Genomic DNA, 144,179 nt, shown 5'->3' with positions numbered 1-144,179 from the left:
TACCCACTGATGGATGAATGGATAATAAAGATGTGATCCAGATTGAGATCTAATCTGTATATCTAGGTCTCCTTTTGGTTTGGTTTCTCCGGAGAATCCAGACTCACACAGAAGGTGATAGGCCAATGCCACTTACAAATATAGGTCCAGAAATCCTACGTAAGATATCGGTAAATCTATTCAAGCAGTATTTCCTAGAAATAGAAAACCAAATCTAAAGTGTACGAATAGTTCAAAATTAGAAAATCTTTACATAGTATTTGTTACATTACAGGTTAAAGGATATACAAGTATAACCATCTTACTAGATGAAAAAAAAACACTTAAAAAATAGAAACCTACCATTATAAAAGATTATTTCCAAACTAGTTATATGAGATAAGGGGGCTTTCTTCACCTAATAAAGAATATCTAACAAAAATCTATAGCAAACATCATACATAACAGTAAAATGTTAGGATCATTCTCTTTAAGATAAGAAATAATGCAGGGGCACCTGGGTGGCTCAGTCGGTTGAGCGTCTGACTTCGGCTCAGGTCATGATCTCACAGTTTCTGAGTTCTAGCCCCGCGTCGAGCTCTGTGCTGATAGCTCAGAGCCTGGAGCCTGCTTCAGATTCTGTGTCTCCCTCTCTGTCTGCTCCTCCCCCTCTCATGCTCTGTCTCTCTCCTTCAAAAATAAATAAACATAAAAAAATTTTAAAAAAGATAAGAAATAATGCAAAGATGTTTACTATCATTGCCTTGATTCTTTAGAGAATTATTGAGTGTGTGTGTGTGTGTGTGTATACATATGAAAAAATAAAGGTTATAAAGACTAAATAGGAAGATACACAATCGTCATTATTTGTTAAAGCAATTAAAGCAGTGTGATAAGAACATAAACCAGAATCTTTCTAACATATCAATCGCAATGTCTATTACACAGTAAGTTATTAGAATCTCAAAAGTGCAGGAGAATTGACTAATGATTAAGAGACAAATAGTCAAGGAATTAGACTCAAAGATGTCACAGATATTGGAGTCAACAGATAAGGACTTGGAAAGTAGCTATAATTAATATGTTAAAGAAAATAGAAGAAAAATGGACAAAGAAATGAATGAAAAGATAGACTGTTTAAATGGAGAGTTTAAATATATAAAAATAGGGGCGCCTGGCTGGCGCAGTCGGTTAAGCGTCCGACTTCAGCCAGGTCATGATCTCGTGGTCCGTGAGTTCGAGCCCCGCGTCAGGCTCTGGGCTGATGGCTCGGAGCCTGGAGCCTGTTTCCGATTCTGTGTCTCCCTCTCTCTCTGCCCCTCCCCCGTTCATGCTCTGTCTCTCTCTGTCCCAAAAATAAATAAAAAACGTTGAAAAAAAACTAAAAAAAAATATATATATATAAAAATAAATCAGGTAGACATCCTAGAATTGAAAAACACAGTATCTAAAATTAAGAAATCATCACATGACTTAAATTAACAACAAGCTGGACACAAGAGAAAATGGGATTGATGACCTGAAAGACAGGTCCACAGGAGATACTCCAACTGAAGCACAAAGAGAAAAAGAATAAAAAGTAATCTTAAAAACAACCAGAAAAGAGCATTAGAGCGATTGGGACATGATGACAAAAATTCCAACATAGATGGAGGTGAAGTGCTGGAATTAAAGAAACATTATTTGAAGATATGAAGAATGAGAATTTTCCAAATCTGCCAAAAGATACAAACCCATATGTTCAAGAAGCAGGATAAATAATAATAAAACCATGTCTAGGCACATATTAGTCAAACTGTTGGAAACAAAAAAAAATGCATGGGGCACCTGGGGGGCTCAGTCGGTTGGGCGTCCGACTTTGGCTCAGGTCATGATCTCACAGTTTGTGAGTTCGAGCCCTGCATTGGGCTGTGTGCTGACAGCTCGGAGCCTGGAGCCTGCTTCGGATTCTGTGTCTCCCTCTCTGTCTGCCCCTCCCCTGCTCGTGGTCTGTCTCTCAAAAATAAATAAACACTTAAAAAAATACAAATAAATAAAACCTAAAAGTGCAGAGAAAATTCTAAAAGCTGTCCAAAGGAATGAAGGATTTATGACTTTCAGGACAACAGTAAGGATTATCTACGACTTCTTAATTAAAACATGGATGGACTTTAGAGGGTACAACGCTAAGTGAAATAAATCAGACAGAGAAAGATAAATACTGTGTGATTTCACTCATATGTGGAATCTAAAAAACAGAACAAATGAACAAACAAAACAGACACAGACTCATAAATACAGAGAACAAACTCGTGGCTGCTGGGGTGGGGGGGGGAGATTAAGAGGTACAAACTTCCAGTTATGAAATAAATTAGTCATGGGGATGAAAAGTACAGGGTAGGGAATAGAGTCAGTAATATTGTAATAACTTTGTGTTGTGACAGATGGTAACTTATCACGTATATAAATGTTGAATCACCGTAATACACCTGAAACCAACATAGTATTGTATGTCCGCTATATTTCAGTTTAAAAAAAGAAAAAGAAGAGAACCTATGGAATCCAGAAGCTAACGGGATGACAGTTTTGAAGTACTGAAAGAAAGAAACCGAACAGCCAAACTACAATTTTGTGCGGAGAGATAACGTTCTTCAAAGAAACGGAGGCAGAATAACAATGTTTTCAGACAAACAAATCTGAGAGATTTTGTCATCACTACATGCCCCATTACCAGTTATTCAGTATGAAAGAAAACGATCCCAGATAGAAGCAGAGAAGGACAAGAAAGAATGACCAACCCTCAAAAGAAGTAAACATGTGGATCAATGTGAAATATTACCGTCTGTTTAGGCGACAAAAATAACAATGTCTTGTGGAGTTTATAAGATAAGTTTATAAGGTAGAGGAGGGAATAAGTGTAGTCAGGCTGTTGTAAATTTCTTGTATTGAGAACATGGTAAAAGTATTGATTTAAAGTAGAGTGTAAGGGCCCCTGGGTGGCTCCGTCGGTTAAGCGTCCAGCTTCGGCTCGGGTCATGATCTCACGGTCCGTGAGTTCGAGCCTCGCGTCGGACCCAGTGCTGACAGCTCAGAGCCTGGAGCCTGCTTCGGATTCTGTGTCTCCCTCTCTCTCTGCCCCTCCCCCGCTCATGCTCTGTCTCTCTCACTCCCAAAAATGAATAAATGTTAAAAAAATTAAAAAAAAAATAGAGTGTAAATAAGTTAAAGATTATCCAAGACAATCACTGAAATATTGCTGTTCATGGGTATAACTACAACGCTAAAAGAGGAGAGAAACTAGAATAATAAAAATACTTAAATAGTAAAAAACAGTGTGCTGGTGGCATAGAGTTAAACTAATAAGTTTGTAGGCAGCCTAAAGAATACAGAAAGAGATCTGAGCATTTATGGAAATATAATAAGGTTTATACAATGTTCTTTTCCAAAGCAATCTCCTGAAATGTCCACCATTTGCTTTTAGTTTTGTCATATAGAAATTTAAAATACACACCAACACCTCTCCCCCCCCCCCTCCCCCCGCCGACACACACACATTCTGCATAGTTGAAGATGATTACTGGTCTCTCTTCTTTATTCTGATTTGTCTGGCCCTCGATTTTTTTTTTTTTTATCCTGTGATGTGGTTTCTCACACCTCTATCACCCCATTACTTCTGTCCCGGGCCCACTCCATTTTGCCAGCGTCTTTAAAAGAGTGCTTTCCAGAAGGGGGCACAACACTCTAGGGTAGTCTGGCTATTCCAGAATGGTGTGGATTCTGATAAATTCATGTTTGTTAGGGATTTCAGGGAGACTCTCCTTATTTTTTAAAAATGTTTTATTTATTTTTGAGAGAGAGAGAGACAGTGTGAGCGGGGGAGGGGCAGAGAGGGAGGGAGACACAGAATCCAAAGCAGGCTCCAAGGCTCTGAGCTGTCAGCACAGAGCCCGACGCGGGGCTCGAACTCACCAACCGCGAGATCATGACCCGAGCCGAAGTCGGACGCTTAACCGACTGAGCCACCCAGGCTCCCTGGGAGATTCTCCTTATTGATGTATACTGAGCTTAGAGGTAATGGAAATATCTATATTATTCCACACTTGAATCTATTCATCCTCTATTCCTATCCTGTAAGTTGACTTTATGAAGCCAAATTCAGGAAGTTTAGATACTCTTGATTATCTTTCTTCTCATTGGATCTGGGTCAGAATTCCAGCCTGGACTTCTCTTGGACCCCAAATCTGTCATTTGCTAACCCCGCCTGCCACATTGTTTACACTTGAAAAGTGTTCATTTCAAAATTATGGAGTAGGATAGGCTCAAAAGATCACATAATGTGAATTCTCTGACAGCTATACCCTGGAAAGGGTCAGCTAAAGAAAGTCCTTAAAGTCCATTATAGACAGAAGAAGTTCTCATGTGTCACAGTGTGCTTAGAGGCGAGTTACTGACACGGAGTGGTGAGCAAAACACGTGGAAATGTCCTGAGGCCACTGTTGACCTCATCAAGTGACCTACCTTCTCTATTCTCCTAGCTTCTGAGTACAACAAGCCGTTTCAAAGGCAGTTTTACAATCCGTTTCGTCTTCCCTCTCACTCTTTACTCCTGGAAAATTCCCGCTCGTCTTTCGAGAACCCGTTCAGACATCGCTTTCTCTCTGTCGTGTCTTTGACTCTCCACCCTTCCCCTCTACTCCTATCGCAGGGATAAATAACAGCTTGCTCACTTGTGTGCCTCTAACTTAATATTCATCCTGACATGTCGCGGTCAATGGTTGATGGGTCTGACTCTCTCGTGTGTGCACCTCTTGAGAACACAACTCGGGTCTGACTTGTTTTGTTTTCCCAGTAGCTTGCACAGGGCTTGGCCCAGAAGAGGTGCTCAGGAAATATTTATTAAGTTTGTAAAAAGTACCTTCTGTGTACCCCTCAAATTAAAGCAGACCTACCTAAGGGGCCAAGAATGTAAACTTCAGCTGTTTGGATTGTTGACATATCAAAAACCAAACAAGTGCCCTACCAATTCTCCTATTGCTGTGTTCTGAACAGGATTTCCAAACTCCTTGCTATCTTTTTTCATAATTGATTAATTGAAAGGCTGGCCTCAGAGTATTTGGTCATGGTGTGAGGGACCCAGCATTCTGCTCAAATAGAGAAGAGGATTGAAATCCTTTAACCATGGGATAAAGGGTCCCAAAGGAACAGTGACATAGACGTCACTGAAAGATACACGTCACAGGAAGGAGATTGACCTATTATGTCTAATAGGAAAAGGTAGCTGACCTCAGTTGGATGTATTCACCTCTGATTATAAAACCCTCACCATGCATGTGTGAGTGTGTATTTGGGGGTAGGAAACTGGGAGGAAAAGGGAAGAGGCGGCCTTAAAGAAAAGCCACAGGTGGCAATGAAAGCCTGCTACAACAAAGTATGCAGTAAATATTTCCTGATTGATTGAATGAATGGATGAGGGGGTGAGTGTTTGGCTGTGGGTTCAACAGGGAAATCTACTTTGGGCGATGGAGAATAAAAGAATTCTAGATTCTAGATTATTGGTATTAATAAAGAAATTAGAAAAAGAAGAGGAAGGATTTAAAATAAGAGGTCAAGGGGCGCCTGGGTGGCTCAGTCGGTTGAGCGTCCGACTTCAGCTCAGGTCACCATCTCGCGGGTCACGAGTTCGAGCCCCGCGTCGGGCTCTGTGCTGACAGCTCAGAGCCTGGAGCCTGCTTCGGATTCTGTGTCTCCCTCTCCCTCTGCCCCTCCCCTGCTCTCTCTCTCTCTCTCTCTCAAAAATAAAAAAGAAGTTAATAAAATAAAATAAAAGAAGTAAAAGGTGACCCAAAAAATGAGAAAGAAAGGGTAAAAGAGGATATTCAGTGGTTAGAAACCTTTGGGTTTTAAACACATGGACTCATGGCATGATCTGAGATATTGGAAGATCCATCTAACTTTACCTATAAAAAAATTGTGTTTAATAAATAGCTATAGATGAGGCCACGCATTAGGAAAAAGAGTTTTTCATTCATTCAATGACAATTTTATAAGTTAGGTATCTACTACTGTACCAATAAGGTCACGTGTCTCCAACCCATACAGTTGGCTGCTCTTTATACAGGACCAGTGATTTCATTTATGATGCATTTGGGTACAGAATTAGAAAAACTGAAGTGATTGTTTTCTGAGGAAAGAATTCCTATTAAGCATATACTTAGCGTTTAAACACTGCATCCACAGAGTGGCTCAGACAATGTCACCTTGGCTTGATTGGATCCATTGGCCAGTTAATCAGAAAATAGCTCTGGTGTGGGCAGGTGTTCTGTGAAGCGACCATGACATATCCCATAAAATTCTGGGGCCCCTGGGTGGCTCAGTTGGTTAACCGTCCGACTTCGCCTCAGGTCATGATCTCACGGTTTGTGGGTTCGAGCCCCACCTCGGGCTCTGTGCTGACGGCTCGGAGCCCGGAGCCTGCTTCGGATTCTGTGTCTCCCAGGCTCTCTGCCTCTCCCCTGCTTGCTCTCTTTCTCTCTCTCTCTCAAAAATAAAAAAAATAAACCTTAAAAAAATTTTTTTTAATCATACAATTCTGAAAGCCTTTCCACCAGCTGGTTATTTAAATTTATACTCTTTTAAAGAGTATATGAATTTCAACTAAGAATAAATGTAAATAGAATAAGATATTAATGAAATGGATCCTGATTATAAGAACAAATGAAACTTAGGCTGAAAAGTCAAACGAGGAAAAGAAAACTAGGACCAGGGGATTAACTTAAGAAAATAAATAAGTTTCATGAGAAACTGATTTTGTATATAGAGCCCAGATTAGATCAGAAAATGCTTCGGAATATTTAGAATCAAGGCAACAAAGGTATATATACCAAGATGCAATGCGCAGGTAATCAGGGTTCTTATGCATTCTCCCTGAACTAAACACATACTACTGTGGTTTCTCACTGCAGGCTTCTTTTCTTTTCTTTATTTTTTTAAGTGCTTTGAACGATCAACACCTACTTCTAAAAGCTCCACGATTCGCCTGCTTCCGCTTTTTATGCCTTCCACATTCATCTGCAGTGTCCCGGAAAGCCTTCATGCCAGCCGCCCCACTCCCAATTCTGTTTCTCATCTTCTAGAACCAATCTTGCATCTAGAGTAAATTTCAAAAGCTCAGTGTGTGAGCTCTGCCTTCTCTGCGTGCCTGGCTTTGACATCTGGCCTCTTGCCTAATTGACATCTCTTTTTGTTCAAGCTCCACAGCTGAGGTCTCTGCTTTGGTTCTTGCACTGAAATCTTATTTGACTCCCCTTGCCCTTGGGAACTCGAGTGTTACCTTGCTTTCCATGGTTCCCTTGAATCTTGGCCCCGCAATCTTATTTTGTGATGGATTTTCACTTGCCTGCCTTGTCCTCCCATTTACAGACTGAATCCCACAATGCTTCCCGTACTCACTTGGCCAAGCTTCTTCCTATGGCCTCCTGCTGGGTATTTACGGGCACTATAAACTCCAATAAGTGTAGGTATACGAGGAAGAGGCAATTTTTGGAGGCAATTAGTTTAGATGTTATTCTCAACTAAAGTTATGCGTTAGAATCACCTGGGGAGCTTTTGGACATAAATAATTGGCCTCAGCCCGTATTTAAGCTTAAAATACTTATGGATGATTATGATGGTACCCATAGGTAGAATAACACAAGGCTAGAATCTTCATTAAGAAGCTCCTTCTTTGACTTTCGTCTCTTTGCATTTTTTCCTTTCTTTCCGTTCTTCCTTCCTTCCCCCCTTCTTTAAACTGCTGGATATAGAGTGCCTGACATATACTAGGAACTCAAAAACTAACTACTCACCGACTGATCACCCAGAAGATGGCAGCTGAGTGGAAAGACCAAGAATTCCAAGGGTTCTAGGTGTGGCAGATCTTGACGGAAATGTGGTTCCATTTTCTACAGCAGTTGTTCTCAAATTATCTGGTCGTTAGGACACATTTGCATTGCGAAAAATCGAACTCCGAAGAGCCTTGGCTTATGTGTGTCAATATCTATTGATATTTACCATATTAGAAATTAAAACAAAAATTCAAAATGTGACAATACACTTAGATACATCCCACTAGTCATCACAGTGATGGCATCATGACTCATCACGTAGCCTCCATCAAATGCCAGTGTATATTTACAAGAGACTGAGAGAGAAAAAGGCAAATAACACATTAGTTTTGTTATAAAGATAGTTTCCACCTCATGGATCCCCTGACAGGGTTTCAGGGACCCCTGAGTTCCCCCAGATTACCCTTTGAGAGCTGCCGCTGTCTAAGGGTAAAAACTGATGGGAGAAGTAATTCTTGGAAGAACGGTGGGAAACGAAGGGAGTACATTGGAGTCCCAAAAGCAGGCATCTGGGATAAGGTCGAAGCCAAAGCACAGAAAACAGATCTGGGGACTCGCCCAAAGACTTCCTGTGGCTGAGATAAGATTGAGTAGGTAGAGATAAGTAGGTAGAGACAAGTATGAGTAGGTAGGCAGAAGTTGAAAGTAATTCTGTTTGCTAGCAAATATGTCTAAGTAATACCTGAGCATTTGTCTTCGTCTTACGTACCATTTGCGTTTAAGGAGCCATTTGTTTAAAAAACAAAACAAAACAAAACAAAACAAGACAACAGGCCCCAAATGGAGTCATTTATGCTAGGTGCTAAACCCCATGGCACCAAACTGAGACGTGATTTCATTACAGTTTCGGCTCTCCCAAAATGACCTTGGGAAAAGAAAACAAAAGCATGCTTTTCTTGGTCTAGTATGACTTCCTTGTTCCCATTCCCCTCTGCCTATAAAAGTCATTTTGTACAGCTCCTTGGAGCTCCTTTTGATCTGCTAGAGTTCATGAGGCCCAATTCATCAATTGTTGAATAAAGCCCATAAGATCTTTAAAAGGTACCCAGTTGGATTTTGATCTTTAGCAACACTGATTCAGTATATGATGTTTCGAATTGTGAAAAAATTATGTGGCAAGCATAGAGTTGGCTATGTTCTCAAAATTCTTCTTTCCTCATACCTAAAAATAGCTTAGTCGGACCTAGACGGAGTCCCTGGATCGGTGCCTATCTCTCCCTAATCTGGAGCATTGGTTCTCAAACTTCGGTGGGCATGAGAATTACCTGGAACGCGTGTGGAGATGCACATGTTACAATTTGGAAGGCCCATGCTTGACACACCTTAAGAGTCACTCCAGGTGTTTCTCACCAGGCAGAAGACATTTTGAGAAAGGGTGCCTCGTACTAGACAAACCCGGCCCCCTCGTGCGGTGGCCTTACCTAGGTGCCTAGGGGGAGGTGTAAGGTGCCTCATGGATTTTGGTCTCGCGCACCCCTACCTAATTGCGTCAGAGGATAATCACATCCCTCCATCACAGAGTTTGGGTTTGGGTTTGAAAACACTTGGTTTCTTCACGAGGAAAATGAACTCCTTCCTCTGAGACACCCTCTTTGTTAGGTACCCCCAGTCAGCGTTGAGCTTAACCGGAAGGAGCCGAAGCACTGGGGCATCTGGGGCTCCTGGTTGAGGTGGGAACGGCCAGTGTGGGACAGCACATGCTGTTTATTCTTCAAGAGGAAGGAGACAGGAGGGGGGTTTTACTGGTGCCAAGTAACTGAATGCTAAGGAAGACTGGCGTTTGGGTTAGGAGGGTTGAGATCATTCTAGACTTTGCCATTCCTTCGAGTCAAGTGTATTTGGTTGTAAAAGAGGGTGGTCAACTCAACTTGTCCCCTTTTTACCCACAACTCCAGAACAAATGCTCCCGATTGAAAAAAAAAAGCTTACCAAACACCCAAGGGAGGTGCCTGTGCCGTTCTGGTGGGTGAGGACTTTCCTGGCGGCTTGCCCTTTGCTGATGAGGAGGGAGGTTTTCTTTCCAGTCACCGTGGGATGCAGCAGACTTCCTCGGTTGACACCCACAGACGAGTAACATTTTCATAAAAAGAACATGATTTTGCATCTCCTTCGCTTGACAGAAATTTAGCAGCCAGGGGAATTGTTTTAATGGCCACATTCTTGATGTTCGCGTTCAGCAGATCAAGGTGGCTGAGATCTCATTTGTGACCCTGGCCAGTTGTTGCAAACGACGGTGGGACACCGCGTGACGACAGCGAGAGTTGACGCAGAAGCGAGGCAGTAGGGAAGGCAGGTGGAAGGAGTAGGGTCGAGTTGGGGAGGGGAGGAGAGAGGACAAGAGGGCGGGGGAGGGAGGTCCAAGGACCTCTTGTCCCCACTCTGCTGTTCATAGCACCGTGAGACTAGCGTCCAGCAGATTGTGAATCTCAAAAGCACGGGACATTTTTATCCGCAATCTCTTCGACTAAGAGCCAATTGCCTATCGCAAAAGGCAGAGAAAAAACAATGTTTGCCCTTTCTCTAATGAAGATTACAGGTCCTATCGCACAGAGGGGTTGTGGAGTACAGTTTGGGCCTTCTGTCCATTGCTCTGTCAAGGCTGAGCAGGTATGCTTTTGCCCAAAGCCCGCCCCCTTCCCCCCCCGCCCCCCATCTGGGAACATGCCTCTCCGTGATCCCTCACTTACCAATGACAATAGCAGAGGTTTGCTCTGGCGAACCTTTCTTTTCAGAAATGCCAAGAGCCAGTTCGTAGAGTAGCTTTAGAATGAGTCTCTGAGTCTGAGGATGAGTCTCTCAGAAGAGAGTCTCTCTCTTCTGCAGTTGTAGAAATGACACGGATGGCAAGGGGTTAAGATGATCGTGGGGCCTTTCTCCACCTCCGCCCCCATGGCCACCACATAAGTCACGTCCGGCTTCAGAGAAGAGCCACAGATTTCGACCTGGGTCAAAACCTCATTTTTAAGACCGCAACGAGGCCCTCAACTCAGCTAACCGGCTTTATTCTCTCTAGGCCTTAGCTATCTCCGTTGTGAGCTGGGGCTGTTGCCTGGACCATCTTGTGTCATCGGTGCTTGGGAGAATCACGTGACAGAGTGATTATTTATTTATTTATTTATTTATTTTTAACGTTTATTTATTTTTGAGACAGACAGAGCATGAGCGGGGGAGGGGCAGAGACAGAGGGAGACACAGAATCGGAAACAGGCTCCAGGCTCTGAGCTGTCAGCACAGAGCCCGACTCGGGGCTCGAACTCACAGACCGCAAGATCGTGACCTGAGCCGAAGTTGGACGCTTAACCGACTGGGCCACCCAGGCGCCCCTGTACTTTGTTTTTAGACCCTTGTTAACCAAAGGCAAAGGGGCCAGGGGACCTGGATGAGGGAGAAAGGAACTCGACCCGCTTGCGTTTTCAGACTTCTGCAACCGCTGGGGGTGGTTGGGTTGCTCTGATCGCTGTTAAAGCTGAGAATGCTTAGGAGACCCTGAAGGAAAGAATACTGTCGTCAACCACACTCTATTTAAAAACTAGGGGCCCCGGGGCGCCTGCGTGGCTCCGTCGGTTAAGCGTCCGACTTCAGCTCAGGTCGTGATCTCGCGGCTCCTGAGTTCGACCCCGCGTCGGGCTCCGTGCTGACAGATAGCAGCCTGGAGCCTGCTTCGGATTCTGTGTCTCCCCCGCCCCCCTCTCTGCCCCTCCCCTACTCACGCTCTCTCTCTCACAAATAAATAAACATGAAAAATTAAAAAATAAATAACAAATACAAGCTAGGGGCTCTGACACTGTGTCTGAGTGTCTTCTTCAGATTGGTGTTATTGGTTATAGGCAGGCCAAGGCTATGCTGAATCCAAGTTAGTTAGCATAGAGTGCTATAATGATTTCAGGAGTAGATTCGGGTGATTCATCCCCATATAACACCCAGTGCTCATCCCAACAAGTGTCCTCCCTAATGTCCCTTCCCATTTAGCCCATCCCCCCCCCCACAACCCCTCCGGCAACCCTCAGTTTGCTCTCTGCATTTAAGAATCTCTTCTGTTTTGTCCCCCTCCTTGTTTTTATATTATTTTTGCTTCCCTTCCCTTATGTTCATCTGTTTTATATCTTAAATTCCTCATATGAGTGAAGTCATATGATATTTTTCTTTCTCTGACTGGCTAATTTCGCTTACCATAATAGCCTCTAGTTCTATCCACGTAGCTGCAAATGGCAAGATTTCATTCTTTTTTATTGCCTATATATATATATATATATATATACACAATATATGTATATATGTATATACAATATATTGTGTATACATATATACAATATATGTATATAAATACAATATATTGTATATATATATATACAATATATGGTATATATATACCATATATTGTATATATATATACAATATATGTATATAAATACAATATATTGTATATATATATATATACAATATATGGTATATATATATACAATATATGTATATATATATATACAATATATTGCATATATATATATACAATATACAATACAATATATGGTATATATATATATACAACATCTTCTTTATCCATTCATCTGTCAATGGACATTTGGGCTCTTTCCATACTATTGGCTATTGTCGATAGCACTGTTATAAACATGGGGGTGCATGCGCTCCTTCGAAACAGCACACCTGTAGTCCTTGGATAAACACCTAGTAGTGCCATTGCTGGGTCGTAGGGTAGTTCTATTTTTAATTTTTGGAGGAACCTCCACACTGTTTTCCAGAATGGCTGCACCAGTTTGCATTCCCCCCAGCAGTGCAAAAGAGACCCTCTTTCTCTGCATCCTCGCCAACATCTGGTGTTGCCTGAGTTGTTGGTGTTAGCCATTCTGACAGGTGTGAGGTGACATCTCATTGGGGTTTTGATTTGTATTTCCCTGATGATGAGCGATGTTGAGCATTTTTTTGCGTCTGTTAGCCATATGGATGTCTTCTTTGGAGAAGTGTCTATTCGTGTCTTTTGCCCATTTCTTCACTGGATTCTTTGTTTTTTGGGTGTTGAGTTTGATAAGTTCTTTATAGATTTTGGATACTAATCCTTTATCTGATATGTCATTTGCAAATATCTTCTCCCATTCCGTCGGTTGCCTTTTCGTTTTGCTGATTGTTTCCTTCGCCGTGCAGAAGTTTTTTCTTTTGATGAGGTCCCAATAGTGCATTTTTGCTTTTGTTTCCCTTGCCTCTGGAGACGTGTTGAGTAAGAAGTTGCTGCGGCCAAGATCGAAGAGGTTTTTGCCTGCTTTCTCTTCGAGGATTTTGATGGCTTCTTTTCTTACGTTCAGGTCTTTCATCCATTTTGAGTTTATTTTTGTGTCTGGTGTAAGAAAGTGGTCCAGGTTCATTCTTCTGCAGGTCGCTGTCCAGGTTTCCCAGCACCACTTGCTGAAGAGACTGTCTTTATTCCATTGGATATTCTTTCCTGCTTTGTCAAAGATTAGTTGGCCATATGTTTGCGGGTCCATTTCTGGGTTCTCTATTCTGTTCCAGTGATCTGAGACTCTGTTTTTGTGCCGGGTGATTTCCTTTTCTTCTTTCCTTTTTTTTAAAAATTTGTGATCCTGGGTAGGATCACAAATTAACTTTTTTAATCGAAGTATAGTTGACATACAAAGTTATATTAGTTTCAGGTGTACAACATAGTGATTTGACAATTCACCATCTGTCACCATACAGCATTATTACCCTATTATTGACTATGTTCCCTATGCTATACTTTTCATCCCCATGATTTATTTATTTTACAACTGGAAGTTTGTACCTCTTAATCCCCTTCACTATTTTGCCCATCCCCCACCATCATTCCCTCGGGCAACCACCGGTTTGTTCTCTGTATTATGAGTCTATTTCTGTTTTGTCTGTTCGTTCATGTGTTTTATTTTTTAGTTTCTATAGGTGATTCTCAAGTTGCTATTTCATGATCATGCACTGGGCTCTTCTCTGCTTACATCTGTTTCTCTTTGAGTTCAAGTCACTGTGTGGCCTAACGGAGAGAGCACTGGACTGGGAGGCAAAAAAGTTTTTGCTTTATTTTGCCTTATTCAGGTCACTTAACTTCTCTGAACCTGAGTTTCCTCTTTCCCAAATGGGGTTCTTAGGCTGCGTATTTTCTAACATTCTTTCTAGCTCTACTATTCTCTGATTTTATGACTTTGAGGAGGAAAGGGTAGCCGAAAGGAGCCAGAACTGGGAAGAAGCTCACATAGGGGGCAGCGCACCATTGAATGTCTGTGTCACTTAGAAATCGTGCTCACAAGACGTGATTGCAATCCAGCGGCATCCAACCCACACTTATTGGTCTTTAGTCTTTTTTTAATGCTTATTTTTCAGAGAGAGACAGAGCGCAAGTTGGGGAGGGGCAGAGAGAGAAGGAGACCCAGAATCCGAAGCAGGCTCCAAGCTCCGAGCTGTCACCACAGAGACCCACGTGGGTCTAGAACTCATGAACTGTGAGATCATGCCCCGAGCCCAAGTTGGGCAGTGATGGGGTGGGGGCGGGGGGGAGTCAGGTGGTTCGTCTCCTTTCCACACATCTCCTGCCGGAAGCTTTCCTTGACGACAGTAATTCATGTTGCTTTCTCTTTTCCAAAGTTTCTTTCGTGCCAATGGCCCGTAGTGTGTGACTCAGAATCGATTGTATTGGCATGGGAACAATGATATATCTCATCTAACATATTAAAGGGGGGTCAAAAGGTACAAACTTCCAGTTATAAAATAAACAAGTTATGGCGATGTAATGTATCGCACGGTGCTTATAGTTAATAATACTATCTCGCGTATTTGGACGTTGCTGAGAGTAAATCTGAAAAGTTCTCATCACTAGAAAAAAATGTATACCCTGTATGACGATAGATGTTAACTAGATTTACTGTGGTGATCATTTCACAATACATACAAATATCAAATCGTTATATTGTACACCTGAAACTAAGATAATGTTATTTCTCGATTTCACCTCCATAACAAATATTTGATGTAATACTGACTTCTTCTACATGCCGTCCCATTTGACCGAGTCTTATCTTTCAAAATATACCTAGAATATCCCACTGGTAGAGAGTGTGTGTGGAGGGACGGGGGGTAGCGGTGGGGGGGGGGGGAGAGTGTTTTCCTTGTCTCTACAGGTGCTACAGAATAGACTGCTTAAAAACCTTTCCGTTAATTCTTATCAATTGACGGAATACTAATTGTTGTCCAACAATTATTTCACGAAGGTCTGGTAGAGTGAATGGAGGGACCGCCAAGGAAATATTCTGGAGTTTGGTAATTTGGGACCCGCCTTTCATGGCAAAGGAAAGAGTTACCTCCTTACTTTTGTTCTTTTCTGACCACCACTGGCAGAGGTGCGTCTTCGGTCCCCTTTTCCAAGGGGTAACCAGAGAAACAAACCTGGCTTCACTCTTGACGAAGCCTGGAATATGAAGGTTCGTGCTGGAGTTGTGAATGGCTTTTACCGACAGCTGACCCAGCACCTACCTATCCAGGGACCGGCCTCTGCCCGCTCAAGACCTTGCCCTACAACTGCATCCACATTTCACTTTGCAAGGACCCTGACAGTTGCTGCCTTCCTTCGTTTATCTAGGAATGGTTTGGGCCTTGGGTCACTGCTCACCTCTTTGTTCATGTGTTTCTTGTGTTCCTCAAAATTAAACAACAACAGCAAAAATCTGATCAAACAAGCTCGGTTAACATGATGTCTTTTACCTTTTTTTTTTTTTTTTTTTTTGGCATATGGAAACATTTTCAGAAGGACACGTTACAAAATCAGAGCTCTAACCCAAGGCTGCCTTTCACCTGGACGGCTCGGTTCTGAAGAAGAGGGTAGAAGAAAAATCCAGGAAGGAGTTTGGAAAATTTTTATCTGGCATCATTTTAATGGAACTGGAGGGGCAGAGGAGGCAATCGTGAGAACATAACAGCCAACTGAATTTGCAGATGGTCCTAAAAAAGAAGTGCTTTCAAATGCCAATGCATACTCATTCTTCCGAAGCAGAATCTGATGGTTGTGTCTGGTTTGTTTGTTTTTAAATCAACAGTGCGTCAATCAGATAAGGAGAATTTGCACAGTGGGCTCATCCCCTTTGGCCACGCCACTCTTCTGTGCCCTGCTGTCTTAGGAAACTGACCTGTAGAGACCGTATGGTCTCCCTTGCGCTCTGGTTCCCCGTGGGTTTGTCCGATGGGAAGTACCAGCAGGAAACTGGAAGGATGACTTCAGTTAGCTACCCCCCCACACACAACTCTTCGCCTGCAGGCTTGTGGAGGCTGGCCGTATCCCCCTCCTGAAGGTCACAGCCCTCCCCACATAGCTCTCTCCGTGGCCAGGTTCTGAGACATGCATCTTCGTCTCACACTCTCAGGACTAGGGGTGCCACTAACATTTCACTATAACCTGCCCCTTCTGAGGTCCTACCCACGTGTGAGCTCCCTACGCCCTGACCTCGTCTGGGTAAAAAGTCCCTTTATTAAAATCTCCTTAAATTACCCAGTGTGAGTATTTCGCCAAGTCCTGGCCAATGTACGCTGGGAAATGAGAATGAGAATAATGATGACAGTGTATAAAACACCATCCCTCCCTTCAGGAAGCTTATAGTCTCATGTCGTGAAGTTACCATTGTGGGAATATACATTAGCACACACAACATCCACTGATTCCGGAGAGAGATGCTACAGAGTAGTGAGGGTTTTTTTTTTCTCCTTTTCTTTTTTATTATTTAACAGCTTTATCGAGGTATTAGTGAGATGCAAATAAAACGCTCATATTCAAAGTGTATAGTTAGGGGCGCCTGGGTGGCTCAGTGGGTTAAGCGTCCGACTTCGGCTCAGGTCATGATCTCACGGTCCGTGAGTTCGAGCCCGGCGTGGGCTCTGTGCTGACAGCCTGGAGCCTGTTTCGGATTCTGTGTCTCCCTCTCTCTCTGACCCTCCCCTGTTCATGCTCTGTCTCTCTCTGTCTCAAAAATAAATAAACGTTAAAAAAAATTAAAAAAAAATAAAGCGTATAGCTTAACAGGTTCTGACGTACGATAATATACCCATGACACCATCAATAATAGCATCTAACCTCATCAAAATAAGAAACATATCTATCACCCCCCCAACCATTTCTCCACGTCCTTTTGCAATCTCGCCTTCCTGCCAAACCCTCCCCTCACAAACACCTATCCCCACGTACCTATATTTTGTTACTATAGATTCATCTTCGCCTCCTAGAATTTTGCATAACCAGAATCAGAAATGACCACGTGCTCATTCTTTTTCCGTTTATTTTCAAGAGTTTTACTTCTGTTTCTTTTCTTTTCGGGGGTTCTTTTCTGTTTGTAATCACTTAGCCTCATTATTCCGAAATTCATTCATGTTGCAGTGTGCCTCAATAATTCATGACTCGGTTTCTGAGTCACACTCCATTGTGCGCACATATCACAGTTTATTTATCCCTTTACCTGTTGATAAGCCATCAGAGCTGTAGCCAGTTCTCGACTATGACAAATAAAGCTGCTATACGCATTTTGGTACCAGTCTTTGTAGGGACACATGCTTTCATTTTGCTTGGGTAAATACCTAAAGGTTAACAGCTCCATCACATGGCAGGTGGCTGTTGAACTTTTTCAGAAACTGCCACATTCTTCCGAAGTGGTTTTATATTTCCACAACAGTGCATGGGAGTTTCGGTTTCTCCGCTTCCTCGCCAAACACATGCTGTGGTGAGTCTTTTTAAGGTGATTCATTTGAATAGATGTATAGCGGTAGCTCATTGCCGTTCTGATTTGTGTTGCCCTAACGACGAATACTGTTGAGCATCTTTTTGCGTGCTCATTTGCTATCTGCATATCTTCCTGAAGTGCCTGTTCAAATCTTCTGCCTAATTTTTTTTTTTATTGAGTCTTTTTGAAAACCACTGAGCATCGGGGCGCCTGGGTGGCTCAGTCCATTGAGCGCCCGACTTTGGCCCGGGTCATGATCTTGTGATTCACAAGTTCGAGCCCCCCGTCGGGCTCTGTGCTGACAGCTCACAGCCTGGAACCTGCTTCATATTCTGTGTCTCCCACTCTCTCTGCCCCTCCTCATTCTCTCTCTCTCTCTCTCTCTCTGTCTCTCAAAAATAAATAAAAACATTAAAATAAATAAATAAATACTATTGAGCAATGAGAGCTCTTTTTTTTAAAATTCTAGGTTATTTTTATTTTATTTTAATTTGAATTCCAGCATGGTTAACAGCTAGTGTTAAATTAATTTCAGGGGTATAATATAGTGATTCAACAATTCTACATATTACTCAATGCTCATCAAGATAAATGTATTCCATCCCCTTCACTTATTTCACCCATTTCCCCACCCACTTCCCCTTTGTTTGTTCTGTATGGTTGGGTCTGTTTTATGGTTTGTCTCTTTTTTCCTTTGTTTATTTGTTTGGTTTCTTAACTTCCACATATGAGGGAAACCATATGGTATTTGTCTTTATGCCTTATTTTGCCTAGCTTTATACTCTCTAGATCCATCCATGTTGTTGTAAATGCCAAGATTTCATTCTTTTTTGTGGCTGAAAAATATTCCATTGTCTGTACCACATCTTTATCCATTCGTGTATCGACTGCGTCCATAATTTGACTATCGTAAATAATACTGCGATAAACATCAGCATGCATATATCTTTTTCAATTAGTGTTTTCATATTCTTTGGGTAAATACCCAGTAGTGTGATTTACTGGCTTAAGTTTTTGAAGAAACTCCATACTGTCTTCCACAGTGACTATTGCGACAAATGGCGCTGGGAAAACTGGACAGCTACATGCAAAACAGTGAAACTGGGCCACTTTTTTACACCATAGACAAAAAGAAACTCAAGATGGATTAAGTTCCTAAAGTGTGAGACCTGAAACTATAAAGAACTTCCCGAACTCAACACTTGAAAAACAAACAATCCAGTGAAGAAATGGGCAGAAGACATGAATAGACACTTTTCCAAAGAAGACATCCAGATGGCCAACAGACACATGAAAAGATGCTCAGCATCACTCATCATCAGGGAAATACAAGTCAAAATCACGTTGAGATACCACCTCACACTGGTCAGAGGGGCTAAAATTAACAACTCAAGAAACAACAGATGCTGCCAAGGATGTGGAGAAACGGGAACCCTCTTGCACTGCTGGTGGGAATGCAAACTGGTGCAGCCGCTCTGGAAAACAGTGTGGAGGTTCCTCAAAAAATTAAAAATAGAACTACTTTATGACCCAACAATAGCACTACGAGGAATTTATCCAAAGGATACAGGAGTGCTGATGCATAGGAGCCCATGTACCCCAGAGCTTATAGCAGCACTTTCAACAATAGCCAAATTATGGAAAGAGCCCAAATGTCCATCAACTGATGAATGGATAAAGACATGGTTTATATATACAATGGAATACTACTTGGCAATGAGAAGGAAGGAAATCCTGCCATTCGCAACAACGTGGATGGGACTGGAGGGTATTATGCTAAATGAAATAAGTCAGTCAGAAAAAGACAGATATCATATGTTTTCACTCATATGGGGAACTTGAGAAACTTAACAGAAGACCATGGGGGGAAGGGAAGGGGGAAAAATAGTTCAACAGAGAGAGAGGCAAACCATAAGAGACTCTTAAATACAGAGAACAAACTGAGGGTTGATGGGGGGGCAGGGGGAGGGGGAAAATGGGTGATGGGCATTGAGGAGGGCGCTTGTTGGGATGAGCACTGGGTGTTGTATGTAAGCGATGAATCATGGGAATCTGCTCCCAAAGGCAAGAGCACGCTGTATGGCACTGTATGTTAGCTAACCTGACAATAAATTATATTACAAAAAAAAAAAAAAAAAGAATGCCGTCTGAAAAGAAAAATCCTAGAAGAGAGTACAGGCAGTAATTTCTCTGACATCAGCCGTAACAACATCTTTCTTGATATGTCTCATGAGGCAAGGGAAACAAAAGCAAAAATAAACTATTGGGACCACATCAGAATAAAAAGCTTCAGCACCGTGAAGGAAAACAGTCAACAACACTGAAAGACAACCTACCAAATGGGAGAACATATTTTCAAATGACTTATCTGATAAAAGGTTAGTATCCAAAACATACAAAGAGCATTGAGAGTTCTTTACACATTCTGGATAGAAATTCGTGTGTGTGTGTGTGTATGTGTGTGTGTGTGTGTGTGTGTGTGTACATATATAGCATACATATGACATATATGTGACTTGCTCACAGTATACATCTTGTCGTTTCATGCTCTTTAACAGTATCTTTATATGAGCAGAAATCTTAACCTTGATTATGTTCCACATATCAATTTTTTTCTTTCATGAATCATTCATTAGTGTCTCATCTAACATGTCGTTGCCAAATTCAAGGTCATGGAGGCAGGCTGCTAAATTTGTTTTCCAGAAATTTTATGGTTTTAAGCTTTACATGGTCTATGGTCTATGATTTATGTTGAATTAATTCTTATATATGATATTTGTATGGAAGGGTTTTCTTGGCATATGAATATCCAATATAGATATCTAAGGATTCCAGTGCTATTTGTTGAAAAGATGATCTTTTCTCCGCTGAATTGCTTTAGCGCTTGAAAAAATTGACCACAGATGGGTGGGTCTATTTTAGTCTCTATTCTGTTCCTATTTGTATTGTCTTGACACAAATTCCATACTGTATTGATTACTCTAACTTTATAGTATGTCTTGAAGTAAAATAGTGTAAACCTCCCATGCTTTTAGCTCCCTTTTAAGCTTATTTTGGCTATTTTAGGTTCTTTGCGTGTACTTACGAATTTTAGAATCAAATTGTCAATTTTTACAAAAAGCCTGCAGAAATTTGCCACGGGATTGTATTAAATCCATAGTCCCATTAGGGGAGAATTGATATCTTGACAATATTTAGTCTTCCAATCCATAAACACAGTAGATTGTTCCCCTTCTTTGGGTCTTCTTCAAGTTTTCTTACCAATATTTTGTAGTTTTTCATGCGTAGGCCTTTCATGTCTGTTGTTAGATTTTTTCCTACATATTTCATATGTTTCAGTCCATTATAAGTGGTGTTGTTTTTTTATTTCAATTTTTTATTGTTTCTAGTACTTAGTATATCAACAATACTTTGATTTTTACATGTTGATCTTTTATTCTACACCCTGGCTAAATTCACCTATTAGTTCTGATAAATTTATTATGTAGATTCCTTTAGGTCTTCTACATATATGATCATGTTTCAGATAAAGACAGTTTTACCTCTTGCTTTCCAATCTGGATGCTTTTATTTCTTTACCCTGCCGTATTGCTGTGGCTACAACTCCTATTACACAGTTGAATAGATGTGATATAAATGGGCATCCCTGTCCTGTTCCTAATCTTAAAAAGCATTCAATTTTTTACCATTTAGTATGATCTTAGCCGCAGGGTTTTTGTAGATGCCCTTTGTTAGGTTGAAGAATTTTCCTTCTATATCTAGTGTGCTGATTTTTTAAAAATATTTTAAAATTAAGAATGTGTATTGGATTTTGTCCAATGCCGTAGGACTATTCAAGGGATCACATATTTTTTTCTTTTTTGTTTGTTAATATGATGAATTGAGTTCATTGCTTTTTTTTTTTTAGTGTTTATTTATTTTTGAGAGAGAGAGACAGAGTGCAAGCAGGGGAGGGGCAGAGAGAGAGGGAGATACAGAATCTGGAGGAGGGTCCAGGTTCTGAGCGGTCAGCACAGAGCCTGACGCGGGGCTCAAACCCAAGAACCGTGAGATCATGACCCGAGCCAAAGTCGGAGCTTAACTGACTGAGCCACCCAGGCACCCAAGTTCATTGCTTTTTAAAATGTTAGGCCAACTTTGCATTACTTTGACAAGCCCTGTTTTGTCCTTATATATAGTACATTTTGTTGGATTTGATTTGTTATATTTTGTTTTGAATTTGTGCATGAGGAATATTGTTTTGTGGTTTTCTCTTTTTTTGTAATGTCTGTCTGGTTTTGGTATCAGGGCAATTACGGCCTCACAGAATGAGCTGAGACATATTTGACTGTTTTCAATTTGAGGGAAGTGTTTGGGTGGAATTAGAGTTATTTCTTCATTAAATATTGGGTAGAATTCGCCAGAGAAGCTATCTGGGCCCAAAGTGTCTTGTGTAAGGTTTTTAACTACAAATTCAACTTCTTTAAGAGATACAGGGACATCTACATTGTCTCTTTCTTCTTAAATGATATTTTCAAGCAGTTTTTCAATGTTATCCAAGTTGTTGAATATCGTGGAATAAAACTGTTTATAAATTCCCTTAGTATCCTTTTAATATCTGTAGAATTTCTTGTGATGTCTCTTATTTCATTCTGGTAATTGTAATATTGGTAATTGTGCCTTCTCTCTTTTTTCCTGCTCAGTATGGCTACGGTTTAATCAATTTCATTGATCTATTCAAAGAATTAGGTTTTGATTTCATTGATTTTTCTCTTATTTTTCTGTTTTCTGTTTCATTGATTTCCTCTCTAATATCTATTATTTACTTTCTCCAGTGCAATTTTGGTTTAATTGGCTCTTTTTTCTAGTTGTTTAAAGTGGAAGATAAGGTCACTGATGTCAGATCTTTCTTCTTTTTTCACGTTGGTGGTTAGTGCTATCTACTTTCCCCCAATTACTGCTGAATTGACATCTCACAGATTTTGATATGTTGTGCTTTTATTTTTAGTCAGTACAAAATAGTTTCTCGTTTCTCTTCTAATTTCTTCTTTGACCCATGGGTTATCCAGATGTGTGTTATTCAGTTTCCAAAATTTTAGGGATTTTCCAGAGATCTTTTCATTATTGATTCTACAGGAAATTCCACTGTGGTTAGAGGACATACTTTTTATGACTTAGATCCTTTAAAATTTATTGAGGCTTGTTTTATGGCCCCGAATATGGTCTATCTTGGTAAATATTCTGTGTGCATTTGAAAAGAATGTGTATTTGGCTGTTGTTGGGTACAGTGCTCTATAAATGTCAATTAGGTCAAGATGGCTGAAAATGTTGTTTAAATCTATATCCTTGCTGATTTGCTAGCTACTTACTCGACCAGTTATTTGGAGTGGGGAGGTTTAAATCTCTAACTGTGATTGTGCACATACCTTTTCCTTTCTGCAATTCTATTAACCTTACTTCATGCATTTTGAAGCTTGTTATTAGGGGCATACATGTTTCAGATGGTGGAGTCTTCTTCATGAATTGATTTCTTAATCATGAAGAAATGGCCTTCTTTATCCCTGATAGCACGCTTTGTTTGGAAATCTACTTTGTCTGGTATTAATATGGCCACTCCAGCTTTCTTTTGATTAGTGTCACCACAGTGTACCTTTTTCTACCTTTTATTTTAACTTATTTGCATCTTTGTACAAAGAATAGAGTTGGATGTTGCTTTTTTATTCAGTCTGACAACCTCTGCCTTTCTATGGAGGAATTCCTATCTTTTACACATCATCTAATTAGTAATATGGTTAGGTCTGAACCCACCATATTGTTATTTGTTTTCTAATGTCCTAATGTCTAATGTCTTTTCTTCCTTTCTCTTTACCTTCTTTCGGAGTAATTGACTTTGTTAATGCTTCCATTTTATGTCCATTGTCAACTTATTACTTATCTTAATAGTTGCTTTAGGATTGAGTTAACTTATTATAGTCTGCTTTCTTTTTTTGAGCGAGAGAGAGCGAGAGCATGAGTGGGGGAGGAGGAGAGGGAGACGGAGAGGGAGAGAGAATCTTAAACAGGCTCCATTCGCAGTGTGAAGTCCAATGCAAGGCTCAAAGTCACGACTGGGAGATCATGACGTGAGCCCAAACCAAGAGTTGGACATTTAACTGACTGAACCTCCCAGGCACTCCTATAGTCTACTCTCAAATGATATTATCCACTTCATACATAATAATATATTTTCATTTCTCCCCTCTTGGCCTTTGTGATATTGCCTTCATGCATTTTACTTATACGTGTATTATAAGTTCTGCCTTCCTCCATTATTTTTGTTTCAATAGTCATTTATCTTTTAAGGACATCTAAATGAGATCACGTATTTTCCACGTCACCATTTCCTGTGTTCTGTCTTCCGCCGTGTAGATCCATATTTCAACCTAGTATTATTTTCTTTTTGCCTTAAAGACTTCATGTAACATTTCTTGCAGTGCGAGTCTCCTGGTAATGAATGTTTTCAGCGTTTGTATCACTGTAAGTATCTGTATTTCAATTTTTTTCAAAGATATTTTTAATAGAGAATTGTAGGCTGATAGTTTTGGTTTTTCTTTCAGTGCTTTAAAAATATTGCTCCAGGTGGGTGATGGATTGGTTTTAATTGATTGATTAATTAAATTAATTAATTAAATTAATTAGATTAAAAATTAAATTAGATTAAATCTAAAAATTAGATTAAAAATTAAATTAAAAAAATAATTTAATTAATTTAATTTAATTAATTTAATTAATCCAATCTGGATTGGTTTTAATTGATTGATTTCTCTCTTCGTCCTAGGTCTTATTTTCCTGCTTTGTCACACTTTCACAGCTTTATTGAGATATAATTAACATACAATTCAATTCGCCCATTTAAAGGGTACACGTCAATAATGTTGTTTAGACTGGTAACTTTTTTTTTTTTTTTATTAGATGCCAGACATGGTAAATCTTTACTTTCTGGGTTTGGGATATTTTTTTATTCCTATAAATAAGACTGCTATGTATTCTAAGATTCAATAAAATAGATCGACAATAGTCTGATTTCTTAGGTCTTGCTTGTAAAGACATTTTAGGCAAGAGCCAAGTTATATTCAGCTTCTTAAGGCTAATTATCCCCCACTACGGACACAAGACACTTCTGTGTACTTTACCCAATGCCTTGTAAATCATGAGGTTTTCCGGTCTGGTTGGTGGTAACAGGCAAAATTCCTAGCCCTGCGTGAACACCAGCCATTGTTCCCTGTAATCCTTTTAGATGATTGTTTTGCCAGCCGTGGGCGGTTTCTTTACTTGCTTCCCCTGATCGATACTTAGCTGAATACTAGAAAGGGTCCTTGTGGGCAAATCGACAGAGATGTCTCTCTGTGTGCAACGCTTTTTTTTACTGATAACGGATTCTGTTAACTATGGCTACTTTGGTCTCCTTAAACTCTCAGCTCCGTCTTCCGAACCCAGGTAGTCTATTAGGCCCTACTTCGGTTCTCTGTCCCTGTGGCCTGACATCTGTTAAGGGACCAAGCTGAACCCATTATAGGGCTTACCTCATTTGTTTTCCTTCTCTCAGGGCTCACTTTGCCGATCCACATTGCCTAATATCCATTGTCTTCAGAATTATTGCTTCTTATATCTTGTCCACCGCTTTGTTATTTGGAGTGAGAAATTAATCTGACCCTGTTACTTCATATTAGCTGGAAGCAGAAATGTGAGACAAGTATTTTTTTTTTTTAATTTTTTTTAACGTTTATTTATTTTTGAGACAGAGAGAGAAGACAAGTATTTTTTAATCAAGTTCTTTCTGTAATTCCAAAGAATTTTTCATGTACCTCGTAAGGGAAACACATTGAGTTCGTGTCTATCCTAGAACCTCTAAACCTTGATCCGGTATAGCGTTGGGTTGAAAAATGAATCCAAAAACCTAAAAACATCACTCAGTTATTTATTAAGGGGGCCAGTCCGCAATACTATTTCTGAGTTACAAATGATCCCTTCTTCTCTGAACCGAAACTGCCTTTCTCTCGTTACATTTTTTTTTTAATTTTTTTTTTTAATGTTTTTATCTTTGAGACAGAGACAGACAGATCGCAAGCAAGGGAGGAGCAGAGGGAGAGGGAGACACAGAATCGGAAGCAGGCTCCCGGTTCTGAGCTGTCAGCACAGAGCCCGACGTGGGGCTCGAACTCACAGACTGTGAGATCATGACCTGAGCTGAAGTCGGACGCTCAACCGACTGAGCCACCCAGGTGCCCCACATTTTTTTTTTTTAATCCAAACACAGCTAAGATCTATGGACTAGCTTCAGTGGGGTTTGATTTATCATTATAATGGAAGCATAGAGAACCTGGTGGAATGAGGCAAGGGTTTGGTATCCAGTGCCTTCTTCAAGTTACCTTCTAGATCTCTCGCTTGGGGAGCGGTACCCATTACTCAGACCCCTCTCTCCAGTCTGGACCTATCTTAAACTCTGACCATTCTTTCTAGTACATTTCTATGTAGCTTTATATTCACTTGGAATGTATCGGGAGCATAAATGTTCTTTAGCTTTAGCTTCCAGTCTTGTTTCAGCAATCCTGAGTCCACCTCCTGACTTTTATTTACATCCACTCACCTTAGGCACTAATGAAATAGGGCTAATTATAATGCTTAGTCTTATAGCCTCTTACAGAGGCATGGACTTGGTCAAGAAATCCCGCAAAGAGGGTTAAGGCATTCAGAGACTACTAGTGACATTGGAAAACCACTATCACTTCTAGGCCTGAAGGGGCTGTGGCAATAAAAATCTGTCACTGGAGCCATACCACAAGGCAGAAGGGGAAGATTCCCAGCAGGAGCTATAGTCTCACAGGGACACAGCCATGCCAGAGATGTGCCACCGACGAATGGAGAAATCAAGAAAAGAAATACTCCGGGGCGCCCGGGTGGCGTAAGCGGTTAAGCATCTGACTTCAGCGCAGGTCACGATCTCGCAGTTTCGTGAGTTCAAGCCCGGCGTCGGGCTCTGTGCTGACAGCTCGGAGCCTGGGGCCCGCTTCGGATCCTGTGTCTCCCTCTCTCTCTGCCCCTCCCCTGCTCACATTCTGCCTGCCTGTCTCTCTCAAAAATATATAAACATTAAAAAAAATGAAAAGAAAGAAAATAAATACCCCCCCTTTTTTTCTGGCACTTTTCAATCCCCCCATGAGTGCTACCGTAGAAATAGCCTAAGCAGAAGTCATCTGGCAAGGAGGCTTGGGTAATACATTCCACATGACCCCCTGGGCCATATAGCAGAGCAGAAAGGGGCACAGAATATACATGATGAGAGTGTAAATAAAGAAAACCCAGCCAAAAACCTTTGTCCCTTTCTAGCTCCTAGCTGCTATGTTAGGTAATGATTTAACTCCTACAGTTTACAACCACAGTAAGACTCACAATCGAGCGAAACTGTCACTTCACTGGTTTTCTTTATGACCCGCAGCAACTTTACAAAACTTTGAACACCAACTAAATCACGTGGAATGATGTTTTTCAACGTTGTAGTGGCTTCTAGTATAAAACGTTTTTCAGTGCAGTCCATGAGATGCATATCGCTATTTCAAAATGGCCAATGAAGCGATGGGGTGGGAGCCTACACTCACTGACCACTCCACTTGTAACTTTTAATGCTCAGAACCAAACAGGATCCCCGAGAGCTCCTGTTGGCGGGGCTGTGTTTTTAAAAGCGCTTCCTCGGAATACCACAGTTATTTGAAGGATGTGTCATATGTCTGAGAGCCTGGGCGTGAGTCCCAAACTTTTGAGCTTTAAGTCTCCTCTGTGACTCTGGAGTGAGTAGTCGTGTGGACTGCTATGGATTCCTCAACCAAGGCTGACAGGACCTCAAGCCACTTGGTTCTCAGCCTCAGTTGCCAGAACTTCTGAGCAAGTTAGTTCTTGTACTGTTGCCGTTTGGGCGCCCTCAACACAGATGGACCGGACCACCACGATGTGCCAGGCATTGAGCCTGATGGAGGGTCAAAGAAAGACAAGATGTGGAAGCAACAGGAAAGAAATGGACACATAAGCAAACTCTTCCAAAATCACGTAGTGTGTGTGGTTATGGAGGTAGACATGGGGGGTATTTAGTTCACCTGAGTCATAGAAAAGCTTTCTGGTGACAAATAGATTTTTTAAAGCTTTCTGGATTTCATATCCAGCGGGGAAAGGAAAATGGAAAGAGTGGTCCAGGCAGGGAGTACATCACGACGAAAGGTACAGAGACATGAATCAGCATGGTGAGTGCTGGGAATTATACCAAACATAAATAGGGAAAAAGGGAGCGGTAAGGAATTCGGCTGAGGGAAGTCAGCGGGAAAGCTGACGTCAGGTGGCATAAACTTGCTCAAAAGTCTGGACAGTATCTCAAGTTGTCAATATAGCTTTGAGCAAATACAGGAGAAGGGATTAGGTCTGGGAGGGGATGACACTGGAGGGCAGTGGTGCAGGGAGCGTGAGTGGAAAGCCACCTACGTGACGTTTTGGTCTTTCAGCCTCCCAAGAAGAACAGGGATAAGATATCAGGAACAACTGGCCCATGTGAATCGTATAATTTGCAGATCATACATGAGGGACCCCTGGACACAAATCCGATTGGCAGTGCAGAAATCCAAAGCCATGGGTGAAACAAAAGTCAACTCTATTTGGCCTTGCAATCCTGAAATGAGAAAAAATAATCCAGTTGACCTATATCCCTATAACTCAAGGAAATCAAGGCCATTTTCTCCCCCAATGGTTGCCAGTAACCTTTTCCTCAGAGCGTCATCTGCACAGCAAACACTCAGTTGTCTAAGGGAAGCCACAATTGTCTTCATTTTGGGGAGATTTGAGGATATAATCGTCACCAGCAGTTTATTCATAACTATTTAGGTAGTCTACGGGATTCATACTGGTAATGGTTGCCTTTTTATAGCTGCCTCTCCATTCTCCTTCCAGATGGAAGGGCTCATTACCAAGCTGGGAACTGGGGAGATGACCTCATAGAATGAGTTGGAAAGTGTTCCTTCCTCTTCTACTTTTGGTAGACTTTGTGTATGGTTCGTCTTCTTTAAGTGTTTGGTAGAATTCAGTGGTGAAGCCATCTGGGTTTGGGCTTTTCTTTGTGGGAAGTTTCAAGTTACTAATTTCATCTTTTCCTTATAGGAAAATATTGTATATTTCTTCTTGAATCAGTATCAATAGTTTGTATCTTTCTAAGAGTTTGTTCACTTCATCTTTCTTACTTAATTTGTTGGCAAACAGTTGCTCACCGTATTCACTTTTGATTCTTTTTATTTATATAAAGTCGGTAATAGTGTTCCCTCTTTCTTTCCTGATTTTAGAAATTTGAGTCTTCTTTTCTTCTTGATCATTCTAGCTAGAGATTCATTTTGTTGATATTTTAAGGAACCAACTTTTGTTTTTTTCTAATTGTCTCTGCCTTTTTTTTTTTTGCAGGAACCACCAAAGTTTTAGTGTTTAATATCTAACAGCACAACCGACCAAGTTCCAAGATGTGAAATTACCATGTTCAAGAAATTTGAGGGGGAAATCACTCTATAAGCTAACATATAGTATGTGATAAGAAGAATGTACATGTTATAATAAAACACCTGTCTACACATCGTTGTTTCAAAACTCCATTCGGTCTTCTCTTAGCTTATAAAAATGGTGTTTCAGGTTTCCGTGTAAATTAGCAAACGTCACCTCTTTGGTATGACGGGTATCTTGCTTTTGCCTTCCAGTTCTTCCACCCCAGCCTTGTCATGAGGTCTGCAACATGTTTCTCCAGGTTGTCAATGCGACTACTCGTGTCATCAATTCTTCCAACGATCTGGTCAGACATGGTCTGAAATTATCTTTCATGTGTTGCAGGAGTGTCTGCACCGCTGAGGTGAGATCCCTCCCAGTCTATATACCTTTTATTTCCTTTTCTTGTCTTATTGCACTAGCTAGAACTTCCAGTATAATGCTGAAAAGGAGTGTTTAGAGGAGACATCTTTGCTTTGTTTCTATTTATTTTTTAATATATCTTATGTACTTTATGTTCCTGTATTCTTCTGTTACTGCCCTTTTTGGTGTTAAATCGGTATTTTCTAGGGTATCATTTCAAATCCCTTGTTTTATTCACTATATATTTTTGAGTTATTTTTGTAATGCTTGCCCTGGAGATTACAGGGCAAATATTTAAAAATCTCATTTGGAATAATGTCAACTTAATTTCAATAATATCCAAAAAAATTGCTCCCATATACCTCCATTTCTTCCCCCTTCTTTGTGCTATTCTTGTCATACAAATTATATCTTTATACGTTATAATCCCATCAACACATGTTCATAATTATCGCTTTATGCAATTGTCTTTTAAGTCGGATTTAAGAAAAAATAGTTATAAACACAAACATATTTATAGTCTTTTATATTTACCTATGCAGTCACCCATTCCAGTGCTCTTTATTTCATCTTGTCAACTAAATCTGCTGTCTAGTGTCCTTTTATTTCAGCCTGAAGAGCTCCTTTTAGTATTTCTTGCAGGGCAAGTCTGGTGGAAGCATTTCTCTTAGTTTTTATTTATTACAAATGTCTTCATTTCTCCTTCCTTGTTAAAGAATAGTTTCGCTGGAATTAGAATTCTTAGCTGACAGGCTTTTTCTTTGAGTATTTTGAATATGTTATCCTAGTGCCTTCTGGATGCTAGGGTTTCTGATGAGAAAATAGCTATTAATCTTATGGGAGATCTCTCCTATATTACAAATTATATCCTTTTTTGCTTCTTTCAATATATTATATTTTTCTTTGTCTTTTAACTGTTTGATTACAATGTGTCTTTGAGTTTCTCTGACTTAAAGTTGGTTTAGATTTATAGATCATAGATTAACGTGGTTTCGTTTTGTCATCAAATTGGTAAGTTTGTGACCATTGTTTCTTCAAATATTCTTTATGCTTCTCTCTCTCTCTCTTTTTGGGACTCCCATTACGCATACTTTGGCACATTCAGTGATGTTTCACTCAGTTCATTTTTCCTCATTTGTTTTGCCTTCTGTTCTTCTGACTGGATAATCTCAACTGACCCTATCTTCAAGTTCTCTCATTTTTTTTTCTTCTGCTTACACAAATCCACTGTTGAGCCACTCTAGTAAATTTTTCCACTTTCAGGTGTTATAGTTTCAAACTCCAGAATTTGTTTGGTTCGTTTGTTGTAATCTCTGTCCCTTTTATTCATATTTCCTATTTGGCAAGATGTTGTTCTCATACTTTCTTTTTGCTCTTTAGATATGGCTTCCTTTAGCTCCTGAACACATATAAAATAGTTGTATAATTAATTAATTAGTTATATATTAAATACTGTATTATATAATTAATAATTATAATTAATTAATTATTTTAATTATATAATCATTAAATGATTAATATATTAATATATATAATAGCTGGTTTATGTGCAGTAGGTCCAATATGTGGCTTTCCTCAATGAAAGTTTCTATTGGCTGCTTTTTTCCTCTGGACATGAGCTATGCTTTCCTATTTCTTGGTGTGTCATTTATTAGTCAAACGTTGGATATTTTAAATAACTGTAATGTGGACACTCTGGAAATCAGATCCTTCCCTCCCTAGAGTTTATTATTATTTTTGTTGTTTGTTTGTTTAATGACTCTCCTGAATCAGTTATATAGGTCTGTATTCTTTGTTGTGTACTGTGACTGAAATCTTTGTTTCATTAGCTTAGTAGTCAGCTAACGCTTGGACAAGGATTTCCTTAAATATCTGAACCACTCTTTGCCAAAGTGCTGTGTGTGGGTGTTGGGCACACCTTCAATGCTCTAGCAATTTCAAACTCTGCCTGAGCCTTTACTTACCGCTTTCACATAGCTTCAAGATCAGAGAGGGGTGAGAGATTAAGGCCTTCTCAAGTTTTTCCTGAACCCTGCATATGCATGGGCTTTCTAGATACCTGGAAATATGTTGAAGATTTTCAAGGCTCCCTGTAGGCATCTCATTTCCCAGATTTTCCCTTTAAGTGATTGGCTATCCCTTTGCCTCAAGAAACTATGTGGTTAAACAATTGCCACTGATTGTCTTTGACAAACATTTTGAATATGATTTTCCTTGCTGAGTGATCTGAGTCGGGTCAAAATAAAAAAGGAAAAAAAAAAACTCAGTGAATGGAAGTTTTTCAGGAAGCTGCCAGCCAGATCAAATAGTGATAAGTCACTGGGAGCGAATCTTTTAGGGGAGCTCCAAATCTTCTCGGCCCCCTTCTAGTTGCTGCTAGGCTGCTGTTTTTCACAGCTACTGTGATTTTGAAGCTGCTGATTTTCAAAGACTATTGAAAAGCTGGGGACATGAGGATCAGTGTAAGTCAAGTTAAAACGCCATCAAGCTCACTGTTCTTTCAGAGATTCAGCCATTTTTCTAAAATAAATCGTCTTTGAATTGTTGCAGGCTTTGAGTTAATTTCGAGTTCTGAAATCATTGATTTTGACATTTTTTCCCCCAGTATTGCCATTGCTTTTATGGAAGGCTAGATTTCTGAAGGTCTTCATTCCATCACTTCAGAAGTGCTTCTTTAGGTGCAGATTTGAAGGGAAAGGCAACGAGGTCCATTTTGGGCTACCTGAACCAAATTTGCCCTGGAGGAGATATTTAGTAAGCAGTTAAATACATGCAGTATTTGACAGATGCGATTGTTAGTATTAATTTTTGGACTTCTATTGAAGAAGGTTGACTTATCATATTTCTCAGTCCATTGCACGTTAACACCATTAGTTCATGCAAAGCCCGTCTCTAGTGTGTATGTATATATGTATGTATGTATACTTATGTATATATCATTTCCATTCTTCCTCTGCCTCCATAAGCAATTATTCTGAATGTGTTTGGTAGGTATCATTTAGTTCATTAACTGTTCTCCTAAAATGTGTAGCATTGGTTCGTGTTCACGTTTTGCGTGTGCAATCAAAAAAATATTGTGACACACGCACGCACGTGCACACACACACACACACACCTGAGGGGTTCTCGAATTTGGCTGCCCTTTGCAATCACCTGTGTTACTTTAATCTGACACCCAACTTGTAGCCCATATTAAAAAATCAGAATCTGTTGGGGGTAAGACCCAGGCATCACAAGTTTTAAATTACCCCAGATGATCCCAGTATGCAGCCAAGTTTGAAAATCAGTGATATATAGCATTCTGTTTTTTCGTTTTTAAACCCAGCAGTATGTTTTCAAGATCTGTCCATATCTCTTCATGTGTATCTAGTCCAAAGATCAGCAAGCATTTTCTGTAAAGAGTCAGATATTAAATATTTTCAACTTTGCACGCCATATATCGTCCGCTGTAGCCCAACTTTACTGCTGTCGTGTGAAAACAGCCCTAGACAATGCACAAAAAAATGGACTCGATCATGTTGCAATAAAATTTTATTTACAAAAATCCCAAACAATAGGAGGTGGGCCATATTTCGCACATTAACCACAGTTTGCTCTGATCTAGCTTCCAACCATTGGGTATCTTCATGGAATATATCTCTTACATTTTTCCTATTTTTCCTTCTAGTTAGACGCTAGTTTGTGTCTAACTCTTCAACACCACAAGTAATATTGAAATGAATATGTATATGTCTATTTATCCATATCCTTTGGGCCCATACAACAATTTGTTGGGGGGAATTACTGGACCATACGGCATGCATACAGTTACGTTGATCATATAATTCCAGGTGTTTCCAGAATGTACCAGTCTACAACAGTCCCCCCATTAGAACATAAAGATTTCTAGATGTTTACATCCACACAACACTTGGCATCATTTAACTGTCTAAATTTTGCAAGTTTAATAGTTTACTTCACATTTCTGATTTCTCGTTCACATAATTATTTGTTAACATCTGTCTCCTAAAACTCTATGCTCCGGGAGGGCAGTGGCCTTGTCTAGTTTTGCTCACGATCCTATTCTAGCACCTAGCACAAGCCTGGCCCATAGAGGGCGTTCCATAAATATTTGTGAAACAAATAAATGGATATGTGAGCACCTCTGTGTTAGCTGCACAAAAACGCCTGTTTCTTTCTTGGTAGGTTTGAGCTAGTGACCCGAGATGAATCAAGGAAACTTGGTTAGCGTAGCTGGATTGTTGACCTCCAGAGACTTAAGCCCTCGGAGAGAGGGCAAAGACACTCATTCCATTTATGAACAAACTATTTGGAGCTCTTATTGTGCTATGTGCCAGACATTATGCACAATGGGGAGCAAGACAGATACAGCCCAGCCCTTAGGGAGCCCACAGTGTGATGGAGTGAGAGGAATGTTCCTGGGGAAGTATCAGATACTCTGGAAGCTGTTAGCAGGTGTCTCCGAACGTAAGCTAGTGGAAGTGAAGGAAGATGAGTGTGGTAATCACACAAGATGACTCCTGATAAATGCCTAGAGTTTCCCTGGCAAGGGGATGTTGAGAGAATTCAGGGATTCATAGGAGAGAACGGTAATATTCTAGCAGCATCATGCAAACAAGCCTGGATATGTCTTCAAGCTGTTCTGCAAAGAGCGAAGTGATTTAAAGGAGCTTAAGATAATTATGCTTAAATCTCCCCTTCCCCAATTATTCTATTTTTGACTGCTAGAAAGGAAATGCTGGACTCATTCCCTTTCACTTCATTACTTGTAAAATAAGTATATATCCAGGCTCTTAGAACTGAAAAGGAACATTACTTCTTTGGCCAGTGGCTGATACGGTCAGTAATGAATACAGAATCTTCAGCAAACCAGAACTGATCTCAGGCAATTTTGAAAGTTTGACTGCTTTCAAAGGGATTCTGAATTCCTGGGAAAAGTGGAGCTGAAGTATAATGGCTTCAATTTGCTTAATGAGCACTCTCCCCCGCCTCCCCCACTGCCACATGCACCCCCTGAAGAATTTCACTGACTATTATCAGAGATTTAAAAGCTCCATAAAAATACACACTTTCCAAACAATTACTTCAGCTCTCCTTGTTTATTCTTCCTTCCCTTTCAACATCAGTTATTTTCGCCTCTCCCTCCCTATTTCCCCCCTTTCCTTCCGTTTATAATCTTAACAAGCAAGGACTGATAGAGCTCTTTTCTTGCTTCTTTGACGACCGCCCTAGAACAGGTTTTAAGCCCTACAAGAACACGGTGGTGGGTGTGGTGGGAGGGTTATTCTCTGTCACCATTCCTCCCAGCCCCTATTCCATTCTCTACCCTTCTCTGCCATGCTCCTTGATCTGAGAAGAGGCTCCCCATGGACTATATCACTAGACTCCCTTACCCCTGGCTCTGGTTGGGCGTGGTCCATGGGAGGCACAGACGCGAGACAGGAGGCCAGAAGGAGAACACATAGAGGTATGCCTCCTGCTCCCTCCTTCTCTGACAGCAGCTGAGATCCTTCTATGACCATACCTCCCACTGGAAGGCCCCTCCTTTCTCCATGTAGCAGCCCCCCACAGGATTCTGTTTTTTCTTTCCCGTATTCTCCTCAGGCCTACAGATGGCAAGGGCTTCCTGCTGTCTTAATCTCTGGGTGCCTCAATATCCCTCGTTTGTTCTCCATGCCCAGTGGGTGGCCCCTTCATGAAAGCTCTTCCTTTGAATTTTATGAGGCAGGTTCTGTTTCCTGGTGAGATCCTGACCGATACGATGGGTCCCCTAGGTCCATCCGACAGTACTTTTGCAAACAGTACTAAGGGTAGGAAAGTACTGTGGAACTTTAAAGGAAGAAGAACAAAAACTTCTGATCTCACAGCCACATCGCAGAAATGGGACAGACAAATACACACACAGGGACGTGAGACCCCGGACCCAGGAAACGAGAGCGAGATCAACTCTCTATGTACGGTGACAGGTGCAGGATGCACCTAAGTAGGAAAGCGGGGACGCCCCGAGTCTCGGTTCCTACCACAGTGTGCCCCACAAATGCCTGCTTGTGCCGTGAGCTCTCTCATCTGCAAGCCGATCATAACATATGAAATATGAGAATTTTTGCTTGCCAGTCTCTGGGGAAAGGTCTTGCTGCTTCGTGTGTCGCTCGGGGAAGGTAATGCTTCCTAATGGGAAAATCATCCCGTTCTAAGGTATTTTATGTTTTCCTGTTTGTCTAAAGCCTGTCCTTTCCTTTTATAACGGCCCAGCGGAAAGAGAAGCACATTCCATTTAGGAGAAGGGAAAAGAGCCGTGTTAACCCTATAAATATTTTGACCTTGTTGTTTTCTTAAGCAAGATGGTGGATCTCATTGCACGATGGGCAGTTGTCCCCCTGACTCTAGCTTGCCTGGGCAGGTGCCCATGAGCGGGGAGCAAGGAACGTCTTTGTAGCCTGAGACTACTACTCAACTAACTTGTGTGCCGGGGGATGAATGTCTGCAGCCACGTGAAGCCGGATGCATTTTCAGTCTTGTTTTAGCCACGATGCTGATCTCTTCCCGTTGGGGGTTTTTCGGGTGAAGGAAAACTCTTTTCTGTGACCGGGTGCCCAGGGATATGCTATCAGCAATAACTCAAGAGAGCTGACAGGGAAAAAAAAGCCTCTTTTAAAGGCATCAGGGTTTCACCTCTTTCACATTCTTTAAATAATATAAACACGAAGGACACTTGGGAGGCCTGAAAGGCAGGGCCTCTCATCACTGTACCGAAAACAAATTTAATTTCGCTGTACTTAGGAATTGTTTAACAAAAGATATACAAAGTACTGGCTATGTATCAGACACGAAGCAAGGTCGGACCTACCTCCCAGGGTGAAAAAGGAACACTCTTGGTCCTCACGAAGCCTATGGGCTGGGAGCTTATCTGTTCACTAGCATTTAAAGGCAACCCCCTCCCCCCAATAATAATAAAAGCAACCCCAGATTTGAAACCGATTGAACATAAAGAAAAATAAAGGCAACCCCAGATAACAACCTTTGTTGAACTTACTTCTTAAAAATTTTTTTTTAATGTTTATTTATTTTTGAGACAGAGAGAGACAGAGCATGAACCGGGGAGGGTCAGAGAGAGGGAGACACAGAATCTGAAACAGGCTCCAGGCTCTGAGCTGTCAGCACAGAGCCTGACGCGGGGCTCGAACTCACAGATCGCGAGATCATGACCTGAGCCAAAGTCAGACACTCAACTGACTGAGCCACCCAGGCACCCCAGTTGAACTTACTTCTTAAGTTGGTCCGCTTGTTTTATCATACGCCATAATGGGTGGTGTTATACACGGCGGCTTTATCTTCTATCTGTCATGACAACCGCTCTGTGACCTCAGGAAGGTTAGTATAATATACTCCGCTGCATAGGCGAGAAAGCTACGAGATACTCTGGAAACCAAAGGTTTACAGTCTGGGAGAAGTCACGCCCCAGACTCTCCTTGGAGAAAGGCCTTTGCTTCTTCCCATCACTACTGCCTTGCACCTGGCCTTTGTTACTATTTTTGGCATGTTAATTTTATCGATCACCCATAACCCTTTAAGCTCCTGAAAGCTCGGTGTCATACATTTCTTTGAAATGCCCAGAGCATTTAACATCATGCTGAACAGAGTGTTTAATCCATATGGGTTGGGTATATTGACTTGGCAGGATTGGAGTGGAACTTCGAGATGCGCTTGAAAGAACTGACAAAGTAATTCCAACTCACCTCTCTAGGACCCACCTATTTCACAGGGTGTTGGCCTTGACTTCTTCCTTTGCGAATGACCTCCTTCTGGACGGGTTTCATTTACTGTGGGCTAGGATAGTTGGGAGGGGATGAGACTATTACCTGGGAGACTTAATGGCTGAAGATCTTACTCATACACTTCTTTGGAAGGAAATGCATGAGTAATTCTCGCGTGGCTTAACCAGGCCCTGGATTTCACTTGGGAGATTATGATTTTAATTTAACATATCCTGCCATACAGTGTGTGAAATATGCAGCCAGCAGTGATCTCTGTGGGATGAAAGCACAGTTGTGTTTATTTTAAGAGACTTGCGGTCCCTTGCCAAAGCCAACATTCCAGGGCAATGAATAGCCTGAGTGAATCATTCAAAGTAGGTGAGAGGTCAGAAGCCCGAAGGGGAAAAGACTGAAAGCTGAAAGGTTTTCCCCAAATAGAAGGCATTTGAAAAAGGCATGTATAAAGCAGAAACGGTTGTGGAAACAGGTCTTTCTTTTTCGAGATGAATCTTCTGCAGGTAGAGCCCAAAGACCTCTCCTTGGTTTCAGCTAATCACTCCCGGTGTCGTTCACCGTTCCTGGAAATCAGAGCAGAGAAATGCTCTAGTTCCCATCTCTGGACAATGGCCTCATTGGGGAACAGAAAAGTAGCCACATCCTTGAGGGCAACATAGACATATTCTCTGTTAGAAACAGGCTGGCCTATGGCCCATGAGACATGACTCTGGTAAGGTTCCAGCAAACCTTCATAGCCATCTCTAGCTTCCTTCTGTGTCAAGCATCATGGAATGCCCACAAGGGTCCGGGCAGGACATTAAAGGCTGAGGGTATGACAATTACTACGGAGTCCCTACTGTGTAGCAAGTACTTAATATTATCTTCGCTCATCCAATAATGTGGAGATTTTAAATTCCAATTTAATAGACGAGGAAACTGAAGGTCATGGCCGTGAAGTCACGTAGGTAGTTAACGTCCAAGACAAGATTCAAAGCTGAGAAGGATGGCAACAACCCATTCTATGACCATCAGCTAAATAGTGTCCTCAGAGAAAAGACAGGCTCTGAAGCTTGGGCACCAGCTACGTGCTAAGGATAGCAACAATCCATCCCACTTACCCGTGGCCATACCCCTTGAGATAAAATTGACGGCATCTCCAGAGGTCCCAGCTTTCAATGCAAGACTTCTACAATGGAAACCCAACTGGCCACGTCAGATTTTCCCCAAATGGTTTCATTTAGTAATCAGCCATCACCTTTTGGACCAGGAAGGGCCTGGCTGAGAGAGAATGGTGGACTGAGTGGTAGACTGGGAGCTCCTCACTGAGGCTAGGAGTGATGGGAAGTTCTGGGGCAGGAACCGTTCAGGGAAAGCAATGCCAAGGAGGAGGGCAACGCCCGGGCAGAAAGAAGGTTCCCTCTGAGTGCTGGGGTATAGAGATCCAGGAGGGAGTTCTGGATAGGGGGATGGAAGTTAAATTCACCAGAACTCATTTTGAGGAAGGCAGCAGAGAGGGTGAGCAGTTGGAGAAGCATCTTTTTAAAGACCTCCATCCGTGTTTTCGGTTGACTTTTGGTGACGATAGGGTGTATGTGTGTGGGGGGGGGGGGTAAAATTTTCTTTTCAATAATATTTTGTCTTTACTTTCCCTTCCATTACAGTGGGTGTGCTGGGGAACTTGTACCGGAAGAGGCTTTTGAGAGTGGCACCTTGCGGGAATGTTTTTGGCAAGCCCCGAGTGTGGGCATGGCCTGCAGCTAACGATTCTCCAGGGAATCTGGGTGTTCCCCCTGCTTGGGGGGGATTCGATGACCTAACAGGGAGCTCTATATGAAGGAGTGACGCATGTGGACATGCAGAAAGGGATCTGCGAAACATTTGGGAGTGGTTTTCCTCTGGTCCATCATCCCTTTGCTGCTACCTCCTGTTTCCCTTGGTTTCTCATTTCCCTGAACCATCCCTCAGTTGCCCCTCTCTAGCGCTGGTGACCTGGGTGGTTTTCTTGTCTTTTGCGCTTGCTTACGCCCCAGCTGATTGAAGATACTGCCTCAGTCACTTCCAACACGCCCACTCCTCTTCCTCTTCAACCCGCCACAGGCTCTTCTCTGAAGGCATCTATACATAGGGCTTATTCTAGCTCCCGATTTGGAACAGAGGTGGATGCTGGCAGGGAACAGACAGCAAGTGAGGTGAAGGCTGAGCTGACAGTAGTTGGTTTTGTACAGTTTGGAGAACTGGAGACAGGAGAGCAGCCTTCTCTGGCCCATGGCCCTGGAGGAGGGAGACCAATGAGCAGAGGCCATTACTGGGTCTGCTGGGGGGAGGAAGGGGAGGGAGCCGGGAGGCTGACCTTCGAGCCAACACGCTGCCTATAATTAGCTCCACACACACTCTTTCTTCTTAGAGAATTCTACATTCTTCCTACCGGCAGCACATGGATATAAACTGACCACACATATGATTTTCAGCTTTGAGTTGAGCAATTTTTCTTCGTTGATTTGTTTAGTGTATTCAGGTAACCAACACGCACAGCATCAGCTACATTCCAAGCGCTCTCCTAAGGGCTTTGCAAATACTAACTCATTTAATCCACTGGAACCATAGGGAGTAGGCACCATTTTTATCTTCATTTTGCACATTAGGAAAGAGAGGCACAGGTTAATTAACTTGCCCAAGGCCACATCCTTGGGAAGCGGTGGAGCCAGATACAACCCTTCCCTGGAATTGTGTACCTTGCTAAGCCTACATTTTTTGCTAGCGTGTTAATGAGATAATGAATGAAGCACCCAGCACTACATAATATGGTGTAAGAATAATAATGGCTTTTGTTGTTGTTATTAGCTAGGGTTCTTACTCCTACAGATGCTTGCAGAAGTCTTAAGGATCTGTGCAGAAACAGTTCCTGATCTGGAAGCATCGGTCCAAGCCCTGGCTCTATTACTCATTAGCTGTGTGATATTGGGCATGTGAGTTAATCGCTCTATGCCTCAGTTTCTAAACATGTCACATGGAGAGGGTAATAGCCTTTGGCTCATTGATTTGTTGTGAATATTAAATCAGGTAATGTTTATAGCACTCTCAACGAAACGCCTGGCACAGAGTAAGTGCTCAGCAAATATTTGCCGTTCACATTAGTACCTTTTGCGATTGAATTAAGTTGCGTTTAATTCTTTGGGGTTTCTTTTCCTTTAGCCAATTAGTCACTTATTCCCAGAGATATCCCAGTAGTGTTGCCTTACCCTTATTTATGGAAACCCCAGCATGTTTCAAGCCTTGAGGGGAGTCATTCCATTTAATTTTGAGGTCAATGGGGGTAGGTATTACCTCCTTGTTAAGAATGTGGAAACAGATACCAGAGAGAAAAAATGACTACATTAAGTCCACATGACTTAATCTAGGGTTGTGGTAGGTTTTCTGACTAATATTGATTGCAGTGGTCTAATAATGCAATGCATGCACACGCAGCCACCCACCCACCCACCCACAGCCTTTCTCTTGGGCTCCTTAATTCTGTATCATCTAACGCAAATTCTTGAATCTTTGGCTGTCCATACTACGAAAGACTCATTTTCTGTACAAACTTCTTAGGGTGATAAAGAAGTAAGCTTCTGTAGACTACTCCCTCCCCCTTCTCCCCTCCCTCACCCAAGTTTAAGGGTTTAAGGCTTTGGCTTGTGTTCCAGGGATGAGAGCCAGATCATCTCCATTTTGGATTTTCAGAGAGTGATAAACGTAACAGATAGGACTAGAGACTACTTTATCCATGAATCTTTGTTTGCCACAGCTGAGCCTAGACCGTGGACCTCACATCTAAATTTTTGTGCAGTAAATTTGGGCTAAGTAATCATTTGGGTTGGCCTTTTACTTTGGAGCCAAACAGCAGAGGCATGAGGGCTAATGAATCTGGGGAAGGTTGACTGAAGAGTGACTGGACAGTCTGGCCTTGGCCTTGTGCCACACAGAAAGCTTCACCTGTGGTTTGGCCTTGAGATCCAGCCAAGGACTCGTGGAGGGAAGAGAGGCTTGGGGGTTCCAGGAAGGAAGATGCTTCTGTTGCTTCCAGAAGGGCAGTTCGGTTTCCCTCACATATGATTCCAGGTCAGGTTGCATAGTTTTGGCCACAGGACATTCTCTTAAAACTTTTCATGGCTATACAGACGCTACCCGGAGAGGAGGTACCATATGGGCCCTGTCATGTAGCAAGTCTGATGGCATTGCCCTCTGCCCTTCATCTAGTCCTCGACCTCTCACGCTGCCCTCCCCCTACTTTCTGACCAGGGTCCTCCCCAAAATATAAACCTTCTACCCCCAAACCTGAATAGTTATTATTTCTCTGGATCTGGCTGTGTGTTTGCTAAAAATAAACCAAGTCTCGGAGGGCTCTGAGGTGTTGATGGAAGCAGAATCTTAACCCGAAAGATGGAAGCTAAGGATGGAGTTTCAGGCACTGGTGCAGACCCTGATGACTCTCAAAGTCGCTATGCTTAGTCGCCTACCCCCCCCCCCATAGGACCAACCCCGAATCTTCATGTAAAGGTAGACATAAGCTCTTTTGATGAAAATCCTGGAGAGGTAGTAAAGTAGTGTGGTGGTAACGATTAAGGCTCAGGGACACCTTAGTGTCCTTAATTACGTATTCCAACCCATCTTGTCTTAGTATGCTTGAGTGTGTGTGTGTATATACACACACACACGCATGCACTCATCGTGTTCTGTGTTCTGTAACTTTCCTGTTTACTCAACCTTCCCCCAGTGCTTGGTGAGGGGAGAGGAAAATCTCCCAAGCCCACTGGCAAGTTTCGTGGCCAGTGAACAGATTTGGTCATAGCAACCCAGCCGCATGGCGGGTCTGCTGCTGAGGTGATGCCTGCCCCTGCATCACAGCAGGACTGAGTTGGGATTAAAACTCCCTCCGGCTCTGAGATTCTCTGAACTCTCCTAGCTTCTGTTAACAACTCAGCCTTCTGGGTGATGCTGGCCATGGAACGTGGGGGCCGGATGCTGTCATCCCTGACCCCTTCCCTTCAGGAGTGTCTGTGAGAGGTGAGAGGAAGTCCAAGGCTAAGGGTGACCCCCGCAGTGAGTGGTTGTGAAGTCGTAGGTAGTATTCCTTCCACAAGCGCACCCTGATTTGAAAAGGTAGCCTCACAATGAAAGTCACTCTGCAGGGGGGTGTTCTTAAGGGTGACTTCCATTTTTCCGAGGTGACCGGAGGAAAGGCCACCCAGGACGCAGCGGTGACCCTTCTGTATGATGAAGGGGACAGAAGTCGTGCATTCTCCGAGGGCTGTTACTTTGATGTCTATCTCGTGAAAGCTGGGAGAAGTGGTAGGTTATAGGGGACGGAGGATTATCTACCATAAGCAGCATGGGGTGATCTGTCCAGAGGTCAGAGGAAACATGTCCACATACCGTGGACAAAAAAACCATGCCCCAGACGGCAGCATTAACATTCTATTAAGCCTCAGATGCTTGGCAGAGGACATTTGGGTTTTTGCTGCCTGCCCCATGCATCAGAACCTTCCCTTGGTGTGCCCACAGGTGGGAGGTAAGGCAGGATACAGGGTCTCAAAGGAGAGGAAGTGAGGCATATTAAAAAAAAAGGGGTACTTTAATCTTGAAGGTTATAGAGATAAAAATTTTAGGTCTAGCCCACTGCTGACTAGCTGTGTGACCTTGAGCCGGTCTCACAACCTCCCTGAGCCTTTCTTTCTTCGTCTGAGAAATTATAGTTTCTACTCCGTAGTGATACAGTGAGGGCTAGATGAATGTCATAGGCCGAGTCCTGCAGAAGCAAAGCTTGAGATGAGGATTCTGTGCAAATGATTTATGGATCTGCCCCCAGGGGAGACAGTGGGGAAATACGACGGGGACGACCTGTGTCCAGGTTTGGCGTGGGCTGTTAGAACCAAAGGAATTCATAGGAAAGGTAGACGGAATAAGAGGGCCCTGGGCAGAAAAACGACAGCGTCTGGCTAGAGATTCGTCTTGGTTAGCGATTCATCAGGGATTACTCAAACCACGTTGCTTTGCTCTCACCCAGGAACAGAACCCCAGCTCCTTCTCCCAGACTTTCAGAGAGAGAGAGAGTACGAGCCTCACCTATCTGGAAGCGACCTCGCATTAAAAGCCTGGACAAGCAAAGGGACATTTAGAGGAGGTGGTCCAAGTGAAAAGCCATTCTTCAACCTCCAAGAGACACTCGGTACGCTGTCCTGGATCGAAAATACCAGCCAAAATACTAAGCTGAGGCCCTCTTAGACTCACCTTCACTGTGTAGTGCCCAATGCTGTTAAGGCTCGGTAACGAAAGAGCTGCAGGGAACGCACTCCTCACTGTTGAGTTCACTGGGGCAAGCGGGAGCACGGACCGATGAAACCCGGAGCACCTTAGAAAGGGGGGAGTGGGCAGGGGCCTCTTTTTGGGATTGGGTTTACTTAGAGTAATTCCTAGGAGGGATTAGGGCAGCAGGGGCCATTCTGGATTGGCCGCTTTCAAGAAACGGGGAGGGGGGGGGGGGATTCGGGAGTTTGGTACCTTGACCGTCTTCTCCGTGAACAAACAAGGCAGGCGTCGTCGTGGGTAAAGGAACAGCAGTCACTCATGTTAGCCAGGGAAGGAGGATGTTTAGTCATTTTTGTGATTGCCGAGTGGCTTTATCTTCATCTTGTTCCAAATATGACCCTGGAGTGGCCTTGTTTATGTCAGTGGAGAACATCACGGCCTGGCCGCCAGCAGGTCCGTTTCTCACTTTCTCTGCTTGTCAGCAGGATGGCTTTTATCTTCTCAGTGGCACACCGTTTTTAATTCTCATGAAAGTTGACGCAGCCCTCCTTCGTCTGCTCTGGCAGCAATAGCACAAATTCCGAGGAGCATCCCTTCTGCCCCCGGGCACGTGCCACCAAAGCCCCATGAGCATTTCACGCCGAGAGCAATGATTCCACCGGGGGAACGACAGTCTCCCTTCTTCACGACAGCAAGGCCTCGGCAATCCACCCTACTGCTTTTCTTCCTCTTCTGGCTTTTAGGATGATGCCCAGGGCCAGACCTGAAACTCCTTCGAACGCCGACCTTCAGGCGGAGCCCATCTGCAGTGCCCTCCTCCCCCTAACCTCAGTTTTCTCTTCCCGTGGGACGAGTTTTGTCGTCGTCGACGTTTGTTAGTTTCTCGGCGTGAAGTCGGGAAGAAATGACGACGTTGCACGGTGCGCCGCGTGGTGCAGCCTGAAGCGAACACAAACTTAGACCCGGGCCCGGGTTCCCGGCTGTTTTGTGGGTGTGATCCGTCTCTGATGATTTAAGGGCAAAGCATCGCTCTCCTCTTTCCTCAATTTCCTTCCTTCCTGTGGCATCGCATTGGGCAACTCTTTGCGTTTCATGGGAGATGTTTTAAGGATTCTTGCAGGCAGACGGTAGAGGTCACCATGGAGCTGCGCATGATGGAATGACTGCTCAGAGACCTGGCAACATAGCTCGGTGGGTCGGAAATAGCGTGGGGCTTCACCGTTCAATTCAGATGTGTATTCTTTTGGCTCCGGTCATCCGGCAGACAGCACTTTGCTGTGGTTGCCTTCAGTGTCACTTTAGTAATACAATTGTTTCGAGGAGGGAAGGTGGCTTTTCTATATTGTTTACCCCAAAAAAAAAAAAAAAAAAAAATCCATCTGAAGCACTAAGGAACTCTGAAGAAAAAATGGTTACAAAATGTGTTTACTTAAATATTGTGAAATGAGGATGGAAATTCGCAGTGCAGGGTATTTGCCATCTGCTCATGACTAGCAGATGGCGGCCGCTCTCCTCCCCTGCGAGCGGAATGACTCACATCTCACAGGGTGCGCAAATCGAAATTTCGAAACTCTCCAGAGCAGAGGTGCCAGTGCCATAACTCGACGCGGGGAGGAGTGTGCCAGCCGGGTGGCTTGGCCAGCCAGCGTGCCGCCCAGAGACTTCACAAGATGTCTCTCGTTGGAAAGCGAAGCGTTTGGATGCCGCTTCGCACGCGTGTGCGCGCCGCCATTTCTGGAAGGGCACAGGGTGTGCGTCAGGCTGTGGGCGAGCCTACGCGCGTGAAAGGGAGCAGGTAGCTCAGCAGCCCGGAGCGCGGGCAGTCGTCGCTCCTACCAAAGCGAATCATGCAAGACGGGCTCACCTGTTTGGGCTCGTCAGCTCTAGCGTGGTGCAAGTCTGCCTCCGGCCCCCCGACGGAGCAAGTCCGAGGAGGAAATAGAGTTTAAGGAGATCCAAGTTCAAGGCTCTTCTCTTTCTTTCTCTTTTGTTGAATTAAAAGGAACCCTGGGTCCGCCATGCCTCACCAAAAAAAAAAAAACCGAGGGCTGTACTGTAGGCAATGATATCTGTTTGAAAAATAGAGTCCTGCCAGCCAGGTGGACGGACAGCCAACTGGACTTTTAAGCTGCGGATTCCACTTCCCCTCCTGCGGTAGCCAGTCACCAAAGATGCTCCCCCCCCCACGCCCCCCCCCCCCCCCCCCACCACACACAGTGAAGCTCACTTCCTGGCGTTCACACCTGGGTGTAGTCCCTTCCTCTTGAAGCCAAAGGAAGGCTCGCAGCTTCCACTTGGGTCTCTTGGAACACTCACTGTGAAAGGTGCCAGCTGCCATGTGAGAAGTCTGACTACCTCAGTACCACTATGTTTCAGGTAGCCCAAGTGTCGACATGAAGGGGCTGCTGGGAGACAGAAATTCCCCGCAGACCCTCAGCTGTTTCAGACACCCCCAGCTGATACGCTAGACATGTGACTAAGGAAGCCATCTTAGACATCCAGCCCAGTTGAGCTTTCTGATGAATCCAGGCACCACCCAACTTCACCCATCTGAGAGAACTCAAAACCACCTAGCTGAGTTCCATCAACCCACAAGACAATGAGAGATAACAAGAAAGGTTTTTAAGCTTCTATGTTTTTGTGGGCTTTTTTTTTTTTTTTTTGCACTGCAATACATAACCTGGGCACTTCAAATTGAGAGGGCAGAGAGAGAAAGAAACAGAGAGAGACAGAAGAGAAGAAGGAGGAGGAGGAGAAGGAGGAGGAGGGGGAGGAGAAAGAGGAGGAGGAGGGGGAGGAGGGGGAGAAGGAGGGGGAGGAGGGGGAGAAGGAGGGGGGAGGAGGAGGAGGGGGAGGGGGAGGGGGAGGAGGAGGGGGGGGAGGGGGAGGAGGGGGGAGAAGGAGGGGGGGGAGGGGGGAGGAGGGGGAGGAGGGAGGAGGGGGAGAGGAGGGAGAGGAAGGGAGGGGGAGGAGGAGGGGAGGAGGAGGGGAGGGGGAAGGGGGAGGAGGAGGGGGAGAGGGGAAGGGGAGGAGGAGGGGGACGGGGAGGAGGAGAAGAGAAGAATGAGAAGAAGGAGGAGAAGGAGGAGGAGGGGGAAGGGGAGGAGGGGGAGGAGGAGGGGGAGGAGGGGAGAAGGAAGGGGAGGGGGAGGAGGAGGGGGAGGAGGAGGGGGAGGGGGAAGGGGAGGAGGAGGGGGATGGGGAGGAGGAGAAGAAGAAGAATGAGAAGAAGGAGGAGAAGGAGGAGGAGGGGGAAGGGGAGGAGGGGGAGGAAGAGGGGGAGGAGAAAGAGGAGGAGGAGGGGGAGGAGGGGAGAAGAAGGAGGAGGAGGAGGAGAAGGAGGAGGAAGGGGAGGAGGAGAAGGAGGAGGAAGGGGAGGAGGAGAAGCAGGAGAAGGGGGAGGAGGAGGAGGGGAGGAGGAGAGGAGGAGGAGAAAGAGGAGGAGGGGGAGGAGGAGGAGGGGAGGAGGGGGAGGAGGAGGGGAGGAGGGGGAGGAGGAGGAGGGGAGAAGGAGGAGGGGGAGGCTGAAGGAGGGGGGGAGGAGGGGGGAGGATGGGGGAGGAGGGAGAGAAGAAGAAGGAGGAGGAGAAGGAGGAGGAAGTGAAGGAGGAGGAGGGGGAGGGGGAGGAGGGGGAGGAGAGGAGGGGGAGGGGAGGAGGGGGAGGGGAAGGAGGAGGAGGGGAAGGAGGAGGAGGAAGGGGAGGGGAAGGAGGAGGAGGAAGGGGAGGAGGAAGGGGAGGAGGAAGGGGAGGAGGAAGAGGGGGAGGAGGGGGAGAAGGAGAAGGAGAGAGAGATATCAGGTGGCTAATAGTAACTGAATAGGTAGATTATGTTACAAACCAACACTTGGAAGCACTTGTGATATAGCCTGAACCTCCAAGATTTTCTAAGGGATCTTATGACACTAGCGATGTGATGAACATATACTTATCAGTAGGCATAACACAGTGAAGACAGAAACAGAATGCCCTTTGGGGCTGCACGAGATGGGGCCATACCCAATGGGCTAAGAAGTAGGCGAGACCCTGGAGATCATTCAATGCAACAGTAGAATTGTCAGCCTTGAGCCCCCCATTCTTTGCTCATTATTGGGTCCATAGACATCTGAAATGTGTAGATAAGTGAAAGATGTATTACAGTATTCTGGCCACTTATTTACTTATTAAAAGACATTCATTTTTTAAAGTTTATTTATTTATTCTGGAGGTGTGGAGGGGAAGACAGAGAGAGAGAGAGAAGGAGAGAATCCCAAGAAGGCTCTGTGTTGTCAGTGCAGAACCCAACAAAGAGCTCAATCTCATGAACCATGAGATCATGACCTGAACCGAAATCAAGAGTAGGACGTTTAAGTGACTGAGTCACCCAGGCACCCCCACCTCTGACAAATTATTTAGAATAATGAAGACAGGATGTCATCTGAGAAAATTAAAGGCTCTGAATTAGGAGAGCCTGGCCAAACAATGGCTGAGGAATGGCAGGCGCACGAGGATGTCAGTGACAAAGAGAAAGGTATCCCTTAGTCATTTGTAGGGTTGGGTTAGAGCCAGTGAGAGAGGAAGAAGAAAGGGGACCGACAGCAATGGAGGCAAGAGGAAGAGGCAGACTGAGGATGTACAAATAATAGGATTTTTAGGTTCCAGTTCTTCCAACCACTGCATTTAAGCAAGCGAAATTTGGTAGAGCAGAAAGAGTACCCACATGCAAATTGTCGAGATCTTTGTTCGGCTACTAGTGGTCATATAGATTTGGCAAGTCATTTATCCTCTTTGGGTCTCAGGAAGGTATGTCATAACTTGCAAAAAGCTCAACAGGGGCGCCTGGGTGGCTTAGTTGGTTAAGCATCCAACTCTTGGTTTTGGCTCAGGTCGTGATCTCACCGTTCGTGAGTTCCAGCCCCGCATCAGGCTCTGCACTGATGGTGTGGAGGCTGCTTGGGATTCTCTGTCTCCCTCTCTCTCTCTCCCCCGCTAGCTCTCTATCTCTCTCTCAAAATAAATAAACATTAAAAAATAAAATAGAAGGCTCTACAAAGCCGAAGTATTATATCAGTTGTAATAAAGTGAGGAGTAGTATTTTATGAAATCTAAGCTTCTTTTCAACTATGAAATCTTCCGGTCCTAAACCATAGACATAGGAGGCAATTTTAAAGTTTATTAATTAGGCATGAATTCACTCATATGAGGACTTTAAGAGACAAAACAGATGAACATAAGGGAAGGGACACAAAAATAATATAAAAACAGGGAGGAGGACAAAACAGAAGACTCATAAATATGGAGAACAGACAGAGGGTTGCGGGAGGGGTTGTGGGAGGGGGGACGGGCTAAATGGGTCAGGGGCACTAAGGCATCTACTCCTGAAATCACGGTTGCACTAGATGCTAACTAATTTGGATGCAAATTTAAAAAAATAAAGAAATAAAAATTTATTAATTAGGTGATTGGGCTTATGGACTGGAGTTACGTGTAAAAAAATCTTTGAGATTGTATGTAATAAAATATAGAAAACACTTCAGTTAGGGGCAAGGATCTTTGTTTGATTTCTTGATGTGTCCCAAGTACCTAGAACAATGCCGACATATGGCAGGCACTAATAAAGATCTTTGCGGTATAGAATAGAATATTATTCAGCCGTAAGAAATGAGGAAATCCTGCCATTTGCAACAACATGCATGGGACTTGAAAGCATTATGCTAAGTGAAGTAAGTTGGGCAGAGAAGGACAAATACTATATTATCTTGCTTATGTGTGAAATCTAAAATAAAACCCAGGGGCGCCTGGGTGGCTCAGTCGGTTAAGCATCCGACTTCGGCTCAGGTCATGATCTCGTGGTCCGCGAGTTCGAGCCCCACGTCAGGCTCTGTGCTGACAGCTCAGAGCCTGGAGCCTGTTTCAGATTCTGTGTCTCCCTCTCTCTCTGACCCTCCCCTGTTCATGCTGTCTCTCCCTGCCTCAAAAATAAAATAAACATTAAAAAAAAAAATTAAAATAAAACCCATACATACTCTGTCTCTGTCTCAAAAATGAATAAACGTTAAAAAATTTTAAAAAATAAAAAAAATAAAAAATAGAAAAATAAAAAAATATGAAATAAAAAAATAAAATAAAAAATAAAATAAAGTTAAAAAATAATAAAAAATAAAAAAATAAAAAAATAAAAAATATAAAGAATAAAAAATAAAAAAATAAATAAAAAATAAAAAAATAAAAAATAAAAAATATAAAGAATAAAAAATAAAAAAATAAAAAATAAAAAAAATAAATAAAAAATAAAAAAATAAAAAATAAAAAAAGTTAAAAAAATAATAAAAAATAAAAAAATAAAAAAATAAAAATATAAAGAATAAAAAATAAAAAAATAAAAAATAAATAAATAAATAAATAAAAAATAAAAAAATAAAAAATAAAAAAAAGTTAAAAAAATAATAAAAAATAAAAAAATATAAAAAATAAAATAAAACCCAGAGGGAAAAAAAAAGATCAGACTTGCGGTTGTGGTTACCAGAGTGGAGGGTGGGGAGTTGGGAAACCGGAAGAAGGTGGTCAAAAGGTACAGACTTCCAGTTATAAGATACGTAAGTACTGGAGATGTGATGTACCACCTGGTAACTACAGCTAACATTGACGTGGGTGATATAGGACAGTTGTTATGAGAGTGAATCCTGAGGGTTCTTATCACAGGGACAAGCGTTTTCTTTCTTTTCTTTTTATCGTATCTATATGAGAAGATGGACGTTAGCTGAATCTGCTGTGGTGATCATTTCACAATATATACACATCAAACCATTATGCTGGACACCTTAAACTACGTGTGTCGATTATTTCTCCTTAAAACTGAGAAAAAGAGATTGGTGGACTGGCGGAATGCACTACTCCTGAAAAGCCTGGGTCAAAATGGCCTCAAAGGCAGACGCATCAGCTGGAAGTCTGTCCTTATCTCTTATGTTTACAAAAATTTCTCAGTTCTATTGCTTGGCAAACACAGATATCCAAATCTCTAAACACTGTAGCCTTGTCTGTCTTCTTCATTTTAAAGGTAAATAAGGAAGCATATATTTTCCCCAACTACTGCTAACTCGCTAATTCATGATTTTTTTATTTTAAACTTTTAAAAATAATTTTAGTTGTTTTTAGGTTTATTTATTTTGAGACAGAGAGAGGGTGTGTGCAAGCAGGGGAGGGGCAGAGAGAGAGGGAGGGAGAAAATTCCAAGCTCTGCTAACAGCATGGAGCCCAACGCAGGGCTCGATCTCACCAACCATGATATCCTGACCTGAGCCGAAATCAAGAGTTGGACTCTTAACCGACTGAACCACCCAGGTTCCCCTTAAACTGTTTAAAAATAATTTTTTAATGGTTATTTATCTTTGAGAGAGAGAGTGTGTGTGCACATGACATATGAGCAGGGGAAGGAGTAGAGAGAGGGGGAGACAGAGGATCCAAAGCAGGCTCTGTGCTACAGCAGAAAGCCCAATGCGGGGCTTGAACCCATGAAACATGAGATCATGACCTGAGCCAAAGTCTAACGCTTAACCAACTGAGCCACCCAGGTGCCCCAATTTTCAACTTTTTACTAAGAAAAATTTCAGGGCCGCCTGGGTGGCTCAGTCAGCTAAGCATCTGATTCTTAATTTTGGCTCAGGTCATGATCTCAGGATTGTGAAATCGAGCCCCTGCATTGGGCTGAAATCTGGGCATGGAGCCTGCCTAAGATTTTCTCTCTCTCTCTCTCTTCCTCTCACCTACCCTCCCCCCAACCAGCTTGCATACACCCTCTCTCTCTCTGTCTCTCAAAAAGAGGAAAGGAAAGGAAAGGAAAAAAAAGAAAAGGAAAGGAAAGGAAAGGAAAGGAAAGGAAAGGAAAGGGAAAAAAAGGAAAGGAAAGGAAAGGAAAGGAGAAAAGAAATGAAACGAAACAAAAAGAAAAAGAAAAGAAAAGAGAAGGGAAGAGAAGGGAAGAAAGAAAGGAAAGGAAAGGAAAGGAAAGGAAAGGAAAGGAAAGGAAGGGAAAGGAAAAAAAGAAAAGGAAAAGAAAGGAGAAAAAAGAAAAGAAAAAGAGAAGAGAAGAAAGGAAAGGAAAGGAAAAAAGAAAATAAAGGAAAGGGGAAAAGAAAAGAAATGAAAAGAAACGAAATGAAAAGAAAAAGAGAAGAGAAGAAAGGAAAGGAAAGGAAAGGAAAAGAAAAGAAAAGAAAAGAAAAGAAAAAAGAAAAAAGAAAAATTTTGTGGCGACTGGCTGTTTCAGTCATGCATGTCTCTTGGAAAGACATGCAATTTTTGATCTCGGGGTCATGAGTTTGAGCTCCATGTTGGGTGCAGAGATTACTTAAATAAACCTAAAAAAAAAAAAGAAAAATGTCAACCACATAAAGTAAATGAAATATCCATCACCGCGATTCAGCAATTTCATTTATACCACTGGTGTTTCTTACTTCCACTGTATTATATGTGACTATTTCCGAAAATAGATCTTTCTACATCTAATAAAACAAAACCTAGCATTCCATTTATCTTATCCTAGTATACTCATGCGCGCGTGTTTCAATTTCCCAATTTTTTTAGTAAAATACCAAGTTGCAAACAACTTCCCCAGGGCACTATTTCTTCTGATTCTGGCTGCAATAAAATTGCAACAAAAATTTTAGAAAAGCTCTCTGTAGATGCAGCCCCTTGTACCTAGGGTTTCATAGCTGTTGTGTTTGGAAAGGGATCCATATCAGTCAGGTTTCTTGGTTGCAAGCGTGAGAATTCACCATAGCTGGTTCAACAGCAGACTTCTATCTGGCAGATATGAGACGTGTCAGTATCCATCTGAGAGGACAACAGACTCAGCCTAGAAGATAGAAGGGCAGGAACCATAATCAATGGCACTTCAAAATGGCTCCAGAAAGGCCCCCACTGTTACTGCCCTGGGCACCAACACCACAGATTGGCCCTTCGAACCTGAACAATGGGTACTGAATTGTTGCTGTCATTATCCGTGAGAGGAGGATATAGCTGATTTTTTTTACCTACACACTATAAACAATTTGTTAATTTCTTCTCCAGTTTAAAACAAAAACACAACTTTTTTAGCGGTAGAAAAGTCATATATATGACTTTCTTTTGCTTTTTTTAAAAATATTTATTCGAGAGAGAGAGAGAGAGAGACAGAGTGCAAGTGGGGGAGGGGCAGAGAGAGAGGGAGACACAGAATCCGAAGCAGGTTCCAGGCTCCGAGCCATCAGCACAGAGCCTGACGCAGGGCTTGAACCCACGACCCATGAGATCATGACCTGAGCCGAAGTCGGACGCCCAACCGACTGAGTGAGCCGAAGTCGGACGCCCAACCGACTGAGCCACCCAGGCTCCCCTCTTTTGTTTTAATGTCTTCTCTCTTCTGGATTATCTCCAGAATCTTCAAACCTCTCTATCATTTGAGAAGTCTTTACCAGTTTACGTTTCCTCTTTTTCTTGGTTTTCCCCACTCTACCACCTTAGAGTGTTTCTAAAATAGTTTGTATTCTAAGACATTCTTTGGTGCAATAGCGCCTTTGCTTCACAATTTTCTCTTACTTTGAAAAAGCTTTCTAAAGCATATATGCTTTTCTTGATAAGGAAGGATACGTCTCAAGTACCATAAAAACAATAATGTTAACTGATACACATTACCTCCCCCCCACCCCCTGCCAGGGCTTTTACAATTATAGGCATGTCGACATACTTTCTCTGAGTGACTCTAGTGAGCCATCTACTTTCTATTAAAAAGAAAGAAAGAAAAAAGATAGACTAAGGAGATAAGACTTTCAGTCATATAGACTTATAAAGATATTGCAGGGGCGCCTGGGTGGCTCAGTCGGTTAAGCATCCGACTTCGGCTCAGGTCATGATCTCACGGTGTGTGGGTTCGAGCCCCGCATCCGGCTCTGTGCTGACGGCTCGGAGCCTGGAGCCTGCTTCGGATTCCGTGTCTCCCTCTCTCTCTGCCCCTCCCTTGCTCATGCTCTCTCTCTGTCTCAAAAATAAATAAAACATTTTTAAAAATAAAAAAAAAAAGATATTGCAGGACATTTGCAATTCATATCAAACCTCTTTAGTTTGAACTACACGATCCATCGTGTCCCTTTCTGCTACTCACCGAAAGATCATATTTGCTCTTTCACTGAAATTTGGAAAAATTTCCTGGCAAACACTAGAAGAGGACTTTACATTAGGTAAAGAGATACTGAAATGTGTTCATTACACATCATCTGGAATAATAAAATAAACTTACCAAAAGATCACTCTAGAAAATGATTCTGTGTCCTTGAGGGATACAAATGATGAAACCAGCTCAAAGGCATTTCTCTCGTCATTGATTATCTTCTCTGTATCACTGAAGTCCCAAGCTCAGTGACTCACATAACAATCGCCAGTGCAGTCATTGTAAAGGTCGAAACATTTCAATTGTCCTTTTTTCCTTTAGGAAATATCATTTAATAGCCAGTTCAGTGAAAATACACTACCCAAATATTTGATGGCTTGGATTACAATCAGCCATTTGCCAAAGTCTGTTTTGTATTGCTTAGATTTGTTTTTTAAGGGGGTCGGTTCTTTTTCACCTCGTTTTTCATCATTGAATGCAAATGAAACATTTAGGAGAGTTTTGGAATAGTTAAGGGTTTGGATATTTTGCAGTCTTTGTTGCCAGTTTAAGGGAAAAATGTATTAAAATAGTATGCCTTTCCATAAAAATGTTAAAGCCTTCCTCTCGAACAGATAAAAAAAAAAACAAACCAAGATTTACAACCTCCAATAAACACTGACAGAGGTAATAAAGAAAAAAGCAAGAAAATTTTAAAATAAACAGTGCGTACTAGTTTTCTATTGCTGTGGAACAAATTTCCACAAATTTAGAAGCTAAAATGATATGCATTTATTATCTTACAGCTCTCGTAAGTCAGGAGTGTGGTCACCACTTATCTGGGTCTTCTGCTTAGGGTCTGAAAATGCTACAGTTAAGGCATCAGCCCTGCTCTGTCCTCATCAGATGTTTGACTGGGGAAGGTGATGTTACCAGGTTCCCTTGGGTTGTTGGAAGGATTCATTTCCTTGTGGCTGTACGACTCAGGGCAGCTTTCTTCTTCAAGGTCATCAGGAGAATGGAAAGCGAGTCTGCTCAGAGGCTTGTATCTAAATCGCAAGGCAATTACAGAAGAGACATCTCAGCATCTTTGCCATATTCTGTTGGTTAGAAGCAAATCACCAATAGGGCGCCTGGGTGGCTCAGCTGGTGAAGCGTCCAACTTTGGCTCAGGTCATGATCTCACGGTCCGTGGGTTCGAGCCCCGCGTCGGGCCCTGTGCTGACAGCCCAGAGCCTGGAGCCCGCTTCAGAGTCTGTGTCTCCCTCTCTCTTTGCCCTCCCCCCACCCATGCTCTGTCTCTCTCTCTCTCTCTTTCAAAAATGAATAAACATAAAAAAATAAAAAAAAAGAAAGAAGTCACCAGTTCTCCTTCCACTAAAGGGGAGGGGATTATACAGGGTGTGAGCATGGACGCCATCTTGGAATTCTGTCTACTGCACCACTGAAAGTGTATTTTAACAATTGCCAATGAAATTCAAGGCGGTCTACCAGACAGAACACCCTTTGACTAACATATTTGTTGGTATTTACAACGATAAGATTCAGAACCACAGGATTCCCAAGTATATCAAGGTTTTACAGGGAACGTGACCATCCTGTTTGTAGTAACACTGATGAATTACCCTTTCTCAAGGGAACCGGCATTGCGACCCTAGAGGGACCACAGAAGAGTCTGGTTCGGTCACTGCAAGGCCAGTCTTCCTCGGATGTCAGCCGCGGGTTTAGCCATCTCACGAGGAGAGGTAAACCGAAGCAAGGTTAAACATTCTTCGTGTGGGAAAAATACCATGAGGAATAGTAAAATGTGAAAGTGAGGAACTACCATCCCTCCTGTTGAAAGCATCCGTGTGCTACAGGTCTTTAAAACGCCACATCCTGCTTTCAAACGAAAGGCAACATTGAAAAATAAAATAAAATAAAATAAAATAAAATAAAATAAAATAATAAAATAAAATAAAAAAGCGCCTTCTGTAAACATTCTCTTTGGCATGGGTTCATGCACACACACAAGATTATGGACCCAAACTGGGGTGGGAACTGAGGATAATATACACCTTCAATAGTTTCCGTACTGTGGAAAGAACAGTCTATACTCCTGTATTGCCTGGATTCTCTAAGAAGCAGGTGCTGAAATGAAGTTGCCCAGGGTGGGGTTAGTTAGCTGGGGGGGGGGGGGGGTAACACCTTGTGAGGAAACAGAATTTGGCAAGGAACAGTTGTGTCTGACACAACTCCATGGGGCCCACAGAGGTCGCAGATCTGACCTTCAATTAAAAAAAATCCTATGGCTTCATAGTATCTTTGCAGTACCCCTGTTTAAATTTTTTTTTAACGTTTATTTATTTTTGAGACAGAGAGAGACAGAACATGAACGGGGGAGGGGCAGAGAGAGAGACAGGGAGACACAGAATCCGAAGCAGACTCCAGGCTCTGAGCTGCCAGCACAGAGCCCGACGCGGGGCTCGAACTCACGCACTGCGAGATCATGACCTGAGCCGAAGTCGGACGCTTAACCGACTGAGCCACCCAGGTGCCCCTCAGTACCCCTGTTTATAGTGATGAGAACTATCTCAGAACCTCAGGGGCTTATGCAAATTCTGAGACTGCCCAGGCCACCTCTTTGTCTTTAGACAGGGATGCATCGAATGCTCCTGTTAGGGGGGAGCTTTTCCATCTTTGAGATAGACCCAGGAGGTGGTTCTGTGAATCCCTTGCTCAGCTATGGCACGAGGAGGTTGTACACATTTGAATCTTTCTCAGTCCTCGAGGCCTACCCCAGGTCACAAGCAAGGCAGTATTCCCTGGTGGTTTCTTTTCTTTTGCGTGTCCCTTCCACGCTGGCTTTCACTGGTATTTTCTTGTATTATTCTAAACGCTTTCCCGAGGATGATTCATCTACCTGTATGGCAGTGGTTCTCAACCAGGGGCTATCTTGCCCCCCAGGGGACATTTGGCAATATCTGAAGACATTTTCGGGTCGCCGCGACTGGGGAGACGCTTCTGGTGTGTACAGGATAGAGAGCAGAGATGCTGTTTTTACACCCTTCAATGTACAGGACAGTCCCCCCACAACAAGGAATCATCCACTCCAAATTCTCAGTGGTGCCGAGGTTGAGACACCCTTTTCTATAGAGACGGCCCCCAGCCCACGTCTCCCGCCCAGGTTTCACTCCCAAGCTTTGCATGGCAAGATGAGGAATCTTTGACCTATATTCTAAATAAAGTAAAAAGCAAGGTCATCAGATGAAGAAATACTGGGGATCAAACTTGACTTATCCATGAGACATGGTAGTTAGTCAGTCACAGTGCCTGTTTAAGGACACACAGTACTTTTAAGGGTCCATTAAAATGCTTTCATTTTAATTTCTCTTGAAATCAGAAGAAAAAATGAATATAGCAACCGTGAATATACAATAATGAACCAAGCTTGGATTATATTTGGCTTTATACCAGCTCAGTGGTAAAACATAATTTTTAGCTTGCTTTTCTTTTCTTTTCTTTTCTTTTCTTTTCTTTTCTTTTCTTTCTTTTCTTTTCTTTTCTAATAAAGGAAGGGACCCATGAAAGCAAAAGTGTCTAGAGTCCACAAAAATCATAACACAGTTCTTTTAGGGGAGAAGGAGACATAGGGAATTGGAAGAGTGGATAAAGTGTGAAATATCCTTGTGGGCAGTGGGAAAGCCATTTTAGGAAAGAAATGTGTAATTTTAGGTAAGATTGCCAGGTGTTATTACGTGCCCATTTTGGGTTGGCATTCATCAATTTATAGGCATACTGGAGCTAGAAAATTTGACAATATACATTAGTTACTCTGGGAATTGCCAGTCATTTTGTCAAAGGGTCAAATTGGCCAGGGTGTCAAGTTTTCTGTTCAAGTGCAGACATTCTTGAGAAAGAAATAAACTATGTCCTTTTTTGTTAGCACCTTAGCTTATAGCCAGTTGCAATTAGATCTAATAGGGAATAGGACCTTGAATGTGGACCTAAGATACAGGCCAGTTCAAACAAAGATTTATTTGCCAGAAATCAATTCAACTTGCCCGATGGCCAACGTGACAAAGTGCCAATGTGGCATTATTGATTCACCAAAAAATCGTTTCCGTTCACTAGCATAAAACTTATAGAAACCTAGGTTGAATAAGGTCGTTCACAAGCCACTGAAGATTTTTCAAAGTTTTATTTTAGTTAATGTCATTTAGCTTAGGTTTTGCTTTTTATTCCCCGCAGCCATTTTCCCACAGCCATTTTGTGGTAAACTTGCCGGTCTAAGTCAGTTTGAACCCCATTTTCTTGTGTGATTCGCATTTTAGAAGACGAGCACTTTTCACTTGCCTACTAGGAGACAATTTTCCATGTGTTCCTGTACATCTTGTAGGCAAGATAAGCATCTTATAAGCAAGACGAGACCGTCCTTCGGTCCGGGCTATCTTTTCAAAGATATTTGTGTAGTGAACAATGTCTCCCTCCTAAGCAAAGGGCAGGAATGGTTACTTTCCATTTAAGAAGATTCGAGTTCCCTAAGCTCAGAATTCTTCTGTCACGCAACCCACTGTGTGTGGGGGGGGGTATCACCTGGCCCCCTACCCATCACCCTGTGAGAAATGGGGCTCAGGGAACTTGCACAAAAGATGCTCACAGCCTAGCTACTTCTGTTTCTTTGAGTAATAGGTTGTCCTTCACTTCTGACCTAAGAGTCTTGTGTCTTCTATTGGCGTCCATGAAACTGTATCCAACTAAACCATTAGATTACAAGTAGACTGAAATCCCAAACACTTCTCAGTTCTTGACACTGTCTAAAACGCATGCAAATATTCATTGTATTTAGCCAGTTTTAAAAAATCCACGAATTACAGTCATTACAAAATACCAGGGGATGAATTTAAAATACGTTTGTAAAGCAAATCCCTCTACCTTTTTTCTGAAATCCTTAATATTTGAGACATGTGCAGCACTTGTAATTTGAAATATATAAGTAATCCTCAATGTGAAAGGTCACTTGCAGCCAGAGTATTGAAGAATCTAGAATACATTAAATTTCACCCATGATGAAAGCTATTTTCTGCAAAATAGCGGCAGAATAACCAAAACCAGACTCAGTTACATCTTGGTGCCAGTAACTTACTCCGCCCAAACATCTCCAAAAGCTGATACAACCACCCCAGCCATTTGGAGTTGGTATACATGTTGAAATGGTTACATTTTTAAATACTTTGGTAAATTTGGTAAAATTCCCATTCACTGACTTGACCCAAATAACGCAGGGGCGTGGAGGAGGGGGTCCGAGAACTTGGGGACCAGTGGGAGGCACGGAAGCAGACCTCCTCAACTGCATGACTTAATCGAGAACACCAGCCTGCCGCGAGGGGAATTTTCATAGATGGACAACCTAGACAGAACTAGTTTCGTTTGGCCTTTCTATGTGAAAAGTGGTCTGAAATACCTTCATCAAACTGAAGCAGTCACGTTTCGTAGAGACTCGAGTGACTGAGAGCTGAGGCTTTGCTCACCTCGGTTCAAGACCTGGCTCTTCCAATTCTACCTAATCTCTCTAAGCCTCAATTTCCACATCTTGAAAGGAGAGGTAATCCGAGTACTTGTTTCTCAAGGATGTTGTCAAGATTAATTGAAATACGAGTTGGGGCACCTGGGTGGCTCAGTCGGTTAAGCGGTCGACTTCGGCTCAGGTCATGATCTCGCGGTGCGTGAGTTCGAGCCCCCTGTCGGGCTCTGTGCTGACAGCTCAGAGCCTGGAGCCTGTTTCAGATTCTGTGTCTCCCTCTCTCTCTGCCCCTCCCCTGTTCATGCTCTGTCTCTCTCTGTCTCAAAAATAAATAAATGTTAAAAAAAAATTTTTAAAAATACGAATGCTGCCACTTACTTCTTAGTCCTAGTATGAGATATGATTAAGAAATTTATTTTTTTGCCCTGGAATTTGAAAGCACTGTATCAAATACACTTACGGCCTTTTGTGTCTTGGTAACTTTCTCTTCACACATTTGGGGGAACAGTCACAAAGACATAGCACTTTGCGATGGGCTAGATTAATACTGGATGGGAATCGTGTGTTTTAGAGAATCCAAGGACGGCATAAGCGCTTTGCAAACGCTTAGGTTTGGGCGGAGCAACAAACGGAGTTTTACGAAGACTGTCCTTTAATTAGGAAACCTCCGTGTATTAAAAGGAAATCGACCTGTGTGGTGTGTTTTGATCCACTTGCATTTAATGAATAAAAATATGGTGGTGTAAAACGTATTTGATGTTCAAGCCCGTCTGTACCTCCCACTTTCTTTGTAAATTACCCTTTTCTTTGGGAAGCTTAGTTTTGGAAGTCGAGTGATCAATGTTCGCCTCAAATAATTCGGGTTTACTTTCAATACTAAGTGCTGCAAAGCCAGGTAAATAAGGCGACTTAGTATCCCTGGGGGTAGAATTATTGTATTTAATCTGTCTATAGATATAGATAGATATATTAATGTTTCTTTATTTTTGAGAGACAGAGAGAGACAGACTGTGAATGGGGGAGCGGCAGAGAGAGAGGAAGACCCAGAATCCAAAGCAGGCTCCAGGCTCTGAGCCATCAGCTCAGAGCCCAATGCGGGGCTGCAACCCAAGGACCAGGACATCACGATCTGAGCCGAAGTCGGATGCTTAACTGACTGAGCCACCCAGGCGCCCCAGAATTATTGTCTTCACTGTCACAACACTTTGAAGAAAGAAGATGGCCCTCTGATGAATCCTGCTACCTTTATCCAGCTGGAAGTTAGAATGGGGGCAGATCCGGGTGATATTATTATTCCAATTATTACTTGTACTGGCTACAATTTATTGAGCACCTACTATGTGGCAGGCATTTAACTTATATTTACTTATAATTTAATTCTCACAACTCTATGATATAAGCATTATTGCCACCATTTTTTTTTTTTTTTACACAGATGAGAAAACAGGCTTAGAGAGTTTAAGCAACTTGCTCGGGATTATCCAGTTTATAAGTGACAGAGCCAGATGTTGAACCTTAAGCCCTGAGTCCACCACTTTATGCTTCAGTGGGACCTGATATAAAGCTTGGTCGTCAATCTTCAGCGTTCTGGGTACATCCCAGGGTACCCAGAGCTAACCTAAGATCTAGTCAAGAAAAAAAAGGAAGTGAAGACTCAAGGGAAAGGGACGCTGGCAAGAAGAGCCTGGCGTTGTTCCTACCTCTTTGGAGACATTATTTCAAACTGCTGGTTACAGATAATTTCTGCTGCTAACAAACCCAAAGTCCAATGAAGAGAATGGATGAGGAGGCTGCAAAGTTCTGATACTATGGGTTCTATTGAAGGCGGGGGAAGACTTTAAAATTTTTCCTGGGTTTTGTTTCCAATGTTGGCCATTTTAGAATGAAGTTGGAGATACTCAAGAAGGTAAGTAAGCACACATTACATGAGTTAGGATTCACTTTAGCCATGAGTGACAGAAAATCCTAATGAGCAGTAGCTTAAATCAATTAATAACAATTCTTTACAAACGCTTCCTAACTCATTCCATTGGGACAATACTCACCCTGATACCAAAACTAGACTGAGATAATATTCTTTAAAAAAGAAAACTATAGACCAATATTTATTATGGATATAAATGTAAACATTCTCAACAGAATATTAACCAACAGAATCTATCAATATATGAAAGAAGTATGCACCATGACTAAGCAGGACTTATCTCAGGAATGCATGGTTGGTTTAGTATCTTAAAATAAATTAATATAATAAACCACATCAATAGAATTAAAGCCAAAACCATATGATTACCTCAACAGACTGAGAGAAGCAGTTGATTAATTACAATACTCTTTCACGATAAAAACACTCAATGACCTAGGAATAGAAGGGAACTCGCTTCATCTACAAACAAACATTGGACTGAAGATTTTAGTCAGGACATTTAGTCAGTAAAATGACAATAGGCATCCAGATTGGAAAAGAAGAAGTAAAACGCTCTTTATTCACAGATGACATGATTTTATAAATAGAAAATATCAAGAAATTCACTAAAAAGTTAGGAAAACTAACAAGTTCAATGTGTTGCAGGATACAAAATCAATATACAGAAGTTCGTTGGATGTCTATATATTTGTAGTGGAAAATCCAAAAATAAAATTAAGAACACAACTTCATTTACAGTAGCATCAAAAAGAGTAACTTCAGCGGAAGAAGTGTAAAACCTACCCCTGAAAACTACAAAATATGGTGGAAAGAAATGTTTTAAAGGTCTTAATAAGCGGAAAGACATCCTAGCTTCATGGATTAAAAGGCAATATTGTCAAGATGGCAGGAGTCTCCAAACTGATCCATAAATTCAGTTCAATGTCTGTTGAATCTCACTGGGCTTCTTGGTGCAAATTGAGAAGCTGATCTCCAAATTCATATGGAAACTCGAGGGACTGAAAATAGCCAAAATACTGTTGACAAAGAAGAACAAAATTGGAAGACTCACAGTTCCCATTTCCCAAGTTCAAAAGTTACCAGAAAGCTACAGTAGTCAAGACAGTGTGGTACTGATGTAAGAATAGACATCAAGAACAATGGAATAGAATTCCATAGAATAAAGTCCAGAAATAAACAAATATATCCATAATCAATTTATTTTGACAAGTGTGCCATCACTATTCAGGAAAGAATAGTCTTTTCAACAAATGGTGTGGGAACAAATGACTATCCACGTGCAAAAGAATGGATTTAGATCTCTTAATTAATTCATTAGCTAATTAACTTATTTATTCCCAAGTTAGCTAACATACAGTGTAGTCTTGGCTTCAGGAGTAGAATCTAGTGGTTCATCACTTAAATATAACATCCAGTCCTCATCCCAACAAGTGCCCTCCTTAATGCCCATCACCCATTTTCCCCATCTCCCCCAACCCTCGCCCCCCATCAGCCCTCAGTTTGTTCTCTGTACTTAAGACTCTCTTATGGTTTGCCTTCCTCTCTGTTTTTTTTTTTTGTTGTTGTTTTTCCTCCCCTTCTCCTATGATCATGTGTTAAGTTTCTCAAATTCCACATAGGAGTGAAATCACATGATATCTGTCTTTCCCTGACTGACTTATTTCACTTGGCATAATCCCCTCCAACTCCATGCACGTTTTTTACACCATATCTAGATATTCACTCGAAATGGATCGTAAGGTAAATTTGAGAACTAAAACCATAAGCCTCTTAGAAAAAAGGTAGGGGTAAATCTTCGTGACCTCGGATTTAGCAAAGCCTTCTTTGGTCTAACATCAAAAGCATGAGAAACCAAAGGAAAAAATAGATAAATTGGACCTCATCAAAATTAAAAAAAGGGGTTTGCTGGGCTTTTTTGACTCAAAAGACGCCACCAGGAAAGGAATAATGCAAACCATGAAACCATTGTAAATCATATATCTCGTAAAGGACTTGTATCTAGAATATATAAGGAAAGGGGCACCTGGGTGGCTCAGTCGGTTAAGCGTCCGACTTTGGCCCAGGTCATGATCTCACAGTCCGTGAGTTCGAGCCCCGCGTCAGGCTCTGTGCTGACAGCTCAGAGCCTGGAGCCTATTTCTGATTCTGTGTCTCCCTCTCTCTCTGACCCTCCCCTGTTCATGCTCTGTCTCTCTCTGTCTCAAAAATAAATAAACGTTAAAAAAAATAGAATATATAAGGAAGGTTTACAATTCAACAATAAAAGGCAAAATAACTGAACTTTAAAATGGGCACAAGATATGAATAGATGCTCTCGCAAAGAAGACATACAAATGGCTGACAGACACATGCTTAACATCACTCGTCCTCAGGGTAAGCCAAATCAAAACCACAGTGAGCTATAACCTCACACTCGTCAGGATAGGCATAATTGTTTTCATACGGAAAATAACAAGTGTTAGTGAGGATTTGGAAAAACTGGACCTCTCATGCCCTGCTGGTAGGCATGCAAAACGGAACAGCCCCTGCAAAAAATAGTCGGGCAGTTTCTCAAGAAGTTACACACAGAGTTACTATATTACTCAGCGATTCCCAATGCCTAGGTACATACTCAAAAGAAATGAAAATATATTTCCACATGAAGACATATATGAATGTTTCATAGTAGCATTGTTCGTAAGAGTCAAAGAGTAGAAGCAACCCACATGAAAGAATAATAGCTAAACATAGTGAAGTATGCCCATCTAGCGGGATATTGAGGCCATAAAAATGTGCTGATACATGCTTCACCATGGATGAACCTTGAAAACATGCTACATAAAATAAAGCAGTCACCAAAGACCACATATACTTCATTTATACGGACCTTCCCAAACAGGCAAATCTAATGAGACCGAAAGGAGATTAATGGTTGCCGAGGGCGGGGGGCTATGGAGGTGGAGGTGAGACCTAAAGAGCATAGAACTTCTTTTTGAGGTCACAAAAATGTTCAAAAGCTGACTGTCGTGATGGTTGCACGTCTCCGTGGCAATACTAAGAAACATTGACTTGTACACCTTAAAATGAGCACTGGGTGCTGTATGTAATCGACGAACCACAGGAATCTACCCCCAAAACCAAGAGCACATTTTACACACTGTATGTTAGCCAATCTGACAACGAGTTCTATTAATTAAAAAAAATTAGGGGCGCCTGGGTGGCTCAGTCGGTTGAGCGTCCGACTTCGGCTCAGGTCATGATCTTGAGGTTGGTGGGTTCAAGCCCCACATCGGGCTCTGTGCTGGCAGCTCGGAGTCTGGAGCCCACTTCAGATTCTGTGTCTCCCTCTCTCTCTGCCCCTCCCCTGCTCACGCTCAGTCTCTCTCTCTCTCTCTCTCTCTCAAAAATAAATAAACATTAAAATAAATAAATAATAAATAAAATTGATATACGTGGGTATAAATAGGTCAAAAGAATAAAAATAAAAATAAAATGTATGAATGGTGTGGTAGTTGAGTTATATCTCAACAAAGCTGTTACCAAAAGAACCCAACAACATAAAAACAAATAAAAACTAGGTGAAACAAGATGTAGAGTAAAATTTAGACCTGTAAATGCATATAATTGAAAACGAAATCTGAAAATTGATCTCAGGAAAATAAGCAAAAATAAATTTAAAAAAGGAAAAATAATGAAACAGAAAAAATATAGAGACCAACAAAACAAAAGGGTGGTCCTTCGAAAACACCAAATTTATAGACCTGTGATGAGGCCATCCATAAATTAAAGAAAAAAGGAATAACCAATACTACAAATAAACAAAGGGTATTTACTACAGTGTAAGAGACAAACATTGGTGGAACTGAATGGATAAATACACAAAACCACAATAATAGCTAGAGAGGTCAAAAGCCCTTTCTTAACAAATATATGGAAATAAGCAAGAATATAGAACTCAATGCTACCATCAACCAACAGGATCGAATTCACATTTATAGAATACTTCACCCCACAATAGTAGAACACACGTTCCTTTCAAGTGCCTATAATATATTTATTAAGATAAACCATATTCTGAATCACCAAACAAACCTTAACAAATTTTTAAATATTGAAATCATACAGTGTATACTTTCTGGCCATAATGGAGTCACACTAAAAGCTAATAACAGAAAGAGGGGCACCTGGGTGCCTCAGTTGGTTAAGCATCCGACTTCAGCTCAGGTCGTGATCTCACAGTTCGTGAGTTCGAACCCCTCATTGAGCTCTGTGCTGACAGCTCAGAGCCTGGAGCCTGCTTTAGATTCTGTGTCCTCTTCTCTCTCTGCCTATCCCCTGCTCACACTATCTCTCTCTCAAGAATAAATAAACATTAAAATTTTTTTAAAGTAAGTAAAATAAAATAAAATAAAAACCAATAACAGAAAGATAACAGGAAAATTTCTAAACAGTTGGAAAGTAAACAAAACACTAATAACCCATGGGTTAAAGAAGAAATATCAAAGGAAATCTAAAAATTCACAGGATTAAATGAAAAGACAACCTATCAAGATTTGTACGATGCGACTAAAGCAGCGTTGAGAGGGAAATTAATAGCACTAATTGCTTAGATTAGAAAGGAGGTCTCAAATCAATAATGTAATTTCCTACCTAAAGAAACTAGAAAAAAAGAAGAGCAAAACAAGTAGAAGGAAGGAAATAATAAGTAATACAGGTAGCAAAACTCAAGGAAATGGAAAACAAGAGAACAAAAGAGAAAAAAGATCAATGAAACAAAAAGCAAGAAAGATCAGTAAAGTTGACGAATCTCTCGCAAGAGTTATAAATACAAAGAGAGAAGACCCTATCACCAAAAATGGGAATAAAACTGGATATAACTTGCAGCCATTCATAAGGAAACTAAAGTGACACAGGCATCCTCAGAGATATTGCAGGTTCCAGACCACCATACTAAAGTAAACATAATAATAAAGTAAGTCAAATAAATTTTTGGTTTCCCAGTGCATATAAAAGTTATGTTTACATTATACTGTAGTCTGCTAAGTGGGCAATAGGATAATGTCTAAAAACAAAATACACATACCTTAATTTAAAAATACTTTACTGCTTGGTATGCCTGGGTGGCTCTGTCAGTTAAGTGTCAGACTTCGGCTCAGATCGTGATCTTGTACTCTGTGAGTTCGAGCCCTGCGTCAGGCTCTATGCTGACAGTTCAGAGTCTGGAGCCTGCTTCGGATTCTGTGTCTCCCTCTCTCTCTGCCCCCCACCCCAACTCATGCTCTCTCTGTCTGTCTCTCTTCAAAATAAATAATTTTTTTAAAAAGTTTAAAAATACTTTACTGCTGGAGCACCTGGGTGGCTCAGTTGGTTAAGCGTCTGACTCTTGATTTAGGCTCAGGTCATGAGCTCATGGTTCATGAGATCAAGCCCCACCTGGGGCCACTTGGAAGAGGCCACTTGGAATTTTCTATCTCCCTCTTTCTCTGCCCCTCCCCCACTTGCATGTGCTCGCTGTCTCCCTCTCTCTCAAAATAAATGAAATAAAACTTAAAAAATACTTTACTGCTAAAAAATGCTAACCTTCATCTGAGCTTTCAGTGAGTCGTAATCATTTTCTGGTGGAGGGTCTTGCTTCAATGTTGATGGTTGCTGGTCAGGGTGAAGACCATGAAGTTTTCCGTATCAATGGATCCTTCTTCTCAAAATGATTTCTCTGTAGTGTGAAATGCTGTTTGATAGCATTTTACCCACAGTAGAAATTCTTCCAAAATTGGAGTCAACCCTCTCAAACCCTGCCACTGCTTTATCAACTACGTTTGTGTAATATAATCCTTTGTGGTCACTTCAACGGTCTTCACAGCATCTTCATCAGGAGTAGATTCCGTCTCAAGAAACCACTTTCTTCGCTCATCCATACGAAGTAACTCCTCACCCCATAAAGTTTGATCATGAGATTTCTGCAATTCAGTCCCATCTTCAGCCTCCACGTCTAATTCTAGTTCTCTTACTGTTCCCCCCACATCTGCAGTTACTTCCTCCACTGAAGCGTTGAACCCTTCAGAGTCATCCATGAGGGCTGTGTCAACTTCTAAGCTCCTGCTCATGTTTACATTTTGACCTCTTCCCGTGAGTCACAAATGTTCTTAATGACATCGAGGATGGTGAATCCTTTCCAGAGGGTTTTTGATTTCCTTTGCACAGAGGAATCACAATCCATGCCGGCTACAGCCTTATGGGACGCATTTCTTAAATAAGAAGTTTTGAAAGTCAAACTACTCTTTGATCCATGGGCTGCAGGAGGGATTTTGTGTTAGCATTCACGAAAACAACATTAGTCTCGTTGTACGTCTCCATCAGAGCTCTTGGGTGGCCAGGTGCATTGTCAATGAATAGTAATACTTTTAAAGGAAGCTTTTTTTTCCCTGAGTAGGTCTCGAAAGTGAGCTTAAAAACATTCAGTAAACGATGTTGTAAACAGATGTGCTGTCATCCTGCTCTGAATTAGGTCTTGGTCTGACAGAATGTGGTGGCTAACTTGATCTTCCGTCTGGACCGCTAAAACTTTCTCCCTACCAGCAAGAAGGCTATTTCCCTTTCTTTCATTTGTGTGTTCACTGGAGGGCCACTTTCAGTTTCCTTCAAGAACATTTTCTTTGCACTCACAGCTTGGCTGTTTGACACGAGAGACTGGCTTTTGGCCTATCCCAGCTTGCAACATGCCTTCCTCAGCAAGCTGAATCATGTCTATGTGTTTCATTTGAAGTGGGACATACAACTCTTCCTTTCACTTGAACACTTGGAGGCTGTTGGAGGGTTAGTAACGGGCCTGATTTCAACATTGCTGTGTCTCAAAGGAGAGGGATGCCCGAGGAGAAAGAAATATAGGAAATGGCTGGTCAGGGGAACAGTCCGAACACACGCATTTGGGTGTTAAATTTGCCGTCGTATATGGGTGTGGTTCATGGGATCCCCAAACAATTACAACAGTAACATCAAAGACTGTTGATCACAGACAAGCTTAACAAATACAATAATCATGAAACACTTGGAGACATTGAAAGAATTATCAAAATGTGACACGGAGACACGAAGCGGGTCAATGGTGCCAGTGGACTCACTCAACCCAGGATTGCCACGGGCCTCCAATTTGTAAAAATGCAGTATCCGTGAGGCGCAACAAAGCGAAGCACAATCAAACGAGGCACGCCTGCATTACAAACAGCTTTATGCACATAAATTCGACAACGTAGATGGAACGGACTGACAGAGTAGAACCAAAAAAGCTCGAGAGCACCCACACACAAAAGGGAAGGAAGACAGCTTCGCTTTGCGTCCATCATCCCCTACCGCAAGCCGCCCCCCCAGCACTGCTCAGGGTCAAGAGGAAATTCCCAGCTAGAAAGAGCTTCCCTGGTGGGGAAAGAAAGACTGGTGTGAACGATCGTCTTCCCCAGCCTTGGAAGGCCCTGTGCGAGGGCTCCGCTTTGGTTTTCCCCCACCCAGGGACTGGAAAAGCTGGTGTGTATAGGGATGGCTAGGAACAAGGAAGAAAAGCTGGGGTTCCCAGGAGCAGGGACTCACTGGGAGCAACTGGGGTTCCCAGTGACCAGCTATGTAGGCAAGCGCAGCAGGTTTTGCCACTGACGAAACCCCCCCGCCGCCCCCCTGCTGCAGACTACACTGGCTTCGGCCCCCACGGGCATTTATATTCCCTGCTACCAGCTGCCTGAGTCCCTCATCACGCCATCCCCCTGCATAAGAGCAGGACACCAGCCTAGACCCTGTGTGGACGACCCACGCTGCTGGATGCGCGCTCTGGGCTAGGCTGGGCCGCTGTGTACCCGCATGCTGCGGGCCTGTCACCACGACCAGCCTCTATTGCCAGACCGAGCACACTCGGAGGGAGGCCTGCAGCCACAGGACAGCATGCCAACAAGCAGGGGACCCGCAGCTGCTTCTGGGGCCAAATCGGGCCCTTCCAGTTAGGTACTTGCACGCCCTTGGCACGAGCCCCGTCCCCAGCCTCCATTGTTGTGCTAGCACGGCCGGACTCAGCAGCCACATTAGTGCACATCACTAACGCTGACACCCGGGGCCTCCGCAGCCGTCAGTGCACCTGTAGGTGGCCCTGTCCCTTGCCGCCTGCCCTGGAACGCCTCACCTACAGCCAAGGATGTGCACACCGCCAACTCTGGCTACTACCACTGCTTGTCCCGGTCCCTAGCTACTGGGCCTGGAGGGATGGCTGAAGACCCCAGCAGCTCTTGTAACCTTTGTGTATCCCCTGCAGGGCCTGCCAAGGACCATGCAGTTGTCAGTGGCCTGAGTGGACGAGCCACCAGATTTTCCCCAGAGCTGGTGCTGCCACATGCCCTTGCACTTGGTGCCTTATACCACCAGACCCAGGGTCACAGCACGCTTCAGCACGCCCCCACCTGAAGTTGTCCCTTAATGAAGTCAACCCATGACATCTGGAGAAGGTGACTGCTTCTTCAAATGGGTAGATATCTGTGCAAAGCTCTAGGGATCACGGAGAATTAGGGAAACATGACAGGACCAGAGGAACATAATAACCTTCCAGTAACTGATCCCGAAGAAGTTGAGGTCCAGGAATTGCCCAACAAAGGATTTAAAACAATCGATCTAAAGATGCTCAGAGAACTACGAGAGAACACAGAGAAACCAAAACTAACTACTGGAAACCAAAAAGGCCAATGTGATAGTTAATTATACGGGTCAACTTGGTTGAGCCATCGCACCCAGATGTTTGGTCAAGCATTGTTCGGAATGTTTCTGTGAAAGTGTTTTTTGAATGGGCATAATAGTTACGTTGATGGCCTTTGTATAAAGCAGATTACTCTCCATAATGTGGGTGGATCTCATCCAATCAGCTGAAGGCCTTATTAGAACAAAAACTTTCCTGAGCAAGAAATTCTGCCAGCAGACTGCCTTTGAACTCCGACGGCCTCTCTTCCCGAGGTCTCCAGCCTGTAGCCCAATGTATGAGTTGTGGCACTACAACATGAATCGAATTCACAACTTCCCAGGGTGCCTGCCATCAAAGTGAGGGCATTGATTGAAAAGGAATGAGATCCTGAAAACTGGAATGGGGATGTATGGGAAGACCTGACGAAACTGGGGACATTGAACCTCTAAATTTGAATGAATCCTCATGGCCAGAGGAAGTAGCCTCAACAAAATAAAGGCCATGCATGACAAGCCCACAGTTACCATCATACTCGGTGATAAAAGCTTGAAAGCTTTTCCTTTAAAATCAGGAAAAAGACAAGGTGTCTCAGCCTCACACTTTTATTCAACATAGTACTGGAAGTCCTAGCCAGCATCAGGAAGGAAGAAGTTAAATCGTCTCTGTTAGCACACGACATGGTCTTAGACATAGAAAACACTAAAAACCACACCAAAAAAAAAAAAATGTTAGAATAAACAAATTTAGTAAAGTTGCAGGATACAAAATTAACACACAAAAGTCAGTTATGTTTCTATACACTAACGATAAGCTATCTAGAAAGAAATTAAGAAAGCAATGCCGTTTACAACTGCATTGAAAAGAATAAAATACTTGGGAACACATTTAACCAAGGAGGTGAAAGATCCTTATACTGAAACCTATAAGACTTCAATGAAAAAAATTGAAAAAGACACAAATAAATAGAAAGATATTTTATGTGCAAAGATTAGAAAAATTAATATTGTTAAAATACCCATACTACCTAAAGTGATCCACAGATCTAATACAGTCTCGATCAAAATTCCAGTGACGTCTTCCACAGAAGTAGAGAAATAATATTAAAATTCATATGGAACCACAATAGATGTCAAATGACCAAAGCGATCTTGAAACAAAAGAACGAAACTAGAGACATCACACCTCCTTATTTCAAACTATAGTACAAAGCTACGGTAATCAAAACAGTGTGTTACTGCCATAAAAACAGACACATAGACCAATAGAACAGAATAAGGAGCCTAGAAATAAACCAGTACATATATAGTCAACTCATCTTGGACAAAAGGTGCTAAATACCCAGTGAGAAAGGAGCGGTCTGTTCAATAAACCTGGGTACCCACACACAAAAGAATGAGATTGGACCCTTATGTTGGACCAAACACAAAATCCACTTGCAACGGATTAAAGACTTAAATGTAAGATTTGGAACTGTAAAGCTCCTTCAGAAAACATATGGAAAAGGCCCCTCAAGACTGGTTTTGGCAATGATTTGGGGCTAGGACATCAAAAGCATAAGCAACAAGAACAAAAATCGTAATGGTGAGAGCGGGCATCCTTGTCTTGCTCCTGACCATAAGGGAAAGGCTTTCAGATTTTCCCATTGAGCATATTAGCTGTGGGCTTTTCATATATGGCCTTTATGATGTTGAGGTATGTCCCAGAGATCCCGACTTTGTTGAGGGTTTTTTTTTTTATCATCAGGAATGTGTGCTGTATTTCATCAAATGCTCTTTCTGCATCTGTTGAGAGACTCATATGGTTTCTATCCTTTCTTTTATTAATGTGGTGTATCACATTAAAGTCTCAGCCTCAGCAATCAGACAACGAAAAGAAATACAGGGCATCCAAATTGGCAAGGAAGAAGTCAAACTTTCATTATTTGCAGATGACATGATACTCTATGTAGAAAACCCAAAAGACTCCACCGAAAAATTGCTAGAACTAACACACAAATTCAGCAAAGTCACAGGATATAAAATCAACATGCAGAAATCTGTTGCATTTCTATACACCAGTAACGAAGCGGCAGAAAAAGAAATCAAGGAATTAATCCCATTTACAAGGGCACCAGAAACAATAAGACACCTAGGAATAAGCCTAACTAAAGAGGTAAAAGATCTGTACTGTGAAAACTATAGGAAGCTTATGAAAGACATTGAAGACGACACAAAAAAATGGAAAAAGATCCCATGCTCCTGGATAGGAAGAACAAATATTGTTAAAATGTCGATACTACCCAAAGCAATCTACACATTTAATATGATCCCTATCAAAATACCACCAGCATTCTTCACAGAGCTAGAACAAACAATCCTAAAATGTGTATGGAACCACAAAAGCCCCTGAATTGCCAAAGCAATCCTGAAAAAGGAAAACAAAACTGGGGGCATCATGAGTCCAGATTTCAAGCTATATTACAAAGCTGTGCTTATCAACACAGGACGGTAGTGGCACAAAAACCGACACATAGATCCATGGAACCGAATAGAGAACCCATAAATGGGCCCACAGCTATATGGTCAACTCATCTTTGACAAAGTAGGAAAGAATATCCAATGGAAAAAAAGTCCCTTCAACGAATGGTGTTGGGAAAACTGGACAGCAACAGGCAAAAGAATGAAACTGGACCACTTTCTTATGCCATACACAAAAATAAATTCAAAGTGGTTGAAAGACCTAAATATGAGGCAAGAAAACATCAAAATCCTAGAGGAGAACACAAGCAGCAATCTCTTTGACCTTGGCCGTAGCAACTTCTTACTAGACACATCACCCAAGACAAGGGAGACAAAACCAAACATGAACTCTTTGGACTTCATCAAGATAAAAACCTTCTGCACAGCAAAGAAAACAATCAACAAAACTAAAAGGCAGCCTATGGAATGGGGGAAGATGTTTGCAAATGACATATCTAATAAATGGTTAGTATCCAACATCTATAAAGAACTTCTCAAACTCAACCCCCTCCTAAAAAAAAAAAACAACAACAAACAATCCAGTTAAAAAATGGGCAGAAGACATGAATAGACAATTTTGCAATTGTCTATTGTAAAATCCACATGGCTAACAGACATAGGAAAAGATGCTCAACATCACTCATCGTCAGAGAAATACAGATCAAAACCATGATGAGATAGCACCTCACACATTGTAAGAATGGCTAAAATTAACACCGCAGGAAACAACAGGTGTTGGTGAGAACGGTGAAGAAGGGGGATCCTCTTACATTGTTGGTGGGAATGCAAACTGGTGCAGCCACTCCGGAGAACAGCCTGGAGCTTCCTCAAAAAACTAAAAATAGATCTACCCTACAATCCAGCAGTTGCACTATTAGGTATTTACCCAAAGGATACAAAAGTACAGATTCGAAGGGGTACATGCGCCCCAATGTTTATAGCAGCACTATCAACAATAGCCAAACTATGGAGAAAGCCCAAATGTCCATCGACTGATGAATGGATAAAGAAGATGTGGTATAGACATGCAATGGAATATTAGCCATCAAAAAGAATGAAATCTTGCCACTTGCAACAACGTGGATGGAACTAGAACTTATTATGCTAAACGAAATAAGTAAATCAGACAAACATCACATGATTTCACTCATACGTGGAATTTGAGAGAAGTGACAGATGAACATAAGGGAAGTGGGGGGAAAAAGAAGAAAGGGAAGCAAGCCACAAGAGACTCTTTTTTTAAATTTCTTCTTTTTTTACGTTTATTAATTTTTGAGAGAGAGACAGATTGTGAGTGGAGGAGGGGCAGAGAGAGAACGGGAGACACAGAATCGAAAGCAAGCTCCGGGCTCTGAGCTGTCAGCACAGAGCCCGACGCGGGGCTCGAATTCACGAGCCATGAGATCATGACCTGAGCGGAAGTTGGACACTTAACCGACTGAGCCACCCAGGCGCCCCAAACCACAAGAGATTCTTAACGATAGAGAACAAACTGAGGGTTGACAGAGGGAGGTGAGTGGGGATGGGCTAGATGGGTGATGGGCATTAAGGAGGGCACTTGTGATGAACAGTGGGTATCGTATGTAAGTGACGAATCACTGAATTCTACTACTGAAACCAATATTGCACTGTAGATCAACTAACTAGAATTTAAATACATTCATCGAAAGCAAAGATAAACACGTGGGAAGATATCAAATTAAAAAGCTTCTGCACACACCAAAACGAAACAATCAACAGAGTGAAAAGGCAACCTACAGAATTGGAGAAAATGTATGAAGACTGAAATAGATATATACCTGAAAGGAGTTAATATCCAAAATACATAAGGAACTCATAAAACTCAAGAGCAGAAGCAAACAAACAATAACAATCCAATTTATAAGCGGGCAAAGGACATAAACAGCCATTTTTCCAAAACAGACATACAAATAGCCGACAGATATATGAGAGGGTGCTCAACATCACCAGTCATCAGGGGAATGTAAATCTAAACCACAAAGAGATATCACCTCACACCTGTCAGGATGACTATTAGAAAAACGACAAGAGGAAATGAGTGTGGGCAAGGGTATGGAAAGAAGGGAAGCCATCTACACTGTTTTCGAAATGTAAATTTGTACAATCATCGAGTAAAACAGTATGGAGTCTCCTAAAAAAAAAAAAATTAATCATAGAACTACCAAGTAAATCCAGAAATTCCCTAGGGTCATTGCAGCGTTATTGACAATAGCTGAGGTATGAAAACAACCTAAGTGTCCATTGATGGATGAATGGATAAAAAATATATTATATCTTACACGCATGTATTATATCTATTTAATGAAATGCTATTCAGCTATAAACATGAAGGAAATCTCGTCATTTTCAACAACATGGGTGAACCGTGAGGACATTATGCTAAGTGCGGTAAGTCAGACAGAGGAGGACAAATACTATAAGATCTCACTTATATGTGGAATCTAACAAAGCCCAACTCCTACAACGGGAGAGTAAAACAGTGTTTACCAGGAGCCGGGGGGGCGGGGGGAGGCAGGTTAGGTTGGGGGGAATGAAGAGACGTTGACCGGAGCGTGCACACTTGAAGTTATAAGAGGAGTACGTTCTGGGGACGTCCCGTAAGCATGGGACTATAGTTAACAAAACTGCCTTGTATACTTGAAAGTTGCTAAGAGACCGATTCTTAAATGTTCTCTCCATAACAACAACAAGAACAGAAACAACCAAATGCTAATTATGGGAGGCAAAGGATGTGTTAACTGCCCTTACCGTGGTAAGCATTTTGCAATATATAGGAATACGAAATCTTCACAGTGCACCCCTTAAACTTACACAATGTTATATATTACCCGTATCTCAGTAAAGCTGGAAAATGTGTGTCTGTTCCCAAATTCCACTCTTCATAAGGATACCAGTTCCATACTGGATTAGGGACTCGTCCTACCTCAATATGACCTCCTCTTAACTCTCACTAGTTAAGTGTCATCCTCAATGACACTATTTCCACGTAAGGTCACATCCCAAGGTACTGGGGGATAGGACTTAAATATGTGAATTCGGGGGGGGGGGGGGAACGTAAGTCAATCCATAAACATATGTTTCCATTATACGCATCAATTATAGCTAATGGGTATGTAGGTAGGTAGTGAAAGCCTGAAACATCATGGAAATGTTATGTAGCAATTCAAGGACAGTGATTACCTCCAGAGAGGGAGGGAGACAGGAAGAAAGGTTTAGGGATGGAACTCTCATAGTCTCCTTAACCTTATCTTAAAAAAGCAAAGCAAAACAAAACAAAACAGTTCTATTATGGCAAAATAACTGTTAAATCTGAGCTCTGAGTGACCGTTATATAGACGTATGTTGCATCATTTTCTAACCTCTTGGGAGTGTTTGATACTTTGTATCTATAAAAAAGTAATTCATTCTGGGGCGCCTGGGTGGCTCAGTCGGTTGGGCGTCCGACTTCAGCTCGTGTCATGATCTCTCACGTTCGTGAGTTCAAGCCCCGCGTCGGGCTCTGTGCTGACAGCTCGGGGCCTGGAGCCTGCTTCGGATTCTGTGTCTCCCTCTCTCTCTGCCCCTCCCCTGCTTGTGCTCTGTCTCTCTCTCTCTCTCTCCCTCCCTCCCTCAAAAATAAATAAACATTAAATTTTTTTTAAACAGTAATTCATTCCTTCATTCATTTTCTTGAAAGAAGTTACAAAGGACTGACTCACTAAGCTCAACAACACAGATAGCCCTTCCTCCAACAATGAGAGTTATGTCATTGTTTTTACATTTTAAAATCAAATGAAGCGTCGCTGTGATTTTAGTGATCCTGCTATTTATAAAAATCTATATCTTTAAAGACATGATTACACTCAATGGGCTAAGATGCTCCTGTCACGAGATATTAAGCCGCGTCTGAGACAGGCAAAGAGAACAAAATTCTAACCCCACAGTTTATGCTTATGCCATGGCCTACTCGTTGTGGCTAGAACGGGGGTAGAAACACGCAAAATCTTCCAAATCTTTCTTCCTCCTACCCTTTATCTCTGCGTCTTTTGAAAAGTGGGCTTGTAAAGTTCAGTTCATGTAAGTCCCATCTGTAAATGTGTTTTCTACTTAATGCTGGCTGCATCTATTTACACAAATTAAGAGGATACCTGAGTCAAAGGACCTCAGAGTCTAGCCCTGCTTTGCCAATAGCCGATTGCTTGCTTTGGGACAAGCTTTATTGGTTTGTTTTTTGTTTTTTTGTTTTTTTTTTTTTATCCGGAAAATGAAAGATTTGAATTGTTCTGAGATCTAAATGTGTTAAGAAACACAAAGATGATTTATGTAATTTGTGAAAATGTCAAACTTTCAGTTGACTATTCAGTTACGTGATGAGTTACCGTAGCTGATGTGATGAACTTTTTCTCAGAGTGGAATACAATCGCTTGTTTGTTCTGGCAACCTGGAGACACAATCTCTGTTAATCTGACCCGATCACACAGCCCCCCCAACGTAACATTATGCACGCATCGAGACTCCTGAAGCGCCTTGACAATGATAAAACACACGTCCTGGGAAGGAAAAAGACGTCTCTGTAAAATCTTGATGTCAGATGCAGCTTTCATCCAGGAGTCTTGAGCATGATTTTTTTCCTGAGCGGAACTTGGTGAAGTCTTGGCCCCTTAATCCCTCTCTGCAAGAAAGCCAATCATACCGACTATATCCTAGGTTTTATGGAAGATTTTGGGGGGCCACAGGGAAGAAGCGGGTTAGATGACACACAGTGTTCCACGTGAATACTCCCAAACAGAACCACCTCTGCTCCGAGACTCGTCGTTGAGATTTCCGCCGCTGGCTGTCTCTCCTTCCCCAGATTTGGCCCAAAGAGTGCCTAGTTCGCCTCTCCTCCTTGAGGGACTCTGGGCCTCGGAAATTCAATCCTCCCTCTCTGTATCCTTACTCAAGGATCTTTTCAACAAAGCTGGTCTATGCCTACAAAGAAATTCTTCTTCTTGAGGAAGAATTTGAAGGTAAACTTTTGCACCTGTAGGCATTTGCAGACACAGATCCCTTGCCTATTAATGGCTGTATTTAATGTGCAAGCAGCCTGCTTGACGCTCAGGTCTCGATTATGTACCAAGCCTTTGGACTTTTGCCTCCAGAAATGGTGCCCCTCACCCCCAATGCAGCACAGGCAACAGACCTTCCAGGCTACCTCCCAGGCACCAAAATTATTAGCAGACACTGAAGTTGCCTTGGACCCAGCCCCTAATTGCATCAGAACCTGGCTACTCGAAGACTGGCTTTCTTAATCTATCCAAACTCAATTGGAAAAATCTACTTAATTAAATAGGAAAGTGGTTAACATTGTGCAAGTACAATTTTCTCAGATGATTAGACACTTTTTCTTTTGAAATGAATAAATAAAAGGGAAAGAGGGGCAGAATAATAATGGTACAGGTTTTACTTTTCTAAAGTTGGAATAAAATTAGCATAATTTCCCTTTTATTAAGCTACAGTAGATAGAAGGCACATTATAGACACTGTAGGTGGAGTTGTGGGTGGACACAGAAGAGGGGTAATGAGAGAGCATTGAAAATACAGCTGAAATAATGAATCAGGCTGTAGAATGGAAGGATCCCTGATTTGATCACAGACAAAGGGGATGGAGAATAAAGAATACAAAAAGAACAAGGAACACTTCACCGTTGATGGGGGCTTCAAAAGTTATACTTTGTGCTCAAAGAGGAAGAAAGCACAATAATATCATTCATTAAACTATCTAATTTTATTCAGACTAATCATGATGGAAATGGAAGGTACCTTTGATCTGGAGCAAACTTGCTAGAATGTCAGAACCTTGGGGGTAGTGGTCATTTTGCCCACCCCCCTCAAAGCACGGACAATGCAACCCTCCACATATACCTTCCCTGTGCCATTCATTGTACAGACGAGGAAAGGAAGGCCCAGGGAAGGTTTGCAGAATAAGTGTTTTTTTTGAAACATTGTAGAGCTTTGTGACGCCGGCAACCAAATCTCCACGTGATTTCTACAGAGCGGGCTCCACTGCTTGACGTAAAGCAGAAAGCGAATCAAGAAATTATTAACAGGATTGGGCCAATCGATCTAGATTCTTAAAGGATGTATACAGACGAGGAAGTGACTCTGAATCTGTGATTTCTTCACCTGATCTGTGCCAGGAATAATATTTAGATGGCCCCATTGTTTCAGCTACAAATCTGGAAAGCCCGAGAGTTACCTGGACAATATTTTCCCTCCCCACACGTAGGCAGTTAGATAGCAAAGTCTCTGGCCCAAAATGCGTCCTGGGATGTCACCTTCTCAGCCAGCTTTCTCTCTGTGTCTCCCACACAATGGTCCCACTCTTGAAATTTTCTCCCTGCTCGGGATCTTCTTTTCAGTCTCCTCCCAGACTTTCTTACTTCCCACTCACACATCGTTTACCCCTCCCCATAGTCCCTACTCTCTTCTTCTCATTATGATTCCTCTTGACAGCTACTGAGAGATGCTTTGATGGCCCACTAAATATGAGGCCCAATTTTTCCTTAATGTGAAAAAGTTAGATCCCCCTTACTCAAAGACGAGGGCCATTCTTCTCCAGAAACATAATTCATGGTGTGGTTTCCCGTGCCCACCCCCCCCCCCCAGAGATTTTCTTCCTAGAGAAGAAGGATCTTCTGTATATATTAGGATGAGCCGTTCTGACGCAGTTACAAAAAAATAGTAAAAAGTGAGGTTTTCCCTGAAAACAAAGGGAAACGCTGGATCCTGCTACAAGGTCCGCTTCTTCCCATGATGGATAATCTCTTCTTGGTATCCATCTTAGAACTTGCAAATACCAGCCAGATGCATGCAGTTCGTCCCTTCTTGAGCCTCCCTGCAGGAATTCTGGCTGTGCTTCAAACAACTCACCTGAGATCGTGCTGTTCTCAGCCACCTTAGCTGGTGGAGACTTTCAGCTAGTCTTTGATTCAGCACGTTATTTGTCAAGCTTATAACGTCTGCAATCATTGTTATGTCTGTTTTCTTACATTGAAATTTCGGTTGCGTTCTCCCAGGGCAGCAACTCTGTTGCTCCTGGTTTGGTGTCACTCCCAGTGACAGTTTCTGGCTCATAGCACGTGCTCAGTAAATACTTGTTGAATGTTAGGTAAGTGACCTAATACAAGGTTGGTGATCAAGGTTCTGCCACTTACGGACGGCTCTCTAGGGTGACAACTTATCTGTACATATGGCCCAGAAACATCACGAGCCACCTGAATTGAGGATGTTGGGCTGAGCCAAGAGGTTGTCTAACCTTCTGTGGGCAAGAAATTTGCCCCTATGCCACCTATGGTAGACCGAATCATGGAAATCAATTCTTCACCCTTCCTATCCTCGTGCTTTCTGTGGCCTTTGATTTTAGATTCAGTCATGTCTTGCTTTGGCCAACGTCGGCTGAAGTGATGCTGAGTCAATCCTGAGCCCAGACCTCAAGAGCCTTTGCATGTTTCTGTGAAGAGCTGAGCCGAACTGGAAAAAAAAATCTGAGCTTCCAGGTAGTCAGTTAACAAACCCAAAGGGGCGCCTGGGTGGCTCAGTTGGTTGAGCGACCGACTTCGGCTCAGATCATGATCTCGCGGTCTGTGAGTCCTAGCCCCGCATCGGGCTCTGTGCTGATGGCTCGGAGCCTGGAGCCTGCTTCGGATCCTGTGCCTCCCTCTTTCTCTGCCCCTCCCGCACTCTCTCTCTCTCTCTCTCTCTCTCTCTCTCTGTCAATAATATAATAAAAACATGTTAAAAAGATTTTTTAAAAAAGATAACAAGCCCAAAGGAAATAACAGCCAAGCATTTAATCACTTACTGTGGTATTATAAGCAAGAGAATAAACAGTAGAAAGTGTTAGTTTCCCCAGTGTTCCATTTTCCACCATGAAAGAGCACCAGGTGAAGGTCAGATACATCATTGGATGGGAGGAATCATCTCATTGCTGAGGGAGCCCCAAGCAAAAAACCTCCTTCCATTAATGGATCTGGAGGTGAGGGGAAGAAAGAGAAGGAAAGGTTAAGAGTGGAAAGTACTGAATATTGAGGTAGAGTGGGTAAAATATGCTTTAGAATCCCTGAAAAAATATTCTCGGCAGAGGTGACAGAGAGATGCACTAGCCAAAGGTCCCTAATAAAGAGGCCTCCGAATGGAGGTGCCGTGGCTAGGAAAGCAGATGTGCATAAGAACATGGCTGGTTGAGGGGCACCTGGGTGGCTCAGTCGGTTGAGTGTCCGACTTCGGCTCAGGTCATGATCTCATGGTTTGTGGGTTCGAGCCCCGCGTTGGGCTCTGTGCTGACAGCTCAGAGCCTGGAGCCTGCTTCGGATTCTGTGTCTCCCTCACTCTCTGCTCCTCCCCTGCTCATGCTCTGTCTCTCTGTCTCTCTGTCTCTTTCTCTCAAAAATAAATAAACATTAAAAAAATTAAAAAAAAAAAAAAAAAGAACATGGCTGGTTGGGAGGCCTGAATCCCTGACTGCAGCTCCCTTTACAGACTGTAACTCGTTATCTGTGCACCAAGTCTGGTGTGGAGAGATGACAGCTTTGGCCAATGAGGCCTGGTAGGTAGGCCCTTCGTAATGGCCAGAGTGGCCAGGCCTGAAAGATCACATTTAGATGTTTGACCGAGAGCCTGACTTCTCAGTTTCCATTTGCCATGTTGGACCGCTGCCATTACGATGAGAAGAGCTTCCTCGAGTAGCTACTGCCTCTTTATCCTGGGTCCCAGAATGAACACATACGGAGTAGAGCCACGCCAGTTGACTTAAAGACATACAGTAAAGGCAGAGCTGCCCTAGCCATGAGAAAATGAAGGTGAGCCATCACGTGGAGCCCAGCCTGCATCAGCAGAGCCAATTTAACTGATCCATAGATCTGTGAGAATAAAGGCTGGCTAATTTCAGCCACTAAGTTTGGGGTGTTTGTTACACATTATTGCGGCCACTAAGTTTGGGGTGTTACCCATTAATGTGGCATAGCTAATAGATACACTACCCTCTCTCCAGCTGTCATGGGTGTGGGCCTTTGCCAGACGTCCTTATTTCAATCAAATGTTACCAAAGATGCAAAGAGACTGGAAAAAAAAAAACACTCACAGCGAGAAGACGAATGAATCAATCAAGAGAAGTCCAGAAATGATAGAGCTTAGTAGACAAAGACACTTAACTTGTTAACAAGTGTTCAAGAAGCTACATGACAGATTGAACATGTTGAAAATGGGAGATAAAACAAAGACATCAATTGGGCTTTTAATTCTAGAGATAAAAAGACTACAATTTCTAGGCACTGTATAGAATTAATGGCAGATTAGACATCGCAGAATGTCTAGTTCTGACCTTGAACACATAGCAATAAAAAACATCCAAGAAGATGGGAAAAATAATAGAACATTAATGGGTTGTACAACAATTTCTAGCAGCCTAATGTATGTAAAATTGGAGTCCTCGAAGGAGAGGATTTGGGGGAAAGGAGGAGAAAAAAGTCCCTGAAAAAATAATAGCAAAAAAAATTTTGATGCAAACTATAGGTGAACATATTTTAAAAGTTCAACAAATCCCTAACACAAATAACAGAGAGAAAATTACATCGAGGCGCATAATAAATTTCACAAAACAATTGATAAAGAAAAGAAATCTAAAAAGTACCCAGAGAAAAAGACACATTAAGTCCAGAGGAACAAAGGCACGACATATTCAAAGCATTGAAAGAAAAACAACTGTCCACGTAGAATTCTTTCCCAGTGAAAATATATTTCAAACTTAAGGCAAAATAAAGGCATTTTCAGACACATAAAAGCTGTGCTCTAAAAAGCAAATTCCTTCAAGAAGAAGGAAAATGATTTGAGATGTACATCTGGATCTACACAAAGTCAGGAAGATCAGCGGAAATAATAACTACATGGATGGATATTAAAAATAAGTTCTCATTGCTTAAATCCCTTTTAAGATATTACTGATGGTCTAAAGCAGGAATTGGAAATCTTTTTCTGTACAGAGCCCAGTCCAAAGTATTTTACGCTTGGTAGCTTATATGGTCTCTGTCACAACTACTTAATGTTGCTGTTTTTACATGAAAGCACCCATAAGCAATACGCAAATGAGTACATGTCACGATTTTCCAATAAAACTTTATCTACAAAAACAGATGGTGGTCTGGACTTGACTCATGGGCTATAGCTTACCAAACCTTGGTTTAAAACAAAAATAACAATATATTGGAGGGTTTATAACATATATACACATAAGATAGATGCCTCCCAAAAGGCACCATGACTGGAAGGGAAAAAGGAAAATATATGTAACAGAAAGGCTGTTATACTACCCGTGAAGTGTATCATTTGAGGATAGACTAGTATAACGTAAGGATGTACATTATAAAACCTAGAGCAGCCACCAAAATAACCAAACAAAGCATTATAGTCAATAATTCAACAAAGGAGATAAAACAGAATCACAAAAAATCAACCCAAAAGAAGGCAAAAAAGAGAGCAGAACAAAGAACAGTTCGAAGAAAATAAATAGATGTTTGACTTAAACACAATCAATAATCAAATAAAATATAAATGATCTTGACACTCCAATTAAAACTTCATAAAGGCTCAGATTAGGTTTAAAAAATCAGGATCAAACTATGCTTTGCCTATAAATAGCTTACAAATTAAAAATGTGAAATGGCAGACCATGATAACACTAATCAAAATAAAGCTGAAGTGGGGCGCCTGGGTGGCGCAGTCGGTTAAGCGTCCGACTTCAGCCAGGTCACGATCTCGCGGTCCGTGAGTTCGAGCCCCGCGTCAGGCTCTGGGCTGATGGCTCGGAGCCTGGAGCCTGTTTCCGATTCTGTGTCTCCCTCTCTCTCTGCCCCTCCCCCCTTCATGCTCTGTCTCTCTCTGTCCCAAAAATAAATAAAAAACGTTGAAAAAAAAAATTTAAAAAAAAAAAAAAAAGCTGAAGATACATTCATATCAAAGTAGATTTCAGAAAAAGTAATATTACTAGGGATAAAGACAGTAAGCTTGTAAGTGGGTCAGTTCATCAAGAGAACACATCAATCCTAAACATGTATTCACCTTAAAACTGAACATCCATACTGAAAAGTTTAACTGTATTTGCAAACAATATGTCATCCGTGAATAAAATCCTATAAATAAAAATGTGGCATGAACGCATAAATGGGTTAGCAAGGTGACAGGATTTTATATTAATGTGCAAAAATCAATCAGCAATTGAAACTCAAAAACAATACCATTCACAATAAGATATAGAAGATACTTGGGGATAAACGTGACAAAATATATGTGAGACCGGCACACTGAAACGTATAAACCATCATCAAGAGAAATTAGAGAAGACTTAATAAATCAAAAAGTATACACAAAAATAAATCCCAAATGGATGAAAGGCCTAAATGTGAAACGGGACACCATCAAAACCCTAGAGGAGAAAGCGAGCAACAACCTCTTTGACCTCAGCTGCAACAATTTCTTGCTCGACACATCTCCAAAGGCAAGGGAATTAAAAGCAATAATAAACTATTGGGACCTCATCAAGATAAAAAGCTTCTACACTGCAAAGGAAACAATCAACAAAACTAAAAGGCAACCAACGGAATGGGAAAAGATATTTGCAAATGACATATGGGATAAAGGGCTAGTATCCAAAATCTATAAAGAACATACCAAACTCAAACCCGAACAACAGGTGTGAGATCCCCTCTATCAGAATAAGCTCCCCTCTATTTCTAATGGGTATTGTGTTTTCTCAAACGCTTTTTCTGCTTCTAGCGAGGTGATCATTTGTTCTTTGTTATATGACATTAATTGATGTTTTGGATTTTAAACCAACTTTCCACTTTGGCATCCCATTTGGTTATGTTGCATAATCCTTCTTATATGTAGCTGAGTTTGGTTTCCTGCTATTTTGTTGTGGATTTTTACATGTATATTCATAAGATGTATTGGTCTGCAGTTTCCTTGTGATATATTCTTCTGGTTTTGGTACCCAGGTTGGGAAGTGTTCTTCCTCTCTTTCTTTTGGAAGACTTTGTGAAGAACTGCTATTCATTTGCTTTAACTGTTTGGTAGAATTCACCAGTGCAGCCGTCTGGGCTTGGCCTTTTCTTTTAGGTAGTTTTTTGATGACTAATTCAATCTTTTAACTGCCGTAAGTCCACTCAAATTGTCTAGTTTTTCTTGAGTCGCATTCGGTGGCTCGTGAGTTTTCTAGAAATTTAGCCATTTCATTTAAGTTGTGTTGCCTAATTTATTTTCATATAATTGTTCATTGTACTTATAATCCTTGCTAAACATTTGCCAATTTTATTAATTTTATTAAAGCTCATTCTTTCCAAAAAACCAGTCCTCGGCTGCACTGATTTTCTTTATTTTTTTATATTTTCTATTTCTTTAATTTCTGCCCTAATAATTATTTCCTTCCTTCTTCTCACTTTAGGTTTAGTTTGTTCTTCTTTTTTCCAGTGTCTTCAGGCAGAAAGTTATTAATTTTCACTCATGTTAGATTATTTTCTAATTTTCTTTGGCATTTCTTCTGTGAACTATTGGTTGTTTATGTGAGATTTATGTGAGTGCTGTTTAATTTTCATCTTTTTGCAAGTTACCCTACTACTGGTTTTTAAGTGTTATTCCCTTGTGGTCTGAGAACATACTTCGTATTATTTCTATCCTTTTAAACGTAATTAGGTTTGTTTTATAGTCTATCTTGCAAAATGTCCCATGTGCATGTGAGAAAATGTGTATTCTGTTGTCTTGAGGTGGAGTTTTCTACAGATGTCTGTTAGGTATAGTTGGTTTACAGTGTTGTTCTTTTTTATTTTAAATTCCAGTAAAATTAATAGTGTTAGATTCAGGTGTACAATATAGTGATTCAGTACGGCCACACAACACCCGGTGCTCATCACAGCAAGTGCCTTCCTTAATCCTCATCACCGATTTAACCCATCTCTCCATTCACCTCCCCTCTGATAACCATCATTTTTTTCTCTATAGTTAAGAGTTTGTTTCTTGGTTTGCTCTCTCTTTCTTTCTTCCTTTACTCATTTGTTTCTTAAATGCCACATATGAGTGAGACCATGTGGTATTTGTCTTTCTTTGGCTGACTTCTTTCGCTTGGCATGAACCTCTAGCTCCATCCACGCCATTGCAAATGACAAGATTTCATTCCTTTTTATGGATGAATAATGTTCCATTGTGTATCACTGCCAATATCGTTGGAGTGGTTATACTACCCAAAGCAATCTACAGATTTAATGCATCCCTATCAAAATACCAACATCATTTGGTAACAACAAAAAATCTTAAAAGTTATATGGTACCGCAAAAGACCCCGAATTGCCCAAGCAATTTTGAAGAGGAAAAGCAAAGCTAGAGTTATCACAGTTCCAGACTTCAAGTTCTGTTACAAAGCTGTAGGAATTATAGCGTTTCCCAAGTCATCTATTTCCTTGTTGATTTCCTGCTCGGTGGTTCCATTCCTTGTCGAAGGTAGTTTATTGCAGTCTCCCTCTAACTCTGTCCATTTTTGCTTCTGTTGTTAGGCGCACATATCTGGAGCATAGTTTCCACCTCACTGAGCTGGGAGGGGGGAAGATGGGCATAGGTGTTGGTTCAAATACCACAGAGTCTTGCAGTTCTCACTGAGTTTTTGTAGATTTTCTTGAAAAACATTTCTTCATTTCTCATATGTCCTGAGAACAATTTTCAGAGACTTTATTTTATTTTATTTTTTTTTTAATGCGGTAAGAATGTTTAATATAAGAGCTGCCTTTCTATTGAATTTTTTTATGTAAGAAATTTATTTTTTTTTATTTTTTTTCAATATATGAAATTTATTGTCAAATTGGTTTCCATACAACACCCAGTGCTCATCCCAAAAGGTGCCCTCCTCAATACCCATCACCCACCCTCCCCTCCCTCCCACCCCCCATCAACCCTCAGTTTGTTCTCAGTTTTCAGAGACTTTAAATGGTTGTTTTCAAACTAATTTTTACCAGTTTAACTGAGAAGCATATCCACAAAGCCTATGATGTTGTCATGTCAGAAGTGACATTCTTAGAAATTTTTTTTAAGTTAAATATATATATCCACCATAGGAACTGGCCATTCCACACTTGATTATTTATCGAAGAGAAAAGAATACATATGTCTATACAAAGACTTGTACACGAATGCTCCCAACAACTTTATTTGTAATAGTCCCCAATTGGAAATAACTCAAATGTCCATTAACAAGTGAATATATAGATGAATTATGATATATCAGTACATCAGAATACTACTCAGCGATGAAATAGGGCGAACTGTTTATACACACAGCAGCATGGATGAATCTCAAAATAATTGCACTAAGTGAAAGACGTGAGACCAAAATAAAAAAAACAAAAACAACCCCACACGTACACTATGATTAGTTTTATACAACCTACTAGAAAACATAAACTAACTGGTAGCAACAGAAAATACCATAGACGAGATGTACTGGGAGTGATTGGAGGGAGGGATAATAACGAAGCGCGAAGAAACCTTTCAGTGTGATGGACATGCTAATTATCTTCATCGTGGTGATTCATGAGCTAATATATGTGTCAAAACATGAAATTGTATGCTTCAATTTTTTTTTAATTTTTTTAATGTTTATTTTTGAGAGAGAGAGAGAGAGAGAGAGAGACAGAACGCGAGTGGGGGAAGGGCAAAGAGAGAGAGAGAGAGACAGAATCTGAATCAGGCTCCAGGCTCTGAGCTGTCAGCACAGAGCCCCATATGGAGCTCGAACCCAGGAGCCATGAGGTCATGGCCTGAGCCGAAGTCGGCCACCCAACCGACTGAGCCACCCAGGCGCCCCAAAATTGTGCACTGTAAATATGTGAAGTTCGTTGTAAGGCAGTCATGCCTCAATGAAGCGGTTAAACTAAGGATTGATGGGGGCATGGGGGAGAGGGGAAAGTGGGTGATGGGCATTGAGGAGGGCACTTGTTGGGATGCGCACTGGGTGTTGTATGGAAACCAATTTGACAATAAATTATAGTTTTTGAAAAGTTCCATTCTTCTTCTTCTTCTTCTTCTTCTTCTTCTTCTTCTTCTTCTTATTCTTTTTGCTGAACATCTCTGGTCCTGGGAGGAAACAGCAAATTTCCTCTTGCCAAGGTGACTTTTCTTCTTTTTCTGTGTGTTTCCCACTTCTGAGGAACCACCCAAACCACTGTACTCTTCTTTTTTTCCTCTCCTTTTGGTGCTTGGTCTCCTCTCTCATCTGTAATTCACCTGTGCCCTCGATCCATTCAATTTCATTTCTCTGTTCATTTCTTTATCCATTCAACAAACATTTGTTGGGCACCTGCTTGATGTCACATGCGATGCTAAGTTCTAGACAAAAAAAAAAAAAAAGAAAGAAACATGGTTCCCATTGCCAAGGAACTCATTGTCTGGTAGGGTGGAAAGACACATATACAAAAATTACTAGAAGTCTTAAGTAATACAGAAGTTTACACAATACACAATAGGGCACAAAGAAGGAAATAGTAGTGGGTATTTTTGGTTTTGTGTCCCTTGAGTATTCATTCACACTAATCGGGTAACCACAGCCTGATTTCCCTCTGGGGAATTACCTTTCCCCACTGTGTGCTGTGTCAGCGTGACTATGGGTCTAAGGCGACTGTGCCTTCCCTGACCAAGAGGACTGTATATAACCCAGGCTGGAATACAGGGTTTCTCCATGGGTTTTTCATCTTGAGAAATTCAAGGATGGAAAAACAGATACAGTTGGCTTATTCCAAAACTACCTCTTGGGCCAGGTGGTCATATTCTAATTCCTGCTCCCTAGATCCTGGATCTGTCCTGACGCCTGTCTATTTCTGAATCTGGTACTCCAACCTTGCGATTATATCTGTGATGCACTTCTAATAAATTTCCTTTTTTTTTTTTCCTAAATAAACCCAAGTCAGTTGCAGGTGCTTCTAAAGAGCCCTAAATGGTATAACTTTATGGAAGAGAAGGTGCTGAAGTTATTAACATGGGCCCTAGATAATACTGAAGCTGGAGAGATTCACAAGGGCCAGACCCTGGAGTCTCTTAGGATAACAACAAGGGGATTTTAAACTAGAAAGTAATCAATCAATAAAGTCATATATTAGAGGTTCTCAGAGTGTAGTCCTCTGGGCCAGAATTATAAGCATCACATAAAAGCTTGTTCGAAATGCACATTCTAAGGCTCCTCTGAATCAGACCTACCAAATCAGAACATCTGAGCACAGGGTCCACCAATTTATGTTTTAACAAGCACTCTATATAATTCTGACGCACTCTAAGATTTGAGAGTAACTACTCTACATAATTCTTGCTGTGTGATGGAAGGATGAGAGGTTAAAGGGTGTAAGTTTAAAGACAACGAATCCAGTTGGGGCATGATTACACTAGCATATGGCCTAAACTGAGGGGCTGCTAGTAGATAGAGTATAGGAAAAAAATTCAAGAAATTCAGTGAATCCAGAGCCAAATGGACTGCGTCATTAATAGGATGTTCGCAATGAGGAAAATGAAAGAGTCAGAGTTACGTCCAGATTTCTGACTGGGATGAATGGGTGAATTGAGCTTGGAGGGAGAAGTATAGCAGGAAAAGCGGATTTTTAAAAATCGACTGAGGTGAAACTCACGTAACAGAAAAGTAACCGAGCAACCACCACCTATATCTAAATCCAAAGCATTTCCGTCACTCCAAACTGAAATCCTGTACCAATGAAGCAGTTTCGCTCCATTCCCTCACTTCCCAGCCCCTGGGAAACCCCCAATCTGTGTTTTGTCGCTAGGGATTTACCTGTTTGGCGTATTTCATGCAAATGGGATCGTACAGTATGTGAACTACTGTGTCTGGCTATTTCTACTTGACATAATTTTTTTGAGATTCATCTACATGGTAGTATGTATCGGTATTTCATTCCTTTTAACGGCTAATATTCCACTGCATGGATATAGCACAATTTATCCATTCGTCGCTTAATGAACATGTATTTTCATATACCCGTTTTCAGTTCTTTTGGGTACGCACCTGGGAGAGGAATTGCTGAATTATATGGTAACTCTGTTTAACATTAGAAAGAACTGCCGAAATGCTTTCCACAGTGACTGCATCGTTTTACATTCCCGCCAACAATGTATACGAGTTCCAATTTCTCTATATCATTACCAACACTTATTATTTTCCTTTTGTTGTTGTTGTTATAGCCATCCTAGTGATGTGAACTGAAATCTCATCGTGGTTTTCATTTTCATTTCTCCAATGACTGGTGGTGTTGAGCATTTTTTCATGTGCTTATTAGCAAGTTGTTTACCTTCTTTGGAGAAATGTGTATTTAAGTCCTTTGCCCATTTTTTAATTGGGATGTCTATCCTATAGTTCTTGAGTGGTGAGAGTTCTTTATATATTCTAAATACTAGACCTTAATCATATATATATAATTTGTAAATCCTTCCTTTCATTCTGTGGCTTGTCTTTCACTCTCTTGATAGTATTATTTGTTGCGCAAAAGTTTTTCGTTCTGAAGAAGTCCAATCTATCTGTTTTTCTGCTGTTGCTCATGCTATTTTGATGTCATATCTAAGATTCCATTGTACAAATCCTAAGTCATAAAGACTTACTCCTATATTTTTAATAGAAAGTTTATGGTTTTAACTATTATATTTAGGTTTTTCATTCATTTTGAGATAACTTTTGCATATGGTGTGAGGTAGGTGTCCAACTTCATTCTTTTGCATGTAGATATCCAGTTGTCCCAGAACCATTTATTTATTTATTTTAAATTTTTTTAAATGTCTATTTGTTTTTGAGAGAGACAGAGTGTGAGTGGGGGAGGGTCAGAGAGAGAGGGAGACACAGAATCTGAAGCAGGCTCCAGGCTCCAAGCTGTCGGCACAGAGCCCGATGCGGGGCTTGAACCCATGAACTGCGACCTCACGACCTGAGCTGAAGTCAGATGCTTAACCGACTGAGTCACCCAGGTGCCCCTCCAGAACCATTTATTGAAGAGACTATTATCTTTCCATTGAATGGTTTGGGAACCTTTAGTGAAAATCAGTTAGCCATAGATGGGGACCAATTGATTGGGGAGTTATTTCTGGACTCTCAATTCTATTCCATTGATTTATATATATCACGTTGTTTTGATTATTATAACTTTGTAGTAATGTTTGAAATTGGGAAATGTGAGTCTTCCAACTTTGTTCATTTTCTAGGTTGTTTTAGTTATTGGGGATCCCTTGCAATATTATTTGTTTGAATATTGGCTTTTCCATTTCTACAAAAAAAAAGACACTGGAATTTTCTTAGGGATTGCATTGAGTTTGTAGAAAATCAGATTTTAAGATAAAGCATGAGTTTTACTTTGAGCATGATGAGTTTAGGGTACCTGTGAGACGTTCAAGATACTCATCTATAAGTAATTAGATATATGTTCTAGGGCTTAGGAAAGAGGCCTGAATAGAGCTGTATATTTGGGATATGAGTATACATGAAGACAGTAACTGAAGTCCTGGCTACGATGAGATCTTTTGGGAAGAGCATAGAGAGAAGAGAAGAAAATCCTTGGCTTCTCCAATATTAAGAAAGTGTAAGGTATAAATTATATTTTTAAAAAGAGTATGAGTTGTTGACTGTCCGTAACCCCAAACTTTATTTTATAAAAAAAAATAAAGAAAATAATTTTTAAAATTAAAGAAAAAATAAAGAAAGTGTAAGGGAAGGAGAGCCTGTGAAAATACTTTAATAAAGGAGGGAAAATGATGAAAGTAAGTGAACAGAAGAAGAGTGGTACAGTAGAAGCCAAGGGAGGAGAGAGATTTAATACAAGTAGTGTTTCACGTTGCGGAGTTCGTGACACAATTTTGAAAAACGGTCCATGGATTTGGCAGTCATGAGGCCTCTGGTATCTTTGGGCAGATCCGTCTGTGTGAAATGTGGAGGCTGAAACCTGGCTAGGGCAGGTTGGAGCATATACAGGAAGTGAGAAAGAAGGGAAGTCTAGAATATTGTTTGTTAGCATTTGGGCTGTGAAAAGACTGGAACAGAGAAGGCTAGTGTAAGAGGAGGGAGGATATAGTGTTATTTGGAAGATTGAGAAGCCACAGAAAACTCCCTCAGAAAGGAGCTAAGTTGAAAATAGAGAAGAATGATGGTAATGAGCAGAATAATGCCTTGAATCCATAGATGAGGGGGCTATGGAGGGAATTGCCTTGAGCAAGAGAAAGGACAGCCTCCACAGCCTACTTTCTCCTTCATGAGCATCAGTGACCAAATCTGAAAGTAGGTGCAGATAAAAATGACTCATCGGTGTGGCGGGAAATGACACACGTTCAATACCCGATAGACTTGATGTTCTGGGTGAAATCGGAGGTAAGGCCATCTGCACCGAAGTGATGGAGTACTTGAATTTAGTGGAGCAACCACTCAGAGAGACAAGAGGAGAAACTGGTCAGAAAGCAGGTAACAAATTAGTAAGGGACGTTGAGGGTCTAGGAGAGACTGGACGCCATACATCCATGGCGGTCCTAATCCATTCAAGGATGTGATTTTCTGGAGTGGTGTTCAGCTGCCCAGATGTGGGAGCAGCAAAGGAAGATGGTAAGGTTGATCTAAGGTTGAAGACTGTAGGAGAGATGTGGTGAAAAGATGATGGGCTCGGTTCTGAGTTCAAGGGTACAGGGGTTGAGTAGAGTGGAATCAAGTTTGGATAGATGAGAAAATAAAGCCAACGGGGCTGATGGACTGGTCGTAAAATGGCTTTGATGTCTCTGTGTGTGAGGTTAAAGAGCGGAAGGGAGAGAAAAGGCCGGAAGCATAAAAGAATAAGGTCCATAATGGTACATTAGAATATGAGTTTAGAGGCAGAGCTGTTCCAAGTGATCTGAGGTCTAGGGTACGACAATCAAAGTGGGTCACTGAGGCAGTGACAGGAGACGACCGTTGGTGTTGAAGACGTTTTTGAAAACGGCCCTGAGGCCAGGATGCTGGATGGCTTCTCATGGAGAGCGTGAAGACAGGACACGGGGAGGAGAAGAAAGGAGGCAGCAGGCATCCAGGCTTTTCATGAATACAGAGGAACAGGTGAGAGGTTCAAAGATAACACAAAGAGGAGAGGGATCAAGGAAGTATACAGAGTTAGCATAGATCTTTTTTTGAATGTTTATTTATTTTTGAGAGGAGAGAGACAGAGAGAGAGAGGGAGACAGAGCAGGAGCATGGGAGGGGCAGAGAGAGAGGGAGACACAGAATCTGAAGCAGGCTCCGGGCTCCGAGCCGTCAGCCCAGAGCCCGACGCGGGGCTCGAGCTCACAAACCGTGAGATCATGACCTGAGCCGAAGTCAGACGCTCAACCGACTGAGCCACCCAGGCGCCCCTGGCACAAATCTTAATAAAGGAGGATTTCTTGCCCCAGGATGGAGGAATAATAATCTGCCAGTCGTGCTGAGAGTGTTAGGAGACCCGATCAAGCAGGTGTGGAAGATCAAGCGGGTGTGGAAGAATCAGCCTTTCCCATAGAAGCAGCTTGGAAATTTCAGGAAAGACGTTGTGCTCTGGAGAGAGCCCGGAGAAGTGCTCTGCGAAGTGGTTGAGGATACAAGAGAGGTTATTTAGAGGAGAATGAGGGACTTTAAGGAAAGGATTGGAGGGAAGGCAACAATGTGAGAAATATCCAGGGAGAATAACAATCACGGGTGATAATAATAATGTGTGTCAGAAGCCATACCAAGGGTTTTATATATTTATTTTCTTTCATTATTACCCTCACTTTACAATGTAGGCGTTATCGCTCTTTTTCATATGAAGAAACGGACAATGGGGGCACGCAGAAACTTGTTTAAAGTCACGTATCCAATCAATTTTCCCATATTTGACTTCGAGGCTTAATCTTTCAACCAGCTAAAGGATAGAAGGGGAGTGGGTGCTGGAGAAGCTCCCATTTTGGTCAGTGGCCTCCAATGACCTCCTTGGTCTCCAGGGAGACTCCATGGGTTCATCTCACTGAAAACCTAGAAGTGTGCTCACGAGTTCTTCTGGCTGGAAGGGACCCTCGGTCAGGGTCAGCAGTCTGCCCTCGGATTTCCAGATGATCGGCCAGCAGGAGGAGGTCGCGGACAGGCTCCTGGGGAACCCTCAGAAAATGTCACAATTAACAGGATTGCTGAGACCAGAGATGATTGCTTCTATGGGTTTGTTTGTTTGTTTTTTTCCCCTCTCTCTTTCCTTCTCAACACCGGCCATGCCCCTCCCACAACCTAAAAGCTTTTTAGGTTTTGCCAGCTGTGGCGAAAGCATGGCTCGTACTCAGATCCCTTCAGATTTCTCTTACTGTTTCTGCACCCCCCCCCCTCCTGGTTTGGATGTGCGTTTGCTTCCAAAGGCCACATCTGAGGCTCTTCTGATGACCTGCTTTCTTTGCCTGAGACAGCTTTAAGCCAGTGACTGATGGATGGGGCAATACGAAAGCTCAGCTTCCTTGCTGCAAGTCGGGACATCTTGGAGGCGTAACTTAACCATAAAGTTCCCTTGAGGGATCACCTTGCCTGACGTTTCACTCTGCTTTGGCTTCTTCCCCTTCTCTGTCCTGCTTCCCCCACTTCCTTACTAATTTCTTCTGGGAGCCCTTTTTACATAAATCACATACTTATGAATCCTCAACGTAGGGTCTGCTTCCGGGGAGCTCAAGACAGGAAATCAGATGGCTATTAAAGGGAAATTCAGTTCGATAGACATTTTGAGGCTAAAATTGAAAATGTATTTTAAAAACAAAAACACATGGACAATTTAAGTACTAAAATAAAGCATGGATAAATTCCTTTATAATACAGAAGTGGAGACAGCTTTTGGACATAGGCGTTAAAATCAAGAAGGAATGATGGGGCGCCTGGGTGGCTCAGTCAGTTGAGGGTCCGACTTCGGCTCAGGTCATGGTCTCGTGGGTCATGGGTCCAAGCCCCACGTCGGGCTCTGGGCTGATAGCTCGGAGCCTGGAGCCTGCTTCAGATCCTGTGTCTCCCCCTCTCTCTGCCCCTCCCCCACTCCCGCTCTGTCTCTCTCTCTCTCTCTCTCTCTGAAAAATGAATAAACATTTTAAAAAAATAAAGGAGTGAAAAGAGAAGATAGATAAATTCTACTACACAAATAGCTCGGAGCCTGGAGCCTGCTTCAGATCCTGTGTCTCCCCCTCTCTCTGCCCCTCCCCGACTCCCGCTCTGTCTCTCTCTCTCTCTCTCTCTCTGAAAAATGAATAAACATTTTAAAAAAATAAAGGAGTGAAAAGAGAAGATAGATAAATTCTACTACACAAAAATGAAAATTAAATTTTCTTATAAAACATAAGTAGGGGGGCCTGGGTGGGTCAGCCAGTTAAGCGATTCTATAAATAGAATACCCTAAAAAAACTTCATTAAAAAAACATTATATCTAGGAAACGAATTCTAGTAAAGTTGCAGGACACAAAATCATATCCAAAAATCTGTTGCATTTCTACACACCAACAATGAATTGTCTGAAAAAGAAGTTAGGAAACAATCCATTTACAATAGCACCAAAAAGCATTAAGCACTTGGAAATAAACTTAACTAAAGAGATCAAATACTTGTATGCTAAAAACTACAAAACATTGATGACAACAATTAAACAATACAAAATCAAATGAAATGACATTCTATGTTCAAGGAATGAAAGAATTAATATTGTTAAAATTTCCATATCACTCAAAGTTTTCTACAGATTTAATGCAACACCTATCAAAATTCTAATGGCATTTTTTTTTTCACAGAAACAGAAAATATTTCTAGAATTTATATGGAACCACAAAGACCATGAATGGCCAAATCAACCTTGAGAAAGAAGAAAAAGCTGGAGGCATCATCCTTTCTGATTTCAAAATATATTAGCAAGCTATAATAATCAAAACAGTATGTATGAGACTAACATAAAGACAGACATATTGACCAATGGAACAGAATAAAGAGCGAAGAAATAAATTTCCATATATATAGTCAACTCGTCTTTGACAAGGAAGCCAAGAATACACAATGGAGGAAAAAGTCTCTTCAACAAATGGTATTGGGAAAGTGAGATATCCACATGCAAAATAATGAAATTAAGCCGTTATTTTACACCATACACAGGTATCAATAAAATAAATTATAGGTTTAAATGTAAGACCCCAAACTGTAAAACTCCTAGAAGAAAACATAGGTTGAAACGCTTCATGACATTGGTCTTGGCATCAGTTTCATGGATAAGACACCAAAAGCACAGGCCAAAACACACACACACACACACACACACACACACACACACACACTAAACTAAAAAGTTTCTTCACAGCAAAGGAAAAAAAATCAAGAGTGAAAAGGCAACCTACAAAATGGAAGAAAATATTTACGAAGTACACATCTGAGAAGGAGTTGATATCCAAAACATAACGAACTCCTTCAACTCAATTGTAAAAAAAACTAATAACCCAATTTAAAAATGGCCTAAGGACTTGAATAGACATTCTTCCAAAGAAGAAATGCAAATGGCCAACAGGAATATGAAAAAAATATGCTCAACATCACTAATTATCAGCGGAATGTAAATCAAAACCACAATAAGGTCACAACTGTCAGGGTGGCTATTATTTAAAAAAAAAACACAAGGCAGCAAATGTTGGCAAGTATGTGGAGAACTTGAAACCCTTGCACACAATGTTGGCAGAAGTGAAAAATAGCGCAGGCTTTTTGGAAAATAGTATGAAGGTTCCTCAAAAAATTAAAACTAGAACTACCATATAATCCAGCAATCCTCTTTCTGGGTACTTATCCAGAAGAAATGACATTAGGATCTCAAACAGATATTAGCACTCTTATGTTCATTCAAACATTGTTTACCGTAACCAAGATGTGGAAACAACCTAAATGTCGATGAACAGAGAAATGACTTAAAAAATATATGGTATATACATACAACGGAATACTATTTGGTCTTTGAAAAAAAGGAAATGCCACAATATGTGACAACATGGAGGAACACTGAGGACATTATGCTAAGTGAAATGAGCTAGTTGGGAAAAACAAATTTTGCCTGATTCCATTTATTTGAGGTATCTAAAATAGTCAACTTCATAAAATCAAAGAATGAAATGGTGGTTGCCAGAGGCTGGAGAAAGGGGGAAATAAGGAGTTAGTAATCAATGGGTATAACATTTCAGGTAAGCAAGATGAATAAATTCGAAAGATCTATGCAACAGGGGCGCCTGGGTGGCTCAGTCGGTTAAGCGTCTGACTTCGGCTCAGGTCATGATCTCACAGTTCGTGAGTTAGAGCCCCGCGTAAAGCTCTGTGCTGACAGCTCAGAACCCGGGGCCTGCTTCGGATTCTGTGTCTCCCTCTCTCTTTCTGCCCCTCACCCACTCGTGCTCTGTCTCTCTCTCTCAAAACTAAATAAACATTTAAAAATTTAAACAAATAAAGATCTACTGTACAACATTGTATATATAGTAAACAATATATTGTACACTTAAAATTTTGTAAAGAGGTTAAATCTCATATTCAGTGTCCTTACCACAATAAAATAAAAATAGGAAAATAAATAAATATATGAACTTTTTTAAAATTGAGAAGAAAGATACCAAAAGCCCAACAGAAAAACGAGAAAAAGATGTGACAGAGAAATTGCAGGGAGAAATATAAAACGGCCCTTACACATAGGAAAATATGCTTAAAATCACTCAGAAATATAAATTACTACTACCCAAAGATCCTTTATGCTTATTAATGGGCATAAATGAAATGTTTGGGGCACCTGGGTGACTCATTCGGTTAAGCATCCAACTCTTGATCTCAGCTCAGTTTTTGACCTCAGGGTTGTGAGTTCAAGCCCCTTGTTGGGCTCTGCACTGGGTGCAAAGCATACGTAAAAAAATTTTTTTTTAATGAAATGCTTGACCAAACGCTCTGTTGCAAGATAGTGCCCAAGCATATGCACGCTCATCGTTAATGACGGGAAGTGCAAAACAGCACAAACGCTTTGGTGGGATTTTGGCAATATGGAATGGAATTAAATACATACATACTCTTTTACTCAGCCGTACTGAAAATACACCTCCACAAGACTAACACGATATATTCTTAAGTTTATTAGGCATGTATTATTTATCACATGACTGAAAATAATGCATCTCTGTTCCTGTAGAGTGGTCGAACAAACTAGCCCCGCAATGGAGTACGATACAGCTATAAAGAAGGAATGGAGACAGACTCCATGAATCAAAACTGAGTACTTTCCGGGGCACCTGGATGGCTCAGTCAGTTAAGCGTCCAAGTCTTGATTTCAGCGCAGGTCATGATCTCACTGGTTCGTGAGTTCAAGCCCCAGATCTCTCTCTCTGCTCCTCCCCTACTCGTTCTCTCTCTCTCAGTCTTTCTCTCTCAAAATAAATAAATAAACTTAAAAAAAAAAAACCTGAGTACTTCCCAAGATGTATTAAGCAAAAAAAAAAAGAGAATCAAGGTACAGAACAGTCTACAGTCGGCTACATTTTGTGTACGAAAGAAGGGGGAAAATACCACCTGCCACACACATAGGTATAACAACGTGTGTCTACACACATATACATTATTTACATTGTGTATATTGTATATATATATATATATATATATATATATGCATATATATATATATAAAACATAAAACTATATATAACCCCATATGTATAGTTACATGTACATGGGCTTAATATTTGCAAAAACAAAAAAATATGCAGGAAGGACCATCAGAAACATAAAAATTGCTACTATGGAGGTATGAACGGAGAGAAAGGTATCAAGATGGGACTGAGACTTCTTTGAGGATGACTTTCTGTGTAGTTCTCGCTTTTGAAATCTATTAATATTTTACATATTCAAGGCTAAAATTACATCAAAAAAAGCAAAAAAAAAAAAAAATCAAATCCTAATATGGACCATAAGCAGAAACCGATGAACCTTGCTGTGTATCAAAGAATAGATAGTGTACCTGGGTGGCTCAGTCAGTTGAGGGTCTGACTTGGCTCAGGTCATGATCTCAGGTTTGTGAGTTCAAGCCCCACCTGGGGCTTGCTGCTGTCAGTGCAGAGCCCGCTTTAGATCGTCTGCATCCTCCCCCGCCTCAACCTTTCCCCCGTTTGCACTCTCTCTCTCTCTCAAAAATAAATAAACATTAAAAAACTTGATAATATAATCACACAGGGAAAAAAACCACAAATCCTTTCAAGCAACTTATGAGCACTGTTCTCTGACTCCAATACGCTATATATTTAGTGGCATATATTCTAAAGGTAAAAAGAGCTGCAATATATATATATATATATATATATATATATATATATATATATATATCTTAAACTTTACTCCCCAGATTTATTGTCAATACTATCAGTTTGGTTGAAATATATTGTAGGATAAATATTGTATATTTATTGTATATAAATATATACATATATATTTATACAATATATATACAATATAAATATATTGTAGGATATCCAAATTGCAATTTGACAATTTGGGCATGAATGAGAAAATTGCTGTATTTTACTGTAGCAGGAAATAAGTAAAAATTTAAAGGCCTGTGATACCCAAAGAGAGGGAGGGGTGGAGAAAAAAAGTGAGAGGAGAAGAAGGAGAAAAGGAGGAGAAGGAGGATTTTGACTGTGGTACTGTGGTTATTTAAGAGAATGTCCTTGATCTCAGGAAACGTACAGTGAAGTATTCAGTAATGGGGCTTGATGTTGCCAGCTTACTTTCATTTTAGAGTGTTCAATTCAGAAAACAAAAAACCAAAAACAAAGCACATAGGGACACCCGGGTGACTCAGTCGCTTAAGTATCTGACTTCAGTTCAAGTTGGGATCTCACAGTTTGTGGGTTCGAGCCCCACGTCAGGCTCTGTGCTGACAGTGTGGAGCCTGGAGCCTGTTATGAGTTCTGTGTCTCCCTCTCTCTCTCCCCCTCTGCCACTCATGCTCAGTCTCTGTCTCTCAAAAATAAATAAACATTAAAAAAATTAAGAGAAAAAAGCATATATGCACATTCACGTAGAAAGAAAGAGAGAGAGAGGCGCCTGGGTGGCTCAGTCAGTTAAGCAGACGACTTCAGCTCAGGTCATGATCTTGCAGTTCATGGATTTGAGCCCCGCGTAGGGTTCTGTGCTGACAGCTCGAAGCCTGGAGCCTGCTTCGGGTTCTGTGTCTCCCTCTCTCTCTGCCCTTCCCCTGCTCGCGCTCTGTCTGTCTGTCTCTCTCTCTCTCTGAAAAATAAACATTTAAGAAAAGGAAAGGAAGAGAGAGAGAGAGAGTAAAACAGATGGGGCAAAATGTAAACAATCGGTGAATCTGAGTGAAGAACGTTAGAGAGATCCTTACACTTATACGTAGAACTTGAAACCAAATCAAAGTAAAAAATTAGCATACAAAAAGTTACTCCAAAAATACTACCTTCGCGGCGGGTGCAACATTTGAGAGCAGGCCAGGTGGAAGGGTTTCCCTTTGTGCTCAAATCTTAACCCCGGTGCAGGAGGCAGGGTGATCAGAAAACAGAAAAGGTCCCGTTCCGAATCCCCAAGTCGATCCTTCCATAATGGAGAACACATGTTTTGCAGGATGGAAAAGTCTCTGGGTTTTGTCATTAGACGTCAGTAGGGCGTTAACTGCACAAAGCAAATGTGCAATTTGGTGTTTCAGGGGATGGTGTTTTAGAGATCGAACAACAAGTGCTAAAACCAGGTATGGGCCACACCCCAGCTTGGGTTGATTGTGCCTGCGACAGGGAGGGGTCTGGTGTATACATCGGGCCGCGTGTATGTGCACAGAGGTCAAGCCCCAAAGAGTGAAGGAGTGGAGGAATTCAAGAAACTTGACCGCAGGAGCATTCTCCTGAATAAAAGCCCCAGAGGGGGAGCAGCAGGAGGCCACAGCATCAGGCCTTTGCCACCGCCTCATTAACACATCATTAAGAAGAGTCCATTCTACCCAAGCGAGTGCTTCCCAGAAAAATGGGTTATTTCGGTCCCCTTAAAATTCATAAATGCTGCCCAGAAAGCCCCAGGTTTCCTGTAATGTCTATTAAAAATTCTGGATATTCTAGCAACAATATCCAACCGCCACTGGAGAGAAGGCATAACATTGGATTGAATATTCAGTCTCTGGGGATCATTCCTAAAATACCTGATAGTCTCTTAAAAATGTGTAATATGGCAAACCGTAAGAGACTCTTAAACACTGAGAACAAACTGAGGGTTGATGGCGGGGGGGGGGAGGGGAAAGTGGGTGACGGGCACGGAGGAGGTCACCTGTTGGGATGAGCACTGGGTGTTGCATGGAAGCCAATTTGACAATAAATTACATTTAATATAAAAAAATAGGATACATCTTGGGAAAGGACGAAAAAATGTGTAATACGTCTCATTCTCTAAAAACTAAAATGCAAGAAAACCATTTCCATTATGAGGGTTTGGGTGGGGTTTTTTCTTTTTGAATTATCAAAACTCAAAGGGTTTACTCTATAGTGAATGTAAGTTGAGGTTGGCCTTGATTCCTGAAGCGTTGTTTCTCTAGGGCTATAAAACTACTTTTATTTCAGAGTATCTTCTATTTCACTGGAAGGAAGGAAATTGACATTTACTCCAGAATGAAGCTCATTCCAAACTCAGAAGAGAAAGAAAGAAAACACTAGGAGAGTCTTTTGCACTAGAAAGGATTAGCATTAGCACCATTTTGTCCATGTCCCCCTGGGTTGTTTTTGTCACTGAGAATTTCTTACTGCAACTATTTTTTCCTTTCTTCATTTCCCAGTCGTTTCTTCTTTTTATAGAAGAGAATGCTCACAATATTACCCCAATGAGGCAGATCGTGTCTTATTCTCTCCTTGCCACTGAAAGGCCATATAAAAGCGTTGCAGAAAGTTTGGCAAAACGATGAAGAAAACCCATCGAACATCTCACCATCCTACAACAAGGGCGCTGTCCAATTCTGTGCATTTCTTCCCAGCCTCTGTTCGTAGCCCCACGTTTTTACACAGCCCCAAAGTGTGTGCAAGTGGGGGCTTTTTACTCACCTTTACATATCTCATCGTGTAAGTGCCTACTTTCAACGTTATAATTCTTAGTGCTAAGATGACATCCAATAAAGTGGCTATGGCGTAATTTCTCTACCATTAAACAGCTAGATTGCTCCCTATTTTTCAACATTAAGCAAATTGTATCAAAAATGTCTTCACCTCTACAGCGTTCACTTTCTCTTTCGATCGTTTCCTTAAGATAAATCCCTAATAGAATATGAGTGCTTTTATGGCAATTGACCTGTCTTGTCAAATCGCTTTCTAAAAGTACCGTTAATCAAATGACAACCTTTCAGCGTCAAGTACCTTCCAGATCTGCCACATTCTCCTCAGCACTCCTGCACATGATTATCTTAATCATCATGCTTTGGGCCCATTTAGTAGATGAGACGTGGCCTCATTTAGTATTCTATGCCATCACCTATTTGATTTTTTTTTTAACTTTAAAGGCTTTATTATTATTATTTTTTTTAGAACAGGTTCACTGTAAAACGAAGAGGAAAATTTTCTATATACCCGCTGCCCTACACATGCATAGCCTCCCCCCCTTATCAACATCCCGAAGGAGAGTGGTACGTTTATTACAATTGATGAATCTGCGTTGACCTGTCATTATCGCCCAGCGTCCATGGTTTCCATCGGGGAGCCGCTCTTGATATCGTACATTCTAGGGATTTGGACAAACGTATCATGACACGTATCCACCATCAGAGAATCATACAGAGCAGTTTCCCTATCCTAAAAATCCTCTGCACTCTGCCTATTTATCCTTTCCTCCTCTCCAATCCCAGGCAACCACTGATCTTTTACGGTCTCCATGGTTTTGCCTTTACCAGAATGTCCTATAGTTGGAATCAGACAGTATGTAGCCTGTTCAGATTGGCTTCTTCCATTAGTAACATGTATTTCAGATTTTCTCCATGTCTTTTCATGGCCTGGCTGCTTGTTTCTTTTTAATACTGAATAATATTCCATTACCTGGATGCACCATAGTTTATTTTATCCATTCACCTGCTGAAGAACATTTCGGTTGCTTGTACGTTTGACATTCATGAATGACGCTACTGTAAATATCATGTGCAGGCTTTTGTGTAAATATTCTATTTGATTTTTTTAATGTTTATTTCTGAAAGAGGGAGCATGAGCGGGAGAGGAGCAGTGGGGGGGGGGGAGGGCAGAGGATCCGCAGCGGGCTCTGCGCTGACCGCGGCAAGCCCGACGTGGGGCTCAAACACACAAAGTTCATGAGATCATGACCTCAGCTGAAGTCAGACGCTCAACCGACTGAGCCACCCAGGTGCCCCATTCTGTTTGATTTTTATTTGCCCGTCTTTAATTGGAACCAAAGCTGAAACTTTCATCTTATTTGTATTTTCTAAAGTAGGGAATTTTTGTGTGAATTTTCTTTGTCCCAATCTTCCATGGATATCTGCATGTTTTATATTCTGGTCAATTTCTACTTTTGGGGGGGGTTTTAAAACTCACATCCCTGCAAATCATTACCTGAAGCATTCTCCTCAGTATGTGGCTTGCTGTTTGATCTTGTTTTTCAAAACGATGGTCTTGATGTTTATATGATTGACTCTATCTTTCCTCTTGTGCTTCCTTCGAAGGCTTTAAAGTTTTTAAAGTTAACTCTCCTCCAGAAACCTGAAAGATATTCGAATACTCTTCTACTTAACTTGCCTATATGCTTATAATTTATTTTGGTGAATTCGGTGACATTCACTTCTAAGTTATTCTTTTTCTACGTTGCCCACCACTTATCTGAATTGCAATATTTTGGATGCCTCCTTTATGTTATCTGTGATCAGATCGATTTCTGGATTTTCCTTTCTCTTCCATTGATCAATGCCAGCTCTTCCTCTACTACTGTGCTCTTTATGTTTTTGTTGGTGATGAACAGGCATTTGGATGGCATCTGTAATGGGGTCTGTATTAGCTCAGGTTGTTCTGACAAAATACCACAAACTGGGCGGCTTAAACAACGGACACATATTTCTCGTGGTTCTGGGGGCCAGGAGTCCAAGATCAAGGTGCCATTTGACTCACTTGATAGTGAGGGCTCTCTTCCTGACTTGCGGATGGCTGCCATTTTGCTGTATTTTCACATGGCAAAGAGAAAAGAAGGAACTCTCTGGTGCCTCTTCTTATAAGAACACTAATCCCATTAGATCAGGGCCCCACCCTTATGAACTGATTTAACTTTAATTGCTTCCTGACTCTAAATACAGTCACATTGGGGCTTGGGGCTGTAACATGAATTTGCAGGGGACACCATTCATCCAGAGTGGGGTCACGTTTCCCAACAAGCATCCAGTCCAGTTATGTTCCTGACCCTATGGTTTCAGACTGCTGAAGATTCTAAAAGCCAGCCACAGCCCCCAGCATGTAATTCTAATCATCGTTCTAGATCCTCAGTCTCAGCCTCTACTCCCGTGATTTGTCTCTGGCCTCTTTTGATCGTGCCAGCCCTGTACATCCCTCCTGACCTTTGGAATCTCAGTAACCCTGCGTGGCTCTGGCTCTCTACTCCATTCTTCCTTGGAGACCCTGTGGCCTCAGGTGAGAACTTTTATTGAACTGTCATCAGGCTGACCCCCAACTCCCTGCAGATCTAGAGTTTCTTCTAAAAGGGTAAGGCACGTAATGGCCCCACAATTCACCTTCCGGTTGCACACTGACTCATAATACAGGGCTCTATGACACCTTTATCTCTGATGACTGTGGTTTAGGTCAATGTAATGGGCCTGTATGTCAGGCTTCTTAAGTAAGAACCTTAGGACAGGGCTATCCATATGTAAGGGATGGCTAAAGTCAATACTGCTTGCATGTAATACTCTCTTGCCATGTCTTCAAGACCGTTCTCTTACTCTACATGCTATTCCACATCTTTTTTGAAGAGACTGGTGTTCTCATTGTTAGGTTTCCATCTGGTTGGACATGTCAGCATGACGACGGAGACCCTCTCCTTAAGTTTTGGAATCTTCAAGGCCATGGAGAAAAACCAGATCCTATTTGGAAGGATGGACGTTCTTCAACAACTCATTCACCCCCAGAAAACATGGTCTTTTGTTCTCCATTATGAAAAATCTCTTAAAATGGCCGCTGAGAATAGGAGTCTTTGGCCAGGGACTATTTTATTTGTCCCTCCATCTCCAGCTCAAAATGTAGTACCTGGCCCATAGTAGACACCTAACAGATATTTATGGAAGACAAGAAAGACAAGGTGCATTGAAACCTGGGAGCTGGGATCAGTTTTTAATTTTATATATTTGAGTTATTTGATGGTTTCTTGAATGTGTGACCCCTTCGCCATAGGTACACCAAGATGCTGCTCACAGAGACAAAATGCTGAGTCGCAGGGCCATTCTTCCAGTGGTTTGGCCAGAAGTGTGCTTTCCAAAGAAGGGTCTACCAGAGATCTCTGCCTAAAATTTAGAAGAGGGGAGGAGGCTTGTACTCATTCTTCAGTTCTGTGGGTAGTTTCAAAGATGAGTAAAAGTAATGTGCCCCCATTAGACACTGTTCGTGTCGAAGAAAGATGACTCCGAAATTAATGCTGAGCCTGCGCTTTTATTTACTTATTTATTTCTTCATTCATTTATTTACTTACTTTTGAGCCTGCAGTTTTAAAGGTGAAATTGCTTTACGTATTTTGAAGACAGTGGAGATCGGTGATAAGACATTTACTATCCTTTCCTAGTCCACCCCCCCCCAAATTGGACCTTACAAAAGTTATAAGATTGATGTTCCCATGACTTAGCGTCAAAAACAGCATCACATCATTCAGACACATCACTTAGAAATTGTAATTCATGGAGTTGAGGATCAGGAAATCAATCTGGTGTCAATTCACGTCAAGTTCCTGCTGTGAGAACTTTCTATTTTATAGCCTTTCTTATCTGAACAACTCTCCTGCATCTTTCTCCCTCATTGCTCCCAGTTTCTCTTATCCTCTATTATTATTTACCATTTTAAATCTGTGTGGCTTGACGGACACTCTATTTGAAAGTTGTTAACACAAAGTTTCATGGCTAAAGCACCACACTCTTGGTAGCCAAACAACTTGTGCTACCTACCCCACAGATGGTAGAACATTCTCAGAATTCTGTTCTGGGCTCCCAGGAACGTGGTCTTAGGGACTTAGCCGGGCTCTTACATTATGAAGGTAGAAAGTCCTGAGAACGAAGAAGCAAACAGAAATTCATGAGTATGAAATCTGCACCCATCGATGTGACCGTGCTGCAATTAAAAAAAAAAATTTTAATGTTTATTTATTTTTGACAGAGAGAGAGACACAGAATCGGAAGCAGGCTCCAGGACTCCGAGCTGTCAGCACAGAGCCCGACGCGGGGCTCGAACTCACAGACCGCGACGTCATGACCTGAGCCACCCACTGAGCCACCCAGGCGCCCCTGGCGTTGCTGCAATTTACTGTTGAGGACTCCAAGGCACCAAACAGAGGGAGTGCCTCAGCACAGTGCTTTTCCAACTTGAATGTGTACTTGGATCACCGGGGGATTTTGTTAAATGCAGATTTTAATTCAGTAGATCTGGGGCGAGGCCTGAGATTCTGCATTTTCTAACACTCCCAGGTGATGCTGATGACCCGTGGACCACACTCCGAGGAGAGTAGTCTTTTTATGATTTCTTTATGTACATCTTCTTGGTTGAAAGAAAAAAAAATTGTTGCCGTTTATGAAGCCATGAGTGATAAAACAAGATAAAAAATAAAAAAGGTGAAGAAATTGAGATTTTTGCCAATTGACACACGTTACCGCATAACTTTCAGATGTACAATATTTACATATTCGGTTTACGTATGTTGTGAAATGATTGCCATGACAGCTTCAGCTAACATCCGTCTTCTAACCTACATACAGTAAAAAGGAGAAAAAGGAAACTATTTTCTCCCTGTGATGGAAACTCTTGGGATTCACTCTCGTAACAACTGCCCGGTAATATCACACAGTAGGGTTGGCTACAGCCGTCATGCTGTATGTTACATCCCTGTTACATTCTCTTATAACTGAAAGTTTGTACCTTTGATCACCTTCCTCCACTCCCCCCGCCCCCGCCTCCCTCTGCCTCTGGTCACGACAATGCTGAGGTTAAGGAGGGAAAAGTAGGAAAGGAAGAAAGGAAAAAAGCAGAAGTCTAGAAGGATCAGATGATGCGGGAACTGCAAACCGTCGTGACCTTGAACAATTGCTAGAGAAGGGAAAGCATTTGTGTACTTTTTAATGTCCAGAACAAGATGAAACACTCGGCCTGTTACAAATCTTCCGGTGTTTGTGAGATAAAGCCTTCTCGGTGTTCAGCAGAAGCAAGCGCCAGGGGCATCATTTCCTGTGGGTGAAGCAGTGTTCTGAGAGGAAATAGAATGGTTAACTCTTCGCTTTAATTTTTTTTTTTTTTTTTAAATCACACGTGCGTCTGTGTAGGCCAACGGCAGAACGCCAACATGTAGATTTACGGCTCTCTGATGCTCTCGCTTATTTCAAGGATAAGATTTAGGATCTCTAGGATGGGAGGACTGCACATCCTTCAGTATGGATTATTTATATAGAGATAAATCATATGTATGTATCCAGCCCAGGAAAAGTTTGGGTAACAGGTTACATGAAAAGGTATGGAATGATTTTGTCCAAAGTTGAGTACAAGGCCTCCATTAGGCACAGTCCCCCAAGGTTTGCTAAGATGTAGGCTAACTGGTCCTTCAGTTACTCACCCCATCTCCAATCTTTAGAATGTATATATGAGGCTAGATGGCCACTAATGTGATCTTCAGCTTTATGTGTTACCCCAAGGCGAACCAGTAGAAAAACCATCAATCTGAGCCTCTTCCAAATTACTGACCCACAGAATTTTGAGCAAATAAAGTGGCTGCTGTTTCCATCTACTAAGATTTGGAGTGTCTTAACCCACTAAGTCTGTATGCAACAGTAGATAACTGATATCGATCCTGGTAGAGTAGATCATGAGGGCATGGCATGGAGAGGAACATCAGTACTGGGTCAAACCGTACTGCCACCTTTGGGCGAGCAAAGTCAAGTCCTTGCCATGAAGGGGATCCTTGAAAGGACTCCACCCAAAAAAGCTACCTGCTGGGGCAAAAAAAAAAGACCCCACAAGAATAGAGATTATGGGAAACCCCCTAGAAGCAGAAGATGAGAGGTATTATTAACAGAGGTCTACCAGAAAGCTTAAAGGTAACAGAAAGGTATAGTGAGGTAGCTTCCGCCAATGCACTTCATGGAAGGTATCCAACAGCCAAGAGAAACATCGACAACACCAATCCAAGCTCTCTTTTCTCCATCCTTTCCTTAGCAGAGCCACTGATGGAAGTCGAATAAAGAGTAAAGTAGAATAAACCTGTTGCGCGCTTGTACCAAATCTGGGCAATTCCATAACTCGCAAAACTTACATTTACATTTAAAGACCTTTCAAAGAATATTCTATGCGCAATAGGTGGCTTACAGACACCTAATAAAAATGAAATGATATTATCTTATTCATTCATCCATCCATCCATTCATTCAATAAACACAGATTTAGGGTGATTTTCCCCAGGCAAGCTGTAGGATCTAAGAATTCACCAATAAGCAATATAAAGTTCTTAAGCGTCATCGAGCTTACATTCTAGTGTTGGGGACAGATAAAAGAGGTAAATACATAGTCTAGTATCAGTGGGAAGTCCTCGAATGAAAATAAACATGTATTTTCTGATACCATTCCGGTGAGAGGGTCACCTCATTACCGTTGGGTGAGGATGATAGTTCAGGTTCTCCATTCAGCTTCCATTAACCCTTGGGTGAAAGGGGCTCCTTGTCATTCCTTGGTGGCAGTTGGGTACCAAAAATGTGGATGAGGAGAGGACAGCAAGGGAGTAACGGAGGGCAGAGATGCTACCCTTCATTAGGTCCTAACACTTCCCAAGCAGCCAGCGAAGTTCTCAATATGTAGTTACTTAAGACAACTTAAATATTCAACATCAGGACAATGGATAATTAATTGTGACATATTTATACAATGGAATACTATGCACCAATGACCACAAACAAATGGTAGCTACGTGCGTCAAAATGGATGAATTTCAAGAACATAATGTGACAAATAAAAAGCAAGTCACAGAAGAAAACATATACTGTACTTATAACTAAATAAAGCTTGAAAATGGGCAAAACTAAGTGAGCAGGGGAGGGGCAGAGAGAGAGAGAGAGAGAGAGAGAATCCCAAACGGGCTCTGCACTGTCAGCGCAGAGACCAAGGCGGGGCTCGAACACATGACCGTGAGATCATGACCGGAGTTGAAATCAAGAGTTGGATGCTTAACCGACTGAGCAACCCTGAGCAAAATATTTTTAGGGATACCTGAATGAGTGCAAATGAAAAACCATAATGAACAATAAGGGAATGGTTAACAAAGCTTGAAGACAATAGTTGAATCTGGAAGGAGTGGGATGTGACTAGGGAGAGGTATACAGAAGACTTCAAAAATATTGGTAATATTCTAACTCAGCAGTTCTTAAACTTTGATCTGCGTCAAAATCAGGAGGAAAACTCGGTCAAAGGCTGAGCCCTATCCTGCTTCCATGAACTTGAACCTCTTTCTTCTCTATTAGCTCTCCAGTTGATTCTGGTAGGCAACAAGGGTTGAGAACCAAGCTAGGTAGTAGGTAAACAGAAGTTTATTGTGTAATTATCATTTAGCTATGTGTGTGCGTTAAATACGTCCTTTATACGCGTAATACGTTCCATCTGAAACCTTCACGGAATTGTCTTGACAGCCTTGTCCCTACTTCCTAGGCTTGAAAACTTCCAGCAGCCTAAGACTCTTGACCATGGCTGGACAGACCTCAAGATGCTCTATGGGGCAGTCTACGTTGAGAAATTAGAGTGTTCAGTCCCGGTTGAGTCAAAACTCCAAGCTTGATGTAGCATTAAACTACATTTCTCTCTCACTCTGTATGTGCTTCAGACTAGAAGTCTTCGACAGAAAAGATGCGGTGTGGTTGACACGGTTGACTTCTTTTTTCCCCCTTAAATCCCCCTCCACTAGCTGCTATGGTCAAAGTTAACACCTACTGTTACTACTGTCTGTTGCTACTACCGTTATGATTCTCTATCAACGGGTCTGTCTTCTCTCACTTTTGCTTTCCCTGCAACCCATTCTCCACACAGCGGCCTGGATAACATTTGTTTTATGTTTTTTAAGTGTAACTAATTTAGGCTTATTGGAAAGGTATATAAGTAGTACAAGAGAGTTCCTTGTATCCCTCAATCAGGTTTCCGTAACGTTCGCACCTTATATAACCACGGCACACTTATTAAAACCGGGAAATTCGCATAGGCACAATAATACTAACTAAACTACATGCTTTATTCTAATTTTAGTAGTTTTCCCACTGCCTTTTTTTTTTTCTTTCTCTTTCAGGATCCTATGCAGGATCGCACATTGCATTTGGTTGTTGGTTCTGCTTAATCTCCCCCCATCTATAAAAGTTCTTCACTCTTTCCTTCTCTTTCATGACCTTGACACATTTGAAGAGTAATAGTGAGTTACTTCGGTCAGATGTCCCCTGGTTTCGGTTTTTCTGATGTTTTTTAATGATTGGAAGGAGGCGTTGGAGTAGGCCTTATTGAAAGATTTTTCAGAGGTCTCCAGTACACTAGAATTAAAAAATCACACACGGTGTGGTAGTTTGAGCTGCCCAGGAAGCAGACCGTGAGATGGAGTTTACTGTGCAGGATCTTTTTTTTTTTTTAAAGTGTATTCATTTTTGAGAGACAGAGAGAGACAGAGCGTGAGCGGGGGAGGGGCGGAGGGAGAGGGAGACACAGAATCTGAAGCAGGCTCCATCCAGGCTCTGAGCTGCCAGCATGGAGCCCGACGCGGGGCTCGAACCCACGGGCCGCGAGATCATGACCTGAGCCGAAGTCAGACGCTCAACCGACTGAGCCACCCAGGCGCCCCTGTGCAGGATGTTTTTTAGAGAGGGCTTGTCTGCCCTTAGCACTCCCAGAAGTTGGGACAATAAGTCCTTCAGTGAAAGGGGATCTAGATGGTACATGATAAGCATTCTGCCGAGGTGTCTTTCAGTTCAAAGTCATTTCTCCTTTAGAAAATGTCATGCACTCATCCTTCAGAAACGAGCTAAAATATCAGTGTCACAGTGAGGCCTTCCTGCTTTCCTTCTTCCTATTTCATGATTTATGATGACATATCTGTGTACTGGCTCCTGATGGGGCCGGGAGCTCCCTAAAGGCAGGGAGCATGTACATCTGATTCACCTCTGTTTACCGCCACTTAAGTTGGGGCCCAGCCCATAGCAAGCCCTCAATAAATTGTCTCAAAATGAACGGATCACAGGATAAGTGGATGAAATAAAATATGATAAATCCGAGTTTGTTAGACACAACTTCAGAGTTCCAGACAACCCGGAAGTGATCTAGGATATGTGGTGTGGTGCAATCTCCTGAAGTAAAGGGTTCAAGAGGTGGATAATTGAAGTGAGAGAGTCAGAAGTCAAGGAGAGAGTCAAATCTGACGTTGACGATGGATGGCTTTAGTCTGCTCAGGCGACCGTAACCAAATACAATAGACAGGGTAGCTTAAACAACAAAAACTGATTTTCTCACAATTCTGGATGTGGAGCATTCAAGATCAAGGTGCCAGCATGCTCGGGCCCTTTAGCTGGCTTACAGATGACTGCCTTCTTGCTTGGACTGCTGGCTTGTCTTCCTTTGGCGGAGAGACAGAAGGCAAGTTCTCTGTCGTCTCCTCTTGTAATACTAACCCCATCGGGAGGGCCCCACCGTCATGATCTCATCTAACCCTAATTGTCTTCCAAAGTCTCCACTTCCCACACCCCAACACCGAGGGTGGAGGGCTGCAACACAGGAATTGGGGGGGTATACAAGTCGGTCCATAGCAAGACGCAATGCATTTTCGATTAAGTCTGTTTAAAGGACCATTAACTTACGGAATGTTGCCTTTCGAGCTTGTCTAAAAGCCTAAACGCATTCACTCGTTATCCTTTTCTAAAGCATATTCTCAAAGAATAATACCGCCACACGTGAAGTTTGAAATACTAACGATATACTCCTGCGGGCAACGCGTACTGTTGAAAATTGACTATGAGCAACACACCACGTTTGAAACATCCACTTTCAAGCATCCAGGCGCATTCAACGCTCCTGGGGAATCTGGCTGAAATACAGATTCCTGGGCTCCAGATCTGGTACCGCCGTCACTTCAACCGGAGCCCCCAAGTGATTTGGGAGCGTGCTGGTGAGGGTTCGGTTGCGTGTTGGTGCCAGGGCGCGGCAGCATCTCCACGGGGTCTGGTTGACGTCTATGGCCGTGCCAGGTGTTCAGGCAACGGGAGAAAAGGAAGGGCGCCTCTCGTAGCCAGCAATCCTCTACTTCCGTTGTGCAAGAGCGTGCATGCGTGCACGCGCACGTAGGCGCACACGCACAACGGGAGAGAAATGGTGCGAAAGGATCTGATTGGGGCTGGGAAGAGCTGGTGGGTAGCTCTGGGAGAGTCAGGAGGTGAGGGCCGCCTGCCACAGGATCATCACTGAGTGGAGAAGCATAATGACTGACAAAAATGTTTTTTAAATTTTAAAAAGGATTTTTTTAAACATTTTATGTATTTTTGAGAGAGAGAGAGAGAGGGCAAGGGCAGAGGGAGAGGGGGACACAGAATCCGAAGCGGGCTCCAGGCTCCGAGCCATCAGCACAGAGCCCGACGCGGGGCTCGAACTCACGAACCTGGAGACCGTGACCTGAGCCGAAGTTGGACGCTCGACCGCCGGAGCCACCCAGGCGCCCCTAAATCTTCTTTAAATCAAACTTTTAAAGCAGTTTTAGGTTCATAGAAACATTGAGGTGACATCACAGAGATTTCCCATGTACCCCCTTCCCTGCTTCCATACACCCACAGCCTCCCCCATTACCAGCATCCCCCACCAGAATGATGCATTTGTTACAACTGAGGAACCTACATGGAGGCACCGTCATCACTCCAAGCCCATTGTTTACTTTCCGGTTCACTCCTGGTGCTGTACATTGTATGGGTTTGGACAAATGTATGATGACATCTATCCATTATTACAGTACCACACAGAGTATATTTAACGCTCTCTCACCCCTAAAGCCTGGCAATCACCGATCTCTAGATTGTCTCCGTAGTTTCGCCTTTTCCAGGAGGTCATGCAGTTGGAACCATACGTTAGGCAGCCTTTTCAGTTTGGCTTCTCCCACTTAGTAACGTGCACTGAAGGTCCTTCCATGTGTTTTCATGGCTTGAGAGCTCATTTCTTTTTTAGCCCTAATATTCCATTGTCTGAATGTGCCACGGATTATTTATCCGTTCACCTACCAAAGGGCATCTTGGGTGTCCCCAAAGTTTGGCAACTGTGAATAAAGCCGCTGTGAACGTCTGTGTGCCGGTTTTTGTGAGAACATGAGTTTTCAACTCCTTCGGGTAAGCATCAAGGAGTACAGTTGCTGGCTCGTATAGTAAAAGAATATTTCGCTTTGATAAAGAGCTGCCAAAGTGTCTTCCAAAATGGCTGTACCACTGTGTATTCTCATCAGCAATGAATAAGTGTTCCCTACTGTTCTACCTCCTCACTAGCATTTAGTGATCAGTGTTCCAGATTTTTTACATTCTTAAAGGCATGCAGGAGTAGCACAATAGTTTTAATTTACATGTCCCTGATGATATAGGATGTGGGGTATATTTCCATATGCTTGCCTGCTCTCTGCAACTGCTTTTTGACCATAAAAATGTGTCCATAAAAATCTTTTACCCGTTTTTTAATTGTCTGTTTTTATAGTTGAGAGGTTTTTTTTTAAACTTTATTTACTTATTTTGAGAGAGAGAGAGAGAGCGAAAGCAGGACCGGACAGAGAGAGAGGGAGAGACAGAATCCCAAGCAGGCTCCGCACTGTCAGAGAGGAGCCTGACGTAGGGCTTGAACCTCGAGATCATGACCTGGGCGGAAGTCAGATGCTTAACCAACTGAGTCATCCAGGCGCCCCTATTGTTGAGTTTTAAGAGATCGTTGTACATTTTGGATAACAGCCCTTTATCAGAAGTGTCTTTTTAAAAATATTTTCTCCTGGGGGGCACCTGGGTGGCTCAGTCGGTTGAGCACCCGACTTCGGCTCAGGTCATGATCTCACGGATTGAGGGTTCGAGCCCCGCGTTGGGCTCTGTGCTGACAGCTCGGAGCCCGCAGCCTGCTTTGGATTCTGTGTCTCTGTCTCTCTAACCCTACCCCACTTGTGCTCTCTCTCAAATATAAATTATATTCTACCCCCCCGGACACACACACACACACACACACACACACACACACACTGTGGCTTATCTTCTCATTGTCTTCACATTGTCTTTGGCAGAGCAGAGAGTTTTTATTTATTTTTTAGTTTTTGTTTTTAGCTTGTTAAAAACATGTTCGTCTCAAGCGTTGTTTAACACTTCACTACCTGCATCACTGAGTGGGGATCACTTCCATTCACTGAAATAACACTGTGCCGAGCACAGCTTAAAACTGTGGGCGCTTAAAAATCTTCAATAAGATAGACTTTTACACTTCACTACATACATTAAGGAATGAGTATGAGTTCCCGTCTCTGAAATAACACTGTTCTGAAGGCAGCTTTCAGGTAGCTTGTTAGAAACATCACTATTACAAGTTTTTTTTTTGTTTTTTTGTTTTTTTGTTTTTTTTTTTTTAACGTTTATTTATTTTTGAGACAGAGAGAGACAGAGCATGAACAGGGGAGGGTCAGAGAGAGGGAGACACAGAATCCGAAACAGGCTCCAGGTTCCGAGCTGTCAGCACAGAGCCCGACGCGGGGCTCGAACTCACGGACCGCGAGATCGTGACCTGAGCCGAAGCCGGCCGCTCAACCGACTGAGCCACCCAGGTGCCCCATCACTATTACAAGTTTTTAGACACTTCTCTACACGCATTACAGAATGTGTATCTCTTCCATTCACTGACATAACACTGCTGTTGATGAAGTTTGTACGTAGCTTGTTATAAACATGTTACTACAAGTATCTTTTCTTTCCAGTTTTGTTGAGAAACAATCGACATACATTGCTGCTTAAGGTTCAGATATACAATATGATGGTTTGATTTACATACGTAGTGAAATGATTACCGTGATAGCTTCAACTAACATCCATCTTCTAACCTACATGCAATAAAAAGGAAAAAAAGGAAAATAGTTTCTCCCTGTGATGAAAACTCTTAGGATTTACTCTCGTAACAACTGTCCAGTATATCACACAATAGGGTTGGCTACAGTTGTCACGCTGTATGTTACATCCCCAGTACTTACTTCTTAAAAATTTTTGCAATGTTTATTTACTTTTGAGAGACAGAGAGAGACAGAGTGTGAGCGGGGGAGGGGCAGAGAGAGAGAGGGAGACACAGAATCCGAAGCAGGCTCCAGGCTCCGAGCTGTCAGCACAGAGCCCTACATGGGGCTCCAACCCACAAACCGTGAGATCATGACCTGAGCTGAAGTCAGACGCTCAACCGACTGAGCCACCCAGGTGACCCTCCCTAGTACTTATTTATCTTATAACTGGAAGTTTGTACCCTTTGACCCCCTTCCTTCACTTCCCCCCACCCTCTGCCTCTGGTAACTACAATTCTCATCTCTTTTTCTATGAGTTTGTGTATTTGTTTTTTTCCACATGCAAGTGACATCATACATGATTTGTCTTTCTCTGTCTAACCTATCTCCCTTAGCATAATGCCTTCAAGGTCCATCCATGTTGCTGCAAACGGTAGGATTTTTCTCATTTTTATGGCTGAATAATATTCCACTGTATGTATTTACCACAACTTCTTCATCCATTCATCCATCCATGTCCTGGTTATTGTAAATAATGCTGTGATGGACAGAGGGGTGCAGATGCCTTTCTGAGTTAATGCCTTCATTTCTTTTGGATATCGTCCCAGAGGTGAAATTGCTGAATCATATGGTAGTTCTATTTTTCATGTTTTGATGATTCTCCATACTGTTTTCCATAGTGGCGTCACCAATTTGCATTCCCGCCAACAGTTCGCAAGGGCTCCCTTTTCTCCACATCCATGTCAACATTGGTTACCTCCAATCTTTTTGATGATGGCCGTTCTAACTGGCGCGAGATGATTTCTCATGGTGCTGTTCACGTGAATTTCCCTAAGGACTGGTGATGTCGGGCATCTTTGCATGTACCTTTGGCTTTTCGTGTATCTTCTTTCGACAAACGTCTGTTTGGGTCTCTGGCCCATTTCTTACATCGGGTTGTTGTTATCACTATTATTTTATTATTTGCTAGCAAGTTGTCTGAGTTCTTTTTTTTGAGTTCTTTTTAAAATTTGAATCGACATACAATGTTACATTCATTGCAGGTATACAACGTGATGTTAAGCAACTCTATACGTTATGCTGTGCTCACCACAAGCATAGTGACCATCTGTCACCATGCGACATTATTACGGTACCACTGACTCTATTCCCCAGGCTGTGCCTTTTATTCCTATGACTTATTTATTTCATAACTGGAAGCCTTATCTCCTACTCCTTCACCCATTTTGCTCACCCCTCACCCCCCCTTGTGGCAGTCACCAGTTTGTTTTCTACATGTATAGGTCTGATTCTGCGTTTTATTTGTGTATTCATTTGTTCTTTCTTACATTCTACATGCAAGTGAAACCATATCGTATTTGTCTTTCTCTGTACTTATTTCACTGACCTCTAGGTCCATCCAGATTATTGCACATGGCAAGATCTCATCGTTTTTTTTATGGCTGAGTAATATTCCATTGTGTAAAATAGACACGTGGATCAATGGAACAGAATAGAGAGCCCAGAAATAAAAGCCATGCATTTATGGTCAATGAATCTGTAAATGGTCGCTAAGTCTCTTCAATAAGTGGTTCTGGGAAAACTGGACAGCTACACGCAGAAGAACCACTTTCTTATACTGTACACAAAAATAAACTCAGAATGGGTTAAATATCTAAATGTGAGACCTGAAACCATAAATTTCCTCGAAGAGAGCACAGGCAATAATTCCTTTGACATCGCCATAGCAACATGTTTTCCAGCTATGTCTCCTACGGCAAGGGAAACAAAAGCAAAAGTCAACAATTGGAACCACATTAAAATAAAAAGCTTTTGCACAATGAAGGAAACCATCAACAAAACAAAAGAGACAGCCTACTGAATGGGAAAAGACGTTTGCAAAGGACGCATCTATAAGGGGTTACTATTCAGAATATATAAAGAACTGATGCAACTCAATACCAAAAATAAACCAAATAATGCAATTAAAAATGGGCAGAGGCCCCAACGAGACATTTTTTCAAAGAAGACACACAGATGGCCAACAGACATATAAAAAGATGCTCAGCCTCACTCATCATCAGGGAAATGCAAATCAAAACCACGATGAGTCTGAGTTCTGTATATATTTTGGATATTAACCCCTTATCAGATATATGGTTTGCATATACTTTTCCCATTTTGTAGGTTGTCTTTTCCCTTTGTTGATGGTTTCTTTTGCTGTGTAGTTTTTACTTTGATGTCGTCACACTTACTTATTTTTGCTTCTGTTGCCTGTGTTTTAGGCGTCATATCCAAAAAATCATTACTAAGATCCACGACAAGGAGCTTTACTCCTGCGTTTTCTTCTAGGAGTTTCATAGTTTCAGGTCTTACATTTTAAGTTCTTAATCCATTTTCATGTTATTTTTTGTGAGTGGTGTCAGATATGAATCCAGTTTCATTCTTTTACATGTGAATATCCAATTATCCCAGCAGCTTTTCCTGAAAAGACTATTTTTCTCCATTGAGAATTCCTGGCTCCCTAGTCAGCTATTAGTTGACTGTATATTCTTGGGCTTATTTCTGGACTCTTTATTCTGTTCCACCGGTCTCTTTGGTTTTATGCCAGTACCATACTGCTTTGATTATAACTTTACAGTATAGCTTGAAATCAGAAAGTGTGGTGCCTACTGCTTTGTTCTTTCTCAGTATTTCTTTGAATATTCAGGGTCTTTTGTGATGTCATGTAAATTTTAGAATTGTTTTTTCTACATTTGTAAAAAATGCCATTGGAATCTTGATAGAAATTGCATTGGATCCATAGATGGCTTTCGGTAGTATTGACATTTTAACAATATTAATTCTTTCCGTTCATGAGCACAAGGTATTTTTCCATTTATTTGTGTCTTCAATTTCTTTAATCAGTGTCTTATAGTTTTCAGAGGGGAGCTCTTTCACCTCCTTAAATTTACTCCTAAGCATTTTATTCTTTTTTCCTTTACTTCTTTTTCAGATAATACGTCATTAACGTATAGAAATGCTGCTGATTTTTGTTTGTTGATTTTGTATCCTGCAATTGTATTGAATTGATCTAACAGTTTCCTAGTAGGATTTTCTATATGTCAAATCATATCATCTGCAAACAGACAACTTTACTTCCTCTTTCCTAATTCTAGTACCCTTTATTTCCTTCCCTTGCCTCATTGTTCCAGGCTATTAGTACTGTATTGAATAACAGTGGTGAGAATGGGCACGCATGTCTTGTTCATCTTCTTAGAGGAAAAGCTTTGGACCTTTCGCTATTGAGTATGTTGTTAGCCATGGACTTTTCATACATGGCCTTTATGTTTTAAGATATGTTCCTTCTGTACCTAAATTGCTAAGAGTTTTTACCAAGAATGGATTTTGAATTTTGTCAAATACTTTTTCCGCATCTATTGAGACGACCATATAATTCTTTTCTTTCATTCTATTTATGCGATGTATCATTTGGACTTATTTGCATATGTTGAACCGTCTTTGGCATCCCAGGGATAAATTTCACTCATCATGGTGTTTGATGATCCTTTTAATGTGCTGCTAAATTCGACATGCTTGTATTTTATTGAGAAGTTTTGCGTCTATATTCATCAGTGGTATTGGCCTGTAGTTTTCTTTTCTAGTAGTGTCCTTTTCTGGGTTTTGTATCAGGATAATCCTGGCCTCCTAAAATGAGGTTAGGAATGTTCCCTTCTCTTTGATTTTTTTTTTTTTTTCCTTTGGAAGGGTTTGAGAAGAACCGGTGTTCTTTCTTAAATGTTTGGTAAAATTCACCACTGAAACCATCTGGTCCTAGGATTTTCTTCACTGGGAGGTTTTTGATTATGGATCCAATCTCCTTACTGGTAATTGATTGATTTGGATTTTCTATTTCTTCATGATTCAGTCTTGGTAAGTTGTATGTTGTTACGGTTACTTTCACTTCTTTTGGTGGTCCAGTTTTTTGGTGGAGAGTTTCCTCAGAACAACCTCCTATGATCCTTTAAATTTCTGTGATATCAGTTGTAATGTCTCCTTTTTCATTTATAACCTTGTTGGTTTCAGTCTTCCTCTTTTATGCTAACTTAGCCTAACTAAAGGTTTGTCAATTTTGTTGATCTTTTTAAAGAACCACCTTTTAGTTTGGTTAGTCTTTTCTATTGTTTCTCTGCTCTCTATTTCATTTATTTCCTCCCTAATCTTTATTATTCCCTTTCTTCTGCTAGCTTTGGCCTCAGTTTGTTCTTTTTCTAGTTCGTTAAGGCAGAGAGTTAGGTTACTTACCTAGGATCTTTCTTGCTTCTTAACGTAAGTGTTTATTGCTATCAACTTCCCTCTTAGAACTGCGTTTGTTGCATCCCACAAGTTCTAGTATGTTGTGTTTCCATTTTCATTTGTCTCAAGAAACTTTCATTTCCACTCTAATTTCGTCTTCGTTCAGGAGAGCATTGTTTAATTTCTATGTGTTGTGAATTTTCCAGTTTTCCTCTTGTTATTGATTTCATGCCATGTTGCTCAGAGAAGATGTTAGATGTGATTTCAATCTTGAGTTTGCTAAGACTTGTTTTGTCATCTAACATATATGGTCTATCCTATCAAATGTTCTGTGTGCACTTGAGAAGAATGTCTATTCTGCTGCTGTTGACTAAAATGTTCTATGTATATCTATTAGGTCCTTTTGGTCTGTAATGTTGTTCAAATCTGCTGTTTCCTTATTATCTGCCTGGATGATCTATCTATTGTTGAGAGTGGTGCATTAAAGCCTCCAGCTATTACTGTACTACTGTTTATTTCTTCTTTTAGCTCTGCCAGTTTTTGTTTTATATATTTAGGTGCTTCTCAGTTAAGTGCATAAATACTTATAATTGGTATGTTTTCTTGATATAGTGACTCTTTGTCATTATATAATGATCTTTTTTGTCTCTTTTCACTATTTTTAACCTAAAGTCTGTTTTGTCTGATGTAAGTATAGCCTACTTCTGCTTTTGGGGGGAGGGGCGTGGGAGGAGGTTACCATTTGCTTGAAATGTCTTTTTCATCCCTTCACTCTTCATCTATGTGTGTGTCGACGGCTAACGTGGGTCTCTTGCAGGCAGCATATTGTTGAATCTTGCTTCTTTATTCGTTTGCCTATTCTATGTCTTTTAATTGGAGAATTTAATTCATTTACTTTTAAAGTAATTATTGATAAATAAGGACTTACTATTGCCATGTTGTTAGTTGTTTTCTGGTTGTTTTGTAAACCTGTTGTTTCTTGTTTCTTATCGTGGTGTCGATTTTTTGTTTTGATGTCTTTTGGTATCAGTATGCTTTATTGTATTCTTTTGTTGTGTTTATTGTGTTCTTCATTGTATTCTTTCGTGCAATTACTACAGGATTTTCCCTTGTGGTTACAGTGAAGCTGACAAAATATCTTAAACTTGAACACCCTATTAAACTGATAACTACTTAACTTCAAAAGAATTCATAAGCTTTCTACTTTTATGTCTCCTCCTCGCATTTTAGGTTATTGCAGTTACAATCTATGTGTTTTTTATATTGTGTAACTAATGATAGATTATTGTAACGATGGTTATTTTTATTACATTCATTTTTTTAACTTTCAAACTAGAGTCACAAGTGAATTATGTCCCACTATGACCATATTGCTAATCTGACTATGACTATATATTTACCATTACCAGTGAGATGAACTACCTTTTAATGTTTTTATGACGTCAATTAGCATTCTTTTACTTCTACCAAATTCCCTTCATCTTTCTTTGCAAGGCAGGTCGGATGGTAATGAACTCTCTTACCTTTTCTTTGTTTGAGAAAGTCTTTATCCTTTCTTTGCTTCTGGAGGACAGCTTCACCAGGTATAGAATTCCTGGCTGACAGCTATTTTCTTTGACTATTTTGAATATGTCATTGCATTCTCTCCTAGCCTGAAGGGTTTCTGTTGAGAAAAGGCCTGAAGATTTTCTGTTAAGAAATCCACCAATAGTCTTATGGGGGCTCCCTTGTATGTAACTTCTCTTTTTCTTGCTGCTTTTAAAATTCTTTCTTTGTGTTTGGTTTTTGATAATTTAATTATAGTGTGTCATGGGGCAGCCCTATTCAGGTTCAACCTATTTGGGGTCTTTTGGGCCTCATGCATCTGTAAGCCCATTTTCTCCACGGATTCAAGACATTTTCAGTCATTATTCCTTTAAATATACTTTTTGTCCTGTTCTCTTTCTCTTCGCCTTCTGGAATTCCCATAATGCAAATATTGTTTCTTTTCATATTGATCCATAATTCTCATAGGGTATTTTCACTCTTTTTCAGTCTTTTATTCTTTTTTGCTCTTCTGACTGGGTAATTTCCAGTGTCTTATCTTCCAGGTTGCTGAGTCCTCTACATGACTAAGTCTACTTTTGAAATTTCTATAGAATTTTTCAGTTCAGTTATTACATTTTTAAACTTTTCTATGGGTTTTTTTTGGTGGCTTGCTTTTTCCTTGTCAAACTTCTCATTCTGTTCATGCATTGTTTTCTTAATTTTGTTCAGTTACCTGTTTGTTTTTTCTTGTAGTTCCCTAAACTTCCTTAAGAGAATTATTCTGCATTCTCTGTCTGAGAATTCATAGACTTCCATTTCTTTAGGATCAGTTATTGGAGCTTTATTAATTTCCTTTGGTGGTGTCATATTTACCTGATTTTTCATGATCCTTGATTCCTTACATTGGTATCTGTGCACTTGGGGAATCAGGTTCCTCTTTCAGACTTTAATGGTTTGCTTGGAAAGAGACAGTTCACCAGTTAGCTCAGTTTGGGTTTCTGGATGTGTCTTCTGGTAATGTCCTTGGGCAGGTCGGGACTGGTATTATGGCCTATTTGGGGGCAAGACGAGTGTTTGAGCCCTAAGGACAGAAATGGGGTGTGTGCCACTTGCTGAGAACAGTTAGATAGGACAGCTGGCTTGGCTCCCTAACCAAGTGAAGATATACGATTAGCTGTGAAGTTGCGTGGATTCTCCAGTAAAGCTTACTAGATGATTGGGGCTGGGTACTATATTTGATAATAGATGGGGCTATGAACTAGCCTCCTTATCTGGGCGGAGCATAGGATAAGACTTAGGGTCTGTACAGCTCATTGTTTGGGGACCCAAATCAGGCCAGAGAGTGTACTATATTCCCTGGTGAAGTGAAGTCGTCAGTTTTGCTCTGCAGGTGGAAGAAGCCATGGGATGTGCTCTCTGTTTAAGTGCCACTGTACAGAGGCCTGTTGAATGGACTATGCAGCTTCCCATATGCTCTAGTTAGGTTCCCTGGCCAGGCAGGCTAAAGGCTCTATTCAGTGATGAGCAAGGCTATAAATTAGATTCCCTGCCCAGGTGTAGTGGCAGAAGTCATTCTAAGGCTGGTAAAGCTCTTTGTTGTCTCAACTCAAGCTGACCCACACTCCAAGTTTCCTAATTGAACAAGGCCGATTCCTTCTACAAACTACCAGCTCTTCCTGCTCACTTCTTGGCTCGAGTGCCTCTGGGCTGCACAGCTTCCAGGAGTTGTTACCAGCCCTTCTGGTCAAGATAGGACCAGAAGGCACTCTCCGCAGAAGGTGGGACTGTGATTATTCAGCCTCTTGCTTGCATGTGGACAAGTCGGGCTCCTGAGCTGGCAAAAGTTTTCATGTGAGGATCCAAATCAGGCAAATCCGTACCCCATCACTTTCCCTGGTCAGAACGTGTCTTTGCCTTGGTTCTGCGGAGGAGCAATGCCACTGGTTGGGATTACTACTTGGGGCACTGCAGATATGAACTCGGTCTACTAAGATCCACGCGCTGGTTGTTATGAGCCCCTTCCCCCCATCTCTGTGTTCCCCTTTCTCAGATGCCCCGTGGTGGAGCCCCATAGATCTCCCCACAATCCCCATGGTGCAAGATCAGAGTAGCGCCTACTGCTGGGTAACTCACAATGCTGGGAGGATGAGTTGTCCACCTGGGCTGTCTTTTCCTACAGAGACTGGAGGCTTAGAGGAGACATCTCTGCGTGGTGCTGCACTGGTTTGGGGGAGGGGTTATGTGGCCAATGTGTAGCCACTTCCTTTACCCCTCGAATGCAGTCTGCCTTGGTTTCTGTGATACGGGAAGGTGCTTCACCTCGCCCCCCACGTACTATAATTCCCTGAGTGGTGTCTTGTTTTTAAAAAGCTGTCAGTTGTTCTTCTAGTGATAGGGAAGGAAGTCAGGAACAACCTGTGGCACCATCTTGGTGCTGTCACTCAGAAATTTTTAATTGTAGTAAAGTTCAGCTTATCAACGATTTCTTTCATGGATCGTGGTCTTTGGTGTTATATCTAAAAAGTCATCACCATACCCAAAGTCATTTAGGGTTTGTCTTCTCTTCCAGGAGTTTGATAGCTTCATATTTTACGTTTAGTTCTGCAATGCATTTTGAGTTAATTGTTGTGAATGACGTAAAGACTATGTCTAGATTCATTGTTTTACATGTGGATGTGCTGTTGCTCTAGCGCCATTTGTTGAAGACCAGTTTTGCTCCATTGTATTGCCTCTGCTCTCTATCAAATATCAGGTGACCATATTTATATGTCCCTATTCCTGGGCTTTTTCGATTCTGTCCCATAGATCTATTTGTATATTCTTTCACCAATACCACTCTGTCTTGATTACTGTAGTTTTATAGTAAGTTTTGAAGTTGAGTAGTGGCAGTCCTGCAACTTTATTCTTCAGTATTCAGTTGGGTATTTTAGGTCTTTTGCTTCTCAATACAAACTTTACAATCAGTTCGTTGATAGCCACAAAATAACTTGCTGGGATTTTTACTGGGATTCTATTGACTGTATAGATCAAGTTGGGAAGAACTGACATCTTCATAGTATTGAGTCTTCCTATCCATGAATATGGACTGTCTTTTCATTTATTTAGTTCTTCTTTGATTTCATTCATCAAAGTTTCGTAGTTTTCATCATATAGATCTTATACACATTGTTTTGGATTCATACCTATGTATTTCATTTTGGGGCTGCTAATATTGCTATTGTGATATTAATTTCAAGTTTCACTTGTTCATTGTTGGCATATAAGAAAATGACTGGCTTCTGTATAATAACTTTGTATCCTCCCACTTGCTAGAATCATTTATTAGTTCCAAGAGTTTTTTGTTGATTCTTTAGGATTTTCTACGTTGACCATCATGTCATCTGTGAACAAAGATAGTTTTATTTTCCCTTCCCAATCTGTATGCCCTTTATTTCCCTTTCTTGTCTTATTGTATTCACTAAAAATTCCAGGATAATGCTGAAAAGGACTGATGGGGAGGGACATCCTTGCATTGTACCTGATCCTAGTGGAAATACCTCTAGTTTCTCACCATTAAGTATGGTGTTAGCTATAGACATTTTGTAGATATTCTTTATCGAGGTGAGGAACTATATAAATATAGAATATTAAGAATATTATTATTAATAATATAAATGTAATATAAATAAATATAATATAAAATATAAAAAGTAATATAAACATAATATAATATATAATAAATATAAATAAAATAATATAACATAAATATAAATATAATATAAAATAATAATAATACATTAGTATTATCATTCAAGTGTTAATACACATATTTTTGAACCCACTCTAATCTGGTAACAGAGCCAATCATGGAAAGACGAATTACTTATTTTCTTGCTTTACCTACTTGTATTATGACTGAAATTTACATTATTTCATTTAATTAGAAGTTGAAATAAAAATGAACTCGCATGAGTCAGTTATCAAAATGGGAGAGAAAAATTAAAACATAAGTAAGTTTTGTATTCATCATTTAACTATTTTTATCTCATTTTATTTTTTTACATTTTTTTAAACTTTTTTTTTTTTATGTTTGAGAGACAGAGACAGAGCATGAGCGGGGGAGGGGCAGAGAGAGAGGGAGACACAGAATCTGAAGCAAGGCTCCAGGCTCTGAGCTGTCAGCACAGAGCCCCACGTGGGGCTCGAACCCATGAAACCACAAGATCATGACCTGAGCCGAAGTCAGACGCTTGACCAACTGAGCCACCCAGACACCCCCATCTCATTTTAATGGAAGAGAAAGTCTTTTTTCCTTCCTTCAGCTGTGATTTCACTGTAAGTTGAAAGCTAATAAATAAGCCATTTCTGGGCTTTCTTTTTCGATGAGGAAACATTTAAAAAAAAAACAACTATTGCTTAAAACATCGTTCTCTCGTATGAGGAACAAATACAACAGAATCCAGTGATTAGACTATGTTTGCAACAATTGTTTGTTATGCCTGGGACTTTTTAGAAACAAGTATACTGTTATTCATATAATCTAAACTTTGCATTTTTCTGTTTTCAGGTCAAACTCCAAGAGTTTGAGGTCGAATTTTGATGGAGCACCCAGATGTCCTCAGCTGTCATGAGGAACACTTACCATGTTTGCTTGGACATTTTCCCCATTATGTTGGCAGATACTTCGCTATTGACACAGAAAAAAACAATGGATTAAGGAGTTGACCTATCAGTCACTGAAGCGTAGGGCCAATATTACCCTTGACCTGTGTGATCTGTATCCTTTTAGAAAGAAGACATTTTTTTCACATGTGACTAATAATAATAATGAAGATGATAGTAATAATAGGAAGAAAAAGAACAGACTCCTATTGGGCACCTACTACCCAAGTACACGAGCATGTATGTACACACACACACACACACACACACACATTCTGTCTCTTCTTTCCACCATAGTTGTTATCGCTTCCTCACACACCCATTTTCCTCCTTCTTGGTGAAAAATGGTATAGGGGCTTATGGGAGGCCTATGGAAGTCTTTGAGATGCATTGGTTTGGTATGAAGTACCCTCAAGGTCTGCAAATGTGACTTTAACCAAGGGATCTTCAGCTTGAACCAAATGTTTGCAGCGTTACCTAAGGCATTGTTTGCACTCCAAAAAGAAGGATCAGCACGGGAAGAAATGATGCAAAGGACTCGCTGGAAGTTTGGGGGGAAAAAATGTCTTGGTTAGTTAGAAACTTAACTTCTCTCCTATACTCAAGCACAAAAAATTTAAAAATAAAATTAAAAAAAAAAATAACAGCCCTATAAATAGAACAAATGTGGAAATACTGCAGGACTGAAAATCTCAGCCCATCGCGACTGCCAGTCTTAGGGAGCTTCCAGAGGGGAGGTTCCAGAAGGAATTACTGCTATTTGCTCCCAGCAAAAATTAGGGGGGAAAAAAAGGTTCCCTTACCTGTTGTTAACTGCCAAAATGAGCATCAAGAGCTTCTTGGGAAGTTTACACATGTATGGAGAGAAAAAGGAGGCAATGACAGCGTTTAGCTTTCAATGAATTACCTTTTGTAATTTTCTCAAGGATAACAAATGTTGAACATCTCAGAGGAATAAACTCTAAGACTTGGAAAAGCTGGACACCAACAAGATGCACCTTTTTCATCTTTATCAGGTTAAGATGATCTAAATAGCTCCTTCCGTTTCAAATGTCTACGGACGCCCCCGAAAAGACAGATTCACTGGCAGTGTGTACCTAGACCTGGTTGTGTCACTGCGCTTGGGTAAAGCATTTTCATTAAACCCTGTGCTATGTTCCGTGGCACTATTGATGAACTTAGGCGCTACTCTAGTCAATCAATTTCATGATCAATACACTTAGACGGTGGCTTTGTAATTTGTAGCTGAATCGGCGAGTTATTTTACTGGATCGATTGAATCAACTTGCAACATTAGGGCTAGAGGGAAGAGGTTGCATGCTCACCGAGAAGAAAACGGGAGAGAAAGGATCCTACTCTCACAATTGATGAAGATCGTCACTTGTTTGTAATGAGAAATCCCATACACTTTGGGTTTCTTTAAAATGATTACTGAACTTGTTTGTAACTACTCACTTTTATGCTCAACATCAGGCAAGGTATAGGTATGCAAACTGAACAAACCATTGTAATTTTTGCCCTCATGGAGCTGATAGTTTAGATGACAAGAGAGAGGGTTTGAATACATAATTAGACAAATATATACACATGATGAGTGTGATTTACTTTATACTTAAAAAATGAAGAGAAAGCATTTTTTTTTAATTTTGAGAGAAAGAGAGAGAGAGAGAGAGAGAGAGAGAGGCAGCAAGAAGGGGAGGAGCAAAGAGAGAGAGAAGGAGGAAGAGAGAATCCCAAGCAGGCTCTGCATTGTCAGCACAGAGCCTGATGCAGGGCTCGAACTCGCGGACCGTGAGATCATGACCCGAGCTAAAGTCAACAGTTCGACGCTTAATCGACTGAGCCACCCAGGTGCCCCCAGAAAAAGCATTTTTTTAAAGGAATGCAAAGTAGCTTTAAATTTTTTCTTTTCTTTTTCTCCCTTCCTTCCTTCCTGCCCCCTCCTCCTCCCCTTGTTGCTTATTGGAGAATGTATAGGTTGAAAGAGATTGGAATATATCAATATGAGGGAAACCTAAAAGACAACGTGAACACTTTCCTCAAGTAGAAAGCATGGGAAGAAGAATAACAAGATGTAGGAAAGGAAGTGGAGAAAGGAAGGAAAACCACCAAAGACCCGGTGAATTCTGTTTAAAATATTTCATAATAGAAACTAATGGCAGAGTTGGTAAGCTTAGAGAAATAAATCCAGAAGAAGGAAATCACTTAAGAAGGAAGATTCTTGGGGCACCTGGGTGGCTCAGTCAGTTAAGCCTCTGACCCAGGTCACGATCAGGTCATGATTCGGCTCAGGTCATGATCTCACAGTTTGTGAGATCGAGCCCCGCGTCAGGCTCCACGCTGACAATAAGGAGCCTCCTTGGGATTCTCCCTCTCCCTCCCCCCACCCCCACTCTGCTCTTCCTTCACTCATGCTCTCTCTGTCTCTCTCTCAAAACAAATAAATAAACATTTTTTTTTAAAAGAAAGAACAGTCTTAATTTTTCTCTAAGTGGACAGTTTTGTTTTGTCTTGCTTTATTTTGTTCTGAAACTGTTCTCGCAGAGTGTATGTTATTGGCAGAATCTTGGATGGAGTAATTAGTTACTGGCTCAGAGGAGTGAACTGTAACGCCCATGGTCGTACAGGCAGAGCTGGGTCGGGCCACCAGGTCTCCTAATGCCTAAACTGGGGTTCTTTTCACTGTATTGCCTCCCTTCTGGGTAGAGAAAGCTTTCCAGATGCCGTGCCTCGCTATTTGTAAAAGGACACCTTGGTTTACATGTGAACAAACTGTAGAATTTGTCTACAATTTCTGACCTCTCCTGATGGCCTGTGGTCACACTCCTTGGCTTCTGTCCAGCCCGTGGTCAGATTTACCTAGTGGGTGAGGTTGGGAGAAAGACCTGGGCCGCTGTGACTGTTTCGGCCTCTCCCTGGTATCTGCCTGCAAAGAGCTTTGAGTTTCCGTGGGAGAGGCCTGGGACAGGCAGATAACCCACCTAAGTTTCATTTCTCCCAACAGCATTAGCCACAACAAAGCTGGTGTTTCTATCTCATAGTGTGCGTCCTGCGAGCTCAGACGGAAAAGAAGGGTGGCAATTATTGGGGCTCCCCTAAGCCCAATATATTTTATTGAGAAACGTATTTCCTAGTGGTTCAAAACATGGACACTGGAGCCAGATTAGCTGTGTTTGTATCCCAGCTCTGACACTTAACTAGCTGTGTGATCTTGGGCAAATCGCTTAACTACTCTAACAAAATGAGACAAAAGTAGCATCTACGCCAACGTGTTTATGTCACAATTTAAAAAAAAATTTTTTTTAGGTGTCTGACACGTAGGATAAAATTTTAAAAACCAGTGGTTTATTACCATGTACAAGGGACAATTTTTCAAGAAGCCTTTCAAGAAGACTGTGGATTTTTATTATACACATATTTCAGATACCTATTTTTATATGGAAGCAGTGAAGTTTATGGTTGAAAGCATGGGCTCTGGAGTCAGACACCTTGGTTCAAATTTTGGCCTCACGACTTACCAGTTGTATGACTTTAGGCAAGTTACTTAACCTTGGATCTCAATCTTGTCACAGTGATATAAGGATACTGGCCATACCTACCTTAAGAGATTGTTGTGGAAAATGACAATATTTATCATGTACTTATTGATCTAATATTCATTATATATTTATTCAAGAAAATACATACGTAAAAATGGAGTGGAATTGCTGGGGCCTGTGGTAACCCTATGTTTAACCTCTGGAAAAACTGCAAGACATTTTCCAAAGCGGTTGAAATATTTTACATTCCCACCAGCAGTACATGAGGGTTCTGATTTCCCCACATCTTCACCAACAGTTACTCTCGCCCATCTGTTTTCTTTTAGCCATCCCCGTGGATATGAATTGGTAGCTCATTGTGCTGTTGACTTGCGTTTCCCTGAAGTTGAATGATGTCAGGCATTCTTCTTATGTTGATTGGCCATTGGTATATCTTCCTGGAGAAATGTGTAATCAGATCCTTGTGCATGGTTCAACTGGGTTACTTGCCCTTTTATTACGGAATTATATTTTATATTTCATATATTCTAGAATTTTATATATTCTAGGGGCAAGTCCCTTAACAGACATATGATTTGCTCTCATGCTTTTGGTGTCATATCTAAGAAGTCTTTGCCTAACCCAAGTCATGAAGATTTACTCCTATATTTTCTTCTAAGCGTTTTCTAATTGTAGCTCTTATATTTAAGTTAATGATACCTTTTGAATTATTTTTTGTATACGGTGTGAGGTAGTAAATCCCTTTTTTTTTTCCAGGTGGATATCCAGTTGTCCCAGAACCATTTGTTGAAGACGATTCTTACCCTATGGAATTAACTTGGCACTCTTCCTGAAAATCAATTGACTATAGGGCACCTGGGTGGCTCAGTTGGTTAAGCATCTGACTCTTGATTTCAGCTCACGTCATGATCACTCTGAGATTGAGGCCCAAGTCAACACACAGCCTGCTTGGAATTCTCTCTCTCCTTCTGTCTCTGCCCCTCCCCTGCTCTCTCACACAGACACTCGTTCTCAAAATAAATAAATAAATAAATAAATAAGCACTTTTAAAATAAAGATAAAAAACAAAATCAATTGACTATAAGTGTGAGCCTTTATTTATGGACTCCAATTCTATTCCATTGATCTATATGTCTATCTTTATGCCAATATTACACTGGTTTTATTACTGTATCTTTGTAGTAAGTTTTGAAATCAGAAAGAATGCGTCCTCCAACTTTGCTCTTCTTTTTAAATATCATTTAGGCTATTATGAGAACTTTGAATTTCCATATGAATTTTGGGATTAGCTTTAGGATTGGCTGGCAAAGAAGCCAGCTTGGATTTTCACTGAGATTGCATTAAATCTATAGATCAACGTGGGGAGTATCTCCATATAACAATATTAGGCTTTTTGAATCATGAACACAGTATGGCTTTCTACTTATTTACATTTTCTTTCCTGTCTTTCGACCCTGTTTTATAGCTTGCAGACTATACATTTTGCACTTTTTTGGTTAAACTTATTCGTAAGTATTTTTTTTTTTGATATTCTTTTCTTTCCCAGAAAAATACAGTTAATTGATGTATATTGATCTTGTACCTGACAACCTTACTGAACTTCTTTATTCTAATAGTTTTTCTGTGTATGTATTCCTTAAAATATCCTATATACAAGATCCGTTCATGTAAAAATAGAAATGGTTTTACTTCTTCCTTTCTAATCTAGATACTTTTTATTTCTTTTTCTTATCTAATTGCCCTGACTAGACCCTCCAGTACAATGTTGGAAGGAAGTAGTTAGAATAGATACCCTTATTTTGTTTCTGATCTTTGGGAGAAAGTATTCAGTATTATGTGTGATGTTAGCCGTGAATTTTTTGTAGATGCCTTTTATCAGAAAGAGGAATTTCCCTTCTATTTCTAGTTTTTTAAGACTTCTGTAAGATTGGAGGTAACATTCGCTCTTTCATACGTGGTTTAGCAATATGAGTTTTCTCTCTTTTCACCTTGGTCGATTTGGCTAAAGCCCTGTCCATTTCGTTGATCTTTTTTAACAATCAACTTCTGGTTTTGTTGATTTTCTCTATTGGTTTTGTATTCTCTATTTCATTAATGTCTTCTCTGATCTTTATTATTTCCCTCCTGATTTCTTTGGGCTTAGTTTCCCTTTTTTTCTAGTTCCTTAAGGTGGGAGATTAGGTTGTTGATCGTGAGATCATTTTTATATAGGTGTTCAGAGCTATAAATTTCTCTTTAGTCACTGCTTTCACTGCATCCAATAGGTTTTGGTATATTTTATCTTCACTTTTATTCGGCTCAAAGTATTTTCTGATTTCCTTTGTGATTTCTTCTTTTACCCATTGGCTATTTAAAAGTACATGACTTGATTTCTTCATATTTGTGAGTTTCACAAACTATTTGTGTTGTTGGTTTCTCATTTCATTCCTTTGTGGTCAGAGAACATACTTCGTATGGCTTAAATCCTTTGAAATTTATTGAGTCTTGTTATATAGCTCTGCGTATGGTCTGTCTTGGATTGTGTTTTGTGTGCACTTGAAAAGAATGTGCATTCTACCGTTGTTCCATGGAGTGATCCGAAGATGTCTTTTCTAGGTCATCTATAGTATTGTTCGTATCTTCCATTTCCTTGTTGATCATCTATTTTTTTTTCTAGCCACTATTAAACATAGGCTAGTGAAGTCTCCCATTATTATCATTGATGGCATATGTATTTTTTATTTTTGTTCTATAAATATTTCCTGCTTAGCCCTCTACCCATTTGCTATACTTGAAAAGCATATGTAAACCTTAAATGCCCCACCAGAGGTCATCCACCTCTCTGCTCCTTTTGTCGACATGCACACCAGAGAGGGACACAAAACTTTGGGGATGGATAGGAGTAATTGGGGGGGGGGGAGGTCCCGGAGCTTGGTGGTACAAAGGATCAGCATGGTACAGTAATGGCAGACTTAAAAGGTCATGTCAGGTCAAATACGATGGAAGTCTGAATTGAGTTAAACTAGGAAATTTCAAAGCTCAGTCAGTACTCTAAGTTGTAGAGCAGAAATCACAGATAAGTATGATCTCATGGTTAATTGATTTTTGACAAGAGTGCCAAGACAATGCAATGAGAGACAGAATAGTCTTTTCAACGAATGGTGCCAAGGCAGCTAGACATCCACATGCAAAAAGGAAGAAAGAAAGAAGAAAGACAAAGAAAGAAGAAAGAAAGAAAGAAAGAAAGAGAAGAAAGAAAGAAAGAAGAAAGGAGGAAGAAGAGAGAAAGAGAAGAAAGAAAGAAGAAAGAAAGAGAAGAAAGAAAGAAGAAAGAAAGAAAGAAGAGAGAAGAAAGAAAGAAGAAAGAAAGGAAGAAAGAAAGAAGAAAGACAAAAGAAAGAAGAAAGAAAGAAAGAAAGAAAGAGAAGAAAGAAAGAAGAAAGAAGGAAGAAGAAAGAAAGAAGAAAGAAAGAGAAGAAAGAAAGAAAAAGAAGAAAGAGAAGAAAGAAAGATTAAAGAAAGAAAAAAGAGAGAAGACAGAAGAAAGAAAGAAAGAGGAAAGAAGAAAGAAAGAAGAAATACAAAAGAAAGAAGAAAGAAAGAAAGAAGAAAGAAAGAGAAGAAAGAAAAAAAGAGAGAAGAAAGACAGAAGAAAGAAAGAAAGAAAGAAAGAAAGAAAGAAAGAAAGAAATTAGACTCCTACTTCACACTATATACAAAAAATAATTCAAAAGAGATCATAGACCTAAATGTAAGAGCCAAACCTATAAAACTCTTGGAAGAAAATAAAGGAGTAAAACCTCATGACCCCGGGTTAGGCAACGTCTTCTTAGAGACCACACCAAAAGCATAAGCAATTAAGGACAAAATGCGTTAATTAGACTTCATCAAAATTAGACACTTTTGCGCGTCAACAGACATCTTTAAGAAAATGAAAAGACAATTCACATAAGTGGAAAAATACTTGCAAATAATATATCTGATAGGGCGTTGTGCCCAGAGTAAATAAAGAACACCATTTAACAATTTTTTAAAAAAACCACACACAATTAAATGAATTAAAACAGGGGCAAAGGATTGAATGGACCTTTCTCCGAAGAAGATATACAAATGGTCAACAAGCACTTGCTTAACATCATTAGTCATCAGGGAAGAAATGTAAACCAAAATCACAGCGAGCTTGCAGCACGGCCGCCAGTGTTGCCACTGCCTTAGCATTTTAGAATCAGGAGAGCCGAGCCCAGGCCCGGGCAGGGTAGAGGGTGGTCGGCAGGTCTGGCCTCCCGTCACCACGGACAGTTTTTCCTTTTCCTAAGTGGACTGTCAGCAATCCAGCCAGATCTGCTCTTTCACCTTCAAGGTAGAGGAAGAGGATGATGTGGGGCGTGTGCTGGCTTTGACCACGCTCTGCCTCATCAAGGGGGCCAAAGGTCAGTGTAATGTCCTAGAAGTCATGGTCGGGAACCAGGACCGCCAGGAGACTGCAGTCCCGGTGGCCAACCTCAAGTTGTCCTGAGTTGTCCAACTCACGCTCAGGTTGGAGGACGTCCAGCTCCAACCCCCTGTAACCTTCCATCTGGAGTCGCGTTCCGGGCCTGCGCGGATCGCGGGGCAACGCGAAAAGCAATGACGTTTCTGATGAAGAAGAGAGTGAAGAGGGGAGTGAGGAGGAGGAAGCCGAGTTGTGCCCATCCTGCTTGCCAAGAGGCAAGGGGGCAGGCCCCAGTCTCCTTGGGTGGCAGGACCTCTGAACTTCTATTCTGACCTTCTTTCCCCATTTTACCTATGAGATCAGAGGTCAGCATCGGAAGCTCAGGACTACACATGTTTAATACTTCCCACATTTTTCGATAAAGGTTGAAATACAACGACGTGGAGTGGGGTTTTTTTTTTCTGCAAAAACAAACAAATCAACAACAACACGGCACTAGGATGGCTATACTAAAAAAGATGGACAAGAATAAGTGTTGACGAGGATGTGGAGAAATCGGCACTTTTACACATCGACAGAGGGAATGTTAAAGGGCGTAGGCCCTTTGGGAAATAGTTTAGGTGTTCTTTCAATAATTAAACATACAGTTACCACACGACCCAGAAATTCTATCCTGAGCTGTATCCTCAAGGGAAAGCAGATGTCCGTGAAAAACTCGGACATGAATGTTCGTAGAAGCATCATTCATAAAATCGAAACTGGAAAAAAACCTGGGGCGCCTGGGTGGCTCAGTCAGTCGGGTACCCGACTCTTGATTTTGGCTCAGGTCATGATCCCAGGGTCGTGGGACTGAGCCTCATATGGGGCTTCGCCCTGAGCGTAGAGGCTGCTTAAGATTCTCTTTCTCTAAATGAGTCAGTCCAAAAAAAGGACAGATATCATATGTTTTCACTCATATGTGGAAGTTGAGAAACTCAACACAAGACCACGGGGGAAGGGAAAGAAAAAGAATAGTTATGAACAGAGAGGGAGGCAAGCCATCAGAGGCTCTTAAATACAGAGAACAAACCGAGGGTGCAAGGGGGTGGCGGGGAAAACGGGTGATGGGCATTGAGGAGGGCAGGTCTTGGGATGAGCCCTGGGTGTTTTACTTAAGTGATGCATCACGGGAATCTACTCCCCAAACCAAAAGCACACTGTATACAGTATATGTTAACTAACTTACTAACTTGTCCATAAGTGATACAAAAAAAATAAAATAATAAAATCCACAAATAAATAAAATAAGAAAGATTCTCTTTCTCCCTCTGCCCCTCTCCCCTGTTCTCTCGCTCACTCGCTCCCGCTCTCTCTCTCCCTCAAAGAAAAAAAATGGAAAAAACCATCAACTGAAAACTGGATAAACAAAATGTGGCATAAGCGTACAATGTAATATTATTTGGCCATAGAAAGGAATAAAGTTCTGACACCTGCTACAACATGAATGAATCTTGAAAACATTATGCTAAGTGAAGGAAGCCAGACAAACTGCCACGCAAACTGTGTGCTTCATAAAAACCACTGAATTTCATATTTTAAAATATTGAACTTTATGTTCTGTGAATTACATCTCAATAAAGCTACCAGCTTTTAAAATACACATAAGATCATTTCCCGACTCTTAAGAAAGTCACTCTTTAGCATGGGTAAAAGGGTCATTGCCGGTGTTTAGAATTGAGCCTCTGCCTTCACTTCTGACTCGAGAAGTCAGTGCATTCAGGATAGACTCCTGTTACCCACCTGGAAGACGATTGTGAACATCGGGGTAATGCCATACCCATTGTGCCAACCGTCTGCCCAACTGTGGGCATACACACAGTCGACACCCAGAAATTCTCATTGAACTACACTGGTTTCTACCAAATTCCCTCAGCTTGTCTGTGGGAAGCTCAGTTAGTCCCCTGCTGGATCACTCTGGTTCTAAGTTTTTTTAACGCTTACTTATGATTGTTGAGACAGAGAGAATCAGAGTGCAAGCGGAGGAGGGGCAGAGAGAGAGAGAGGGAGAGAGGGAATCCGAAGCAGGCTCCAGGCTCCGAGCTGTCGGCCCAGAGCCCGACGCGGGGCTCGACCTCACGGACCGCGGGATCGTGACCTGAGCTGAAGTCAGATGCTTAACCGACTGAGCCACCCAGGCGTCCCTCTGGTTCTAGATACCAGTCCCATCTACCTGGATGATTTACTATCTCAGAGATCTTTCTGGTTTCACTAACCTTCCTGGTGGATATGCGTCTGGCTTGTTCTAACTTAACCAAAGTCCATTTCTGACGATGCTGAGTAAATCTCCTTTCAGCTACCTGTCAAGTGACCTCATATGGCTGGAGAGGCAATATGGTCTAATACGAGAGCATAGCAGTTAAAAGTCCAAGCCCAGTCCAAGTCCTCTCTCCAGTTCAGATAAATAGCAAAGGTGGGTCTCTCCTCTTTCTCCCCCAACCTCCTCTTTTCTTTCCTTTTTTAAAATTAAGCATAATGTATTGTGAAACTGTTTTCCCTACAACACCCAGTGCTCATCCCAACAGGCACCCTCCTCCGTGCCCCTCACCCACTTTCCCCTCCCTCCCACCCCCCATCAACCCTCAGTTTATTCTCAGTTTTTAAGAGTCTCTTATGGTTTGCCTCCTTCCCTCTCTGTAACTTTTTTTTCCCCTGTTCCCCTCCCCCATGGTCTTCCGTTAAGTTTCTCAGGATCCACCTATGAGTGAAACCATATGGTATCTGTCTTTCTCTGCCCGACTTATTTCACTTTAGCAGAAGACCCTCCAGTTCCATCCACGTTGCTGCAAATGGCCAGATGTCATTCTTTCTCATTGCCGGGTAATACTCCCTTGTGTATACAAACCACATCTTCTTGATCCATTTGTCAGTCAGTGGACATTTCGACGTCACGCTGCAGGAAGAATGATCTTGAAAAAGCGTGCTTCGGATCAGGCCCCTTCCTTGCTGAATTGCTACAACAGACCAAATGCTTCATGTCAGGTGCACTCCTAAGCACCCTGTGTCTATTGACGCCTTAAATATTCACAAGGGTGTGTATTCCTCTTCTCACTTTACGGATGAGCACGATGAGGCACGGAAAGGTTAAGTTGCTTACCCAAGAGAGCACATTCACTACCAAGACAGCGTGGCTCTGGAGTCCTTGATCTCGGCATCGCACCGTCCCCATGCCGTCCCCCTCTCGGCCGTTCATCCCAATGACAGTACAATTCTTACCATGGTTTTCAAGGCCTATGTGATCTACTCCCTGCCTTGCTCGTCCTCTACCGCTGCCCAGTACTTGAGCTCACCAGGCCCCAGTCACAGGCCCGCCTCTTCCCCGAGGACCTTTGCACTTTCCGTTGGCTCTGTAATGCGTCTCCTCCCCTCTCCCCTCCTTCACACGTCTGGCTGTTTAAATGTTACCATGCCCGAGATCTTCCCCCATCTTCCTTTCTTAGCAATACTCTCTCTCCAGCTCTCTCTCCCCAGATGATTCCAGCAGCCTCCTCATTTTTGTTCCCGTCACTTCTCTCAATGTGTCTACCAGACCATGAGCGGCCTCCCCCGTTGGGCTGTGGGATCTTGAAGACAGGAGCTGTGTCTGTCTATCTGCTCTCTATCTGGCCCAAGGTCAGCACTTAATCAAAATTGGCTTCATGAACAATGAAGAAGACTTCACCCGAACCTTTGTTACGGGACATGTCCACATATATTGCCATTACCCTGAACTTGTTAAACCAGGGCTCTGTTTTGTTCATTTGTGTGCCCCTGTGTCTAGTATATTCACACCAGAACGCTTTAATATATACTGAATAAGGAGAATGGATAAAGGAGTGAGCCATTAAGGACCAGGATTTGCCAAGAAAGGCTTTATAGAAGAGGTATACTTAAACGTCTTACTTCAGTTGCCAAAAACATTTTTCAAGCATAAAAGATATGCATTTTTAAGGCTCCTTATGAAGCAAACAGTTCTTGCTAAATAACATATCAATCATTCAAATGTAACCGAGAAAATACCATATGGATACTTTTATTGCAAAAAGAAAAAAAAAAAGCCACGGGTTTAAGTCCTATATGAACTTACAGAAAGAGAGACTTTTGCCAAACATTTAAATAGTGACAAGGTGTTAGTGTTGGTTTCCAAATCCCCAAAGTGGCAGACCATATATCTGAACAGGATCAAGGCCCAGCTGATTTAATCCTCAACAACAGTAGTTAGTGGGGATCAACTCCTTTTTAATTCAAATGAGTTGACGAATAAGACAGACATGGATGAAATGAGCTGTTGTATAGGCTGTTTTATTTTACTCAGACTTAACCTATAATTTATCTGAAGCCAAGAATGACTTGCTTCAGACAAATCTGTGAAGCCAGAGTGCAGGCTTAGAAGCCTAAGCTCTATCATTTACCTGCTGTGTGACTTCAGGCAAATTATTCTCTAAACGTTGGTTCCCTGGCTTATAAAGTGGGGATAATGGTAGTATCTGCCTCAGTGAATATAAAATGCTTCCCATAGTGCCTGGCATGCAGAAATTCTTTACGAAGTGTTAGATATTAATAGTAGTGTTTTGGGTACTGGATTGGTCAAGAGATCTGAGTTCTAGTCCCCATTCTTTCGCTAACTAGTTGCAGGACTTTGGGCAAATTCCTTGGCCGTTTTCTGTCCCAGGTTCCCCTTCGGAAAAGGAGGGCATTCCCATGACTATTTGTTTCAGATATCTGCTGCTGGATCGTAAGCCACCAAAACTTAGTGTCTTAAAATGACAGTTCAGTATTCTCATAACTCTGTGGGTTCGCTGGTATTAGCTGGAAGGTTCTTTTGCTCTACGTAGAATCTCTGAGGTCACTCAGGGAGCTGCATTCCGTTGGGAGTTTGGCTGGGGCAGTACCATGTAAAGTGGCCTCTCGCCACCGACGGTCTCTCTCCCTGTGTCCTCTTTCCACCCCACGGCCTAGCCCAAGTATCTTTACAACAGTACTTCCAAGATGCAGTCTTCCCATAGGGCAAGTTCCAATGTAGAGGGTTCATCCAGCCTCCTTGTCATCTTGCTTGCTCACGTTCCGTTGGCCAAAGCCAGTCAGATGGGCAAACCTAAGTCCGTTCGGAAGAAGACTACACAAGGTATGAATGCCGCGAGGTGTGTTTCATTGGAGGCCATCAATGGAACAGTCTACCCCACCATGATTCCAGATTTTCCTCAGAATCAGCATACGCCATCATAGGTCGAATTCCTTTGTCTTCAACTGCCCCCCCCCAAAAAAAGCGCTGTAGACAAATTTTCCCCTTCTGTTGTAGTTCTCCCTAACTGTTGACTTGGCCCCTCGTCTTCCTGGATCCAATACACTACTCGAACACGCTAACGTTCTGATCCCTTCGGATTCCAAGTACTATTCCCCACCCCACAAAAATGTCAATACCTTTCCTTAGGCTTCCCTTACTTAGTCTGCTCTCTTTCCCCATCTCTTTTCTCCTTTTGTGCATCCCTGAGAGGCACTTACATAAGGTTTGCAGCTATAGCCGCTTGGTGTTTCCACAGGTCTGATCTTGCTATTTTGTGGGGCTTTCCCTTTACATCCTACTGGGAACAGAACAAGGGTGGCTGTCTTTGCCTAACGTTCAAGTGCTTCTTCTGTGTCACATGCCTCAGCAAATGCTCATCACCTGCCTCTTGATGCTGGAAGGAGAAGTTTCGAGTTTTCTATCCATCTGGAGCCATCTAGGGGGTGTGTGGGTGCAGGGAAACCCCCAGGGCCCCAGCCGACAGCCCCATGTGCTTTGGTGCCATTGCACCTGTTCTGTTCCTTGTCACCTACACGCATTCTGAAAGCCAAAGCGACAAACCGCTGTTCATTCCTACGATCTGTCTCACACTCTCTTCAGGGACATACCTTGTTGCTGATATAAAAACTGTATCCAGGGGCTGGGTTTTTCATCTCAAAATACCCCCCCTCTCATCTCTGGGGGAGTCATTTCAGGTTGAAATGGAAACCTAGCAACCATCTGGTTAATAGGATCAATTCAGGCAGCAGGAGGTCTGGCCGGAGGTACAGAGTTTAGCATTTAGTAACAATAAAGAGCTCGGCGTCTAGGCTTTCCACAAAGCTGAAAAAAAAAACCAAAACCTTGTTTAAAAGGCATTTCAGGAAGCTAAACAATCACTTCCCTGGGATTCTTCTCTTTAGAAATCCACAAAACAAAAATCACACAGATCTTATCTGATAATTGCTATTAACTATACTGTCGTGTTTTCCCGATATCATCTAATATGTCATTCATAAGACCTAGAATAGAGCTAGGGTGGTTCCTTCAAAAAAGTCTCATGCCAGGAAGTTACTAATGTGTCAAACAGTCACAGTTTCGAGAAGGCACACTGACAGAATTTTTGAAACTATATATTTTATAAAGTAATATGGATCCATGAATGAAACATCAGCATTTGAATACAAACCACCTGACGTGTGTGGTCCTTTCTTTTTTAATTTTTTTTTTCAACATTTATTTTTGAGAGCGTGAGAGGGACAGAGTGCGAGCAGGGGAAGGGGCAGAGAGAGAGAGAGGGAGACACAGAATCTGAAGCAGGCTCCAGGCTCCAGGCCCCAGGCTCCAGGCTCCGCGCTGTCAGCACAGAACCCATCGCGGCGTTCGAACCCATGAACCGTGAGATCATGACCTGAGCCAAAGTCGGATGCTTAACAGACTAAGCCACCCAGACGCCCCCATGTGTGATCCTTTCTGAAGACAGATTAAAAATATATGCTTGACATGAATTTGCTCACTTTTAACTTAAGTGTAAATATATCTGAGGTTATGTAAGTGTGTTTTGAAAAAGAACCCAACTACCAGTAAAAATCGAATGTTCCCCAAATTCTCCAGTTTATGTAAATGATCCGAGAATATTCTGCTGCCTATATGTATGCGTTTTTTAAGAAAATCATTTTAAGAACAAGAATTTTAACACGAGAAACAGTAGAAAGAATAATAAGTTAAATACACTAAAATAGAAAATATATTATTCATTGTGTCTGTTTCTAGCAGTCCTGCATAATGGAAAAATTCTTCTCTTAAAAAGACTAAGATCTTTGTGCATGCGCAGAAAATATCTGAGCAGATCTACAAGAAAATATTAACAGTGTTTGACTCTGGGTAGAGAAACCAGGAGTGGCAGGGAGACTTAGTTCACATTTTGTATATTCATCAGAGGGTGGACTTTTTAACATTCTAGTGTATGGCTTCATCATACAAACTTAGATGAAAAACGGCAAACTTAAGCTTTTAATTTTATTTTGTAGCCTTATCCCCAGGTCACAACTAGAACTTAATAGGGATAGAATTCATAGAATTTGTGGCACTTTGGAGCTGGAGAGATCATCCGTCCTGCGACATTAGCTATTTCTAAACCAGTGCAAAGTTTACTCAGTTTGCCTAACACTAGATGCAACTATATTCCAATAGAGCTACAGAATTTGGGCAGCCGTTGGAATTCACCTTGATGGACCCTGACCTACAGTTGAAGGTGTGTAGGATAGGTTTCCCTTTTGCTCCTCAGTGCCATTAAGTGTCAAGATCATTCCTTCAAGAAATGGGCAGGATGGGCAGAAGAGGTGTTTGCCTACCAGGGCAAGGGTTAAGACACCAGAAGGGTTCCCTCCCACCTACCCCCTGATTTCCAAATACATTCCGTTACAGATTTCGACTTTGAATGAAGACACTGCCATTTACTGAGGTGCATATGTCCCTGTGAGGGGTAAGCAATAAAACACAACCCAAAGAAGAGTTGAACCTGTTGCTTCTTTCCTGAACATTGGGAAGAAAGAAGGGGAAGGGAGAAGAAAACTTGGGGGTACCAGAGAGACGAAAAGGTAGACTGAGGAAAGCTTGGTCCACTTCACTCTTCTGCCTACAGAATCCTACTGCCATGTCATAAGCTTTAGAAAGTGACTTTGGGTGATAACTTGAGCCTTTGTAAAACTGAGCAACCCCAGAAGTTCCTCACGTTTGAAAATCCCAGTAGCTCCCCTCCTTGTGATCTCTCCGCTGTCTCCTCACCCTTTTCTGGGGAGAGCATGACTTATCGGTTTGCTCTATCCTCGTATGGAGACTCCTGAGCCCAAGGCTTTGCTTGGAAACAATGTTGTCAGTGTTGAGTATCACAACCTAATGAGAAGGAGAGACATTGAACAACTGAAAGGAGAGTGCACACACGCATACACATCACCTCCTCATTAACTACTACTCATCTTTCAGGGCTCCAGGAATTGGGTAATTATCATTATCATGTTTCTTACCTTCTTCGCCACGCCATAAAAATCTTCGTGGGTAGCGACTGTGTCTTCTATCGCGGGATCTCCCAGCCACCACACCTGGCATACAGTAGGCGCATAATACATTTTCGGTGAAGGAAGGAAGGAAGGAAGTGAAGCCACTTAACTGAATGTTAACACAAAAACTATAAATTTCACTCTATAGAGAAGACAAATTTCAAAAGAATTATGAATGCACAGCCTCCCACCCCCGCCCGCCACCCAGCGATGATTCTTATGAATTCTCCATGGCTGTTGCAGCCTCCTCCCAAGTCTTCCAGGAAGAGAGAATTCTAAATGGTGCTTATTTAAGAATTCTCAGGTTTTAAGATTTGGAGTTTGTAGGGAGGAATGTTGGACAGTGAGCTGAAAATGAGAGAAGAATGAGAAGGAATGGGAAGGACCAGCCGTGCTGGGTGGGGAAAACCAAGGCAAGAGTTAAGAGAGTTGGCAGAATCCCCAGGGCAAGCTTGTGTCAGGTTGACTATTCCCATCTCAAGTTTGCACACGCCTCTGGAACTCCCTGAAGTCTTTTGTGAGGGAAAACCCCACCTACAGGCTCTGGATGAAACGTCCCTCCCGGCTTCTAGAAATGAGTCCCCTGGTCCTACTATGACTCATTTCCTGGAAAAGTCGTAACTGGTCTAGCCTGACCTTCAGAGTCTGAAGGAGTGCAGATTCGTCTTTCAAATTCAAGAAGAATTTAGAGAAATCATTCAGAGAAGCCTCAAAGACCACTCGCTCTGTCTCCTGCTTTATCAAGAACTTCATGAACATCGTTGCCGGTACTTTCTTCGGCATGTTCTGAGTGAATCAGCACGAAAACAAAGTGACTCCACTGCCAAGTTGAAATTGAATTCTGCAAAGGATGTTATTTCTGGTTTTGAAAAAACTGCACTCAGAACTTGAACCTAAAGTAATAACACACCCTTTCCGGCCTTAGGGAGTCATCCCTATAACCTGAAGCTTGGCACGATCTCTGGGTTTAGCGGTGCTGCGATTGCTTATGGCTCTTTGTTTGTCACAACAATTCCCGTCTTGTTTTCTACCTTGGCGTTGGTAACCGTAGCTTACCTTTCAGGAAAAAATGTATTTGTATTGCCCTCACCTGTGTATGATTACCCGGCAAGCGGAAAACCCAGTCTTGAGAAGATGCCACCCATGATTCCTTCCTCTCTTCTGCCAAGCTCTTGGGACTTTAACCGTTTGATCGGGACAGGTTCTTTTCTCCAATCCAGTCGTGCGCTTTCAGGCTGCGTGTGAGTATGGCCTACGGATTCGTGCCCTACACTGTAGCAAGCCGCAAAGTTGTCGGTGGGCCTTCCCTAAAACAACTGCAGTCAACCAAAAAGACGCGGATAATGCCCCACCATGCGCAAGTTGGTGTGTTTGGCAGTGTGGTGTTGCGGGAATGCCTGTGTGGCTTTGTGAGTGAATCTGGCCTGAGTACATTAGCATCTATGGACGAGCAAGTCGAAGCCTTCCGGCACAGGACGGATGATACGTGCACCATGATGGCAATAAGGCCCCGGCTGTGCTCCAGAAGGGCTTCCAGCCAGCAACTCTGCCCCAGAGCTGAGCTAGTGGCCCCCGTATGACTGGGGAGCATAGTGGGCAGTTCTGCCTGGTTCAGAGCCACACGGGCAGGAAAGCCAATGTGAAGCCCCAACTGCCACCTGGAGTGTCACCTGCCAAGAGAATCTGGGCAGCTACAGAGCCCATCCGATAGCCATGCTTGGGCCGGAAATGAAGCCGGTGTTGCAGCCCAACAGCGAAGAATAGAGCCTCTGGCTCTGAATAACCGGAAAGCCTTAACAGTGACACTGGACGGCCTCAGAAGCTAGTCCACAGTCCCCCCCCCAGCCCCAGAGCCCAGCCAGTGATGTAGTCCAGTCATGACGCATTCCCTGCGGCCCCTCCCCACAACAACGACCACAAAAACCCCGGGAAAAGTGACCCCACCCAACCGTGGAGCCAAGTCTCTGGCCCCACCCAACTGCAAGACACAACTGGACGATCTTCCTGACCGAAGGGTCCGGCCAGTGAGCCCGACCAGCAACCGAGCACAACCAGGGGCCTTACCTGATCACAAAGCCCAGCCTACGGCCCAGCCCGACTCCGGGGCACAGCGCAAATCCTCGCCTCATCGCAGAGCACCGTCGGGGATCACAGCGTGTGAGACCCCACCCCCAAGGCTGTGGCGTGTTGCCCAAATAAAGACCCTCAAAAGGAAGCTCCACCTTCCCAAGGATGGCACCGACTGACCCATCCCGGGCACCAGGCTGAGCCGAGTGGTGCAGAACTATCCCTGCCCAAGCGAATCTGTAACATCTACAGGAGGAGACCCCTTATTCAGATGAATAGAGACCAATGCAAGGGATCAGAGATCATGGAAAAAAAATCAGGTAAACATGACATCGCCAAAGATACTAACGAAGCTCCGATAACTGACGGTGAGGAAAGAGAGATCTATCAACCACCAAGGAATTCTGATAAGGAATTCAGAATAACCCTCATAAAGATGTTCAGCGAACTACAAGGACACACAGGCAGACACCAAAATTAGGAAAACGGTGCAGGGACATAATGAGAAGCTCAGCAAAAGAATAGAAACCATAAAAAAACCAAACCGAAATCCAAGAGCTGAGAAATGCAACGAGTTAACTGAGAAATTCGATAGAAACTGTCACAACCAAGAAGTTACTCAAATGGACAGCAAGGACACGAAAATGCGCTCAACGTCACCCATC

At 41.8% G+C, this 144,179-nt stretch overlaps 1 non-coding gene and 1 pseudogene across 1 annotated transcript; one reads left to right on the top strand and one right to left on the bottom strand.

Moving 5' to 3' along the window:
* The first annotated feature begins 69,551 nt into the window (after nt 1-69,551).
* LOC109248120 (nucleoplasmin-3-like) lies at nt 69,552-133,467 on the top strand (annotated as a pseudogene).
* On the bottom strand, nt 110,236-110,320 carry TRNAR-UCG (transfer RNA arginine (anticodon UCG)). Its single transcript has one exon. It is a non-coding gene; the product is annotated as a tRNA-Arg (tRNA).
* Nucleotides 133,468-144,179: the final 10,712 nt, after the last annotated feature.

This window comes from Panthera pardus, unplaced genomic scaffold, assembly GCF_024362965.1.
Source record: "Panthera pardus isolate Hobbes unplaced genomic scaffold, ASM2436296v1 HiC_scaffold_27, whole genome shotgun sequence".
Classification (NCBI taxonomy): Eukaryota; Metazoa; Chordata; class Mammalia; order Carnivora; family Felidae; genus Panthera; species Panthera pardus.
Note: the sequence above shows the minus strand (reverse complement) of the source record. Positions and strands in the feature narration are given on the sequence as shown.